Source organism: Streptopelia decaocto (assembly GCF_964273445.1).
Source record: "Streptopelia decaocto genome assembly, chromosome: 4".
In the NCBI taxonomy this organism is placed as follows: Eukaryota; Metazoa; Chordata; class Aves; order Columbiformes; family Columbidae; genus Streptopelia; species Streptopelia decaocto.
Window position 1 is genome coordinate 44,907,348 of NC_138658.1, and position 123,079 is coordinate 45,030,426.

General features: G+C 37.3%; 1 long non-coding RNA gene across 1 annotated transcript; it reads left to right on the forward strand.

Moving 5' to 3' along the window:
- The first annotated feature begins 28,081 nt into the window (after nt 1–28,081).
- LOC309439199 lies at nt 28,082–121,575 on the forward strand. The gene is made up of 3 exons (XR_014183939.1): nt 28,082–28,203; nt 96,356–96,508; nt 121,558–121,575. It is a non-coding gene; the product is annotated as an uncharacterized lncRNA (long non-coding RNA).
- The last annotated feature ends 1,504 nt before the right edge of the window (nt 121,576–123,079 follow it).

The window sequence follows — 123,079 nt, forward strand, 5'->3', positions numbered from 1 at the left end:
CACAGAGCCACAAAGGTGATTAAGGGAGTGGAGCATTTTCCTTATGAGGAAAGGGGAAGGTCTCTCTAGTTTGGAGAAGACGAGATTGAGGGGTGACCTCACTAATGTTTATAAATATGTAAAGGGTGAGTTTCATGAGGATGGAGCCAGGCTCTTCTCAGTGACAACCAATGATAAGAGAAGGGGCAATGGGTATAAACTGGAACACAGGAGGTTCCACTTAAATCTGAGAAGAAAATTCTTCACAGTGAGGGTGACAGAGCACTGGAACAGGCTGCCTGGGGAGGTTGTGGAGTCTCCTTCTCTGGAGACATTCAAAACTCACCTGGATGCCTTTCTGTGCAACCTCATCTAGGTGTTCCTGCTCTGGCAGGAGGATTGGACTAGATGATCTTTTGAGGTCCCTTCCAAACCCTAACATTCTGTGATTCTGTAGCAGTTTTAAACTGAAAGAGGGTAGATTTAGATTATATATTAGGAAGAAATTCTTTACTGTAAGACACTGGAACAGGCTGCCTGGAGAAACTGTGTATGCCCCATCCCTGGAAGTATTCAAGGCCAGGCTGGACAGGGCATTGAGCAACTTGGTCTAACATAAGGTACCCCTGGACACGGCAGGGGAGTTGGAACTATACGACCTTTTTAAGGTCCCTTCCAACCCAAACCATTCTATGACTCTATGAAAAGAAACAATATTTGTAAGATGATCAGATAAATGTTTTTGGATGAACAGATGTACCTGAAAACTCTGGACAGACTGCCAGATAAGTAAGCCCGTTGTCAAATCTGATACAGAGAGACCAAATACCAGGCTAAGTAGGTCTAAGTGTCCCAGTTATAACCAAATTGTGTTAAATATATACACTATTTAAGGCAGGAGGAAGAACTTGGGATCAGGAGAGAATAGGGTGGATTAGTAGAAAAAGTCATGCGCATAAAACATGGTTTTCCTTCTAGTTCATGCTTTTTAGGTAGAAATTTTTACTCCAAAGCTTGCTTTAAAAAATCCTGTTAAACATCTGTGAAAGTCCTGTTCTGAGGCTCTGGTTTGAAGTCTTATTATGGTTGCACAGTCCCATCTCTGTGATGGAGGCTGTGTTGTGAGAGGTGCCAAGGGATAGTGCTGAGATGAAAACAAGAAGACAGAGGTGGAGGAAAAAATAAAGAGTGTCTGAGTGGCTTCAGGCTTGTGTAATTGGGAACCGAGATCTGAGAGGTCAGAGGCAGTGCGATTATTGTCTGAAGATTGTTCTTCTGGTATCTGGCTGTTACTTTAGTTGCTTCACTGGTCTGAAACTCTCTGCTATTCATAGTACTTAGCCACTGTGTAAAACAGATGTATTTATTATCCTGGGAATCATCGAGGTGCATGTTTCTCATGAAATGTGGGGGTTATGTCAGGACTTTGGAACTGAGGAGAGAAATATATTTTTTTATGTTTGGAAAGTTAATAATGCATTGTAGTGACAACATAACTCCTTTGTGTAAAGCTGTATGAATAATTGGTTTTATCCCTTAGCAGATGAACCAAACTTAAAAGAATACTTGGGTCACATTTCAGTGCAAATTTATCAAGTTTATTTGGAAAATCTAATATGTTTCATTTTCTTGCTATCCATTTTTAACCAGATATGGAGAAAAGCCAGTTGGACCCAAAGGAATAAGTCGCTTAGGAAAGCTGCCGAGCTTTCACAGAACAGGGAAGAACACAGACCTGACCATCTTGGAAGGGCTCCCATATCACTTAGCATCATCAGACTAGGGCTGTCTCTGGCACCTCTAGCATATGTTACATGACATAAATAAGAGCATTGCGGGGAAGAGTTAAAAAACTCGTATAAATCTCTTGACTGTGGCATGGCCTGTCATGTTTTTTATGTTCTTATCGCTGAGTTTGAATAGATAATAACACTGCACTCACATCTTGTGACATCATTATCCTCAATTGGCTTTTGTGCAGGTGTCCTGTTCTAGTGAATGAAGCTTAGAGAGATATTCAATGTAAGTAGGGGAGGAACTTAGAAGAAGAGTTTTTCTTTCTTATGGCATTTTTGGCTTATGCTGTTCCTGCTCACTTTTTAATTCAGTTTTAATATAGTTTTAAGCATTTCTACAGGCATTTAAGCCCCTAAATCTGTGAAATTTGTAGTTTCTTCTACTGAAACCAAGGAAAACTTCTCACCCTACTGTTTCCCGGCCCCAATTTTTTCCCGAAGTGAGAAAAGTACAGTGTAATTTTTCACGAGCATATAATGGTTATAGATGCATTCACCTTAAGCAGTGTAATCTTCTTCAAATCTATTGTATGACTGATTTCAGTTCCCTGGTAATCATGCATTCAGTGTTATATCAAGTTTTGTGATTTGTGAAGTATTTGGTTAACATTTGGACAGAAAGAATGCATTGAATTTTGTAATAAGAATTTTCACTTGCTTTATGTAAAAAAATCCAATGTCCTGTTAATCCTGGAAATGCTGTTTCTGTTCATAGTCTGGTGAAACAGCTTAAGATTTATTTCATACTTCACAGGCACAGCTGAAGTGTTAAGACCAGGGGAGCTACCATCTTATTCAGTTTGGCTCAGCCTGTCTCAACTGCTGTACCAGGGATGTGAAGTGGCTGCCACTTGCAATGTTTGTGTTGAGACTGAGAAAGTAACACATTCTCCCAAGCAACTGCAGTAGTTCAGATAATAAACTTCTCAATTTTTGAGAATCAGCCTGGAAAGGCTTTCAATACTAGTTTTACGGTTGAGATTTTTTTGTGGAGGACGGGTGAATGTAAAATCTTGTATTGACTCCTTTTTAGGATTTTAGATGGAGTTCCCAATTCTGTGTCATATTGCATCTTTTATTTTTTCTTGCAACAGAGCGTGAGAGAAGGAGAAAGTGAAACTCAGAACTTTTACTTTAGCAGTCTTGAGGAACCATGGCCTGAAGATTTTAGGAAAAGCAGATTCTGAGACTATTGGTTGCTCAGTGTAGCAAATGTAAAATTGTCTGTACTAATCTCACACGTTTTAGTCCAGTTGCTGTCAGGACTGACAGCACAAAGATCTCTGAACTTTTCATTGTTGCATTAAATGCTCCTTCTCATGTTCTCTCCAAGGCTCTGGGTTTTGAAAACTGCAAAACTGCATATTGGGTGTGTCTGGACTGCTGGTCACTGACTGGAAGTAATATTATGAAAAAAGTAGTAAAGGAAGTATCTGTGTTCACAGTTTTAAGCATTAGGAAGTATAACACTTAAGCTGTGAAGTTCATTGGCTTACAGATACCAAACCGTTAATATTTACAGAATTTCCTCTGTGACAAAGGAGAAGACAGTCATGCTGGAGGTGAAATCCTACCTTCTCCTGGAGCCAGAATTTGACTCAGGACATTACTTGGTGAAAAAGAGCTCACTGTTGTGTCTCACTCTCTCTAACACCAGGTGAAGTGACCCTCTGACTTCCAGTTGTGTAGAGACAAGCGAGGATCAAAGGAAATGGAAGGATTTGCAGTAAAGATAGACAGGCTCTAGCAGATAAAACTGACACAAAGCCAGGATCAGGTGAAACCTTAAGCTTGGGGCTTTGAAATTCTAGTTGTATCTGACTATTTTTAAGCCTTGCATGGTCTAAAACCAGCTTTAGTTGACTTCACTGGAAAAAAAAGCTTCTTGGTTTGATCCCTGGTGGCCAGAGAGCTACTTGCTGGATAGTAGGGAGGAAAGCAAAGGTGACATTTTTCTGTGAAGATCAAAGCGTATTCAGTACATAATCCAACTTTGACAAAAGATAGCAGAAGGCATAACTTTCTAGCCAGGACTTTGTCTGTCTCTGCTTTGCAGAGAAAAGTAATGGAAAATTTTACATTACTGCCTCTTTTCCCTACGTGAGAATTGTCCGAAACCTCCTCCACGAAGAAGCATCATGCTGCTTTCTCAGTTATAAGTACAGTGCATGAAGGATTTAACAATGACAAATTTAGCCCTTGAGGTCATTTCTGGTATGAGTGCTCTAAAATACATAAAATGCCAGGGAAGACTTTGTCTGAGTGCTAATTTGAACCATTGATAGATTAAATAGTCAAAACATGTGTAACCCTTCAGACAGTAAATGTTGACTGGAACGATTAAAAAACCTAAAGCATCTGTAATTAAAGTTTAATAATTCATAAGCTGCAATGTAAAATGAAAAGTTGTTTCATTTTGTAAATTTCCATTATGTTTGTTTTGATAAGAAATAGCAGTTCCCAAAAAGGTAAATCACAGACAGTACTGATACGTGCACTTTCGATTCATCTTAAGTAATTAAGAACATTTATGCAAGAATAGGACAGTGAGGAGTCAGTTTAAGTAAAGCACTCTATTGAATAACAGTGTGCTTAAGGCTAATCAGGTGTCTAAACGTTTGCTGAATACAGACCAAAGGACGTATTGAGGTATTTGATGCTGATCTTCAATGTAGGAAGTAACCTTTGCTGCAGGAAGAAAAAAGGGGCTGTTTTTGCACTCCCTCCTCTTCCACAGCATCTTAATTTTATTCAGTCCAAGTCACTCTGCAGTGCAGGCTGCACCCTGCAGGTTTTCTGGAATTGTGATACTCATGCTCTGCATCCTGATTAAAAAGTGGCAGAGGCACCCTAAGTTTAAATCAGGACAGAACCCGATCAGTGAAATTTATCCTGAAAGAGAGAAGACAAAGCAAAAGCGAAAGGACTGGGAAGATGAAGAGACTAATATAAAGAGTGAAGGGAGACAGATGGGGGGTGGGGTGAGTTTTGTAAGTGGTTATTTGGAAATAGAAAGGTACTTTGCCAAAGATTCCAAGAGAAAATACTTCTTTACACTTCTTTAAATATCTGTTGAGATTTTCTTTGTTTGTTTGTTTTTTAAGATAAAACTCACTACAATTTGCAGTCAGTGCTTGAATGGACATAATCAATGAGGCTTTTTTTTTGAAGGTGGATAACAGATACTAATGCTACAGATGTTCTTCCTATTACATTTTCTGGGGAATTAGAAATTACTGTAAGGATTTAGACATTACATATATACAATTCCATAGCTCTGACCACAAAAGGAAAATTTCATTCTGTGAGCAGTGGAATATTTTTATGCAGTAAGATACAGATAATACAAAGAAGAGATTAATAACCTTTAATCATATTGAATGAATAAATGAAGTTTTGTCTTGCAAGGCAAAGAATGACTATAGAGTACATCCACTGAATTTCCGAGTGGATGGAGACAATTCAGTCCTTGATAACACTGTGTTGTTTATTTTCTCTCTGTTTTTGCATTAAATGCCAAAGGCAACTGAATATTAAATAGCTTTGCAATGAAATAAAAGGACTAATTTCTTATGAGAAAAATGAGAGGAACTACGTTTTAGTGTATTATGCTGGGTAAATACTCAGTAAAACAGAGTTGCAATCACAGACTGAGACCTTTGTGTGGAAGTGCAATGAAAGTCAACATCATAATGATGGGAGATTGTCGCGGTTGAGACGGACAAATGACAAGGACCAAATTCTTTCAAGATGAAAGTAATAGGTGCCATTTATTGCTACAAGTGCATTTTTATACAATTCTACCAGTTCACGTGTCTTTTCACTATTGGTTACAAGTTACAGCACTAACATCTCATTGGTTAATTTTGCTATCATCCATGTTATTCTTCTATCCCCTTCTCTCTCACGGGTACATCTCCATACCTCCGGATACTCCTTTACTCCCATCCTTCTCAAGGGTAAATCTTAATATCTTCAAGGCTGATCTCTACTCCCATATTTTCTGTCAAGGATTCCACAGACCCGCTGCAATTTCCCACAGGAGATGCAGCTGATTATTCCATTTCCCTTCTGGAACACTGGACTGGGTTATCCTAGAGGGGCTGAAACAAAGCCATTTGCAGAATGGCTCATCGAAGAGTCACTTAAATTTCAAGTAATGTCATATTCTGATCAGTTCAGAGGTTTGCAAAATAAGCAAAACCTTGACAAACAGGAGATGTGTTTGCCCAATGGTGCCAATGGAGCCAACAAAATTCCTCACACAAACCTTCCATTTTGAATTGGAAATATCCAATACAAAATGGAGCTTTTCAATAGTTCTGTTTCCTTAGGTGAAAATTATGGAGAGTATGGAGAGCAGCATATATATATACATGTAAGAGCTCTGTGTGTGTGTTAATCAGCCAGTTTTCTTGCACATGATTAACATAGGTCTTAATTGCCATATATTTTCCAATACGACAAGGTGGTTTGGTTCATTGTGTATCCATCTGAAAAAAGTTGTTAGGCAGGCAATTCTGTCATTAGAGCTCAACTCCCCATTTTATTTTACACATTTTCACAGTTTTTTGCCTTTTGAATGCTTTTAGAGGAGATATTGTACATTGTGGGAATCACTGCAGTTGTAACTCAAAATTCTGAATATTCTTAATGGATACAGTTTTAAGGCATGCACCATTTACTTGTTTACTGTGACTTTTAAAGAAAAAAAGTATTAATTGACTTTGAGTAATAAGCAAATCCTTATTGCTTCCTAAGTATTTGTACTTAGGAAGCATGTACTTCATGTAATATGTTTTGAGGCATGCCTACATATAGGTATATGTAAATAAATATAGGTATTTGTTTGGATTTTTATGCATGTTTTTATGTAATGCTTTGTATTATTTTATCTAGGAGATTTATATATTATTAACTACATGGAGTGTTCAATTTTTCCTCTCAAGCAGATCAAAGGAGGATTCATTTAGGTACAAGTGGCCCAGTGAGACCAAGGAGATGAGGTATACTAACTCTTCCAGGCAGTAGCACAGAGAACAGAATTAACATGGGCAGTGAAATATGATTTTTCACTTTTTTCATTGATGTATTAGGTAAAAAAGTAATGCATACCTGTGGTTTTCTAATTTAGATCTGAATTGTTACAAAGGCATGGATTGTATCAAGAAGATAAATCAGGTGACCCTAGTCTCCTTTTTATTCTCATTAAAAATCCAAGAAAAGATCAATTCAGTAAAAAAGTGACAATTTAAAACAAGTAATTACACAAGTTAATTACACAAGTTAATTACACTTTGGAATTCTTTTAATCAACTAAGCTAAAAGGAAGTTAACATAAAGCAAAGAGATAAGTTTGCTTAAGAGTCAGGTATTTTACATGGGATGTCTCCATTTGAGACGCTGTCTTGAGCAAAGAGCAGGATCTGGATTTTTAGCTGAAGGAAACAGAAACCCAATAGTGAAAATGTATTCCTTTTCAAAACGACTTGGTTGGAGCATGCCCTGAAGAGTAATGGCTTGTATTAGTTAACAGTGTTTGGTTTTAGCAGATTGCCATGGTTTAACACCAGCCAGCAACTAAGACCATGTAGCCACTCACCCACTTCCCCAAAAAAGGAATGGGGGAGGGAACGGGAAAAAAACCCCCACCCAACCTCATGGGTTGAGATAAGAACAGTTTAAGAGGACAGCAACGAAAGAGAAAACAATAATAACAACATGATGATGATGATGATAATGATAATTATAATAATAATGATTAGAATAGAATATACAGAATGAATAATGCACAATGGAATTGCTCACTGTCTGTGGAACCGATAACTTGTTTGTTCCTGAGCAGTGGTATTTGCTCCCCAGTCAACTTCAATTTATATACTGAGCATGACGTCATATGGAAAGGAATACACATTTGGCCGCTTCAGCCAGCTGTCCTGGCTTTGCTGCCTCCCAGCTTCTTGTGCACCTGGTAGAGCATGGGAAGCCAAAAAAGTACTTGACTACCTGACAATAACCAAAACATCAGTATAGTATCAATATTCTTCTCACACTAAATCCAAAACACAGCTACTAGAAAGAAAATAACTCCATCCCAGTTGAAACCAGAACACAGATTTTTAAAAAATTATTATCAATTTTTAAATAATTTTCTAGCCACACAAAACCATCTGTCATATCCAAGTCTAACAGCAGACCTTAAACTAAAGTGTGGCCAAGTTAAGTTTTGTGCTTTCAAAATCTAGTTTATGGAATACAAGACAAATATTTTTTTTTCTCTTAAAGGAAAATGTGTAACAGACAGTAACTGCTCATAGCTCTCAACACAAAGAAATTGGCCCAACCATCGGAAATGTGAATCACAGACCTTTTGGATGTTTCACTGTACTATCATACCATTTGCTACAGCATCAACTTTTATGTTCAGATGCCACTATGAAACAGCTACATGTTTTGAGAAATTGTTAATGTTGGATGTATTTTGGTCTCGGTTTGCTGACAAAAATACGGGAGAGTGAGAATGGCAGCTGAGTAGGCGATTGTTAAAGCCAAAATAACTTACTTGCAAATTTCTTTGGGCTTTTGCTCTGTAGGAAAACAGAAGCAATTTCAAATACATTAATAGCAACAGAGATTAAAAATGAGCATTACCAAGACTCCAATCTGTGAATTCAAAGCACGAGTACGTTTACTTGGAAATTCTGCCCCTGGATGGCACAAATAAAAAGAAACACTGAAATAATTGCTAGAATATTTCATTTGTAATACAGACACATTTATAAATATGTAAAATGTATAGCAAATAGAGTTTTGGAGAGAGCTCTTGGACCTAAGATATACACCTATATATTTTCTGTTACGAATTATAGGGACACCCATCTGCCAACTCCCATAGCCTTCGCTCTTAGTAAGTGGAAGAGTTTGCCAGAACAACGTATGATTTTAGTTTTTGTTCTGAACATACTTACAAGATACATATTAATAATTTATGGATGGCAAAATTCAATATGACTTACAAATATGTTACATTCTGTTTTCTGACTTCTATCTCTGATACTTTTCCTCTCAGAATGAAAATGTTATGTCCACAATAACGTATTTTATGCTTTAATTTTCCAGATGTGGAGCTGAAATTGTAGCTGTCTCCTCCTCCTCCCCCCTCACCTCCTCTTCCCCTCCCATTCTCCATTTTCCTCTCTTCCTCATCTTCCTGGAAATAAAAATGAGGCAGAAACCTTGGTCTGAGCCATTTCAGTCGGAATGGTTACATTATACCACCATGCATCTTACCGCCAGAGTCAGATGTCAAACCCACAGCAAACTGTAGGATTTTTTTTGTTAACTTAATTAATTTTTGGAATAGGCTCTTTGATTGGTATTTATCTGCACTTCTCATGCTTGTTCATGTTTGAGCTTGCCCTTAGCCAAACCATTTGCTGGTGCAGGCGTGCATGTGTACCTCTGCGACAGCCTCGTCAGTTATTAGAAAAGTATGGGCCAGTTACCATTTTACCATTTCTATTATACATTCTGTTAATCCTTATCCAGTTGCTTTAATGTGCTTGATGGAGTCCTTTTTTAATAGAAACTGAAACATACCATCTGGTAGGGCTGTGGACAAGGTTGTCCAGAACCCTTCAGCAGTTTGAGATATGAATAAATTATTTTCTTTCAGTCATCTGCCAGGTATGGATTTCCACAGCACTCACAATTTCAGCACTCATAGTCAGAAAGCTATAACTGACGATTGTAATTTCATCTAAGATTAGAGTATAGTTTTAGAATGATAATGTAAAATAAAATTGGAAGTTCCTGTAGACTACTACAAATAGCTTTTTAAATGGAAAACATATTGAAAGTAGTTTTCATTCAGAACTGAATAAATAAAACAAGAGAACTCTAACACAGTGGCCAAGAGCTTAAACTGATGATACATTTGATACATGCGAATGATGCAACGTTGCCTTACAAGTGAATCTAAGGGAGTTGACCTAAAAAATCAGTTATCTCTAGTGCTGAAAAGTACTTCAATTATCTTTATAGGGACTCAAACCAAATTCTCATGTATTTTTTTATCAAAGAAAAAGCATAATTATTTCTGATATGCTGGTGAGCTTTCATTAAGTTTAAAATACTTGCACAGTACACAACTTCTGCCATTCTTTTCTCCAAAAGAACAAGCACCACATGCTTTTTTTTTTTTTTCTTTTGCACATTGTTACTAATGCGAGTCACTCTTGAGGAAAAAAAATTAACCATAATGGCATACCATCCACAGACTCTGAATGAGGGAAGTATAATGAATAATTAAACGTGAGGGCTTACTACTATGGAGGAAAATTAAGCAAACCAAATGTCAAAAATGATCCTATTATTTTTGCAGATTTCTAATTAATAAATGAAAGGTGTAAATCAAATATTTCTCCAGCACAAAGAGCCCTTTGCAGTTCTTGTCAGACAGGAGAAAAACAGAAGTCAAGATTTCAATTTTGTTTGAAGTCTATGTACCTCTGGGCAATGTGATGTACCCCTACTTGTCTTGAGGCTGATCTATCTGCTGACAACCTGAGGAACATGAAAGCCTTTGTCACCAAAGGTCTCTAAAATCCAAAGACTGGGTGATGAGTTTGTTACTGGTGTAGCAGAGAGGCACACATAGAAGAAACAGAACCATATACCTTCTGTTTCAAAAGAAAACATGGCTTATGGTGATGCTTAAGAAAACTGCCCAGTGAAATCGTTGCAAGTCTGGGTGTGAGGAGATTTCATGGAGGGGTTAGACAAAACACTTTTTGTACCTCATAGCTGAGCACACAGCTCCAGGAGTGGCACCCTCCACTGTAAACTGCAGACAATTATTCTGCTTTATTTAGAATCAATATTTTTATTAAAAATTAATATAAAATGAATTCAAATGCTACTATGTGACATGTCTGCATTAATTTAATTGCAGAAAAGATAATATATGATAAAATTTCCACTGTCATTCAAATATATCCTCTTTACTATTGCACAAAGGTTAACCAAGGATTTTAACTACAATGGCTTTATTACTTTTTCTTTTCTCTGAATTTCAGTTATTATGGTTCAGTATCTTCTACTCAGTGACAGGTATTTATGTGTTAAGACACCTTAAATTGTTTTCTGAAGATAATGTTTGGCATTTTATTACACTGCAACATCTAGTTTGACTCTTCAGACCTCATTCATAAACAGTGACACTGTCTTTACGGTCCCAGAAATATTTTATACTTGAAAGTACACAGATTTTTTTCTTTTGACCATCTGTCTGTACCAGCTTACTCAAATCAGTGTAACCAAGGTCATCTTACATTTCGTGTTTGAGGCTGTCAAATTTATTTTCAGCCTTGCCAAGTTCAGCTTTTGCTTTTTCTCTGTGCTAAGGGGACATTTAGTGTAGGTGTGCTTCTCTTGGCATTTCTTTTTACCTCCTCCTTTTGATATATTGCTTTTTGTGCCATTTATTGCTCTGTGACCCTTCTTGGTTTATTTTACAACACAGACTATTTTATTTCTCTTCTTTACCATGTCTCTTACTACCTCTAACGCAACCTTAAAAACCCTTACAACAAAGGATATTTGGTTTGCTGTTCTTGTGTCATATGAACTGAACTCAGAAATATGAAGGGAGTATCTTGAAAAGAAAATGACGTAATTCTGGCTTAGGAGGTGGGAAAAGTTCTGTAACATCTTTGAATGCTTATTTAATCTCTGATTATGCCTATATTTTGAACAACAACAACAACAACAAAACACTAAGAAAATAAAATCCTGTTCTGCTAAGCATTATAGCTAGGATACCTAAAAACTCTCAAGGTAACCCTTAAGGAAACAAGGTAGTTGCAGCTGTTCAAGCCATGTGACAAGTAACTGATCAGAGAGTATTTAGTTTACTCCTTGCTTTGGGGACCTTTTCATGCACATCTTCCAGGACACTATTTCACCCTGAAAGTTTCAAACTGTGCATTTGACACAAAAGTGCTTACCACTTGTTAGAGCTTACTAACACCCTTGTGACAGATTTCAATAGCAGTTTTGTCCTTGTTGACACAGAGTGAATTGTGCATATTGCTACTTCTTCCTTTTTTCACATCATTTTCATGAAAGAGTTTCCTGAAACTTCACAACTAACCTCAGAAATATGGTTTTACACTGAAGTATATTTTCCTCTTCCAGGGAGCTTTTGTGTCTACCTCAACAGACCATTCAAGAGGTGAAAACGTGAAGGTGTTTCAGCTGCTACCTCCCTGGTTTGCACTGCCAGCAAGGTTAGGTACCACTTACTGCTGATGTTATTCCTATGTGAGACCATGAAATGGAGATAGAATGTCAGCCAATGAGTTTTAGAGGTTTGAAGGCTCAGCCTGGGCCCTGACTGCACCGTCTCTGCCCCTCTTTCATCCCTCAGGGAGCATCACTTGTCAGCTCTGTGCCCTAGGGGAATAATACGGTTTCCTACAGCTTTAGTAGACTGCCCAAGGAGGGGATGAAAAGCAGAGATGCACTGAGAGGGATGCAAGGCAAGAGGGCTGCACTCTTCCTAAATGAAAGCAAAAATCGTGCAATGGGTTGATCGGGTGAATAGACTGCAGATCCCTGCAGAGCAGGAGAGTGAAGGCAGACAGGAAAAGGACAGTGTAGTAGCTGCACACCTGGTGATGAGATCTGGAGTTTAGAACATTTATAGATTTTATTTTCCATACTGTCATCATATTCTTTCTCCCCTTCAATTTCATTCTGCAGTTCTGGAAGATCTGCCAGTACTTCCCCAACCATTGCCTTAAAATTTCCTCTAGTGAGAGTCTGTTGAATGTATGGGCTTCCACAAACCTGTCCCTGTGGGTTTGCCTTGAGATGGAAGGATTTCACCCTGTTCTCTCAGCCCTTACTTGTCCTGCATCTGTGGAATTTCCCCAGAGACTCTGGCAGTCATTTTGAAGTTGTACAAAGTTGGCAACTGACCTCTCTTTCTAAACCAAGGCAATCATTATTTCACAGGAGATAAGAATGCTCGTACAGATCCACATGTTCACAATGTTCTGTCACTCCCATATTTCTACTTCTACAAAGCTCAGAACTTTGTTATTGTTTTGAGCTCTTTATTTCCGGGAATGCAAGCCAAAATTGTACAAGAGCTGATTGTTACTGTATGTGACATGTTTTTATACCTGCAAAAATGTGCTTAGTGGATGGTTTTTTAAACTTCTGAGGAGCCCTTCGATATCCAGAACACAGTCCTACTTCTTAGTTACTCTCAGCTATATGAGCTGGCAACAAGCATTATTAAATTGGAACATCAGTGTTTTTCTTCCTGCTGGCAAAGGCGTAACATGCTGATGTACATGAGCCAAGCTGGTTTATTCCTAGAAGGGGGAAAGTGATAAATTAAACATCTTCCATTTCTGAAAGAACAAAGTATTTCCCATATTGCTCTATGGGAAAAGCAGTCCACTGGTGTTCATTGGATGATCTTCAGTTAAAAAACCATATATTTCACATGGTTAGGAGAATCAGGTGAAGGAAAAATAATTTAAGCATGTTCCAAGACTGCTTTCTCAATCTGTTTAATTATTTTTTTATAAAATTAATGACATTTTTAAAGTCACTGCATTTCAGGTGTGTTCTGCCTATATTTATTAGTGAAAAAAAAAAAAACCAAAACAGATAGGGATGGTACTATTTGTCAATATTTTTGCAATAAAGAGACAACTTGATCAGCTTCAAATTTTCAATGTTTAGGGTTTTTTAAGTTAGTGTCATAACATAATTTCCTGGCTAATAAGCAAAACTAAGTCCTGCATTATAACCTGTGTTCTATCGTTATTATCATTTTTTTTAAATCTGGGTACAGAATGAGGCACAATGGAAACTGATTATTAGAGTGATTAGCTCTGTCTCCTATACCCTGAAATCAAACATCCGTGAGACTATGATATCTTTAATATTGGACCAAATTAAACATAATCGTTGGGTGATGCTTCTGTTCCTCAGGCTAACTCCTGCTCATATTGTCTCTGCTTTCATTGTCTGAAGGCTGGATTGTTGCTATGTGTGTTAAATCAAAATTGCAGTGGTACATTTGTAAAGTAAATTAAGATGGTCAGGATAATGAAACTACTGTTCTACATAACATTCTATATCCACGACTTCAACTGAATGATACTGCTGATTTTTTACCTTAGAAGGGCACCTCATGTGTGAGATGTAATCTCATAACATAGGGTGATATAGTGTAATCTGGAGTTTAGATGTGAGAAACACAGTCTTATTACTATCAAAAACTTGAAAGAAACCAGATCGAGAGAGGTCCTCCTTCCCCTCTACTCCACCCTGGTGAGACCACATCTGGAATATTGTGTCCAGTTCTGGGCCCCTCAGTTCAAGAAGGACAGGGAACTGCTGGAGAGGGTCCAGCGTAGGGCAACGAAGATGATTAAGGGAGTGGAGCACCTCCCTTATGAAGAAAGGCTGAGGGAGCTGGGTCTCTTTAGTTTGGAGAAGAGGAGACTAAGGGGGGACCTTATTAATGTTTATAAATATATAAAGGGTGAGTGCCATGGGGATGGAGCCAGGCTCTTCTCGGTGGCAAACAATGATAGGACAAGGGGTAATGGGATCAAGCTGGAACACAAGAGGTTCCACTTAAATTTGAGAAGAAACTTCTTCTCAGTGAGGGTGACAGAGCACTGGAACAGGCTGCCCAGGGAAGTTGTGGAGTCTCCTTCTCTGGAGACATTCAAAACCCGCCTGGACATGTTCCTGTGCGACCTCACCTAGGTGTTCCTGCTCCAGCAGGGGGATTGGACTAGATGATCTTTTGAGGTCCCTTCCAATCCCAAACATACTGTGATACTGTGATACTGTGATTTTGCGTCATGACCAAACTTCACTTTTTTGTTTGAAATTTCTTTTAGTGCAGAGGTTTGTTCAGAATGCTTTAATGGTTGAAAGATGTAATAGTGAGATTAACAGGTCTCACTAATTGCTTTTCTTCTCCCCAAAATATGGATTACATGGATTAATAGTCCTTCAAGGGACATCATAAGTAAATGGTTAGTCTCTTGAAGTCCTCCTAGCTCAGCCCTGTCACAATTTAACTTGCATGAATGCTTTGCATTGTGAACCAATCACTTGGTTTCCTAGTACTCTGGTGAATGCTTACTGAAACATGCAATTAGTTAGCGCTGGAAATTTGCAATAATGAATTTGTGGAATTGAATGATTCATTGTCAAGTGATTACTAAAACACCTGAACATAAAATGCCTGTCATTTGAAAAGCTGAATAGTAGTCAAAACCTAGAATTTTTCCAAGTAAATTCATAGTTTATATTCCAATACTGTGCTCAGAATGTTGATATTATTAATGTGTTACACACACACACACAGTGCTATTATCTGTGGCCTTAGTAGCTCTATATATTACACTGGTAACATAGCAACATAAGTGAACATGAATGACTTTGAAGTCTAAAACAGATTTCTAAATAATCGGAGGGAGTCAGGTCTGAAGGAAATACATTTTTTGTACACCAACAAGAACTGAATTTTGGGCTTCCAGGAACTATTTCAGGAAAAACAGAACATATTTTCCCCATGTAAATCCCCCTAAACTGATTTCTTAGTTGGAATTACAATTTTTTGTTACAATTATTTTCCTCATTCATCACCTACCCCTCTTCTTGCTAGGATGAAAGTGCATCACCAAAAGGTAAATTTTTCTGATTGCTTTCTAAAGAAACAGTATGGAAAATCATTGGAACACAACAGCAAAGCTATATTTTGAGCAGTTTCGTCCATGTTTTTTTGCTTCCTAATAGTCAAACTGCAGTATCAAGATGGTTGAAGAGAACCACGTCAGAGGGGGATACTCCATGGATGTCTGGCTTTCCAAAGCCTTAGATAACTTAAGTCAGTTTTAGGTACTGGTGATAACACAGCAAGGCAGAATAAGTTGCTACCTACAGAATATGAATTCGTATCTCTACAATACTGTGCACTTGAGCTTTGTAGTGTAATTTACAAACAGTGTGTGACTTGGGCATGGACATATATTCATGAGCTGTTTGTTATTTTAAAGACTTAGGACTAGAGTTGGGAAATCATCTCTATTTAGGACCATGCAAATTAAATTTTGCAAATTTGATATTACTCAAGCATGTGCTCAAAGCTAAATGCATTCCAAGTGCTGATCAGAATAGAGATGAACCTAAGAATACAGGGATGTCACTTCATGAGCCATGGGCAGAGACACGAGAACTGAAGTGTCAGTCCTCTGCTCTTCTGTACAACTTTTTTCATTGATGTCATTAATACTTTATGCCACAAGTTCACGTCCTGTTCGTGTGAGGCTGTTTAAATAAGGAAGACTAGAAGACTAGAAATAGCATGCAAAAGCTGAAGGAATGGTAAAATAACTATGCTAGCCCACTGCTTATGCAAATTTTTATTGTTTAGTATTTTAGTATTTTAATTTCTGTACATGTAAACCACACTGGCTTCCTTTTGTTCCTCATGAGATCACTGTTCTTTATTAAACTTGAGCAAGCTTCCATCTGTGTGAAATTACACATTCAAGTAGGTGTGAATTCCAAAGGAAATGACTTACTTTTACTGCAGTCGCCTTTTGACACAATGTTCTCATTTAATTCTCTTCACTCTCTATTTTAATCCTTGGTGCTGAGTAGGGTTATACATGTGGTAGAGACAATATGTGAAACTTCTTATTTGGGTAGCTGCAAAAATTACCTGTATAGCTACCTCCAATTTTTACTTTACTAGAAAAAGAGTGTGTATGACCACAAAGCCCTGCTGGCCATATCTAGAACCCCCTTGTCTTGATGTGTACCCAGCTGAAAGGACTTTTCATACAAATATTATTTCACTATTAATGTTCTCAATTCTTCACATTTTTTGTTTCATACTTATAAGCATATTGGCTCAGAGCTATCATAGAAACTCCTCAGCTTCTTCCCCTACATTAGGTTTGTGGTCTCCTGTGACTGTGGCCGTAGTAGCCAGAGAAATTAAAGACAAGTAGTTTGTGGTATACAGACACATTCTAATTGTATGCCCCATTTTTAGAAATTAATGCTGATAATCAAACTTTAGAGTCTTTGCTCAGCTCTCTCCCCTGACTTCAGCTGGTGTGCCATGTTTTCTCAATGTGTACAAGTCATTACAGCTCTGTTGAGTGGGGAAATATTGACCTTCATGGGGGCAGACTCTAGAGCCAGGACTATGCCAGTGACACAATGAATTCAAGGAGAGCTGCTTTTTCATCCACTCCTAAGAAGAAGGAAAAATTAGTTTCTGAGCTTTGCAGAACACTGCAAAAGCTTGCACTGCTCAGCCATGTTTCCTTTAAAGTTCTTTGTTGTTTAAGCCATTGCCATTGGCAGTGCCAGAAAGGCAAGAATTCAGTTTTTTCATCATAACAAATTGTAGGCCAAATTGTTTGGAAGACCTTATAGCCCATGCTGGCAAGTAAAAGCTAAGGAGTTATTCTCTGGGAGAGGATCTATTACCTGTGCAGACTTCACAAGATGAGGTGAAGCCATCTGGCTCTTAGAGAAATATTCATGTTTAAACTGGTACTCAGAAACCTTTTTCTCACACCAAAGAGCATCAGTCAGGGGCTTTGAATACTCCATTGTTAGAAAAGTAAGCAAGCAATACAACATAGCTGCATAACACCAGGGGCATAATCCATTACAAGGTTACTCTCACATCCTCCTGTATTGTATCATGATTGACAAGGAACAAAGATAACAAAGAGCAATACAGACTTTGTTTTTTTTTTTTCTCTCAGTACCCTTCAAGCCATGACTTCTGTCACTTTTTGAAATTAACACGACTCCTGCCTATACATCTTTCAGATTCACAAAATGGTGCATGCATAGGGAGTAAAAGCAAAAGCTTTTTAGGCTGAAGGTTGTAAAGGTATAGGATGGTGCAAATGGTTATTTCACTGAAGCTCATCTTAAATGTCTAAAAACCAGACCTTCTGCTATGTGTTTGTCCTGCTAGGAGTGTCTTACTCCTTTATGACACCCTCAGTGTTTTCTCTAAACAGTCATCTGGTTTTAAAAAAGGCAAGATTTGTGTAGCTTTATCAACATGTCTTACCTCAGCTGAGTGCTACAGTCTAGCTGCTACAGAAGAGCTTTCCTAGCAGTGCCTCAGTCTGACAGAAGAATTTCAGCCCTACTAGACTTGGTAGTACAGCTTCAGGCCAAGGAGTATTTAGCTGATTTTGGAAGCTACATGTCTGTCCCTTAGACAAATCTACAATCTGGGTATGGCTGATCTCAGGGACTTCCAGCACAACCTTTAAGCAAAGCTATTTCATTTTAGCTACATGAGGACAAAACAGTCCCCATCAAATCACATCAGTCCAGCCCGTCAAATCTGCTGTACCAGGTGTATGCAGAGATGTCAAGAAAACCAACTCACATGTAGGTTGTCGATTGGGATTTTTTCACAAATAAGATGAAACTGAAAAGAGTTTTCAGCAGAGTTTCAGAATTAAAGATTGTATTACTACAGGTTTCTGCAGGTTTCTGCTCATTTGAGTAATCTCTATTCAGAGACAAGGGTTGAACAGCTGTACATAGCTGAGTTTTATCAATTGTCATAGCAGTATTCAACTAAAGGATGGAAAAGAAGTGGGAAATTTCTGCAAGGTAATAGCCAGCAGCTCTGAGCAGCAGTTACAGCATCAGTGAATATGAATATGAATAATGAATAGTTCATTAAATGGTTATATAGGACTTCAAAGAAGTGGGTTCTGTTCATCCTTTCTATGTGACCTTGGGCAAGGTATTCTCATTGTTGCACAGTTGATAAAGTCAGATTTACCTGCCTACCTCTTTCCATTCAATGAGCAGGGAGCTGCTTTCCAAACAAGCTGTCTAATTAGGGCAGGTAAAGCTTTATGGGAAGTGAATTCCTTCTTTCAGTCAGTTTGGCAGTTTCCAGGTTTATCTCTTGATGTACAGAGTGCTACATCCTGTAGTCTCGATGCTCTGAATGTCTCCCTCTCATCTCTTCTGACCTCTTTAGAGAGACATGCTGTATCTGAATTGTGCCTGGATTTTCTTTTAGTAAAATAAAGAATGATCAGTATCCCAGGGCCTTCCCTGGGATTATGAAGGTCGTGAAGGAGGGGGTTTTTCCTCCTGGCTATATGGTCTGCCTGAGGTTGTATTTATACATTTCCTTTACACAGTCTGTATCTTTCTCATTGTTTCCCAGTTGAAGTTTGAAAGATACCCCCCAGCTCTGTTACCCCAGGGGGCTGTTGTTTGCTGCACACTGATTCCCTGGGGCTCTTTGGCCTTTATCACATACCATTTCCCATTGCTCAAGCTAAAACATGTCAGGCAACAGTCAGTGACCACTGCAAAGGTCAGTGCAAAGTTGATACTTCCTCCTGGTAATGGCAAAAAATCACATTTACAGGGCTACATGGTCCTGATGCAGAGCTAGGACTCCTGAGGTGTCAGCTCTGATCAGAAGTTGGAAAATGTTCTTGGCCATTGTAGGTTACCCATAGCCTCTCCGCTATCCTTGCCTCTACTGGATAGCTCTGTTATAATGATAAGTAGCAAGGATGTAAGAAAACCAAGTGGACATCTCTTGAGTTATTTGCTATAAGTTAAAAGACTTATATTTTTTAAAATTGTATTTAACTGATCTTTGCTAACAATTCATAAGAGTATACCTACCAAAATCTGCTGTAACTAGCCACAATTTATTTACATTGGATCATTTCTGATATACTGAATATTAAACATCAAGTACTATTTAAGCAGAAAGCAGGCTTATCTTGCCAAATAATATTCTACCAAGGAAGATATGACAATTTAAGATGTTATGGGTCCACTGAATATCACTATAATAATGTGTGTCCATAACTGGATTACCCCTGAATTAGTAAGATTGCTAGGAACTGAGTTATATCATTGCAATTCTTAATGTATGATTTCTGTAAATTTGTTTGCATTTTTAAATGTCCTTGTGGATATCAAAGACTTTCAAATGGAAAAACTGATCTAAAATTTGACTGCAAGATTACTTGCTCTTTCCTTTTAGCTTGACATTCATTGACATAAGGGAACTGTTCTTATCATTACTAAATTTACTCTTTTTTCAAGCTATATTACATCTCAAATTTTCATTTATTTATGAAAAGAAGTGAAGTCTGTGTAATGCTAGTATTGTAAGGCAGAGCTCCTAGCTTGTGCCCAGGCAATCCACTGACTCACAGCCATGACAGCTGAAGCAGAAGGTCAGGTCTGATGCTGCAAGGCAGTAGAATCAGAATTTATGAATATTGTGATCTGTGTATGTATCTCATTGAAAGCTGGGATCTTAGCCTTTGCATTTGCTACCCTCAACCTTAGAGATCTCAAATGTCTAGGCATCATTTGAACTAATTTCCCTACAGGAACTTCATTTTCGCACTTTGTCTTAGTGTATGTGTGGCTCTTAGTCACATGCCAAAGCCCTTACACCTTACACTGTTGCAGTTCACTCAGAAGTGAAAATGAATTCTTTCATACTTAGAAGAAACAAATGATGTAATCAGCTTCAAGATAAAGAAAAGCTTCTGGCTATGTTTTATGTTATTAATATAAATGGAAAATGAAATTGAACCTAAAATAGACAGTACAGCCCTTCAGACATCTTGCTGTACTCTACCACTGAAATGCTTACTGTTAATAACATTTGGTTAGAAAAACAGTATCGGGTTTGACGTGCTACTTACAGTGTTAGAAGAAGCTCCCTGGAACATATCCAGAGAAACAGGATATTGCCAATCTCTTTTAATTCCATTTAGAAACAGAAAATTGTCTGGTGTTTCAGGCGCCAGAGAAGCATCAATACAGATGCCACTACAGAATAAGCTGTCACTGATTACCGCTACCTTTAATCTATCTTATTAATGAAATCATTAGTTATTTTCACGTCATCTGAGACAGAACTATGGCAACCTTCATTATGTGACATTGATCAGGAGTGTGTTAATGTCTGAGAAATCGATGAGTAATGAGATGATCTAAAAATTCTCAGTAGTGCTAAGAGCACTGAGGTATGTCAAATTCTTAGTAGGCACATCTAATATTGGGGGGAAAAAAAAACAAAAACAAAAAAGAAAAGCAAATAGAAAAGGAAATAAAATACACAGAGAAGTTTAGAAGAAGATGTCATTTCCCACTGTAGTTTATGTTCTTTGCTATAAATGTTCATGTACTTCAAACGTTATTCTATGAACTTATAGTAAACCCAAATACACTACGACTCATGAATCCCTCAGTCTAAGGAATTAAGCAGTCCCTCTTGGAGCAAGTTAGTAAAGGAGCTGGTACCTGAGGAACCGAAGTGGAGAATGAGCAAAAGAGCAGAAAAGATAGCCATGTGTATCCAGACTGTTTGCATATCTTTACTACTAGCCATTTTTATGAAAAAATGGTTTCCCAAGTAACATTACATATAAAAATTATTGCTTCATAGCAGATGATGACTGTGTGCGATGCCCTTTACAGATATACTGGTCTTGCAGTGGCTTGAATTTCTATGTGCCATTGAGATATTTTCTCTTGGAAGCCATGCTTGGAATGACACAGAAAGGTACAAACTCTATCTAGAAAGAGACGTAAAATAGATGACCGTATAGGTTGTAACATAAGAAAAAAATGGCAATACACAAGGAAGAAAAGAATTTTAATCTGTTGTTTATTTATAGTATGCTTTATTCAATCCTTATAAGTACGTGAGATTTATCTTCAAGTGATCCGTGTTTGAAACATAGGTAATTCCTTTAAAATGAGCAGGAATGGACATCCCAGGGAGACGAAAAAGAGAACAAAACTAAACAAAAGGTTTTCCTAAAACTTCCTGGGATGTCTGTGGGAATAATGGAAGTAATGTGTTAATATTGCAGTGACAGTGAATGTGGCAAAAGAAGTGGAGGCATACCATTGAATATATCGTGAAGGATTACTGTGGGGTGTTTAATGAAGAAAAACAGCTTCGGAAGCATAAATAGCTTTTTCTGAATTTTTTAGGCCATAATCCTGTGATAAGACATGCCAGTGTCAGAAGGACTGAAAGTTTTAATCTACAGGATTTAAAGCGTTATCAGTCAAGTTTCATAAACTTTACACTGGCTTTTAGCAACACACTGAAGTGCAGTGTATGAGAGTTGCTGGAGGTATTCAAAAGGTTGTTTTCTTGTTTACCCCAGTTTTAAGTGCACTGCAGAAATCTATAACCTTTGTGATGACAGGTTGCTCATAGTCCATCTCCACCATCTGGTTTATATCTGGGGAGGCTGCTTTGTAGACTTCCACTTCTCCTGGACACTTTAAGGAGAAATGCAATAAAAAGACAGTTGGAAGAAGTCACTGACCCTGGAATTATTCTGAATTATTCTGAACTCAGGAACCAGAACTCTTCCCCTGCATTGATGAGTGTAATTTCCTGAGCTTTCTGTCTTCTCCATTGCTTACGTACATGAATTACTTGTTTACCTTCTTCAGGAGAAAAAAAAAGTGAATTAGCAAGAAGCTTCCCTAAAACTTTGATATAAATTAAAACTGGCAGACATATTTACTGCATGGAATGCTCTGCATTTCCATTTTCTGGGGAAAAAAAAATGCCCTTTCTTTGATGTGTTTAACCTGTTTTGGCAAAAAAACAAATGAGCAAACGAACAAAACCCCAGTACTTTCTTACTACAAGAGTAAAATTACAGTCTCAATCTCAGAATTATAATTTTTTAACACGAAAATAGTCTTTTTATTTTTTCTTTTTGATTCTTTATGGGCAGAAGAGCAAACTGACCCACACAAATGTGGAAGTGTGTTAATATTCTTTATATGTTACTTTTTTGAATGCCAAATGAAAAAGCTTTAGTCTCCAGAACACTTCAAATTACTTTAGGTAATTGCTTTTTTTGCTTTAAGCAAGCATCAGAATATTAACAAATTAGTAGGCTTTTTTCATGTATTTTCCCATCAAACCGTCAATTTAATTAATTTTCACATTTCACTGACAGGTACCTATGGAAAGTAAAATGGCACAAATTTATGATTACTTCTTTATGTGATACTATTAACAAAGCTGTTCTGTTTCATGAGTCCCTTACTATTATATATCACTCAAATAAGGTGAGGTAGGCAAATTTTACCTTGTTTGACATGTTACTCTTTCTTGTATGTGTTTTCATTCATAATGTAAGTAGAAGTCTAAGGGGTATGAACTCTGGAAGACCAAATATGACTTACATTTCCATATCCTAAATGTGAGTTACAATTATACCTGTTCGTTTTGATGCAGGTTCCTAACAGACAATTAGGTATCTCTTGTTGCAGAGTTAAATACAACTTCAAGCTTATCTAGGACATAATAGCAAAGGCTACCACCAGCACACAAAGTCATACCTGCACTGAGGAGCCAGAGGAAGCCGGATGTGTTTCCAGTTACATAACTTCTCACTGTGCCATTGGCTACTGAAATTTGTATTTCTGCACCACACAGGCCCAAGCAAACCTTTGATATTGCATAACCAAAGTAAAAGGTGGTAGCATTGTACTTTGCCCAGCAACTCATCACATGGTGAACCTGAGATTAACCCCTTAGTTCCTTCTTGCTCTGCAGAGGACTTTCTCCAACGCTATCAGCAGTAACTGAGGAGTGAATGTGTTGGCTTATCGATGCCCTGCCTGTTCCATAAGCAGTGGAGAAGACAGGTTCAGAGGTAACACCTCTGCCTTGCCCCGTTCCTCTCTCAGGCTGGCCATGCCATGAAGAAAGCAAAAGCTTGGTAGCACCTCTTATTCTCTGACAGGGACGTGCCTGGTCTTGCCTGGAAGCAGGTCAAATAAAACACTTCAGATGCATGTCACAGACAAGGCTGAAAAAAAAGGTTAAAGAGTAAATACTGCTATAATTATTCCAGTAATAGTGCTAGTGTTGGAGGTAGACATGGATGTCAAAAGTTCAATTATGACAGTGACGACGGTGATAACAAAAGCAATGCAACAGCAGACACGCACTTGTCTTTTTCCTTCCTTTAAACCAACCCATCTAAAGAAAGAAATAGCAATGTTTTTAGGGAGAAGAAAAGCATTTTTATTTTAATCATGCAACTCCTTGCCTCTTTCCCCTTCCTTAAAATACACGACTGGGCAGAAGATGCTGTTAAAACTGTAGGGGCTCAGTTCTCTCTGGTAATGCTTCCTGTATAGCAAGTTCCACAGCAATCAATGGCATGGGGAAAGACAGGAAACTTTATTAGTCAACACAATTATATCTTTTGTTTTTAAGGAGTTTACTGTGCTCAATCAGTTCACTGCCTTGATTTGGGTGAGACAGACACACAGAATGAGGCAGCCTTTGGCTGTTAGTTTGTAGGGTTTGTGTTTCTGACTAGCTCACTTAGGGAGTTTTCTTTTAACCACCTTCCCCTGCTGCCCTCTTTACTGTTTTAGACTGAGCTGTGAGATCATGAAATGGTTATTCCTTAGAGGGCAAACAAGCCTTGGGGAGAGGAATACTTAAAGTCGAAAAGCTCAAAGGAAGAATAAGAAAATACGTGAATACTTACTATATTCATCTTAACTACTCAAAACGAGAGCCGGTGTCAAAACACACCATAACCAGCTTCAGCAGTTTACCTGTTTCTGCCTTATGTTCAACATAAAGAGCAAGAACACTGTTTTCGATAGAACTGGTTTTTATGGTAGAAAGTCTTTACTAAGGAATTGAAGCAAAAAGTTTTATACTTAAGATGGAGGCTAAGCTCTCTTTTTTTTTTTTTTTTTTTTTTTAGGAAATGGAAATGTGTTTTAAGAGCTGGTAGAACATTATTTTCCCCATTAGATTTTTTATTTTTACTTTTTTTTTTTTTTTAGGCTGAAGAACTGCTTTTTATGTACATGAAAGTGGTAACAGTCTCATCATTTGTTATAAAGAACAGCTGAAAAACTAGGCCCTGGAAACTGCAGAGAAGGAGCAATGTAGCAACCTGTCTGGGGCGGCACGTGCTCATTGCACATGCAGCTGGTAGAAAAATATAAGTGAGATTGATTATTTTTAAGTAGTTTGACATGAAAGTTTAATGAGAGACACTTGTGACTGCTTGATTAAATATCTTAGCTCCTTGCAGGAAAGAGTTCAATGTGATTTATTGCCTTAGATGATTAAGGCTATAGCTGTTGTAATTATGGGCCTCCAGATCTCTGTCTATTTGGATTTTGCTAAGTCGGATGTCTCCAGCAGATCTCTAACATAACTTTGTGGTCTGCGGTTAAAACATAGAGTGTTCATAGAACCCTGTGACCCTGTAGTTAATTCTTTTTGGGACGTCTGCAAGTTTTTATGAGCATAACCAACTTTTGAGAAGCAGATGTTTCTAACCGAAATTTGAGTTGCACATAGTTTGAGTTGCTTTTTTGGATTTTCTTTCTCCATCAAAGGAAACTTACAGGTAAACAGCAATTCAGAATACTACAAGATAAGTTTTTCAGTTCTTCAGCTTATTAATTGTATGAATATTTATTTCCATTTTGGAACATAAATCTTCATTAACTTTCAGGATTTTTGTGCAAGTGGACTGATTTTTCTGATTCTGTTTTTTTAATGTTAAATTCAATAAGGAATCCTGTATCATAGTTTTTAAGGGGTATCTGAGAAATAGTGTGCAACATAGGTAGGAGTATGATAGGCCAATTTTAATTCCTGCCATTTTAAAAACTGATAAAATAGTTGAAATCTTGCATTTTTACCCGAGATTGTTGTCTAAGTTGCCTGTGCCTTTTGTGTAACAGAGAAATCTAATTTTAAAACCACTTGGTAAGAAGAGTGGGAGGAAAAATATGTCATTCTTATTCTGTTTAAAATTATCTTTATTTTCAATAACAGAAATGATAAAATGCCAGAAATGTCTGGAAAAATAATTATACACAGTAATTTTTAAAGAAAAATTGATGAAAATAAGGTGAAAAATTGTAAATCTATTGTTAAAGACTCCCTCCATGAGTCATAAGTGATAGAAACACAAGCCTGTTCTAGTAAGAGAGAATAATCAAGTAAGGATTGTCATCCAGTGACTGAGTAGATCAATATAACTGTGATTAATTCACTAAAGTCAAGCAGAAGTAGTAACTGTTTAAGTGATACAATTAATCAGGATTAATCATATGATAATTTGAAATTGGTTGTTAAGACCAGCACCTTTGACAAATTGTCATTTGTGTCAAATAGTAACATTTCCCCAGCATTGCAGTTCTTTAACTAGTGTTGTACTTTTTTAATGTACAAACAAATGTCCAGAAAATTATATTTTAAGACCAGTGTTTTTATTTACAGCATGCATTCTACTGCAGGCATTCTGCTGCACCTCTTTTTATGGATGTTACAGCTAGCCCTGGGCTAGATAACACAGAAACCTTCAAAGCTGAACTTCAGACACTGGCAAGACCTGGTATTAGATCTGCTCAGTCTCTCCTCTGTCTGTTCCTTTTTCCGAGCCTTAATATGCAGTGCTGATACACAACTTCATTCTTTTTATCTTCTTCTCAACCTGAAATCTGTAATATAAAATTCCAGAAATGGACATCTGATTCCAAAGTCCCCTACTTCCCAAAAGGATGCTAGAATTCTGGAAATTCCAGAGTTCAGTGGTCTAGGGTGACATAAGCACGTTGTGAACTCTGAAACTATGTGTGAAGAGGGTGATGAGGTATGACAGAGGACGACAGATCTGGGTAGGACCTATGGATCCTACTCAGAGCTGTAGCTTAGATGTGAAGACTTTGGGGTTAGATAATCATCCTGTCTCCCTGGAGGAGGTAAGCAGTGGCTCAGTTTTGCAGAACTAGCTGCAGAAGGCTGTGTAGGCAGAAAGTGGTCTCGGGAGAATAGTTCAGCCACTCCTTTTATTTATGGTGTGCAGAGGAAGGATCAGCCTAATGTGGGATTAAATTATGATGTTGTTCATGTAGCATGAGTGAGCGGTAAGTGACTGACAGAATTATTTTGAGAATGTTGATTAAAAAGGACTTTTCTATGAAGAAAAAACAAGCATGTACCTTGAATGAAATATTGGTTGTACTAAAGGAAAATGAAAAGCACTTGGCTGTAATTAACAGAAAGTAGTTGTTTGTTGATGTCCTTTTTTGTAACATGGACAGGTTTGATCCATCAGCAGATGAATAGACACTCTTAAAGAGGCTCTTGCTGTGAAAAGATGAGATTCTGATATTTGTTGTCTGCCTTTCCATGTCTTCAATTGTATTTTGAGGTTCACAAAGAACATTGCATTGTAAAGGAAAAATATGGCTGTGAACATTCACTGTCTTTTCTTGACCTGGTTTTACATTGGTTAAGAGAGGGTTAGGACTTAGACTGCATCTGGAGCAGGCCAGAAGGAGTTCACTTTGGTAATAAAACTTGCAGCAGTAGCTGATTCCAATAGCTTTCTATAAATAATCTTGTGTTACATGCCATACAGGTTGACTGTCACATGTTTGTAAGGAGAATACCTTTTGCTCTCTTAAATGAGTGGAATCTACGGAGAGGGACACTCATCACTTATCTGAGTTCCTGTAGAGAAAGCAGAGAGGAAGACATGTTCTTAAATTCTTAATCAGTTAAAAAAAAATGAACCCAGTAATGAATCAAAATTTCTTGAAAGAGGGGATCAATCAAGATCTTCAGGTACAGATTTTAGCTAGGGGTCAGATCTGAGTGTAGATTTACCTGATTATGCAGGGGGACAAGAGGAAATAGTTTCCAAACATACTTTTTAGCTTGGTTTAGTGATTTGATTCTCCTTATCGCAGAAGCGTTGCTCTGAAAGCAGACTGTGAATGTCATAGGGAAGGAAGAAGAAGGGGCAAAGCCTACAGATTTTGTTCTGTTCATCTGAGCCTGCTCTATTTAGCCATTGCTGCTTGTATGTCAAATAAAGAGTACTTCTAAAAATAAGGAATAATGACCAGGAGCTTTACCAGTCAGCTGTTTCTGAGTCACGGGGCTTCCCATGGTTTTCTTAGCATAATATAGCTTATGCAAAGCATAAGACCACAGGGCTAAATATAGAACATAGTTATTAGTCTTGCTGTGTTTGCAACTTTTCTGGGGCTTTCCTTGCATGCTGTGTGCTAGACAAGCTTTGGGGCATATTCTGTAGGGGAATACCTTTTCCCTTTGATTTCTTGCACAGGGAAATACAACCACTTGAATGCTACAGCAGTAGTGAAATGGGTCTGCTGGCAAGCCATGCCATGCAAAGGAAGGGAATTTTCTCTCTCAAAGACTGCCTGCATGACCACTGAAGATTCTCAGGCTGTATGCTGAAGAGGTTTTTAGCTTAAGGATACAGACCAAGAAGGCCAAGTAAGATCTGATAATGTATTTCTTTCCCTAAGTTCATTCAATACCCCTCCTGCCCCCACTCCTTCCAGCCCCCCTGCCCAAGAACAAACACTTCTTTCACAGCCATCTCTGCGCCCTAATGGTCTTTCTGCATCTCTAAGACACTTACAAGCATTTCCAGATGGCAGAAGGGGTTCAAAAGCAAAGGTGTGGGTAAACTATAATTTATGCAGAAATCTCTAAATAATCTCTACAGAGAACTAAATTAAGACTTTCACGGACATAAAATTTTACAGTACAAAAAAGTAAAAAGATAGAGTTCTGAACATGTCATGCTGTGGATCAAATATCTTCTGGTGTTATTAGTTGGGAAAAAAAAGGAGGATGAAATACATAAAAGCCTACTACCTTAAAGAGTTCATTTCTTCAGTAGTATTTGTATTTATGACTTGTCTTGAGTAGTTTTATTGTAGGTGCTGCCCTGAATAGTTTCATTGTCCATATCCCCAACAAGAGAGGTCTATGACTTTTCATCAAGGCTGATTGCTGGCCCCTGATGACATTTGTGACTGTTATCTACAGTCTGCCTAAACCAAGAAGTTCCCTGTAACATTTAAGGTACTGAAATGAGCATCTGTTTTTAGAATACTATTCCTGACTCCAAAAGAATGGTTGTTTTTTTTCTTTTAAATAGAACTCATGTTATTAATCTAATCCATCTCCTCTTTTTTTTTTTTTTTTTTTTTTTTTTTTTCCCTCAGGCTACTACACCTCCTTTCTTGGTGGCTGTAGAACTGCAGAAGGCTGAATTCTGCCTGTGCTTTCTTTGCGCACTGTCACTGGTTTCCATAGAAAGGGATCTGGTCCACCCTTTAGAGCAAAGGAAGCCTAGTTGAGATTGTCTAGCACTCTGTCCAGCTGTGTCCTGAAAATCTCTAGTGATGAGAAATCCAGCATGTTCCTGGAGATGTTGTTCCAGTGTTTGTTTGTTCTCACTGTGAAAAATTGCTTTCTTATAATAAGATGAAACCTCTCCAGATGCAACTTGCACCCATTGCCCTTTGTCGTCTCTATGTGGCTCTGTCCTCTTTGTAACTACCCTGTAAGTACTGGAATATTGTGATGACACTCTGCCCTGGTGAGACCACATCTGGAATATTGTGTCCAGTTCTGGGCCCCTCAGTTCAAGAAAGACAAGGAACTGCTGGAACGAGTTCAATGCAGGGCAACAAAGATGATTAAGGGAGTGGAGCATCTCCCTTGTGAGGAAAGGCTGAGGGAGCTTGGTCTCTTTAGCTTGGAGAAGAGGAGACTGAGGGGTGACCTTATTAATGTTTATAAATATGTACATGGTGAGTGTCACGAGGATGGAGCCAGGCTCTTCTCCGTGACAGCCAACGGTAGGTCAAGGGGTAATGGGTTCAAACTGAAACACAAGAGGTTCCACTTAAATTTGAGAAGAAACTTCTTCTCAATAAGGCTAACAGAACGCTGGAACAGGCTGCCCAGGGAGGCTGTGGAGTCTCCTTCTCTGGAGACATTCAAAACCCACCTGGATGCCTTCCCACATAACCTCATCTAGGTGTTTCTGCTCCGGCGGGGGGATTGGACTAGATGATCTTTTGAGGTCCCTTCCAATCCCTAACACTCTGTGATTCTTTGAGATCCCCCTTAAGTATTCTCTTCTCCAAAGAGAAAAGACCTGACTCCTTCAGTCTTTCCTCATAAGACAGTTTCTCCAGCCCTTTATCTTAATGGCCCTTCTTTAGATCTTCTTTAGTCCAACTGTGTCTTTTTTTGTTGTGCAGACCAAAACTGGACACAGTATTCCAGGTATGGCCTGACAAGTGCTGAGTAGAGTGGGATGATCACATCTCTATCTCTGCTATTAATGTCCCTGCGTATGCAGCTCAGGATCTGATTTGCCTTCATCTTGGCTGTGGTGCACTGCTGATCCATGTTGTGTGTTGTCCACTAGTAGCCCCAGGTCCCTTTCAACAATGCAGCTCCCCAGCCACACAGGTCTGAGCCTGCACTGGACTCTTTGATTATTTTGTCCAGGATGCAGGACCTTGCACTTTTCTTTGTTAAAATTCATACTGTTCTTGCTAGGCCACTCCTCCAGCCTGTCTAGGTCTCACTAAGTGATGTACATTTTACATCTTGCAAAAATCCACTGACGTTTCTCTGAGCATGCTCTTCTGTTTGCTTGGGAGAAGACAAGCTTCCTTCACCACTTGAAAATTCACAGGAAAAGAGTTTTGTGATTTTTAAGTTTTAAACACCAATGGCAAACAATTATTGGATTGCTGCAGAATTAATTTAGATACATTTTCTGGTCACTAGATGGAGGTAGGCAACCATAATGAGGACAGCTTTCCTTGTGTTTTTTAGTATGAAAAGAAAGAGATGATTCTGTGCTGATTTGGACAGCAAGGGAGTTTTTTTTATCATTAGAAATACTATTCTGGTACCAGGTTTCTTGAGGATAGGATGACAGTCACACTTGCCTATCCACAGCTTTCTATCAAAGCAAACTTTTTCAGTGGAATCTGTTTTAAATGTAAAATACAGTTTGGGTATAATTTAATCTGATGTACATTTTATGATCAGTAATCCACTTCTGAATTTAGAAAAGCATGAACATTATTTAGAGCATGCATAAATGTCTGTTCTGTGTGTACAGAAATTACTTTACTACATGACCTAAGAAAAAAAGAGAAACTTAAAAACATTAATTTAATGTCTACTATTACCTGGAATCAAATACATAACGTATTATGTACATCCTTGTGCTGGTAATTAGAAAATGCAAAGCTGTATGTTTTACACTGTGTTTGTGTATTCCTTGTGCACTGCATCTACATCACCATTCAAGAAATAAAATTTTCAGTACTGGCTTTCAGACATTGCTCAGTTATAGTCACAGTTGTGGGATCTTTTCGATAAGATCCCACTTCATCTTTACAACTTAAGTTGCTGCTTCTTGTTGCTTAATTTCTAAAAGAGGATTAATTTCTAGAGAGAGTTTGCAAACACTTGGAGGTGGAACAATTCTGTTCCTTCAGGTAGTGAAGACAGCTACAGAGATGTCCTTTAGCCTTGAAGTTCTCAGTGCAAACATGTGGAGCTCTGATAATTAAGGAAGTCTGGGTATTTTGTTACCTGTCAGAGAAAGGAGAGCTGCAGTGCTGCATTCTGAGTTTTCTGGGAGATACTAGATTTTACTTTTCTAATTTTGTGGATGAAACTGATTTATAGGCTTCTCTTCTTTAGCTGAAATGATCAGTTAGTAAACATTCTGACCCTTCAGAAACAGTGGTGAATGCATGCAGGTAATCTAGGTATGTATGATTACCATATGCTCACTATAAACGGAGTTAAGCAAAGCTGTGCATGGGCTGCAGGATTATCTAGAATGGGCTTTGTGGTACTGATCAGCAGTGCTTTTAAATACAATATTGGCATCTTCCTGTTGCGCCATTCAGAACACTGGTTCCCACCTGGGAATGTGCCCCCACTAAAGAGTTAATTTTGGCTGGCACTGCTAGAGCTGGTGGCAAGTCTTTAAGGGAAAGGTGTTGGCAGATGGGAGAGGTGAGAAGACGGTGGCAGATATAAAGGACTACTGTACCACACATTGTGAAACCACACATCACCCTAGCTAGATAGCTTGTCTCTGCTCTGTGTGTGTATGTGTGCCTGTAATAATGGATGCTTTGGACAAGGTTACAACAGTAGGACTAAGATATAGATATAATTCCTCTTGAACATGATCTCAATATTCAGTTTTCAACTTAAGCTTAAATACCAGCCTTTCATTCTCTATTATTAAAAAAATCAATCAGCTGAGTGGATCAAAACCATTTCTGATCTGCTCTTCTTGTGAAAACAACCTCTAGACCCACCCTATGAGCAGGTTCCAAAGTTTTTCACTGTTCAGCAGTTTTGGGCTGAGGCCGGTGTGTGTGAAAGCTGTGGCTTTGGGTTTGATATAGTCCCTTCAAGGGGCAGGTTGGGAGCAGTTATCCTCCTGTGTTGCCATTGGACTTCTCATGATCAGCTGAAACCTACGGCACTGAGTTTTGCTGTCACTTTTCTTTTCAGGATGTTCTGTTTCTTATTGTTTAGGATTTCTTCAAAGTTCAAATCGTCAGACAACTTCTGTTTTAAACATGCTGTTACAGTGTTTTGAAACTGAGAATTGACTTTGTCTAGTTAAAATAATTTATTGCAATCTTTAGCACCTTCTGCAACTGTTGCTAGGGTTTGATTAACTGCTGTCATGTCTCCTTCCTTATATTCTTGAAATCTGTGACAAAATATTTGAAAGCGTTCTGCTACTCCATCATTCAAATATCTAACAAAAATACTGAGTAGAGTCAAACCAGAATAAACCTTAAGACTCTCTTTGAAAAGCTTAACCCTCTCTGACAGTAAATTGTGTTTAACTGGTCCTGCAAATTTCTTTTTGTGCGGTTGTGCACTTACCCTATGATGCTTTTTATTCACTGTCTTTTCTAAGTTATTTAGGAAACGGTAATCTGTAACTATATAAAAACATAGTTTACACCAGCATGTATTGCATGCACTCCTTTGTTCTTACCCAACAGGCCACTCAATTTGCCTGAAGATTCAGGTTTTATTCGAAGTGTTAGGTTAAAGACTGAAAAATTAACAAATAGTTGCATGAAAGTCTTTCACAGGTAATTTTTTAAAATGAATGTTGTTTTTCCTCTGTTTTATCACAAATGAAGCATATCTTTAAAATGTGTCACTCTTTTTTCTTTCTGGTGTCTGTAATTCTGATTTCCCCCCGCTTTCCTTTTTTGCTTTCCTGTCCCCTAGTTCGTTACATGAAGCATGTCTGGTATGAAGGCAGAACAGAAAAAGTCGAGGAAAGAGAAGAAATTTTAAAAATGGAAAAAAATAGTCTTACTTTCTATCAAAACAGTATGTGAAGAAAAAAAAAATCAGTGAAAATATTCCACTTGAAAATGTTTTAAATTAAACATTTCTCTTTTTAGTTATTCTTTCTGCCTTACTGGGCCATTACTGCTTTACTGGAGCATTTCTTTCTTGCCAATACCCAGCACTTTCCATCCAAATTAACTCAACCCTAACCTCTTCTCCTGCTGCTTTTCTTTTTATCTCAGTAGTTATTCGCAGCCATCCCTGGCTGACAGCTTGGCTGTGTATTAGCGTTTCAGTTTCACCTATGCTCCTTAAATCATCAAAGGGCTCTTTGCCCTGTTCAGACCATTTTGTAAATTTTGTGTACAGTGTCTATATTCTATGTCAGACTTAGAACATTTGAGAATATTTTGTAATCATTATTCTGGTTTGCTCTTTCTTAAATGTTACGGAAGTTCTGTTAAATAGGGATGTTAAGACACTTTGAAGTGATACATTAAATGTCAGTACCTACATTTTTTTTCTCCTAATTGTCTGATGCTTTTACCAAATGGCCATATTCTGCCCTCATACTGGCAGCTGTGCTGTTGACCTTATTATTGTTCCATAGACTTTAGTTATGTTTTTTGTATTTTCTGTAAAATTTTACTTGTTGTTTATCTTCTGATATTTATGTGTGGGTATTTCTGCTCCTTTGAGGGCACATGTGTTTCCTTTAGGGCCCAATTAACATTTTCCCTTGAACTATAGGTTAGTCTATGAATATTGCCATATCTAGATTTTCGTATACCAGTTCATTTTCTTTTTTTATTAACATACACAAAAGCATTAGAGACCTGTTTGCTCTTTAAAATAGAAGTATTATACTCTATATTCAAAATGCAAACTTATTTAATGAAAGTACACTTTATGTAGCTAGAGCAGTGTCTCTCTCTAGACATTAGAGCTCAGATCTCTTGATCTAAAATTCCTGTTTTTTCTACTGAAACAGTGGATGAGCTAAGGCAGATGTTTTATTTTTTGTGCCCCAGTTCCTCTATGCGTAAAATCTGGGAAAACCAGCTGCTGTTTGCATTTTTATCCAAGATCTGCAGAAAATATTCTAAAGTAAACTTTTACTGTAGGAAAACAATTTTATTGTACTTGGTTATTGTGAGTTCTTGCCTTCCATGATAAACATTTTCACTCATCATGAAGCTACGTATCAATAGGACCTAGGAAATTGTGCAGTTATGGGTGTATTTTTTTGACAGTAAAATTTGAATGACAGAACATACACCTTGTTAAACCTTTAAGAACACTTTACAGATTATTAAGAGGAGGACCAGGCCTCAAGGATAAAACAGATACAATTAGAAGATAATATAATTTAAAATATTAATAAGCAATAAAGGAGTAGAGGTAAACACAGAGTATGCAATAGATGAGCCAGCAGTGTTTACAGCCAGTGCACCTGAGACCCATCTCAGATCTCCACCATTTTCATCCTTGGCAACCAACTGTCAAATAATCCACTGCTTCCATTGAGAAATGTCTGATCTCATTTTATTAGCATGCAGATAAGAGACCTCCACACTCATTTGTACATGTTGTTTCATCTCCTTATTTATTTATAAATCTTTGAAGTACGTGCAGTAAGAAAAATATATTTGTACATGGGAAGGAAAATTGAATATTTATACAGGATGGTACCTGCATTTCAAAAGAAAAATCTGAAGCATCTATCTGTTAAAGCATGGGCTTCATAAATAAACGTACAGAGCATATTATAAGCTCACATTGAGGCGAGTGGGAAGATCTTGAGAAAGTAATTACTTTGCCATATCCTATGGAGTATTATCTGATTTACCAGCATTAATAATTCTCCTTATGAGTCATTTTATACTTATGACCTCTCAGCTATTCATATCATACAAAAACTCTGGATAAAAAGGAAAAGGAGAAAAGATTACTATTCTGGTTCAATAAAAAAAATGCCAGCTAGACAACATTTGTCTCAACACCATGATCAATATTATAATCAATATTAGCTCATTTCTTTCTTTGATCTTAAAAAAAAATAATAAATGAAATAGTATTAATAATAAAACCTCTAAGTGAATAATGTCAGTCTCTCTCACACTATTTTTATTTTTTCAATGAGAAAATGTGCTCCAGTTAATTTTAAGTTGTAGTTTTGTGAAGAATACTTTTTTTCATCTGTTCTGTCTGAGTCTGTGTGCAAGCACATGTGCCTGTGTAGGCCACGAGGTGATGGGAAATGCATCTTTTGACTCTGGGGATTAGGCCTCTCTCCAGGGAGAGACGATGCATTTTCAGACCAAGTCAGGCTGTTGTCTCCTGCAGTTCTTGTGCTTTGCAGAACTGGACATTGAGATTTAGCATCAAGCATAAATTTCTGAATCTTCTTCCTTATCACAAATGATTCACACAGTGACACAGTGGAATACAAATTAGATTTCCCTTTGAATAAATTATTTAAATCTGTCTTGGAACAATGTTTTTTAGCTTCACTTTCAGAGGCAGCCTCTTGAATGGTAACCTTTATGAGTTTATAATGCCTCAACTTTGTGTAATTTTTAGTTAGAGTAATTTAAGACTTTTCCCATAACACATGGATATGGGATCGTGAATTTACAAAAGAATTTTGAGGCAGTTTTTTTAGTAAGCTATGCAATAACTAAGATATCAGAAGATCATCCATAAGCCAAACCACTGTATTTTCAGAAAACTTTTGCTATTTGCTTTTTTCTCTCCCATTTCTAGACAGATACAGTGATGGGTTGTGGTCTTTTTTGGCTTTTTGGCATATTTCTGTTGACTTGAAGTCCAAGTATAAAAGACGATCACCGCCCCAAAGTCTATAAAACAAGAAAGAGAACCATTTGATAGTGCGAATTCATGCATTTAGGAATTAACAGCAATAAATTTTTATTTAGTTTTGGGACTAAAAATATTAGAAGTGTCAGTGGAAGATTTAACTGTATTAAACAATCCCAGGATGAAAATAAGTCATGAGTATAATGAAGCTCTATTAAGGCAAATATAAACCTAGATACACGAGATAAGGTATTTCTAGTAGGAAGAAGAGCTGACCACCTCTTTCACCAGCATTCTGGTAGTACCGGGGCTGCAGGGACCCAGGCTGCTATCATATTCTCCTTACCTACCAACCAATAGTAACTGCAACACTCCACTGATGATTTGCCCTGCTTATGATTTGCACCTCCCTTGTGAAGAAAGGCTGAGGGAGCTGGGTCTCTTTAGTTTGGAGAAGAGGAGACTGAGGGGTGACCTTATTAATGTTTATAAATATATAAAGGGTGAGTGCCATGAGGATGGAGCCAGGCTCTTCTCGGTGGCAAACAATGGTAGGACAAGGGGTAATGGGATCAAGGTGGAACACAAGAGGTTCCACTTAAATTTGATAAAAAACTTCTTCTCAGTGAGGGTGACAGAGCACTGGAACAGGCTGCCCAGGGAGGTTGTGGAGTCTCCTTCTCTGGAGACATTCAAAACCCACCTGGACATGTTCCTGTGCGACCTCACCTAGGTGTTCCTGCTCCAGCAGGGGGATTGGACCAGATGATCTTTTGAGGTCCCTTCCAATCCCAAACATACTGTGATATTGTGATACTTTACCACCACACCAACTCAGTATTATATTTGTCATGATTATTCCTTGTTTAGGCAACCATAATGTGATGAGTATAGTGATGACCAGACAGCACTTGGATGTGTCTATGTGTCCAGCATGCGACCGAGTCACAATGCCTTTTTGTATTCATTTAACAATTCCTTATGCATTGCATTTTGTATTGTGTTGCATGAAAAACACTCTGAAAACCGCTCTTTGAAAATAATTTTTGCTTGGTCAGTCCTTTCTCTGTGCATTAAATATACATGCAAGCTATAGTTATTAAGAATACTGTGTTCAGTTCATGTTATGAATCCCTTAAGAAAATATCTGATACTTCTCAATCTGCATGTTTTCTGCATTGAGTACACAGGGGTCCTCCCCAGACTTTATTAGTCCTTTTATGGACTAGACACCCAACTCAGTATTCTGTTAATTAAGTAGTTATTAGTCACACTGTTGCATACCACATCACTTCTGATGGACAAGTGAAAGGCTTGGGCTTTCCATTTTTCATGCTGGTATGGTAATACTATAGCCTGTAATAGCAATTACCAGAGACTACTTTTTATAGCTCTGGTCACCCATTTACATGACCTTTATTTGGAACAATGTGGGGAAAAGCTAGTTTCTAAGATCATAAAGAACGTAATATGTTTACTCCATAGAAACAGACCGAATAAGGTCTTCACTTTTTTATTCAAAACAAATTGGGAAAGGGCCAATAATTATTCTATCTGTCTTGCTTACACAGTGTACAAACACAGAGTGTGCATTTTTAAAAACTCCATGGCTGGATATCAATAGGGGCAGAAAATTGAATACTCTGGGAATGTTTGATTATGACATAATTTCACTGTAGAAAATCAATTTCTTGGTTAAGTAATGTTCGCTAGCATGACCAATAAAACTCATTAAAGAAGAAAGATTGAAATTTCTTATCGTTGCAAAGCTGTACTAAGATAAGAAAAAAATCAGCAGCTATCTCAAAATAAACTTGGCAATATTTAAAGTATATTTTATTTTCTAAAAGTGAAAAAAGGAATGGGGGGACATCTTGGGAAGACAAATGCCATCACTCTGAACTTCCCTCCCTTCTAGTTCCCATAGCATCATATGGTATGGAATATCCCTTTGGCCAGCAGGGATCAGCTGTCCTGGCTGTGTCCCCTCCTAACCTTTTGTGCATTCCCCATGTTCTCATTGGCAAGCCAGTATGAGAGGCTTAAAAGTCCTTGACTGCTTAGCAACAAAGAAAACATCAGTGTGTTATCAACATTATTCTCATCCTAAATCCAAAGCACTGCACCGTACCAGCTACCAGAAAGAAAATGTACTCTGTCCCAGCTGAAACCAGGATGATTGCTCACTGTAGTGCAGGCTCCAAGCCAATGCCTGTGCATCTAATGCCTGGCAATGGAATTGGGGTTGCAAGAACTTAATGTGCAGCTGCCTCTGTCCTGGACCAGATGAAAAGCTAAAGAGGGAGACAGGATCTACAACAAGAGCTTTCAGGATAAACCTCAGCTTGGAAGCTAAGGCCCTGTATCCTCATGTTTCTCTTCAAACAGTGGAAGGAATGCAACTTGGGTTGATTTATAGGATGTGGTACAGGCAGACATGCTAGATAGTTGGAATCTGAGGTCTGATGGTCTGTTACGAATTCTGCTTAATCTTCCACTTACTTTCTACAGCCCAGCTGAAACTGGTCAGATGACTGATCTCTGGTTGCATTAAAATGCTTGAATGTTGGCTGCAGCAGTCCAGGAGCAGATAACTTACTCTTTCAGCCATCCCTGCTTTGGAAGTGGGAACCTTCAGGAAAGGCCTAGGACCAGAAATTAAAGGCAGCACCTACTTTAGTTGTTCTGTGTAACTGGGTCTTCATCTGACAACTGACATTCAGTTTTCCTTGGCAACATGATGTTGAAGATGTGTAGAGTGCTGAGGTGTTTCCTTTTCAATGTGCACATTACAGATCTTTCTCTCTACCTTCCTTTCTCTTCACACAGTTTTCATCTAAAAACTACTAAAATCCCAGGCATGAAATATTTTACCAATTTTTTAGAATATTTTTAACTAGATACGTATGTAGTTTTGCCTTTAATCCTCATCCCACAACCTTTGCAACTTACTTGTTTATTTTCTATAATGTAAATATCTAGTCACATATGACAAGAAGGTGAATCCAATATCAGAATTTTGGTTTGCTTGTTCTTTAAACTTAGGCTTAGCTGTTCTGTATGTCTTTCCTGCTGGTGAACAGGTTTATGCAAGCTGCCATTCCTTAAACTCTTCTGAATGTCCCTAAAATGTTTGCATTCAGAAACAGTCGTAGAGCCTCTCTATGCTGTAATCACAACCTTAAACTTTTCTGGGAATTTTCCACCTTGTGTAGGGCTGCAGGAGCTCATGGACACCCTCCACAAGTGGTGGACTCCCAGGAGGCAAGAGGGATGAGAGTGCATTGAAATACATTGAACCTGTTCTGCAAACAGAAGCACTGCTCCTCTTTTTTTTTTTTTCGTAGCTGACCTACTCAGCTGACCCACCTGAGGCAATTCAAACAGAGATTGGTTGGACTCAAGTGCTGATATTAAACCAGGATCTTCAGTCTTCTGTCTGAAATGTCTTTTCTTCTCTGTGGACTTTCTCCAAGTTTCATTTACATTTTCACATAATCCTCTTCCACCAAATAATCTTTCTCTTGCCTTCATTTTCCTTTGCTCTGTCACCTTCCCTTCAGCAGCCCTTGTCTTATTAGCTAATAAAATGTTCACACAGACCCATAAATTTAAATACCAATCTTTTGCATGAACAGCTAGGTTCTCCCTGGAACTAATTTGAAGCTTAGTGACCATTATGCTTTTCAGTTCGTTCCTGTGTTACATCCTTGCACCTCAGAGTTCCCCAGGTTACTGAGCTCTGATATCACCATCAGCGGCTGTAATACTTCCTAGGCCTCTGCTCTTCAGACAACTGATTAATTGAACCAAGCAGTTTCTGAATTTCCCTGGGCACAGGAATTGGTGGTTGTTCCTGATAATTGTATGAATGGGGGAAGCTCATTTTGAACCTTGTGTAATCCCCGTAACAGCTGGGCACAATGTAACTCTTAATTTCTTTTCCCTGGTGTACTGCAGTTAATCAGAATGTGTGACTCTGATTTGAACCGTGGCTTTTGCATTTCAGCATGCCCAGGTGACAACTTTGAAATGTTGAAATGTCAGTGGAACTCTTAACTTCCAGGCATGGACTTTTTTTTTTTCACCCTCACCCTTTTCTCTTTCTCATTTACATACACCATAGTGAATGCCAATCCTTTTCTAAAAAAGTGTGGCATAATTCCATAATGTAGTTTATTACACAGGTAGCTCTGTCTCTTTCCAGGATTTTAATCTTTGAATTTACAACCTTAGACATTTTAATATTCATGTGCAATGCAACCACAGTTTTTATATGATGATTATGTTAACATGATGCTAAGATTGTACTCATAAGGAATAAGATCAAGAAAACTAAGACCTGACTTGGCATATGAACTGCTTTTCAATCCTATTACAGATATGCATTAACATTCAATCTTTTATTGCTCAGTGTAATATTGTTAAGGAGACATAAGATGAGCAACACATTCAAATAACTTTTGGAACACTGTTCAATTTACTAACAATTTATTTCTGATATGAGTGCAGCAGGTTAAGAATAATTTTCAGGATGCTGAATACAAAATGAAGAATGGGTCTCTGACTTCTCATTTGTACTGTAAGTAAAGTCTAGGTGAGGATTAGAAATGAGCTAAGCTGTAACACATTATCCAGGTTCTTCATTGTGTTTTGAAGTTATCTGTGTGCTGCTGCTCATTTTCTTGTATTTGGCCTATGTATATATACCATACAAGTTGTGCTACCCGCTGCAAGTGTGAAATAATTCTGCTTTCTTTCGAAACTTTTATTAAGTCGATGTCTTAAGCTGAAAAGGCAAAGAGATCTTTTATGCTTTGTCCCTTTTCCCAAAAATGTCTGTATTTAGATGATCTGTATTTGCTTTTTCAATTATATTCAAATAGTATAGCAATTTTCAGTGGAAAAATTAATAGGGGAAGGGTATCTCAAATCTGGTCATTAAATAAGAGAACTTTAAAACGTTTCTGTATTTTTAGTGGTATTCCATTTATACAAAGATCACATCTATCACCTCTTTGATCCTCTTCTAAACATCTGCTCTGGTGGAAGATTGAATGGGGAATTTAGCTGTTTGGTATTTTTAGTGGTGCTTATGTCATTCTTCTAACACCAGGTCTGTTTTGCTTGAAAAATGCTTGATTCAAAAGTCTTTTGAGGACCTTGGTGTCTCCTGCAAGTGATTAATGAGTAGACCTAGCTTGCATTTATGGAGGTTTATATTTTAGATCTTTCACTTCTCAAAATGTGAAATTACTTGATTACACACAGAGAATGCACAAAAACTTGTCTTCCTTCCAGTTGTCTTTTTCCTCATCTGAAGGAAACAAAACCTTTCTTTCCATTGTACCTTTTAATGATACATCATGTAGGCTGGTCAAGAAAGTGAGCACAGTGAATCATGGGGGAGAAGAACAAGTGACCTGAATTACAGCATTCATTAAACCATTCAGTATTCAGATAAGGCTATGCTGTGGTTCACATGCTTCTGCTCAAGTAATATTTGATTTTAGATGAAATCTTGATGATTTTATTTCTTATTCAAAACTGACTAGTGGGATTCAGTCTGGCAAAATCCCTGGTGTTTTATTGTTCCCTTGCAGGCTGATATCTTAACATAGATTTTGTAGGAAAACAATCCCATCTTGCCACAATTGTATTTAACTTTATGAAAGAATAGTAAACTTAACAGATCAACGATTTTATCAGTTTCTTTTATAAAGCCAAGGTTGTGGAGAATTTCTATACAATGGAAAGTTCATATTTCTTTTTTAATTAATCCAAAGGGAGTGCATTGGTATGATATTGGAATACATTAACGCAGTGTTGGATGACTTGATATTCACTACATATTAATATTGCAAAAAAAAGAAAATGTAACTCCAAGGCTGGTCTAAGAAAATAAGGTCAAATAAACAGCTAGAAAGTTTAGCTGACCTACAGCATAGGATAAAGATACTTTTTAATTTTCAAAGGAAATATAACCAGGGTAAAGATGGGAGAGTTTTTGAGCGACAGAAAATATGTGTCATATAAATAGGAGTTAAATTTCACAGCAATGACTTACAGTAGGTCTTTAAAATGCTTACTTTTTTCTTTGAAAAGTATGATGATTATACTAGGCTCTTTTCAAGCAAATGTACTGAAAGCCATATTTATGTCATTCCTGCTAAGTCTTTGAGTGCACCATTGCTTACTGGCTAAGTATATCTGATGCTTGGAGTCTGCCTATTGGCACAGGCATGCAGGTGTAATGTAGGTGAGACAAATACAAACTTCAGGCAATAGCTAAACATATCTGTTTCAGTCCTAATTTCACTGGTGAATATGGTACTCACCGAGGCTGAAGAACATGTGTAATGTCTGATATTTTAGCTTCTTGTTGGAAGAATGAAATCCAAAATGTATTGTTAGCTACCAGAATGATTGGCATGCTAAAGAGGAGCCACCTGGACTAAGCTGGTGTAGAATCTGAGGATGAGAGAGACAGTAAAAGAATTAATGTGTTTGTCCTGCATAACTGGGGTTGGGTGTCTCTTGTTTGGTGTCAGACACATTGTAGCAAGGTCTCTCCCCTCATGGAAAAATAATTTCTTTCAGAGCGCACACACAGGAGCAGAAGACATGCTTTCCTTTAAAGGCTTTGTTCTTAGGACACTCCCTCTAAATGTGTGAGATCTGGGCTCAGTTTTCTCCGCCTGAGAAGACTCAAACGGCTGCCTCTCTCTGCAGAACATCTGATGCTATTTGAAACTGGAGCAACTTGAGTAACTTACTGCCTCCCCTGCTGAAGCAGACACACAGTACAAAGTTCTCACTGGGCTCAGAAGAGAGTCAGAGTAAGCCTAGTTTAAAGCAGTAGGGAAGCCTGAAAGCTCATGCCTGCTTCACAAACTGTTATTGTATTTTATTCAATGATATTTCATTTTAAATTCACAGTTAATAGACACTGGAGATAAAGCTCTGCATACCACAGGCAGGGCTGACACTGCCCGTTTCCTTTCCCCATTTTCCCCCGTGTCCTACTTGCAAATAAGAACATCTGAAATTTCCCATTTTAAGGCCCTATTGAACAAACTTGTAATTCTATCAGACTTCAACTGCAGGACTGAGTTTATTCACACAGTCAGCATTTTGTGCTGGGGATAGGCATTTACCTCTTCCTGTGCAAACATTTCAAAAGCTGGCTTTCAAATTACTATGATTTGCACATGGTCTGCAGTGGGTGTGCAGTAACTGGTATCTCTAAACAGCCATTCCTTAGTGTCCATACTGGTTCGTCACCATCCTGAGTGCCTCTTGAACATCAGACAGGGGCTTCAAAGAGTCACTGAACATGCTTCAGTCCAAGGGCTGTGCTGCAGTGGGACCACACAGTAGGACTGGGGCCCAGAGAGAGAAAATACCTAACTTCAGTTCAGAGGAGACAAAAGCTACACTGGTGTGAAGATCAGTGGGAGAGACATGGGCAAGAATTTGGCAGCAGAATACATGGAGAAAAAGAAGAGAAATCACTCCTGTGGTCTATGGTTGCCTGTGTAGAGAACGATATGTTATGGCTGTGTACGTGAGAGTGTAGGGAAACACTAACCCAAAATGTTCCTGAGTATAGCTAAGCATTAGGAACAGCAATAAAGGGGAAGCTGGAACTGGCGGGAGAAACGTGTCACAGGTGGGCACTGGTAACATTTTGCTTTAGTTAGATAGAAAACAAAGTCATAGGCCTAGGGCAACTGAGGCTAGATGAAAGGAGATGAGCCCTGCAGAGAAAGGAAATAAGAAAGATACACCAGAAATACATGAAAGAATTGGAACTGGGAAATTCCCTCTTATTTTTTTTATCCATATTCTTCAGGAAGGAGTGAGGGAGGCCAGGAGAGATCTGAAATAGTTATTTCCCTTTTCCCTTGGTGTCATGGCTAGAAGCTGCCAACTGTTTATTTCTACCTCCTTTTCTCATTTCCCAGCAGAGTAAGTCATGGATCAGCTTCTTTTAGTTTTTCTATATTTGGTGATGCCTGTAAGGAGTTGTTATTTTCCTGCTTGAACAGGGCCTTACATTTTTTGTAAGCCCAATACCATCGTACACAGCAAATCTGACTCCAGGGATGCTGGGGTTATGCCTATATCTCATAAAGTTAAAATATGATGCCCTTAAATAAAACCCCTTTTAGGCGTAAAATATCACTTATTTTCATATTTATATCATGTATCTGTTTCCTCATGAGTAATTTCCTCCTCATCTTCAGCCAAATTATCTGAATTTTTCTACCCCAGGCAAAGGTCTCATCAAAGCTGTCTCTCATCTGCAGTTTTAAAAATTAATTGTGGAAAAGACTATGGAGAGGACCAAGTGGCACATATCTAGCAGGAGACTAGAAAGAGGGTCATAACAAAACTGACCAACATGGACTTCTCAAAGAGCAGCGAGACCTAGGCTAGCCAGTATTGCTTGGGATCACAGGCATCTGGTCTTATTCAGCTGATTCTTTCCCATGCATAGACCTGTGAAACATCTTCATGGGAAAGGAGAACCTAGGTTTGCCTTTCTGCTGCAAAGATCATCCCATATTACAGTTTTTGAGCTTTACTTATATTTCATAAACTGACAACATTTTGTAAAACTCAGCAAGCCATTTACTGACAACGATTTATTGCCAAAGCTGATTATTTTGCATGTGAAAATTTGTTTTCACAACCCCCAAAACTTTATCTAAAGTCAAAGTTTTGGAAAAATATTCCCGTCATTCAGTTATTTTTAATGTGGATATCATAACAAGCAAATTTTACAAGTGTGAACTGCAACATGTCTACGTTACACCATGGTTATGATACAGTAATTGCACCTCTACAAAAATTCAGTAAGTCAACTCGTTATCTTTGTGCTGTATTATTGCTCAGTAGTCAAAACACTATGAACGGCACTTATATATATGCCTTTATATTTTCCAAATGTCTTTGCATCAGACCTCTTTAATTATGTAGGTAGTGTTTGAAGTTGCTCCTAGCCTCTGGGACTTCAGTCAACAGCTTGCTTCTAGTTAAGGAGGACCAAAAAAAAAAAAAAGGGAAAATATTCCAGTTCTAATTTTTCTTTTCTAACCCTAGAGAGTTTTTTTTCTTGCTGAACTGCATAACAAATCCTGTGCTACTAAAACAAAGAGATGGAAAGTTACTTCATTCTCTTTCTATAAATACGATGTAGACATATATATATATTTTTATTATTTTTTAACTCAGCCTCACTCCCTATCACGGCATAGACAAGAGTAATGTCAGTGCTTCAGATTCCTACTTTGATGTGCAGTATAGGATTACGTTCAGCAGACTTCAAGACATATTGGTCATTCTTGAAATACTTTACTAGGTAACTACTCAGTGTTCTGATTTTGTACAATTCATTTTGCATTGGTTCTCTATCTGTCTAACTGCACATATCAAGAAGTTGAATTTTGCAAGCAAGACTTCATTATTTTTTTTTTAATCAGTATTCCAAAACCTCTACTGCTACATCATAAGATGACATTCATCTTAAATAACTTTAAAAATTAAAAGCTGGTTTCACACCTCAACAGACATCCAACAGCACCTGAACAAGATGAGATGAATTTTACTCTGGAGGTGCCTGTCTTCTCTTACAGCTGCAGAGGGAGTCCTAACAATTAGATTAGCTTTATGCAAACCAGAACTTTTTGACAGCTAAAGTTTGGTGAACAAACTCATGTTTCTTCTGTTATACATCATTCACTTTTTCTTTTGTAGTTTTAATAAAAATAGACTCTTTTTCCTGAGCTGATCCAGTTAATCTGAGCCCTGACAAGTTACTGCAAATGTCCTTTAAGTTCTGAATGTGAACCAGTCATTGCTCATACTGTGTTTTCTACTTTCCTGCCTTTATTTTATTTAGGTTAGTTTTTCTCTTCATAAAATGAATACAGGTACCTTTTTGATAAACCAGCCCCTAATATTAATTCTATAGGAAATGATATCCAAATAGTAAACTCTTAATATTTCTTATTGGAGAACCACACACACAAAAAACAAGATATTGTTCCCAAGTCACCATTTGGTATTTCTGTGCTTTTCAGCTCTTCAAATAAGCTGGTAGTTACACTTGCTAAAAGTCCTACTTTGTGTCTTCTTTTTGTCTGACCAAATAGTGTTTTATAGGAACTTGTAGTTGGGCACATTTAGCAGCTGTATTTTTTTAATGACAAATGATATTTCATTCAACTCCATTGCTAAGAGATACTTCTAGGATGTATATGTAATAATTTGAGGAGTTCACAGCTGTTCAGGCAATCTAGTTATTCCTGTGTTATTATGTAATTTTATTCTTTTTTTATTAGGCTTCTGTTGTATGATGGTAATTGGAAGTAAATAAATATGGAAAGTATTTTAGAATAGAAGAATTTTGTAATCAATGTCCTCCTGTACAACATTTAAAACTACGCATTTTCTACTTAGAGTTTGTTTTTTAACTGAAGCAGAAGTCAATATGCACCAAGCTTTGCACAGTAAATTATTCTGTCTTGGAAATTTGTACCTTGGAAAAAAATAGAAAATAAAATCCTTAAAATTTGTTGCTTCTGAACCGTAGTCTTCTTGCTGGTTCACAGAATCATCTCAGGCCTGGTTTGGTCTTTATTTAAGATCTCTATAGCTATTCAAAATCATTAAAAGGATGTTTCATTATCCTTATTGGTTTGGTATTTTTTAAACTTTTAATTAAATTAGTTCATGATTGTATTCACTGTTATTCATGTTTTTGTTTGCTAACTTTGAAACTGCTATATTTAGATCAAAGCAGAGTGAAGACTTAGGAACCTTATATATAGAGAAATGAAAATTTGATGATCAAAATTCCTGCAATTCCTATAAAATAATCAAGAAAGTTTAATCTTTCCTCTGGAAAAAAAAGACAATACCTGGATAGAAAATGATAGATTAATTGATAAAGTACATAGCTATTATAGCTGTTTTAAAATAATTATTCCTGGATGCATATGAACAGAAGATACTGAAATACTGTGATTTCTGTGAGACTGTGGAAATACTGTGTCATACAAAGTGATGGCTTCCTAAGAATTTTTAGTACTGCTCCTTATGTTTGAGGAGATCAATGATCATTAATTAAATGACCACAAGTTTTTTTAAAGGAACAGAGTTTTTCGAGAAGTCTGGAGACATCACCCAAGGTCTAAGTATATGATTTTTTAACCTTGCACTTGACAATGCTGGTATATTTACTATTACCTCCATTCTTTATTTCATTCCTTTCCTTTGAATAAAAGCTGAACCAAAGGCAAATGAATTAGGTGAATATTACACATTTTGTTTTGGTGTCAGAAAACTGAATTCAGTGGGATTAACTGAAATATAAAAATAACCCCATAAAATATGGGCTCAATCCTGTGTTCAGTATGCTGAGTTGGACCTTAATAATGAAAATATTTCAGAACCATAGGTGTTACCTAACAAGAAAAGTTTGAGGTATTTCAGTGTTTTTCAGCTGATTTTTAGACAAAATTAGAAGCCTGTGTTTTACAGAAACATTTTCTGTAAGAACACTTTCCCTAAGAAAACTGTTTAAATATTTCATAGACACTCTTTTGCCCCACACCTGTTTTAGGTTTTATACATTTCAGGAACTTACGGTAGTGTTTATAAGGATTTTGGCTCAAGGTCCTATATCAGAGACTTTATTACAATCTAGGAAGAAAAGAACATGACCAAGGTGAGCTTTTCTTTATGTATGACTATTTTTCAGTCTTGCAACAGGATCTCCCTATATTGTTACATCAAACTAATTGATATTATTGATGCTTAAGAATGACTTCACTGCTCTGCTGTCAGTATTGTCCTGACATCAACAGAGATATTCTCTGTCCTATTGTATCTAATCCACTCTCTTCAGCAGATGCAGATAAGTGTCTGAAATGCAGAAATTGTTTATATTTTCATCAGTATTTAAGTTAGGAACTGACCATCCTGATTCTCTGCTCTGACCATCCTCACAGCAAGAATAATAAAATTTTATCCAGTAACACCTTCCTCAGATCCATCCCGAGCCTTTTCAACAACAGTTAGCAAATGTCCAGATATTCAGGCAAGTAACAAAGCCTCTCTGGGCTATGATTAAAATCACATCCTTTAATTTTCATCTAGCTGTAAGAGGTATAAACCATCATTTCAGGAGCCCATGTACAGTGTGCAATGAAGGTATATTCATGTATATTCTAGAACTGACATATTAAGTAAAATCTAGATAACTCAAATTTAAGAATATAAAGGTGCTGACTTTTTGGGAAAAAAAAAAATCCTGAAGTTAGTGATACAATTAAATAAAATTAAATAAATAAATAAATTAAATAAAATTAAAGTTAGCATAGAGGGCACGTGACTGACCTATAAATTGTTTATACTAAGCAATGCTACAAAATGTTTCCCTAAAACTAAGCTAAACCTCACCAGACAATCTAGACATCAGAGTTGCTGGCCAATGTAATTGTGCAAAAAACCCCAAAATCATAGCTTTAGATGTAACTAATAAAGGAATGCTTTATTTTATCTATTTTTTTTTATTTTGATTTGTAATATGTCCAAGTGTGAAAAATGCGATTTAGTTAAATGTATTAACTTCAGGATCACACAAGCTTTGGTTGTGCTGCCTTCTAGTTATGTCACGTTCTCTCCCCTCTCATTGCTGCAATACAAACACAAGAGTATCCTGCAGAAAATGAAAGACTCCATTGTCTCTAGAAGTTGGTGCCCATACAAAACCTGAAATGAGAGCATAAGTTACCTGATAGTAACTTCTAAATAGCCGTGGATGTGTAAGTTAAGTACTTGTTAACTAGAGTACATGTGAAATAAAAAATACAGATCTAAATGATAATGTATTTTGTTACCAATTCTTGGTCTTTATTTTTTATTCCTTTAGATATTTGCTGAATTCTTAAGCATAGAAAGGAAGTCTGATGCCTAATTTAATCAAGACTACTTTGCAATAGTTAAGTCACCAAATGTGACAGAGGTAAATGTCCTAAACTCCCTATTTTTTTCTTAATGTAGCTGTCAAGAGGACTACTTGGGCACTTGAATTTCAGCTGATATAAGCTGCATGTCCTGTTCTGTTTCATCCCCAAATCAGCCCAGAAAATTGACACTCCAAGTGCACAGTATGATAAATTGTATGGATTAGACAGCAGAGACAGCAAAGATTCTGAAAACTTCAGTAAGGAAATGATAATGCACTGCAAAGTCCAGAATTCATTGAATAGGGTGGGAGGAAGTGGGGTAACAGTTCTTAGCTAAATTCAAAAGAAACATTTTCTTGTGGGAATTGAATGTTTTTTTATAAACTTCTGAAAACCTTCTTTACGTAATTTATCCTGCTAGTCAAGCTTGTGAATTCATCAGGTCAGATACTACTGACATGCTCACAAATCATTTTATTAATGAAGTTATCTTAAAAGGAGAGAAGTAGATCAATTGTTTCTGTAAAGATATGATGTTTCAAGCTACTTGAAAAGAGATTTTTGACATAACATAAATTTGTGAAACATATAATCACTTGATAAACTTTCAAAGTTTAAAACTACTTGAGCAATTATTACAATCTTTTGTTGTTATGGTTGAATCACAATTTCAAAGATTTTATAATTATTCATGAGAATAGAAGTGCAGAAATAATAAGCTGATTAATCTTTGTTACTTTGGAGAAAGAGAAATCTAAAATGACTATGTAATCTGTTCAGGTTTTCTTTTTTCTTGCTTCTGCTCTAATGAAATGACAGTCAATAGCATTTTGCCATCTGAGGAATGAAACAGCAATGCAACCAGCATTCAATTGAAATTATTTCAGAACGTGTCTGAAGAGGAATGATTGATATCATTGATATCATTTTTTTAAATAAAAGTACACTATTTATCTTGGAAGATTCCAAGATTATTTAAGCAATAGCCTAAATGCTCCTGTCAGAGCCTAAAGGATTTTGTGTATGTGTAATGGGTGCACACACTGTCCAGCAACAGCCAAAATGCTGGTGTGTTATTAACACCGTTTTAGTCACAAATCCAAACCACAACACTATATGAGGTAGCATGAAGGAAACTAAGTCCATCTGAGCCAGGCCCAGTATGGGATATATTTGTACTAACATTACTGTGAGGTCAGAACTTCAGTTTACTTTTGATCTTTAATGCTATGAAAGAAAAAGACTTCTGGAAGTAAGAAGACATGGCTTTGGGAACTGAGCTTCTTCAGCATTTGGGTTGTGTTTGTTCCTTGCTTTGTGTCAGTCTCATATGAATGGTCACAAGAAATTAAATTACTTCTTTAGACGTGAAAGTATGATTTTGAATTTCAGTTCTCAATTCTGTGCTTGAAAATGAGTGAAATTTTGGACAGACTATTATTATAGAAAGGGATGAAAATGCTGGGAGAAGAGTCCCACGTGACTGTACTGCAGAGCGTGTGTGCGGGTCCTCACCTGTGTTCATATAGTGTCAACCAGCTGGTTTGAATGGTTTGCCATAGGCTGGCTAACATTACCCTGGAGAGAATCAAGAGTGTGTGTCTGCTTTATTCACTATCTGTCTTGTCAGATCAGAAACTTCCAATGAGGACATTGTTGTCCTCATTGGAGGCTGGAGGTCCTAAACCATCACAGCTTCTTCTGTGATCATCATCTGAAAATATTGTTGTGCATACCAGCTTTACAACTGGTTAATGCAAAATAGAAATTAAAGTGCAAATATATGTAAAACAGAATGGTGCCTTGTCAGGAAAGACAGGAGACTCAATTTCAGATGTGTTAGACAGTTCATAGCAAAAACCTGGCCTGTCTGATATCACTGTTCTAGAAACAGACATGAGACCAGGAAATGCTACACACTAAAACTGATTGGAAAATAAGTTATTTCAAGTTGGTACATGGTGACTTGGAAAAGAAACCTTAAGTACATAGAAATAATTATCAGTGGTATTGTGGTCAGAATTTGTTTATTTTTTGTACACCACCTACCATTCCATATACATTTCTGTAAAGTTTTGGTTCTTCCAATGTGACAATAACCATAACAAATAAATACTATAGTGTTTCTATAATAATGTGGATGGTAGATGATTAAGTCGAGCTTTTGATGATATTATATAACTCATCTACATCAATTATACAGCCAGCGTTTGCAATGCAAAGTAAAAAAATTCTGTAATTGCTTTTAGAACATTCAAATATTCTCTTTAATTATTATTTTTCACCAGCAAGGTACATAAAAAGGCACTGCACTGAATGTCACACGAGTAGTTTGCACTGACTCTGGAGCAGAGTAAAGGTACTGCTAACTAGAAAACTTTTTTCTTAAAGCTGTTGCTCATGAGATTAAAATAACTGAAAGGTTAATATAAAAAATAATGTCTTATGTTGCTCAGACTATGATTATCTTTTCTTTCATTTTTGAGTTGCATGAAAGACTAGCATAAGGCTTAGTAGTTCAAAGTATTTATTAAGGTTAGAAAGAGACATTTTAGGAAACAAGTTTTTCTGTTTCTTAGCAAAGAAGCCATAAATAGTTTGCTTACTGCCCCAAACAAGTCTCTCAGAAATGACCCAAATACTTTTTTCAAAATGTAATAAAAAGTGTTTTTTTTTTTTGTTTTTGTGTTTTTTTTTTGTTTTGTTTTTTGTTTTTATAGAAACATCCCTGGGGGCTGCAGAAGCCTTCTGAACAAATCCTAGAGGTTTACCTCTCTGAGAATTTTGTACCTATTAATGGCCAAACAGAGGCTCATTGTCTCCATTTCCTTTCACTCCTCTGCCTCTGTACTGTCCTATTTAAAGTCCCATCTCCCCAGCGTGTGCCCTCCAGCAGCTGAACCACAGAGAGATTATGGAAGCCCTTGTGCTTCCTGGCAAAGCAGTTATCCTCAGGCATTTTGTAGAGCCAAGAGATCTTTATTCCCAGCGAGCACTGTCAATAATGGATTTTTTGCTGCTGTGGGGTTCACTCAATAGAGAGTTTCTTTCAGGTTTGGGGAGTTTTTTTCTCAATTTGCTATCTCTTTTGTTGATTCAAAACAGATTATTCTGCATTTCAGTTGTGGCTTGAAGGAGAGTTTTGTGTATTTTTATCCTCAGCAGACTCCAACCTTTATAAGACAAAGAGATTGCTGTGATACTTCATACTTATTGTTGTTTAGTTGACTAGATATTGGAATGTTTGTTTAATTAACATACTTGTCATACACTAGATCATATCCCTGTTATTTATGCTACAACAAAGAACTGAATTTATCAGCATGAGTTTGATCTACTGTTTAACACTGTTGCTGAATTTCAGGTAAGTTGCTGTGCAAAGTTTAACTTCTACAGTATGAAATTAGGCTTCAATACTTGAACTGGCACTTGTACTCAGCCTGTTTCCTTATATTCTCTTGTTTCCTTGCATTCCCTTCATATACTTTCTCATTTATTTGGTTAACTAAAATTATAATGCACACAATAGAAGTTAGGAATTGAAATTTAAATTGTGAATCTTTCGTTGTCCTAACATTTTCCCTTACCCCTGCATCATTTTCTAGCACAAAACTTTTAATATATATTTTTTCATATTAGTCTCCTTTTAGCACTGAGAATTATTTCCTTCCCTGAGAAAAAATCCTGTCCTTCTTCGTGACCCTTGAAGGCTCTGTGCATCACATATCTGTCATTGCTTTATTTTGTGTGCAGGAATGGAGGTAGCTGGAAACTACAGAGAAACCTGTGCTGAACACAGCTCCATGGTGGACTGCAAAATCAGCATGTGAACTGTGTCTTCGGTGGTGGGTTTACAATAAAATCTTATGAGAGTTCTTCCAACGTTTTCACATTTTTGCTGACGTTTTCGTGGTAGAAATTTTGAAATACCCAGTCAAGGCTTAATTTTCCACATCCACTACATTTATAGGAGGGAAAATAAATTTTGAACAACAGTGAACTATATCACACACTGTTTTCAGCTGCTTTGCTAGTGCAGATGTGGGTTTTCAGAGCAATTTTGAGATTTTTCACCATTACTGCAAACAGAAGTGCCTTAAAAACTTCTTTTATGTTTTTTAACTGAAGCACAAAGTCTTTCACTTTTAAATGACTATCTGTTCATTTTCAATCAATTATACCTGCCTTGCTCTTACAATACTTACACCTTAGATATGAAAGTCTGTTAAGGCACATACAGTCAAGAGTACAAGAAGTCTTCATTTATGTAAGCTGAAAATGGTGCATCTCTGCAGAGAAGTGCAAGAAAGGCGTATTTCATGCGGTGCAGCTACAATTGCAAGCGAAAATATTCCTCCTGGAGATGAGTATAAATACCAACGCATGCTGTGTGACTATTGAATGACTTGAAAAATCCTTTTACTTCAGATGTAGCACCTTAGCTGAAGTCAATGGGATTGCACTGATGTATGGCTGAAGAACTTGCATATGATGCCCCTTCTCCCATTCACATTATTCATCATTCTGCAGAGATCTGAGTCTCTTTTGACCTAAACAGTGGTTGATTTTCTGTGAAAATGTAAAAGGAAAACTTGGTAATGGTTTTCCTTGCTTCCCATCTGCCTCACTCCCCTTGATGATGAAAGAGTGCCTGAGGAACAAATTTTGCAGGGCTGGAAAAAGGAAAATAAGTCTGATTTGTCCCAGGCTGGACTTCTCTTTATTCAGGTGTTCTGGACCATGTTATTGGAGCTGAAATCACTGAGGAAAACTTGGCTGACATCCTTAGATGTGATGTCCTTAATACCTTGCAACCTTTAGCTTAAAACATTAGATTTTCACTTCTATAAAGTAATTAATTTGATAAATAAGCTGTACTACTAGTTGCCCAAACTTGTAATGTTATTCACCATTCTATTTGAGGGCCTCTGTAGAAAGATGAAAAAGAGTAGATTTTTACACCAAAATCCCTTTTAAATGTAAATTGTTTAATAGGACACTACTGTAATTTCATTTAAAGGCAAAGTTCTGATATACAGTGGAGGATTTGGATTCAAGCCATGTTGCTGTATGTTGACTAACTGCCTTAGGAGACAGACTTGTGACAAATCTGGGACTGGTCTGATCTCCCCTCTCTGGGCTCCCTGCATTTACTGTTTAAGAATGTGCATAGGAAGGTATTACTGCTCTTATCAGCAAACCCATGGAGGAATAACCAGTAGAAGAGGTTTTAGGGGTAAAATGCTAAGACTTTCAACTCCATGATCCCAAAAGGTGAGGATTCAACTCCACAATGGGAAGAAGTCAGGCCTCTGACAATTCCCACAGTCTATGAGCAAGTAGGAGAAATGTTGCTCAATATCTCACGTACTGCATGGCTGTGGGTAACTTGTGCTGCATCTCTAGGAGAGCCCTTCTTGCCTGCCCCTCCTCCTCCATTTGATGTTTAGGAAGTACTGTTCTTGGCTTCCCACCTCTATTCCACAAGCAACTGAAATGAACGGACCTATATAGAAGGTATTTCAGTACATGACTTCAGATTCTGATGGCTTAGCACGATGTCATCCCTGAGATAAACAGACCAGCTTTTCTGCTATTGTGCATGTCAGTTCATTCAGGATTCTGAGATGGATTTTCTGAAGTGTTTTTGTTTCTTGTGTGGCAATTGTGAGATGAATGACTTGTATGGAATAGCTAAACATTTTTGAGGGTGAAAGGCAGCTCCTGCTAGTCTTTCCATGTGCATCTAATATTCTCTTTCTTTTCTATAAGCTGTTAATACAAGTAGTAGAAAATGGACACAGAGACACAGAGCTGTGCTGAAAATAAAATAATAATGATAATAATGATAAAAACATAAGGAGGCAAATATTTTTGAAGCACAATCTCTGAATAAACAGCTATATTCTTATAGCTATATCTTTGTTTTCATTAATTACAGTGTAAATTGATCTGCCTTTTTCACTTCTTGGGTCAAAAAATGCTTACTTCATACATAGAACTATAGCACTTCTAAGAACAGAGATACAGCCGTATAAATATGGACATGTGTGTCCTGTCTTCTGTAGAAGGGAGGTTTTTGCTATATCGGAAGCTCTGTGGTATAAAAGTTCTATGTACAATCAAATCACAACACACTTCACTACAGGAAAGAAGTGAGAAGTGACATCATTTAACTGCTCTCATTCTGCTATTCTAATTGCTATTCTAAGTGGTTTTAATTTCTGTTTTCTTGAGTGAAATATTGCCTACAATAATACTACACAGTTTAAGCTTCAGAGATATTATAATGACTTCGAACAAGAAGGTCTCATTTAAAAACTGTATTTTAATCTAAATAGTCTTCTCTTGCCTTGGCATGTATGCTTCAGTTTAATGGGTCTGAATTTTAACATGGCACAAGTATTTTATATAAAAATAGGTCCCTAATGGCTAAAAGTTTGCTGTCTTGTTTGATTGCCTTGTGTTTTCTGACAGAATTAATAATTACTATAAAGATTTTACCAGGTTTTTTACTACATTTAGCATGAGACAAGGGTATAAATAAATTATTTAACTATAATTACATATATATTTTCCAGGCAAATCTGAAATAGAGACATCACCCATGGCCAGACCCATTAACTTTTTGGTATGTCAGAATTCTCTGGTAATTAGATTTTTTTTTTTTTTAAGTAACCATTTTTTCTCTTATTTCCTCTTAAATAATTCAGGAGTCCAATGACAAAATAAACACAGGGGATGCTGACGCAAGGTTAAGCAGAGAGTGTCCCACGAGTCAGGTCTGTAACTGGAAGCAGAATACTGTCACTCGGCTGTTTGGCTTTTGCACTCAGATTTGGATCTTGCCTTTGCTCTGGGAAGACACATTAGGTTAGTTTCAAGTGAATTGCTAAGTGTAGGCCAACTCTTAGATGTAATTAATGATTACAATGTGGATTGAATTTACTTGCTGACAGCCTGTTTTCTGTGTTTGTTCTCTAGGGTATATCTGTTTCTACTGGAGAATTTGTTGTTTTGTATCGTGAAACATTTTGATTCCATATCAGGTGAGACTAGGACTAGTGGGCCTGTGAGCCATGCCAATCAAGGTTGTAACAGAGAATTAAGGAACCTTCCCTTTAGAGAACGGCTGGTCTGCGTATTCTGTTTCTGATAGTCAAGCAAGTGTTCCTTACTGGAACTAAGAGACTTAATGAAAAGTTAATAAATATTGGAATATTCCTGTGAAAAGTTCTGGTCCTAAGAAACTGGCATTTTCTAAGAGAAGGTCATGATATTGAAAATTGCTCTATAAATGCTCTTCAATGATACCTTTAGACATACTCCCCATGCTTATTTTAGAGCTGGTCCATGATTTTTTTTTCTTAAATACATCTGAAATTTTGGTAGCTTTTTATTATTACATTTAATTTGAACAGAAGAGTTATGTGAGTACTTCTGGTCTACACTGAAGGCATATGGAGCGTCAGGTGTTTTGAGACTACAGGAATTTGTTCTGTTGTTTAGATGGAGGAGAACCAAGATTGTACGGTTTTCCCAAAGTCAGAGAAAAGAAGGAACAAACAAAAAGTCCCCATCATTTGTTGTGATCCATTTTTTTTTTAAATACCATTCTTATTCAGGTCTGTCCACCAGTTCTTCCTCTCTGTTCTACCTGCTGTGTTTCTTCCTTGTGTTTCTTTTCTATTTACCATTAGCTGCCTCACCCTTTTCTTTTTTTCATGAGCCTCTGGTTGTGGTACAGCTGACAAAGGCACTGAACTCCAGTAAATGAGAAAGCTTCAGGATTAACAGCTTAAAAACAGTTTTTTAAACTGTTTTCATCACTTGGCATAGCAGTGAGAGAGACCTCTTTCCATGGTGTGTGGCCCATATATCCATCAGTAGGGAAGAAAAATGATGTCTTTTTCATGGATCAGTAGGCCATCTTCCCAGTATGCTAACCTGGGATCCCCAAGAAGCAGCTGAATTGAATTTTGTATTTTGTCTGTGTTCCTTTCATAGAAAAGGTGTCTTATACTCTCTGCAGACAAAATTATGTGGTAGTAATTAGATTTTTAAGCATTTAATTCCAACTTTTGAAGGAGCAGCAGATGGCACAAATCTAGGATATGTGAGGAAGGACAACAGAGAGCAGTCTCCCAGTGGAGTGCAGATGTCATAAGGAGGATGGAAGCTTGAGGCAGTAGGTATGCACATCTAGAGATGTCAAGGACATATTATCTAGCTTCATCTTTTTTTGCTCAGTGAAATTATTTTTTCTTACAGTCTCTAAAAATAGCCGAATTTATTTCTGTAGAAATAATAACTGAGCCAAGAAGAGAGATTTGGGAAAGAATTTGGCTTGGTGCTCTGCACTGTCAGACAAAAGTCGATCCTTCTCCTGGTCTTCTCTTCCATATTCCACATACACGTCACCATCACACCATCATCACTTTTTTATACCAGCATATTTACCTCAAAATGAGAATATTCGCTGCTTGCAGAATTCTTCTGTCACCAAGCTCAGCATGACCTCGCCATACTCCTGAGGTCAGGCAGATGCTTTACTTCTAGTGTACAGCTTGGTAACCTCATTCCTGTGGATGCTTTGCTCCGTTCATCTCACCAGAAGTGCTAATTAAAAAGAAAATATTCCTGCTCGTGCTGATAAACTGTAAAATAACTTCCAGTCTTTTTTGTACTTTTGTTATCTTGCTTTATGAAATAATCAGGCTTCAGTTCCTTCAATCTTGGATTAGCGAGAGGCAGCAATAAGCCCTTTTATGTTTAAAAAAGATGGTCAATTCATGCTGGGTCTCTCACAATGCACTATTTGACATTTGTGTTCACTCTTTTCTTTTCCCCTCTTCTAGAAACCATGTTGGGAGTACTGTTTTGAAAAATAAATAGTTCTAAGAGGCTGTGGGCTGGAGTCACTGAACTCAGTGTGATTTGTAGCTCCTGCAGACATTCATTCAGATGGACGTGGTAGATTCAAAAGTGCCCCACTCCTAAATGGCTTGCTTCCCTATTGCCTGTTAAACTGCTTATCTCAAATATTTATATCACACATATACTGATTAGAAATACAAACCTTGAAGCTAATGAAAAATATGGTAGTGGTGCCTTGACCATGTAGTAGAAAGCTTAATAATTCCTTATAGTTAAATAAAATATATTATTTTCAAAACTGATGTTCCTACACCCGTTCAAGTTGCTGGATGCAGGTGTGAGTTATGGAAGCCCAGCAGGTCAGACTCAGATGGTTTGAATATACTGAGTCACTCAGCTGCTGAGGTATTCAGTTATAGCCCTTGCTTAAGCACTGGCATTCTCTTTTCCAGACAGCAAGCTGGTCTGCACAGCTGCAGTGCCTCTTTGTGCAGATATTAACAGACCATTTGTGGTCTGGGCTTCTGTAAATCCAAGAACTCCAGTCAAAGCAAAAGGTGATGTGTAGTAAATAAAAACATTTTTTTCCCAAAGAAATCATTTGAGTTAGCTGGTCTGATTGCAATTTTCTCTGGGTGACTCCAAAGGCTGCTGGTATTGCAGAGGAGAGAGTTGCAGATTTGTAAAAATGAAGAACACAGTCAGAATGGCCATTTGTACTACTCATCTGCAAATGAGTAAATGTTAGAAAGAAGGTGAATAATATTTTCTCCTGATTTATTTTAGATCTCAAGTGGAGTGAATGAAGCTTAATTTGAAACAAATGAAAACAAATCATTATTGCCTGATGGAGACAGGCTGTTATTTCAGCATAATAAAGAGAGTTTAAGTGCAGTGATATGCAGCACTTGATCTAGAGGAAGTACTAATACATGCAGGAGCTTTTCTGTATGCAGAGGCAGTACTGTTTTTTAGCTTCATGTTTAGGCACAGTGGAAATATACAGCATATTCAAATATGCTTAAAAGAAAAGTGGTAGAGAGTTGAAGCTCTGCTTTCAGTTATCCATGTGAACAAAGGTGGAATTTGTCCTTCATGGATGATAAAGAAGCTGCTTCTCTTATTTGTTGCTTGCAGTCTAGATCACTGCCTGTACGATTTCTTGAAATGAACTATATGTATTATTAGCTATGTGAATCTATTCATAGGATAAGGGGCATTTTTGATGGGCTTTTGCTATTTCCTGCCCCCTGCTGCCCCGCTAAATCTTTTAATCTGGTGTTTGAGATTCTTTCCTGATTGCATTGTATTCTTGGTAAGACTTTTAAATGATACATTTATATGGTTCACTTGGGAAAAAAGTGCTCAGTTCCAATTGTCATCCCCTCTTTGGTATGACAGCCTGCTATTCAGGGACTGGAGTTACACATCTGCATCTAGATGTATGTTGAAAAAAATGGCATACTTCAATTTACATCTCAGAAACACCAACAATGGTATGCCAGAAATGGGAAAGAATAAGAAAATAGTTCACAAAATAAAATTATATGAGTCTCCTCTTTGTATAGATACATTAAATGAATGAGGGTTGCATCTCACTTGATTAATTTATACTTGTGTGAATGGGAAGCAAGTCTCTATTTAGAATTGTTTCTACTATAAGCCTGTAGTTTTTCTGACATAAGTGAAACAGTACAATATTCAACTAAGCTATGTCAATTAAAAACTGTCTAACAGGTAGTAGCTGGCCAAAACAAAATTAAAAAATAAAAATAAAAATAAAAATTAAAAAAGAACAATTCCAGAGACATTACAAAAAAAAAAAAAAAAGCCCAAACAACATTAGTACTGAAAGAGAAAAAAATAAGCCAATTGTAAGTCTGAACCTTAAGTAGATATAAACTGGAATATGCCCTTAAGAATTTTGGAACAGGTGAGACAGACTGACTGGCATGCTTTGGTTATTTACAGATGCTCATCATGGTCTGTTAATGTCCATAGAAGATCTGACACTGGCTTTCCTGGGGCCAGGATTTCAGCTCAGATATATTTGTTGGGAGCTGGAGATCATAAATTAGAAGTAAGAAAATCTAGAAATACCTCCATTTAGAAGGACAGGTTTTTATGTAGGTTTTCCAGCCTGGCAACTAAGTCAAAACAGCAAGATTGAAATGGGTGTCCCTCATCAACCTCCTCTTTGGGAAGTCATTCTATGAAATCCACTATATAAGAAGAGGTAAAAATTAAAAGTTCTCCTTCTGAGAAATTTATGTGGCCACCTCTTTTTACATAGAGCATCTGACTGATGCTGATAATTGAGATCAGTGGATTTATCCATGATACTTCAATAATACAAAAACTCGTAGACATTGTACTTACTAGCCAATCATAGGAAAAAAATACTCTAATACTGTTCCTGCCATGCAGCTTATATGTCCTTTTTAGCTTTGGGTTCAGTGAGAACAACCATATCTGTTTTTACATAATTTCCTTAATAGATCTCAAAATGCTTTAAAAAATAGACTGATAATATTTTTCACATGGAAAAGCTGAGGCAGAGTCGAGTGAAATGATTTCCAAAGTGCATTCAGCTGTCAAATAAGGCAGTTGGAAGTTTAGGCTTCATATACAGCATCTGAATCTTACAATTATCCCTAGCTTTTCCTAAAAGAACCTTTTTTTTTGTCAGTTTCTTTTTGGCTTTGTGTGCGTGTGTTTGGTGCTGTTTTGTTTGTTTATTTTGGTGGTCAATATCTTCTGGCACATCATAAATGTTGACAGATTCTTAACTTTGTAGGTTCTATGAGAAGATGAATTTCTCTACTTATTTTACAGAGAGGATCAGATCTTGAAAAGCACTTAGGTGCTTAATTCCCAGAAAATTGACTAAAAGATTTAATCAAGCTTCCACAATAAGGCTATGTCTAAGCCAGCCATTGAATCGAGCTCTCCTGAGCCCAGCAACAGTGCCCTGGGGACAAATGGAGATGCAACATGATGTGACATGTTATATCTTCACTATACAATGTTATGAAAGGGAGAATCAGAAGCATTTCTTAGTTCGTGCTTGACTGGAACTCATGCAGCTGACATTTATTATTGGTAATTCACAGCAACATACATTCACAATTAAAAAGCCATTTTGTGAATTGTAAACAAAGACTTTTCAGCCTGTACTTTTGGATTCTTTAGGTGTGAACTGTCATTCCAGTTCCTGCATAACTGCAGACCATGAGAATAATACAATAATTTTGACCTTTCCATGACCTATGATGAGGTGTTATTTAAAGATTAGTGTAACATCATTGTTTATTTTTTACTGAATAATTAAGTAAAAATCTCCTTCCAAATCCCTTGAGGCTTCAGATGTCAGCCTTCTGCTTTTAGGCCCCAGATTCTAGAGCTAAGGAGAAACAATTAATGAATAGTCCTTTAAGAAAAAACAGTTTTTTCTGCCCCACGTTTTTTTCTTCCTAAGTCTCAGGAGCTTAGATTTCAGTTTAAATATTTTGCAAAACTTTAATCCCTCACTCTACTGTGAGAGCTGAATTTGGCATCAAACTTGATAAACTTTCATAAATGGTCTTTTAATGCTTTTGGAGAATTCCTTAAATAAACTTAAGGCTATTAATTTTTTTTTAACGGGCTGTTTCCACGTAGTCTTCCTGAGGCAGCTCAGAGTGTGCTGGAAAATGGCAACTGTTAAATAAAATGTTGAAAGTCTCACACTTTCTGCTTCGTAGAATTTTCAGACAATAAAGACAGCAAACTAAAGCCTGTTACACTAAGCTGCACTCTTTATTTCAGATCAGATGCTTCTTTATTTCAAGATATAAATACAGCATTGAAAACCCAAACTTCAAATTAAAGACAGTATTATTTAACGTAACACACATGCCATTTGAAGTGATCTATCATGAAAATATCGTAATGCAATCAGCAGCTGTAATGAGACACCCATGAGGTTGGACAAACAAGGCAACCAGATGGTGCTCACAGCTCTGCATATTCAATCAACATTTTTCATATTATACCATAAACTTTATTCTCTGGTGCAAAGAGCCACACAATTGAATCTTGACCAGCTAATGTGTTCGCATGCATCGTCAGGAGCTACTGTTGGATCTCATATGCGCTCTCATTAAACAAACTCAGAATATCACGTACTGACTCAAATGTAAAGTACAAGAGATGAACCATCATTTACAAAAAGGAAGGAAAGAGTAAATATTTCTTTTTCATTACGTTAACTGTGGGAAATCAACAGGCACTGCTAAACAGTGGCCTAAAATCTCTGCTGTACCCAACTGCAATATGGTCTGAGAATGTGAAGGGTTTATTGGCACAAATATTCAAGGGGCTGCTTTCCTACACCAGCTCAGGTGCTCACAAATTTAAAAGCAGTCAGTGTTTAGTATCCTCTCTCGCTCTTATCATGTGTTTTCCATCCTTATATCACTGCTCCTTCTGTGATAATGACACTTGGAAACACTGCACAATGTCACCAGCTGTGTTACTTGTAGTCAGAAATAACATTTTTATTTGATTAACACAATATAATTCATCTAGATGTATTGAGTAATTATAGTCTGCATATGGAAAATACCATAAAATGTTTCATTTTAAAACACTTTATCATTACTTTTCTGCAGACATTTAATGTCAAACTTGTTTCTCACTCTAAAAGGCAGGGTACTGGTGGGTAGGGCCTCAGAGGAACCCTGTTTAGGATAATCTAAGGCTAAACTGCCTCCTTATTATAGCTATTTCTGAACAGCAAACAAGGGGCTGCTTCTTTCTTTCATCCTTGCACAAGAGCTATGAAAACCAATCAGACTTTTAGCCGCTGCTTCTTTCCATAAAGGTAAAAAAAAAAAAAAAACAGACAGGAATTTGTAAATGTGTAGGTATGCATATGTCACGGAGGCACCCTGAAGTTAGTTTTAGGTGGACAACAAGGTCCAAAACAAACTTTTATTCTGGTCAAAAAGGTGCAGCAAATTAACCCATAAAGGATGGGGTTTTAGCACTCCAGTAATGTAAATAGGGGTTTGAGTATCAGTTGAGGAAATTATTGGGGTGCAGCAAATAATAGCAATGGAGATCCACAGTGTGCATACACGTGGCTCACCAAAAACAATGTCAGAGCTGTCCCTGACTTCAGGAAACAAATACACTTGCCTGAATCTGGCAAGGAATTATTAAAGAAGTTACACGTGCTTATATTTAAGCGTGGAATCACTCACCCACATGTGGAGATGAGGCAGTTCCATTTTTCTTTCAGGAGTTTACCTTAGACGGCGTCCCAGTCCTGGGAGGGCTCTCGGCGGTGGCAGGATTTGTCCCGCACTCTGAGAGGACACGCCAAGCACATGCCTCGGCGGGGTCCCGTTTATATAGCCGAGTCAGATCTGACTGTGGGCATTCCAGAAGCTTCTCTGCACCCCGACTCTGGCTGTGGAGTGCCCTGAAACTTCTCGGCACCCCCCCACTCAGGCCGTGGATGCCCAGAAACTTCTTGGTTCCTTGGTGCCTCTGCGCCCCCTCCTCCTCTCTCTTAACAACCCTGGCCAATGGGCTCTGGGGTCAAACAAAAGAAGCTTTCAACCCCATTGCAGGAGTGAAGGGGGGAATGTGTTGAGAGAGAGGGCGATGTGCTTGCACCTTCTATATCCAAGGAAGGGGGGGGGTAAGGGGGAAGAGAGGGGGGTGTGCAACTGCCACAGCATATGTGAATGCTAACTTAAAATGGTCCAGTACTGAAGTGAAACTCCTGACTGATTCATTCATCATTAAATATAATATTTGGGTATAAGTACCAGAGAGGTTTGAAGTTGAGTTTAAAGTATCCAAAGTCTGCAGTGCTTGGTTTTGTACCAAAAGTAAGTACAAATGTACTTTCAGAGTGTACAAGTCAGACCAACTGCATAAACTGCTTGTACAGGCTGCCAACGACTGTTTTGTCATGCTTAAAGTACGATTACAATCCAAACTTGAGCTATTATACTATATAATACTGAAAGAAGAAATGCACAGGAGTCACTAAGCAAATAAGCATGTGACTGAGAGTGATCCATTCGATAAGTGCTTCTAAAAAGCTTTGGATAAGACTATTTACCAACAACTTTTAGAGATATTAAAACTGCCAAGAAATAACAGGATTGGATTTCTCTCAATTATATCAATTTCTCTCAATTTCTAACCAATTGTTAAGAAACAAAGACATGGAATGAATGGTCAGTCTTCACAATGGAGAGATTTTACCAGTGAAATGCCACAAGGATCTCAGCTGGAGTCTGTATCATGCACTAAACTTGATATTGTAAATTACATATTTTCAAGTAAGGTTCCAAAATTTCTGGATAATAGCAAATTGCTCAAGATAGTTGCAAAACAGTCTCGAAAAGCTCAACAGAGTGAATGAGAAATTTCAGTTAAAAGCCTAAAATGGCAAATACTCTGAAGGTTGGGTGGAAGAAGTAAACAATCAGAAGCAAGATCTTGGAGTCTCTGTGGATATCTATCTGAGGACATCAATTTGGTGTGTAGCAGCAGTCCAAAAAGCTCATGGGAATCATGTGGAAAGAACAGAATGCAAACCAGAAGATATTATGATGCTGTGAATTCATAATGTTTTCATAACTGAAATACTGAATGAATTTTTTGCCATCTTTTCTCAAAAAAAAAAACCAAACCCAAACCAAACTAAACCAAAAACAAACAAACAAAATCAAAAAACAAAACAAAAAAACCAAACAAACAAACAAAGCCAAAACCAACCAACCAAACATACATACAGAGAATTTTAAGGATGGTCAGAAACACAGAAAATATTCCACATCAAGTAAACTCGACTGAGTAAGACAATCTTCAAAGGGGATGAATGTAGAAGAAGTGTGATTCAGGTTTATATAGTTTTGTACCATGTGAAGAAAATCAGTAGAAAATTACTAATATGTTGTTGTTTGCGATATAGGAGATTGGAGTTGGCAGAGCAGAAGGTTTAGAAGGGAAAGCAGCACTTTTTCACACAATGCAGAAACGAATGTCTTCTGTTAAGTGATTTCCCAGTTTATAGCAGTCAACATTATAAAAGAGTGAATAAATAGGTGTGTCAGCGTGAAAGATGTATCAAAAAGTACCTAAAATGTGATTGTCATAACTTAGGGGAAAGGGAGAAAGTCAAGAAAGTCAAGAATTCCAGTACACTTCTTGTTTCTATTACTGTTTTCCTAAAACTCTGCTACTGCTTGCTTTCAGAGGTAGGATACAAGTTTAGAGGACTCAGACTAATGCTTTTTACATAGAAGAGTCATTGATGTTCTCAAAATCAAATCTCTGCCTGAAGTTACTCAGTAAAATTAAACTCCACACTAAAAAATATCTAAATACATATATGGTTTAAATGAACACTTTTTTTTCTTAAAAGTAAACATATTGTCATTGCAGGGTTAGGAGATGTGTTCTAACACACCTTCCACTGCCCAGGGAGCAGGGTTTTAGGGGGGACAGGTATGATTCTAACACAGCTCCTGTAGCTTGCCCTCAGCTACACCCCTTGTGGAAGAACAATTCCTAATTGGTTCAGTCTTGCCATGTCCTCGAAAACTCCCTTAAAAAAAAAAAAAAAAAAATTACCACACATAATGTTAGGAAATCCATAAAGTTTTGGGGTTTGTTTGTTGCTTCCTTGTTTGTTTATTTGTTTTTTTTAAACCCACTTATTAATACAATGTTCAGGAATTACACCTAACTAGCTTGCCACTTAAATAGCTTTCTTCTTTCATTGGCTTAGCCAAAATTTTATGCTGGATTTTGTGATTGAAATGACTTGTGTGTAGAGTTATGTTTTCTCAGTAAACTATCTGTGCTGTGGGCACCAGTTCCCAAATCAGTGTACCCAGAAGTATTTCCTTCATCTTTAGGAAGACAATTTTCAAAGCTGGCCCACAATAGTCCTACAATACTTGGGCCCGTATTCTTCCGTCTCCAGAATGACTGATGGGAAATGAAATTTCAGAAAAAGCTTCATATTTTTTGGTATGCTCTCAGATTAGATTAAGATTCCAGAAGTTCAGACTGAATCATTTTTACACTGAATGGTTTAAAAATTGTTTTTAATTTTAAACTTAATGCATGTATATAAATATATATATATATGTGTGTGTGTATATATATATATATATATATTAATCTGAGCTTGATTTCTAAAATTTATTTGTTGGATTATTGTAAAACAAATGCAGACAGGGACTAGTCATCTCTCATATCAAAAATTGAAACTCTTCATTGCTCCTGGGATTTCAGCCTATTTTATCATGCCACGTTAAGGTAGTTTTTTAGAATATCAGGCCAGGCTAACCACCAGAGTTGGTGACAAACTCTCCCATGACCCTGGGTAAATGACTAGTGCACCTGTCTTCTTAAATTTGTCACATATGTACTTTACATGAACACATGTCAGTCATTTACACATATTATCTTTACTGTTCCCCTTTGCATTTTATAATTACAATTTCACTGGCCAAGAGAGGGAGGACTCCATCACTCTTAATCCTAAGAAAACATCCCATGGATGGCAAGTCTTGTACTCTCAGTTCCATGAATATGTCAGTCAAATCACAAGTTATTGGAGGTTTTGAACATGGTGACCTTTTGGATTTAAGTGTATTAACTAGGAGCCCTTTGTACCTACAGGCAACCTCTTACTGGAATTCCACTAACAAGTGAGTGTTAACTTAGGGTTAAGTCACAGTTCTTAGGGGATAAATCTCAGGTTTGTAGGCTACTGTGGAAGGGCTCTTTGTAAGCAGTCCTGGAGAGTTCATGTCTGGAAACAGGTTAGTTCAATTTCTTATCTAGCCTGTATCTATGATGTGCTATCATGACTGTATTGTCAAATGAATGTGTATTCCAGGTTAGATGGAGGGGAAATCTTCTGTTAAAAGAGAGAGGAAATAAACCCTGTCAATCCATTACTGTACTTGCAGCTAAGAAATATATATGTGTGTGGGCATTCTCTTTGATTTAAATCAGTTTAAAAGGACTTATATAAGCAAAAAATTTGAATTAGGTTATTTTCAAGAAATTGTATGAATGCAGATATGCAGGTACTAGGCAGAGAATTAAGCTAGCTCTGAATGCCTGCATGATTCTTACCACAGCATCTATAAATTATTTAAAAGGCAGCTGGCAATTTGAAGGACTATTGATGAGCCACAGCATGGTGGGAGGGAATAAAAGGGAATATAAAGAACAAATTACACAAAGATAATTTCATTTGAATGTGAGTTATTTAAAAGATTCTTATTTGCAAACATTTTTTATTTTATTTTTGTCTTCTTTTCTCCATTGGAAATGTATACCATATGAAAGCACAGAAACTTCTTGCTGCCAAAATCCATCTTTTTGACATCTTTTATGCTGCTTAGCTAAAGAATTAGAGGGAATAAAGGTTTCTTTGCAAGTACTCCATAGCAGATTATGGTGTATTTTCAAATTTTTTAGTCTTCCTGATGTGATTTGATGATATAATTACAAAGCTAAACTGTTGACATAAGGCTGCAAAGTAAATTAACTGGAGTCTGGCTGTTATTCCTGAAACTAAAAATAATTAAAAAAAAAAAAATAATGAGCTGTTGTGTGCAGTTAGGACAGTATAATCACAGTAGGGGAGAATTTAAACTTGACAAGTCTATCTTATGAAAATCAATTTAAAATTCTTAACATTATTTAATTTCTGTGATCTATGTGTAACAACACTGCCAAAATCCAAATAATATGATGCGACACACTAATGGAGTTTTCAGGTGATCTTTGTAGCATTGAAGATTTGAAATAATTGTAAGACTACCTTACTTCAAAGAATGCTTTATAAGAAAATTTATTTCAGGATACGATAATCTTACATGTTTATAAATAATGAGGATAACAGAGGGAGGGGAATACTCTGTCCAGCCATTACAATACACCTGCTAAACCTGTGGTAAGAATGATACATGTGTTCTATTGGACCGTATTTCATAATAATAAACCTTTGGGTGCCTCTGATTTCCTGCTCTCATTTATGATGTCTCATCAGACAATAGAGCAATTCCTCAAATTTTCATTATGCTTTTGTTTTCTTATATTAAAAAAAAAACCAACATGCTCTGCGGGAAACACCCAGTAGAAATTTTGTATATGTAATATGTAAGTTCGAGGTCGTTTAAGATGTTTCACAAACTATCAGTGAGACATATGAAGTAGAAGGCTTGCCTGAGCAAAGCAAAGGGTTTGAGAAAACGTAGTTGTCACTGCAAGACAGCTGCAAACTGAGATTTGAATATTCAAGATTTCTATCAACTCCCTGTTTAGACTATTACTGAGAATGTACAGTACTGTCTAAACTTGACACATGAGTATTTCTGGTCCCGACTGAAGGCAGAACATTACCAATGTAGTCACTGTGTGATGGTAGAACAGCAAGTGGAGATTAAAAAGTCTATTTCAAATAATACCACAAGGAACACTGGAAGGAACTTGATTGTCTCTTCTAAACCCATAGAGACTTTAAGTGGTGTTGGGATTTTATTTATGGAGAGAACGATTAGATATCAGCTACAAAAATAAAAATATTTTCCAAAGTGGTAGGTCTCACATGAACGTAGTAGTATCAAAACCTAAGGTTTTCTGACTTCTCCAGGTTTTGTTGTTGTCTCAATTTCAGAAGGGAAATAAGAAGAACAACTTCAGTAAGATTAAGTCTGACAGTTATTTTGTTTTAGTTGCTCCATGATCATGACAGATCCCAGAAAAAACTTGTCCTTTTACCATTTTGCATACCTTATGACCTTAGGAGAGGCCATTTACTAGATTACAGTCTCTTGCAGGCAAATAGGCCAGGTGGAAAGTCCACTTGACTGACTCATGCTAATTTTTTTAACAATGAGCTATTATTTGAGTGTGATTTTTTCTATTGTTTATAGCAGAAAATAGGTATTTTTTAAATTTCTCCAATGCTGCAGTTAGTTTAACATCCCTTGCACAAGCCTATCTCACTGGAGATACAAGTGCTACCAACTATAGTCCTGGTACTGTCATCGGGGTGTTACAGTGACAATCAGCTGAAGTCTTGACTACTGCTTCTATTATAAAATAGAAGTGTGGGAGAAATTGCAGTATCAAATTTTAAATTTGAGCGTTATTATGGATTTAGAATAAACCATACCAGCAGAAGCTGGAATACGGCCATTTCAGTTTTTTTCTTACAGATTGTCAACAAAAAATGAAATGGAGCGTTAAACCAGTAATGCAGGGCATTAAAATTCCACTGCACCTTGCTCATTAGCTGGTGGCTGGGTTTGAACATAACCCTTAGAATGACATTACTTTTTGGTTCAAGGATTGCAACTACTGGAAAAATCACTGACCTATTTCAATGTTTTTGTGTAGAAGATTTGGTGTAAAAAAATTTTAAATACTAGTTTTAATATTAGAAGCTTCCACTGATACTTACATTGTAAAAGGAAAAGTCTTTCATCTGTCTAGTGGTTCTTAAATTATTGAGGGAAAGACATGTGCCTCAGCTGATATTAGATTCTTTCAGAACTAAGAATCTGTATACTGTAATTAGTTTTCAATCCTCTGTTTACAAGCAGAGCAAATTTGTATGAACAAGTCTTACAAGATTTCTCATATTAAGCTCTTTTTACATCTGTGAAGGATTAATGATCTGCTAAAATACAGACTGAAGTAAACAAAGTAGAACTGGTATAAAACTAATATGGAAGAGAATCACACCCCCTACAAACAGTGCACCAAAATTGATTCAGTCTTTAGAGGTGGCATAAATTTGTATATTCTCTTTCAAAATGACATTTCAACATTTAATTTATTCACAGTATGTCTAAATGTATAGCCAAGACTGCAGAATTTCTAGAAGGGTTTGTGCTTTGTTCTGATCACTTAGTTCCTTTGAGGAAAAGGCCTATTTAGAAACTGTGCAATGGTACAAAAAGAGTATTTTTAACAGTTTAGAAATAGATCAAATGCTGCACTCCATGCAACCAACTGTTCTTACTCTCCAAGTGACTGAATGTCCACCCACACCTCTCTTGGAAATTCTGAAGAAGGTGACATTGTTAATTCATAAAGAATTCATGTTTTGAGCTGTAGGCTGTACTGACAATTTGACAGCACCCACAATACCAGACCTTACTCTTACGCCTAAAGCCACTTGGAAATTTCCAAATGAAGTGCTGTTGTCAAGGTATGTACTTCAACACTTGTCTTTTATATTTCTGCCATTACTACAACTATTTTTATAAAATACCTGTCACTTGTTGACCAGCAGGCTCTCGCTGTCTCTCTGTCTCTTTTTTCCTTCCCAGCCCTGCAACAAGCAAGCATAGCAAATATCTTCCTGCCATCACTGAGATATAAAGAGAATTGCTAACTCTGAATGCATAAATAACAAGCAGTCTTCAATTGGCAGCTTTGCCATTGCTGTCTAATTGCAATGAGAATGCAGACCCAAATTTACACTTAAGACTTAACAGATTATATTTAGGGCATGAATTGTGGGCTTTAATGAGATGGGATAATGGATGGCAATCAGGTTAGGAGAGGACTGAAATGGCTTTAAGAGCTTTTGCAAATTAGAAACCTCGAACTATCCTATGTGAAGCCACTCGCAGTTGTTTTACTGCAACTGTGCTTAACAGCACATTTGCTGCCACTAAGGCCCTGCTATTAACCTTTAATACCTTTTCTGACATGGTCCTTCATCTCATTTGCTTTCTCAGGTAAGAAATTGCAAGGGCAATTTCAAAGCTGCTTAGTGTCCAGCAGATCCTAAGTGTGGGGACTACCCAGGCAAGTGTTATACTTTCAGCATTTTATTCTAGCTGTTCAATGCATCCAAAACGGGTTGAGGTTCTCATAGACCATTTCTGGTTTGGGTGTGACGTTATCACACCATGTTGATACATACTCCTGTGTTCTGCTTTCTGGAATAACACCTTTATTCTTCACTTTTGAGAAAATGTTTAACTGAAAACCTCTCTCTGCCTGCAGAATTACCCAATTTGTGTTCCCCCAGAGCCCTGCAAAGTAAAGGTGGTATGGTAAAATGAGGTCATTTCCTCTTTTTTATGCATCCATACATCTGTCATCTACTATTTGAACTGCTCTGTCATTAGTAACTTCAACAGGCATGCCTACATAGTCACTTGCTAGCATTTTGGTAACTCCCATTTTGCAGAGAATAAGCCTTATATCCTTGCTATTGTGTCTCCTTGAGAGGCCGTATGTATTCATACAGTTTTGTATAATGAAAAAGCATGAAGCCAGTACTGACCTTTTTCCCAGCTGCCTGTGATCTTGTGACATGTCTTTTTCTGACTGTGGAGGAATGGTCAGTGTCACATACCCTAGAATGGCAAAGGCAGTTCTGAAACAACTGCCTTGAGTATAGATATAAAACAAAGGACTAGAGGGTGAAAGTGAAATATTACTAGCATTTCCACTGACCACACTAACACCTGTACAACTGGTTTTATTTTACATATATATGTATATATATATAGAAGCATAACTGGTACTTTGAAAGATTGTATGGTCACACAACTAATAAAAGCACTTTCAACATTATAAAATGCTTAAAATTGAATGCCGATTTGTTTTTTTGCTGCCAAGTATGTACTTTAATGCACATGTACAGACTGTAGCTGTGTAGGAATTTACATTTAGTAAATTGACCTGTAGCTGATCAGGGGGATGAGAGCCTGATGCACATAAGGTTTTACACAAGTTTACTAGCAGTTTACAACCTGGTATGTCAATAGCTCAGCTGTTTTCCTTTTCTCATGGGATGAATGTAAGAGGCAACCCTTTAGCATGCCCTTCAAAAGAAGCAGAACAGATTCTGTAAAACACCAGAGAGCTGCATGCTGGGGACCCTTAGTATAATCTTCGTGATCTCCACAAATACTGGCTACAACAGGAGATTACTAATTACTTATTACTTAAACTTTGGACCCTATGTCCTGAATTTTTTTTCCAGTCACCTGTGAAAATCAAAATTTCTGTTCACTATGCATTTCCTCGATGTGTATTAAGTTACACCTTGTCTTTTACGGTGTTCAGTAGGCGAACTATTCAGGGACAGTTCTTGAGCAAAATATACTCCTTACTGTTGTATGGATCAGATCTTTCAAAACAAGTACCTCTGCAAAATAGGTGTACACATGTACAAAGTTCCTTTCTCCTGTCCTAGCGCATCTCACAGCCAACTAGAAGAAAACAAAAAATAAGAATATAGACTATAGCCTATACCCCTAATACCTGAAGGGCAAAACATCACACGTTGCAGGACATAAATAGCTAACTAAATAATGGGAAATAGCTTAAATGTAAATATTTCTTATAGAAGATGAAACAGAGATACGTGGGTTTTGATATTACATGTACCTTTCACGAAGCTTAGTGTTGTGTCTGCAATATTAGATACTTCAGCATGACTGATCTAACCACTAACGTATTTGTTTACAGTGAGCTATGCTGAAATATTAATGGACAGAAAGTAGTAAAGGTTTAATTAATGTCTGAGTCTGTTAGATACACAGAATAGCAAGAGGTGCAGTAATCTCTTGTTATGGAACTTGCAGTTATTGCCTTCCTTAGAAACAATTGAACTACACAGGCTGACAGAGTGTCTTTATGGCTGGCTTGGGTATTGCAGTGTTTATGGGCGAGTGGGAATATGGCGCTGATTAACATTGCAAATATTAGTCTCTCTATGTAAACAGACTTCGAAGTAGGACCAGAAGAAAGGATTTTTTGGTGATGGAGCATAAAACTATTATTTAGAAACTGCGGGTTCATTTCCTGGCTCTAAGTTTTATGAAAAGTAAACCATCCAATCTTTCCATTTTGTCTGTTTTCCAGGCAAAGAAGTGAGTAGTAGAAGTTTCTCTCCTATCTTGCAATGACATGTGACACATGTCTCAGAATCACAAAGTCCTCTGTGAACACAGCTGGGGTTGATTTTTGTCCTAATAATGTCTGATTTTGCCTTATTATATCTCTGTGCCATGTATTTAATAGCATGATCCCTATATCCAATGGGGCCTTGCAGGGATGGTAAAGTGCAAATAGAGATGGCTCCTGGAGAGGAACTGGAGCTGGGCAATGTTTTGTAGGAATGCCAGGGGCTGTACATACATTGTACCACCATAAACTGTATTCTCTCTGGCACTAATTTCTTGATAAGTATTGCTTTCTGAATTATTCATGCATTTTTTGTCTTCTCCTTCTGCATTTCGAGTGTTTATCTAACATTTTCTATATGAATTTCTTTCACACTGTAGACTATAATGTGAAGGATGATGATAATGAGTAAAAAGGAAGCAACAACTAGACCAAAAAATCTGAGGCACATCTTGAGTTGGACTAGATGATCTCCAGAGGTCCCTTCCAGCCCCTAGCATTCTGTGATTCTGTGATTTAAGTCAGTTAGAAAACCATAAATACAGTGTGTAGTCATCTCTTCAGCCCATATATCAAAGGATGAACACCTCTAGATGAGGTGAACATATGCATGTCTTCAGCTGATAGTGCCTGCTGCACAATTGGGTTTAGTACACCAGTAACAGCTGCCCATGTCTCCTCCAGCAGTGACGTGCAGTGAACTTTTAAAGGGCAGAATTCAGCACACTAAATAAAAAGCAGAAGACAGAAGGGCAAAGTAAAAAAAAAAAAAAAAAATGCTGCAGGCTGTGGTTGAATGGTTTTCTTTCTTTTATTTTTTTTTTCTTTTTTTTTTTTTTTTTAGCATTTCATTAAAGGAGCCGACTTGTGTGCCTTCTAAACATTTAAGATGTAGTGGAGTGTTTACATTAAAAAGGACAAGTCTTCATTAGAGCCAATAACATTTGGTATAGCAGACCAATGCCTCCTCACAACAGGCTTGACTGGAGCAGGGAAAACAGTTCAGAAAGAAATTACAAGGGCAAAATAAGGATCAAAGAGAAAAAGCTGAAGGACATAACTAGACACAGGCTGTTCTAATACTGCCTGATAGCACTGGTTTGCATGTCTAAAGGCCAATCAAAGCACTGATCTGATTAAATGCTAAAATCTTCAAGGTATGAAAATCTTTGAGCTGCTGTAATTTTCATCCAGCATAACCCCTCACCCAAAGGGTAGCTGAATCCAGGTAAGAACTACAAGCAGAGTTTGACTGGATGTTGCCAAAGTCCTGGAGTTAAGAAATTCTTGGCACTCCTGTAGGAAATCTATTTCCCTGTGCTTTCAGTGAGCAGCTATAGTATGTCCCTGCAGCTGTCAACTGTGAGAGAGGTACAAAATGCCTCCCCACCACGACTGGAGCTGATGTTTTTGTAGTGGATCCCGCTACAAAAAGAAATATCCAGTGATAAATCCTTGGACCTCTCTAAAATTGCCTGGTAATCTTGCAAATAATCAACCCAGATAGATTCTGTACAAAGTGCCTATGGTTGGGGAGTTTTGTGTGTTTGCAGAATCTAAATGAAATATTTCAGGCTCTAACAAGCTTGTTCTTCCTCTTGGAAGTGCTTGTTACATGATTGCCACACTTCACAGCACTTCCTGAGCAATCACAGGTCAGATTACATTCAGCAACAAGTTTGCTCCATTTCCTCACTAAATCTGCTGAATATTTAGTGCCACGGGTGTCTTGAGGGGTTCTCTGGAGACACTGGACAAACTGGGATTGCAGTTGGGAACTGGAAAAAAAGGCTCCTGATTCCTTTTTTTGTATGTTTATAGTGCAGACAAAGAACGTACCTGGACCTGTTATTTTCAGACAAATTTGAATGAATCAGCCTGGGTGGGAATTTTTTCTGCACTTGTGCAGAAAAGCTGAATATTACCACAATATGTATCTTTATTAAATATTTCCCTGTCTAAATTTCTTAACTAAAGAGTTCATAATCTCTTGAAATACTACAAGCCTTTAAAAATATCTCTGCAAGACTATGCTTTATCTACCACTGAAATTCACATTTGCATCTGAATTGTTTTGCTTCTCATAAATCATGAAGTCTGATGGGACTCTTGTCTTATTAATTAAACATGCTAATTATTTTGTACCTTGCTTATGTATCATCAGCTAATTTATGTGGTAAATTACTAATTCAAAATACAAACAGGACACAGAAAAGCATAGGTGCTTGCTTTGAAATTTCCAGAAAAAAATATTTGTGATATGTAATACTGATAACACTGGAGTGATTTAAATTAACTTTAAAATCAAAAAGCCGCAAAGAAATTTACAATGTGGTACGAGGAGAGATTCTGCCCCACATATCTATACAACTAAACAGTGACTGGTGATAAGATAGAGGTGTGTCTGAGCCAAAGGAGAAGAGTGAGCCAACCGATTAATTCCCAAACATGTTAACTTTTTAAAACTTTTGAACTGTAGCAAGAAGAGAATACACCAAGTCAAAACAACTTGAGGAAAAATGCCTTCCAAACTCTGAGGATGTCTGAGATCCTGCAGCACATCTTTTCAAACACTTCAGGATAACTTTTATCTATTGATAAACACTGAAAACAGTGAGATATGAAATTTAGACAAGTAAGGTATTTTACTAAAACCTGAAAGACTGATTTTTACTTGTGGCTGGGTTATAGACCTCAAAAGATCTGGTTTTAGCATCCCTTAATTTTAAGAAATGAGGAGTTAATCCTTTTGTGTAAAATGTTGAATAACTGGCAGTCACACTAGGAGCTCAACCCCTACAAACTCATGATTGTTGAAGAACTACCTGCACTTAGGGATGGTCTGTGTCTGATAAAGAGGTCGAAGGAATTGCTGCCTAGGGCCTTTTGTGGACATACTGTCTAACTAATAACCTTAGATAGTATTGGGAGACTTGTTGAAAAATGAGACAGGTCATGAGTATTCCCCCTTGTAATGCAGGAATGCATGCCTCTTGTTGACAAAACTTTTCAAAACTGTGTGATTGGGTCACAGCATCTAGTGTTACCAAATGGCTACTTGTACCTCAAGTTCCCCCTTGTCATGCACATAGTCTGTGTAAAACAAATCACTCTTGCATACTCTGTGAAGTTTTAAAATACTGGTGAAGAAAACACTTTTCTATTTTAGACCCTTCTTCCCTTCTCTGTATATGAGAGAAATACAAAAAATAAAATGGCAGTTCCCAAACCTACAAAAATTTCACCTCTGTTCTGCTTTGACTTTCATGAATCCATCAGGCCTTTGCATCCGCTCATTTGGCATTGCTGGAACAGGCTGCCCAGGGAGGCTGTGGAGTCTCCTTCTCTGGAGACATTCAAAACCCGACTGGACGCCTTCCTGTGTAGCCTCATCTAGATGTTTCTGCTCTGGTTGGGGGACTGCACTAGATGACCTTTTGAGGTCCCTTCCAATCCCTAACATTCTGTGATTCTATGTAACATTTTAAATTCAAGCCACAATACGGAGTAGCTAATGCACAGCCAAACTGAGAATTCAAATCCTTTGAAAAGGTCATACAGGGATTTTTATACCCTCATCAGTATTTTAAAAGCTATATATTAATTTTTGGAAACCACAATTTTCTTTTCTGAAGCCAAATATGCTTCTAAAACAATGTGATATGACTTTCTCTTGGCTTTGTGTATGTGTCTGTACGCATATATATTTTCCCCTAATCTTCACTCACACTTCTTAGTCATATATTCGCTGCAGTCTAGTCATTTCATCTTCAGCAGACTTGATCTGACCACACGTGAAAAGGTTGTGCCAGTGAGAAAATGTGATTAGGACACAAGATAGTTCTTGGGATGTAAATCTTCTTGATATTAAAGGGAGAGGGAACTCACTGGAGTGTGACACAGCATGCCAAAACCTTCAAACAATGTCCCTGGACCATACTGTAGAATATTTAACTCAATTTCTATTAATGGCTAAATAGCTACAGACAGTAGAGAATACGAAAGAGCTTCTGCTTTAGCAATTATCTGAAGTGCCACAGTCAATGTGTTCAAAATTGGAAGAATTTTAAGTGTTAGGCACCCTAATTTGTAATTCTTCTTAGATTAAGCATGTCTATTCCATCCATGAAAACTATGCTTAGGGAACATTTTGTGGGCTGAGACCTTGAAAACTGAAGACGTAGTAGATTTTTGAGTGTTTGTCCACTGAGTGCAGTAAGTGGCACAAGATACTGTGGCAAAATATGTAACCATATAATTATGAACTGCTTGTGCCAGGAGCAAGCATAGCTGGGAATTCTGAGACAAGTACAAACCTGGCATTTCTTAAACACAGAGAAGGTAACAGCAAGTTAAATAACATTCTTTGAATGTAATACTTTTCTGTATGTTAGTTTCTTGACCATCTATTAAAAAGTAAAATCAAACTATCTTTTCTGTACAATTACATCTGTATATACGATCCATGGAACCTGTTCTACTAAGATAAAGCCTTTTTGCTGAGGTTTTAAACCTGCTTCTATATAGAGCATCACTGCTTGCTGGTTGCCAGCTAGAAAATAAGGTTGGATAGAAATTTTTCTGAAGCATGTTATTGGACATGGTCTCAAGCAACCACATATAGGTGGACCTGCTTGAGCGGAGGGTTGGATCAGATGACCTCCATAGGTCCCTGCCAACCTCAGCCAGTCTGTGATTCTGTTAAGATTAATTACGTATTATATATGCTTTATGATAATTTCCCAAATTTTGTCAATTTGTTAGGATGAATTCAACAATTTCCATTTCATTGGGGGAGTATTTCTGGTTTTGATTTTCTAGTGTCTGTGTGTTTCTAGGTAGATCATTTTCTGAAAGTTCCAGAATGGCCTGATCTGACTTACAACAAACTACAACATATATATATATATATATATATATATATATATATATATAAAACTTTTATTTTGGGGGGATTGTTTTGATTCATTGAGTTTTCATCTTTCTGCTGTTTCAAAATTACTATGAATGAATATAGTAAACAGGAAGTGATACAATATTCGTACCAAAGGACTTTGCTATGATTATTTTTATTGTAACCTTACGTTCAAATGAATGTGTGCTTTATTTCTTCCAAAACTTCAGAGAGTATTTTTGAAAATATCAAAGAAGTTAAGTTGTGTTATGGCAACACAACAGTAGCTAAAGGCATTTGTAAAGAATGTAAAGATTTAAATATAGAAAACACAGGCTTCCTACAGCTGAAATTAGAATAATTCATTCAAAAGAGAGAAAAATACACCTTTCAGGTTTCATGAAATGAAAATATAAATGAAAAATATGATGCCAAGGGCAGTCATAATGTTTACCCACTAAAATGTCAAATTTTCCAATGAATTGCCTCACAATTTTTTTTTTTTTTTTTTTTTTTTGTGACAACAGTTACATTATGTGTTTTTAAGAAAGAATGAGCACACATCACAGGGGAAAAGTTTATAAGGTTTTTGAAAAAAATTTTAAAGAAGAATTATATTAACTTGTTACCAGGTCTTGCTAGATATATTTGCCGTTCTGCAGAGAAAAGATGTAAATTCTGGAGCTGCAACCTGGTTTCTGTACCAGTCATGTAGACTTTAAACAAATGGAAAGAGATCACCTTAAATTTAACTCATGCCCATTTTGCAATAAGCCAGGGAGAAAGATGCATCTTCTAGTACTTCATGAAAGCTAACAAAAATCTGGAGGTGCTGCGTATTTGTGCTGACAGGGAAGAGGGACAGGGAATTGGGAAAGTAAAACAGCAAGGTGATTGCTGAAATTTCTGGGTGCTAAGATCAAAAGACAAGCTGTAATGAGACAGACTACCGGGTCATGCAGCAAATTCCATGTGTCTGACAGTGGACAGACAGCAACAGTTACATAAGAGAAGAGCATAAGAACAGAAGTGCCCAGATTCTAATAATTAACATCTTAGAAACTTCCTGAATTGGTGTTTCTAGTCACATCTTGCAATTTAATCAGTGTTTAGACTTATTTATACTCTGTGCTTCAAAGCGTCCTGGTTGGAAGAATTCCACAATGTAACTGCGCTACTCAAACAGAGAGGTTTTGTCCCTCTTAAACTGTGTGCATAAGTATTGTGTCTGGTGTCTTCTACTTCTTTGTTACAAGAACTGTGACTAATGCACTTTATCCATAGCATTTAGTTTAGAAGATCCAATTTAAACTGAGATATTCATTTCTAAAATGTCAAAATATACCTGGTAACAGTAATAATAAAAAGATTTTGCTACTCTGCTATCTAAATCACAATTGGCTGCTGCAGGTGAATAAGGTCACTGACCTTCAGATTGCACATAATCTTCAGAACATCTTTCCAGTTAGTTTACTTTGTTTAGGCCACTCCATAAACCTGGAAATATAAATCTTCTCAGTAATAATGGATTAGATCTGGTAGGAAACTTTCCATATCAGTATCTCTGTGAGAATCGATGAGCAGCTGAATATTGACAAAACAGCCTCCCAGAGAAAAAAAATATGTATTTTTTATAATTGTCTAGAAGTGTGCCCTTTTTTTTTTTTTTTTTTTTTTTTTTTTTTGCAAGAAGGAAAAGGAATTATCTATTTATGCTTGAAAGGTTTCAAGAATCTCAGATGTGTCTTTCTAATGTGTTTACAGATATATTGTCCATTACAACAAATATCTATGTTTAGGGGCTCATTAATGCTCACCAATGCCAGTGGGAAAAGTGAACACAGAGAACCTTGCAGAACCAGAACTGAGCTGGAGCTCCAAAGGGCAAGGTCAGTGTTATAGTCATGGACCTATTCTGGTGTAGCTGCTGTAAAATGTTCAGCAGCTGAGACACTTAGATAATCCACAGATAAGATTAGATCAGCAAAACCAGTCATTTTTAAATAATAATAATAAAAAAGTAGTATTGCTTCATTTACTTTTTTTTTTTTTTTTTTTTTTTTAGATTTTCCTTGCTACAGTGCTTCCAGGTAATTTATCAAAATGGAGTTATAAAATAAAATCTAGCATTATTTTGACTGTGGATGATGGTTAGTGCATGGAGGAGCAGGGAAAGGGTAGAAACAAATTAGCATGGACCTTCAAAACAGTAGGGATAATAGGTCACCTAATAGACTATACAGAAATGCGCCCCACTATGCAAACATTTATTTATGACGCAGTAAACGACCTTTTGCCTTGAGTGGAATTGCTCACACGTGCATAACAGCACACTACTATGAGTACAGATACGTACAATCTGTCAATCGTTTGGGTTTGAAAATGAGATGAACATTGGGGTTTTTGAATTTATTTTTTTTTTTAGTTTATCCTGGCCTGTGCTATAAGCTTTATTCATAGGAAGATAAAGGATTACCCAATTCAACAATTCTTCTGTTACTGGTGGAAGACAATTGTTAGTGCAAATGAACAGCAAGAGAGCTATGATTATGTAATCAACTAGGTATGCTTGTAGGTGACAAGGCACATAGAAATTCTGAGAGAAAAGAAAACAGAGATGTCGTGGATGTCCACAGGTGGTTTTGTCTTTGCATGGCAGTTGCAATGAGAGGACAGAAGTGTTTGAGGGGAGCACTCAGGCTGGCATTTTTCATGAATGAGAGCCTGAAACTTGATACACAGTGAGGAGTAGTAAGACAGGTAAAAAGATAAGCTATGAAAGTGAGATGAAGCTGTTTGAACCCATTGCAGCAGAAGGTACTGAGGTCCCAGGCCTTGGTATTTATGCATGTTGCCCTTCCCTCAAAACACTCCACTTCCATGAAGAAGGTTTTTCTGATGGAAGTATAACCATGTCGATTTTCCCACTGGTTGTACTTTGTGGCCTATTTATAATAGAGCTGTGGCAGTGTAATGTACTTCATGTTCTTGCAGTTATAAATGTGTGCATAAATGAAAAACCATAATGCCTGTTGAAGGCATTTTCTCATATGCTTTTAAATCAGGAAGTCACCAAGGACAGTAAGTCACTGGAACACTTCAGTTATTCATGTCTAGTCTGTATTAGTATTTATAATACATCACATTTATCAATAGCACTAAACAATAAGATCTGGCAAAAATAAAGCTTATTCAAAAGGATTCATCTCCTTGAATAGCTCCATGAGTTCTGGAATTTATAACACTTCAATTCCTAAGCTTTTGCGTCTCATGACTGGAATGTTTATTTCATCTGGAACATCATACAGTGCATCTCCCTGCTTCATATATCTATCATTTCCCAAGCCGTTTATGTGATATCTCACAGAGGTGAACTAACACAGTAGCCTTTCGCTAATTTGGGGAAGGAGCACTTATTTGGAACCGTATTCTCCACTCTTCCAGTTGCTAATGAGACTGTAGGAATAATTTCATTTTAATTTGGTTTGAAAATGGCCTCTGGATCCAAAATTCATTTTGGGATACTGAAGGATCGGCAGGCAGACAATGCAACTTGGAAACAAGGCTGAAAAGCTAACTAGTCATTGACTTACTCTAATAGGATTTTGTCTACCCAGACACTCTTTGGTAACTTTACAGATTAAATGGAGAAACCTTTCCCTTGTGTCAGTATGGAAGAGATGCCTGACAATAGATAATTTTAATTTAAAAAGGGCATCTTAAATGGTTTCTTTTTCTGCATGCTTTTTCAAATTGTAAGTTATAGTTAAGCTTTTACTGTCGATGTGTTTAATTCTGAATTGCTTTTGGGAAGTCCACAGAGAAGGTTACTGCTGTTGCCTTAGTGGTGAAATGGAAAATAAAAACCTCCTCAACTGTCAATGGAGTATTCACATCCAGCAAAGTCCCTAAGACATTCCTGATACCTTTGTTTTTTTCCAGTGGCATCTAGGAACTTCTGAGCTATTTGTGTTTAATGGCAGTTGATTTACAAGTACTATCTTCACTCAGTTTCTATCCATTGCTTGTGATTGTGGGGGACATAAATCAATAACCAAGATGGTTCCCACCAATTTCCTATGGTTCAGCAGGAAACACCCTTGATCACCCAAAGCCTGTATTGAGATAAAGCTCTTGATAGACGGAACTGCAAACTTTTCCTGCTGGTCTAGAAAAAACAACATCTTTGAATGGCATATTTTCTGAAAAGTGCATTGTCTAGTTACCATGTAGTCTTCCTGGGGAAGGAAGAATATACATATCAACACCAATGGAAAAGATATTAGCTGTGGAGCATTTGCTTATGAAAGAAGTCATTGAATGATGATCTGAGTCTTATTTGTAGCTGCTATAAGTAATAATATTTTCATAGAAGTAAATGTTCCTACAGTAGTTTACAAACTGCTTATAATATTAATCAGGACATGATAAAGTCTGCTATATAGCCAAGGTCATGCTATTGCAGAGAGGTAAGCAGGTAAGCAGGTCCTGCTTTAATGAGATAGTAATTGAAATGGACAAGAAACAGAAGTAAAATAAAAGAATACACACATAGGTTTTCTTTTTTTTTTTTTTTAGTGATCAAGTAAGGTGGAAAGATCAGTCAACCCTTCGACATAAACAACGGTTCTGACTTGGGTAGTTTTGTTTTACTGAAGTTAGGGGTTTTGAGACTTCTTTATTTTTTGCATTTGAAATCTGCTATTAAGTTTCAGACTGTAAAGGGGAATAAATTCACTCATTTCCTAACCTAGTTAGAGGGCTGGAAACAGTGTTTAAAATGGAATTTTAAAATAAATGGCTGTAATTCATGCACTTCCTAATATGTTAAATTTGTAAATTGGGACACCTAGTACTCAGAAAATGACATAAAAATAGAGATATTTTATGAGATAAATGAGTACAAACCTAACTCTGTAAAAATATATTGCATTAGGAGGCCTTTTTGGAGTTGCATTAGAAAAATGTTGACTACTTTTTTACTTAAAAAGACCTAATTTTTTAAAGAGAGAGTCCTAATGACATGCACCTTATCGTGATCACTGTATTAAAAAAATAACAGAAGCATCTGATTTTATGCCTATATACAGCTGAATTCCTACCAAAAAAGGAAAACTGAAGGTTTTTTGTGACCCTTCTTATCACAGAGACATTTTTTGCATCATGTAGATATTTTCTTTTCCTTTCCTTTATTGTAGAAGTCTCAGGCATAGAAAGCATGATATTTGCTTTCTTGCTTCTTCTGTGATTTTATTTTTACGTGTAGGGTCATTCAGACTATCATTATGAATACAAATTCTTCTGAGCACTTTGAAAAGGACAAGAACTGAGGGATATGCCAAAAATAATGAATGTCAAATGTTTCCTGTAGCTAAAATAATTCTTGTTTCCTCTGCACTTTAGAGTTGCATCTTTGCAGAATTCCTCCAGCTTATAAACTTTCCCATGTCCAAAAATTAATATCAAATCAGGAAGATTTCATCTAAGTTTTGTACACATATGCATTATATACCTCTATTATCAGATCCGGTATTATTTCTCCTGTTTCTAGATTTTCCAAATAAATAGCAGATTATGAAATATCAAATATTTTAATTTGAAATAAAGGAAATACCCATGAAGTATAGTGCTCTATCAGTCTTGACTCCAGCAATTACTCAATCAAGACTTAAACAGTCAAATGACTTTGGCGAATAAGAGTATATAAATACTAACACATATATAACAGTATGTCTTTGGGCAGAATTCTAGATAAACCTATTCCACTTTGGAGTATCTTACATATTATGCATCAATTTACATTATCTGCCAAATACAAAACACCAAGAATCTCAGGAAACATCATTGCTTAGTTCTGGGAGAAGTTACGACATATCAAAAACACATACTGTGAATGTCCAGTTCCTGATGTATTTTCATGATTCCCTCTTGAACTGCACTATGAGAGAACTTCTGCTCATCTCATTCAGAGCAGTAGTTCTCACTCAGAGGTTGGCCACTGCTCCCGATGAATGAAAAAGCCTTTGGTGAACACAAAATAAAATATTCCCTTATTTGCACCTGAGGGCCAGTAAATCTTAAATGATGAGGTGGTACATGATGATGCATCTTGAAGAAAGAAGGTATCCTTTTTTTTTTCTCCACCTCATCTCACTTCATCCTAGCTAAAGTTTGTCCTTCCATCCAGAGGACAACATAAAATGGTGATGCTGTCTTAAGATGTCATGCCCTTCTGCCATACTTTCAGAATTTGACATTATTTCTTTTGTGTAAATCATCTACAAGAAAGTATTTTTATTGGTTAAATAGGCAATAATTATTTAAACATTTTGATTTCAATGCAAACATATATTTTGGCTGTTTCTTGCAAAGATTACAAAAATCCAACAAAGCATAACAAAGAAGAGTGCTATGCCCTTATAGGAACCGTCCTTTCAAATATAGTAGAAAGAGCTGTGAAGCTGAAAGAGCAAATATAAGAAAGGATAGAAATAGCAAAAACAGAGAGAGCTCACAGTGCATTTAATTAAGATGAAATGATTTGAAAGAATTTGGGACTTATATAAACAAAATATTAATTCAATGCTAAAAATTGAAAGCAAACGTATCACATAAAGTGACAGATACATGGCACAAAGGAATCATCGTATGTCTTACCAGAAATACCGGCTTAATGTTCTTAAAATTTAAAAAGCCTTTGACTGAGGGAAGAGCTGAGAACAATTATCATAAGCACTTTAAAGCACTTGGATGTGCTCACCCAATTAGCTGAAAATTTATTCTAACCTAATAAGAGATCCTTTGTGATTTGGTGTTGCTGTTTTTGAAATATCACGTGTCTAATTGTATTCTTATTATGATACTCCCTATGTTTGCCTCCAGTCCTGAATCCCTCCCTGCTACCTTCAGCAAAATTCATTGACTTCGGAAAAAAAAGAGGTCTCCTTTTCCAGTCTGCTAACTTGCCTGGCATGGTCAGACCTGCTTGCTCAACTAACAAGGCAAGTCTTTTGACCTGTGCCTTGAACTAAATGTGAGAAAGCCATTATTAGTTTTACCTGAGTAGGCTGAAAAAAAAAAAAAAAAAAAGAAAAAAAATGTATCTTACTGAAGCATACACCAAAGAACTACTCTATTTGGAGGGCTAATTAACCAAATGCAGCTTTGCACTGGACTCTGTTGTGTTGCTTTTCCATGTCTATACTTCTTCTGTTTCCAGCTGTCACAGCTCTAGTTGCTGGAAGAACTCTGTCCTATGCTCTGCTGTGTGGAGTACTGACTGTCCTCAGTGCCTAATAATGCAGAGGCATGAATGCTGGTAGGCATTTAAAAAAAATATATATATATATTCAACTTTACTGATGTTTGTTAGAGAAATAAAACTTGTGTGTCTTCCTCCTTTGGTGGATTTGGCCCCTCAGTCATTCTGTTTTATTGGCTTCACATGGGAGTTCCACATTTTGTAAATACAAGATTCAAACTTCCTATTGATAGGCTTTGTTATGTATAAATAAGTCTGGATAACATCACCCACATTTCACTTTCTTGAGCAAAATCTCTTTTATAGTTGATATTTTGTGATGTCATTTTGTCTTTTTATCCTTCTCCTTTCATTTTTCCCTTTCTCATGCATAAATGCACACTTCCACAGAAAATCACCAAGAAAGCAGAAAACTGCTCTGACTCATCTTGCTTACTGGCCTTAGTGCTTATATCAGGTGAAAGTAGAAGAAAGAGGGGTTAGTCTAACATAATTTTAACTGAAAGAAAGAGTTGAAAAATGGTAAAATAATAGCTGAGAACCCCCCTTGACTGTACTAATAGTTTTTTGTAGTGTTTTCTGTTTGTTTGTTTGTTTGTTTGTGTTTGGGTATTTTTGTGTTCTTTTTGTTTTAGTTTGGTTTTGGTTTTTTTTTCATTCTTTCATTGTGCGAAGGAATTGTAATCTAAACTCCAGAGACTTTCTCTGAAGGAATGGCCTGCATTCAGTTGCAAGATAACATAAAAAATTCTGCAAATAACTTCAGAAAATGTTTAAAAATGTGAGAAAAAAATCAGCCCTGTGCACAGTACTCTGTATACAAACTACACCTTAAATTTTGTGATTAACTCTCTGAATGTGAGAAGTTTGTTACTAGCAAATTTTCAATTTTCTTATAAAATTTATTTTCATAATATAATAGGTTGTAGGAAAGCAGTGTCGGCTCAGCATTATTTTAGTCTCTGCACGTGCTATGAATGTACCAAAAGTCAGGTAACCCTGCAGTCAGACATAAGCTGGTAAGGCATGATGAGAAAATATTGATGAAAATCATGGCCATAATTTTTCCCTAACCTAGAAATATAATTCTTATATTCCAAAGCTTTGGGTTTCCCTTATGAAAAGCAGGAAATTTCCCTTTGACACAGGAGTATTCCTAGGTAATATACGGCAATACTGTGTTCAACAAGTGCCTCGAGCAGAATGGATTGTAACCACAATACCAGATGGGATACACCCAAGGGTGCTGAGGGAGCTAGTAGAGGTGATCACTAAGCCACTTTCCATTATCTACCAGCAATCCTGGCTAACTGGAAAGGTCCCAGTTGACTGGAAGTCAGCAAACATGATGCCCATCTACAAGAAAGGCCAGAAGGAGGATCTGGGGAACTACAGACCTGTCAGTCTAACCCCAGTGCCGGGGAAGGTCATGGAGCAGATGATCTTGAGTAACATCATAGGGCACATACAAGACATATAAGAGAACGATATTGATCAGACCCAGTCAACTTGGGCTTATGAAAGGCAGGTCCTGTTTGACCAGCCTTTTCTCCTTCTATGACAAGGTGACCCAACTAGTAGATGAGGGAAAGGTTGTGGTTGTTGTGTACTTAGACTTCAGTAAAGCCTTTGACACTGTATTCCACAGCATTCTCCTGGAGAAGCTGGCAGCTCATGGCCTGGATGGGTGTGCTCTGCAATGGATAAAGAACTGGCTGGAGGGCCGGGCCCAAAGAGTTGTGGTGAAAGGAGCCAAATCCAGTTGGCAGCCGGTGATGAGTGGTGTTCCCCTGGGCTCAGTGTTGGAGCCAGTTCTGTTTAATCCCCTTATCAACGACCTGGATGAGAGGATAAAGTGCACCTTCAGTAAGTTCAGATTACACCAAATTGGGTGGGAGTGTTGATCAACTGGATGGTAGGAAGGCCATACAGAGGGATCTGGACCAGCTGGATCATTGGGCTGAGGCCAATTGCATGAGGTTTAACGAGGTCAAATGCCAGATCCTGCACTTGGGTCATAAGAACCCCAGGCAGCACTACAGGCTTGGGGAGAGTGGCTGGAAAGCTGCCTGGCAGAGAGGGATCTGGGGGTATTGATTGACAGCCAGCTGTACATGAGCCAGCAGTGTGCCCAGGTGGCCAAAAAGGCCAACAGCATCCTGGCTTGTGTCAGGAATAGCGTGACCAGCAGGACAAGAGAAGTGATTGTGCCACTGTGCTCGGCACTGGTGAGGTTCCATCTTGAATACTGTGTTCAGTTTCAGGCCCCTCATCATAAGAAAGACATTGAGGTACTAGAGAAAGTGCAGAGGAGGGGAACAAAGCTGGTGTGGTGCCTGGAGCACAAGCCTTATGAGGAGCGGCTGAGGGAACTGAGTTTGTTTAGCCTTGAGAAAAGGAGGCTGAGGGGAGACCTTATTGCTGTCTACAACTACTGGAAAGGAGGTTGTAGCATGGAGGGTATTGGTCTCTTCTCCCAAGTAGCAAGTGATAGGACAGGAGGAAATGTCCTCAAGTTGCACCAGGGGAGGTTTAGATTGGATATTAGGAAAAAATTTTTCACGGAAAGGGTTATCAGGCATCGGAACAGGCTGTCCAGGGAAGTGGTGGAGTCACCATCCCTGGAGGTGTTTAAAAGGCATTTAGACGAGGTTCTTAGGGACATGGTTTAGTGCTAGAGTTAGGTGAGGTTGTGGTTGGACTCGATGATCCTCAGGGTCTCTTCCAACTGAAATGATTCTATGATTCTACAGTTCTTAGGTGCACCTTTTATTTTTATTTGGTTTTGTTGTAAGCCAGCTGGACATATATTAATTCCTAAAATGACCTCCTAGTTAGCAGTGATCTCAATGAGCTCAACTTATTTTAGGGCAGCCAAAAACTGAATCTGGTGTCAGTCTGTGCAGGTTCAGGTTCATCACTCATTTTTGTCTGTGCAGAGAAGGAAATTTCTCTTGTTCAAAAGCCAGAGAGATCATGCTCAATTGGGATGGGTGTGTGTGACTGACCACAAGGACTATCAGAGCATGGGATGACGGCAACTTAGGTCTTACTGGTTCCCTGCAGAATATTGTCTTTTATATCAGACTATCCAGTTCCATTACCTTGGTAACACAAAACTACTGTTCCTCTATTTGCAGAGCTTGGACTAGCTAGGTAACAAAAATGGTTTTGTTCAAGTGTTCCCTAGATGTAGAAGAATCATGTGTTATACAAGCCATTTCTGTATTAATGAACAATCAGACTTAGCTGACGTGTTGCCACTCATTTAGCAATGGCTGAATGAGTTTGAAGAAAATTGTGAAACTGCACTTATTTGTCCTGTATCTCATTTAAAATGAAATTAGTTTTTTTTTTCAAATTAAATAGAGTTGTGTTGGTTTACTTCATTATCCCATGGTGATACTGAAATCTTGCATTTCAAAGTAGTCAAAAGTAAAAATGTTAAAAGCTGTAAAAGAGACTTTGTCATGTCTGTTCTAGCTTGGACCTGTGCGAGCACTGATCGAAATCTCTTTCAAATATCTACTCTCCTCAGACTTGGAAGTCTGACTATTAAGTATATTTCTGATGGAGGACAGTAAATTTTAATAAAACTGCTTACCAATCTGAATTTGCTCAAATATGATAACTACTGCTACATAAAATACTTCAGTCCATAATGGCTTATATCAAGAGTGTGAGTAAAAAACTCTGGCTTATAGCAGTGTGTTCCTTTTTATCTGAATAGATTTCAACAGCTGCTGTGCGTATCACTGACTCATCCCACTTTGCTAAAAGCTTGGTTACACAGAGCACCTCTGGGAATAAGGACTTTTATCCTAAATGAAAGAAATCATAAGTCAGAGTGTGCTCGTCGAAGTTATACTGGGTCAGAACATGCTGCTCCTTTAAAAGCTCATGTTCCACCGCTTACATATTTTCCATATCGTCACTCAGTTGAGTATTGGTACTGACACTGTTGTCACGGTTGCCTTAACATTTTCATGCCAAATCTAACATTAAAAAGAAAATTCCTTTAATTTGCTGCATATAACAGAAGAAGATATTCTTAAAGTTTTGTTTTTAAAATACTAAAAATAGAGAAGCGGCATATTAAGTTTCCATAGTAACTCACATACCAATTCTCACAACCGATTAATGAAGGTAATTCATTCAAAGACATTCTCAATGGCCAGACTCCAAAAGTTTCTCTTGCAATTAAGTACCGTGTCAGCAGCATATACTGAGTGTTCCACATTCATGCCCTTTACAGTTTTCCTGTAAAAATATACATAACTTTAATATTCCTGCCCTATTTTGACAAAAGCTATAAGGATCTCTGTTTCTGAGAGTCATTTAGGAAGTGTATTATTGCATTATCTCTATATTGGCAATGTATGTATGTGGCAGACTGCTGGAGGACAATAGCCTGTGTCCAGCTATTTTCTATTTATATAGAGAAATCACTCCAGGATATGTCTAGCAGTGACCTTGCTTTCCAGCAAACAGCAAGGATAAATTCTTGAGTAGTGTTTTTCATCCTGGAAATTTTGCCTAAATAGAAATACTTTAGATTTCAGATTTTTTTTTTCTCTGTATTATAAAAGTTTTATACTTAAAATAGTTTTGTTTGTTTTGTTTTTGTTTTTTTGTTTTTGTTTTTGTTTTTTTAAAAAAACTGAAGATTCCAATATCTACATTTATTGTTGCTAAGCAGTAAAATGATATGCAAGAGGCATATAGTTAGCAACAAATGTGTTCTCAGATTTATTTTAGAGTTTGTACAGGAATCTGTTCTAAGACTAAATGTTTTAAACTTGCGTTTAATGTCTTTTCCCTGGCTGACCTTTTTTCTTATATGTAACCATTAGTCCTCCACTGCTGCCACTGAACAGTTAGCTTACACTTCAATTGTCATCTTTCCTGATCACCTGTACAATTATGGCATGTTTTACAACACACTAAAAACTGATTAACATTCATTTATTTTGAAATATTTAGCTGTAACTTTCCTCTGTGTAGTGTGTACTGGTTTTTGTTTGTACAAGCAGATACTTAATACTCTGCTGGTTAAAGCGTTTATAGAAATTGCAGAAGGCTGGTTTTACTTTGATTTTGTAGCAGCTGGTGCTAAAGTGAATAGATCCAGCATACGTGAGAGGAGGCTTATTTAGACAGGAAAATTTACCTACAGTGAATACTTCTATTATTTGTTCTAAACATAGTGATATATTCCAAGTAACTCCTGGAAACTGGGGAATTTTTCCTCCTCCTGTGCAAAACAAAAGCAAATTTCTTTGGAGATTTTGTGGAAAAGTGGCAGATTCTGAGTATTTCCAGTTACATTACCCCTAAAGTCATACCTTCTGGGACAGGACTGATACAATGCTCAGTGAGGTGCAGATATGCAGTGACATTTTTCAAAACATGCAGTGACTTTTAAGGGATATTCACATTATCTTAAACTAACACCTGGAGTTACGGGTGGTACTATTGCTCAGGCGCAACATTTCACTGGCAGCTCCACGGAGGACTTTTCTTTAAGTGTTTTATCCTGTGGGTAGATGTAACCGGAATATAGGTGTGAATATTTTTTTTTTCATGAAAATTGGAAAAAGATCTTTCATAAAACTTTGCTTATTTATTTTTTTTCTGCTATTGGCCTGAGTGAACATGTGTAACAGCAGTTCTGATATTCAGCTTTTGCTTCCTCTGTGCATTGCTTGTTTCATTAAGCATGGGATATATTCCTCTTGAAAAGATATATCCAGCCTCAGGCAAAACTTTCATGCTTGCTATTTTGACACAGAGATCTTAATAGCTATTTTAAGAAAATGCTGTGTTCAAAAGCTGAACTTGATGGTTTCCTCACTGCTGTGTTTTTCATCAGTGCACATATTGATGGAGTATTTTATATTTCTTTCCACCTTCAAATACTAACCAGAGGGTGACCTGAGGAATGTAGATGTGTTAGAAGGCTGAGATGATTCTAGATGTTGCATTTTTTCTTTTTTTATACCATACATTATAAGTCTACAGCTACCATCTAATCAGTAAGCTGTTGTAAACTGTAAAATCTGTGAAATCAGTAATTTGCTCTGTGTTCAAAGGTGTAGCTTTTATCTCAGAACAGTCCAACCTATTACTGCATACCTGACTAGCTGAGTTGCGCAGAGATGCTGTTACTTATGTATGAAAACCTAATGTGTTGACAACTAGACAATACATTGTTTGGACGCAGTTATGCTGTTCAATGTAGTCACACATGCTTTTGCTATTTTTATGTTACTCAGAACATGACTGTGGAACAGCATTAAGTCAAAATTCCCTATGTGCAGCCATATCTATAATATATACCTACACTGATATATTTAGTGATATGGATATATATAGATATACTAAAAAATATATCAATAATACAATCCATTGCACAATATAATGTGTTATAAACCACACCTTCGATCAACAGTGAAATATATTCTTTCTCCTAAGGATGTTTATTGTTCAGACATAAATAGGGAAGGTCAGTTAGGAAATATTTTGCAGTTCTTGCATTCCTGATTGCCTCCTAATCACATTCTGGCACTTCAAGGTTATCACTGACATCTTAAAATAAATATATCTGGTGACTGTAGGGTCCATTCAGTTCTCTGTAACCTCCTTCCTTCTCTGTAAAAGATAAGTTGTAAACCACCTTGCTGGGAATGAAAGATTCTCTGGTACAAAACTCATTACCAGCAAAGGTGCTTCATAGTTGCTTCCATTTCATCACATTTTAAAACATGCTGAAGTTTACACGAGGTTTCTTTTTGTTTATCCAGACCTTAAACAATATCACAAATTACTCTATTCCTGTGTTCCCGCAGTCAGTGCCTGACAAATGAGTTAGGGAGAAGTTGGAAAGATGGGTCATTGTCTTTTACAAGGAGGGTAGTGAGGTTTCTTCATAAATTTGTAGAGTAGTCAGCCAAGTGAATGGCCAGTTCAAATATATCATACTGATTTTAACCTAAACAAATTGCTTTTGAGACAAAGTGCATAATGCAGTCGAGATGCGGAGCTCGGTTGTTCTTCTGACCTGCAGACAAACTTTTTTTGAATTTTCTTTTGACATAGCCCACATTATGTTTTTGTTTGTTCATTTTTAAAAACAGTGAAAGAATATACCCATTGGCACTTTAACTGCTTATATAATTTTTTATTTCAGCAGAATAATTGTGCAGGTATGTTTGCTGATTGCCAGCCTTACAATTTAACTTTTCGTGTACTTCTTCAGCAAGATATGCTTTCAGAAGAAATAATTAAATCTTACAATCAAATTATTTGGAAAAAATATCTCATTGAAGTTTTTGTCTTTTTTTTGACTTTATAAATCTGCTCAGAAGTACAAACACTAGTGAATACTCAACTTTTGTTGGATATTTCTTGTGTAAACTTTATTACAGTTTGTTTGCTTGTTTGTTTGTTTGTTTCCTCTGCTAGGCATACTGTAGATTCTCCAAAGAGAGTGAATAAAATTTGCTTTCTTTAGTAGACTTCTAGAAGCCAAGAGGCAAGACTAAATTTAAAGAAGAAAAATGTTTATTAATGTTTAAAGAGGAAAGGAACAGTAAAGCTGTTTTCCTCATGACTTCTGCTGGAAATGGTTGAAAAGCAAGTTTCCATTAACACTATTAATTTTGTTGTGCACAAGGCAGTTTCAAGTTTGGATTTCAGGAGTTCTGAGAAGGACAGAGAAATACACAGACTTCATTTATCTGTTTGTTGTTTTTTTTTTTTGTCAGATAGTGCTGTAATGAAAAAGCAAATACATTGTGACAGAGGGCAATAAATAGAACAACCCCCCCCATAAATATAGCTAGGAAGACTTCAAAATATGTTATTTTACACTTGAAGCTCAAGAGTTGGCATTCCCCCAGTGTTTGTTTTTTTCAGATTTTAAAAACTGTTTAAGAGCAGTTTAGCAAGTAACAAAGTCGCTCTGTTCCAGTTTGAACACCAAAATGGTGAAATTGCAAATTATGCGCTTCATTCAGCTTTTATCACACAGCACAGCTCTCTGGACAGACACCATGGGTTTTCTGACAGGTCCCTGCTCAGGATCTTTCCTTAATGAGTTCTGTGTAATATTTAGGCATTATGATACTATTTTTTCCCATGGTCTTGACTCAGGAAAACCTCCAACTGGAATCAGAGAAAGTCTTATCTGAAGAACTTTTAAGACACCCTCACAGGCAGAAAAAGGTTTTACTTACAGGTTTTTGAGGGCTGATGGGGTAAAGACTTCATCTGGGTAGTCTATTGGTGTGTTTTCATGGCTCACCACTGGGACAATAATGGGGCCTGTCTACAAAACACTCTCTGAACTCTTGATCTGAAGATCATGAAATATTTTTCTGTTGAATTCTGCCTCACTATCCACCACTCACTAACGTTAATGTAAGTTGATATAGTCCAAAGTATTAAAAAAGAGTTGCCCTGTGCATGCGTTTGCACATTTGTGTTATGGTAATGAGAAACAAAAGTGGCACAGGACTTAATATGAATAGTTCTAAAACACAGATGCAATGAACAGTAGTTACTTTTTTCTAAAGCTTCATTCTTTTTGGATTAAAACTACTGACATACAAAGTATTCTAGGTTCTCGTGTTTTTCTGTTATGTAAACATATCTCAGCCATCTTCATAATAAAAATTTGCGGTTACACTTCGAGTTTACCAGTGTTAAGATATTGCTTTCCTGAACACCAGAGCTTCAAATAAGAAGGTCTGTGACACAATTCCCCATGGTGAAGATAAAAAACAAGAGAAATTCACATCTGAAAAAAAAATTCTGCACTTGTTGGAGACATTATTAACAAGACAAAGTGTTGCCATAGTCAGATACTGGAGACTGTGTTGATATCTAATAACATTGTTTGCTTCAGTTATGGAACATGTAGTATATCAATACCACAATTAATGCATTAATGCAGTTCCTCTCTTCCCATTTTTGACAGACCAGAATATGGGGGAATGTCTTCTGAAAAAACTAATAAACGCTGTCGTGGGTAAAATCTCAAACTTGGACACTTCTGTCAAAAAAGTGAAGTTATTAAAAGCTATTAATAGTAATTATCAATGTGTTTAAAATAATAATTTAGCTGTGGATAAATTAAAAAATAAGTCACCAGGACATAGTGTTAAATCAAGGTTACTTCAAATAATTTAAGTTATTAACTAGGGAAACAGTTGATGAGCATCTCCAGAAGCTGATCATTAGCTGGTGATAATTAGCACTTCTATGGAAATGTAGGCTGACATCTCCAACCCGTTTAAAATTACTAAGGGTGTTTTGCCTGTAGCTACAGTTGACCATTGCCTGTGCAGTTCACACAGGAAGAAGCATCTATGAGCAGGCTGCATACCTCTAATCTTTCCGTTGTTCCTTTCCTTGTGGTTTAAAAGGTATAGAGATCCTGTGCAAATAACAACCCACTGATTTCTAGAAATTCAATAGCATTTCTGTGTAATACCTAATGTTAATACCATAAATTTCCAGTGTGCTTGAACGTCAGATATGTTTGCATGTTAATGATGCTGTTATGAGCATTATAGCTTAACTTGTTATTTTTCAAAGTGCAAATTTTATAAACTGAATGTATACGTTTCATTGTAGACAGTGATAAAAAGCCTTTGTCAAAGATAGGAGTGACTCTAAATTCTATCACGTTAGACATATGAGATAAAGGGAGAAAGAGAACAGTCTTATAAACTCAACAGGAAGTGAGATATATATTTCCTACATGTATGACCCAGGACACAGATTTAAAACAAAATACATTTCATTCAAGACGTATTAGTTTTGAGGCAGCAGATTTTAGGGATACTTTTTATATATCTAAATGAGGAGTTAGTTATCAACATGAGTAATGTCTAACGGCCAAACCTTTAATGGTGTTTAAACGGGAACCAGAAATGGTTAGATGAATGTAGTAAAAAATGCCTGCTGGTTTAAGTGGTTACACCTGAGACAGGGTGTGAACATTTCTGTGACTCTACCTCCTGATAGCTTTGAAAATCCATACACAGATCTTTCAGTTTGAGCAGATGGTTTCCATAAAATTAAGCCATTTTAGGAAAAGTTGGTCCCATGCCCATCTTTCTGTTTATAATAAAATTTAAAAGGTAGCTACATTTATATCTGAGGGGTGTTGCTTTTAGTGTGTCGGTATTGTATTTTAACACCCTTGGGGGAAAAAAAAACTAGAGAGGAGTATAATTTTGATTATCCAAATCTTTGGAGCTCTGTATCAGTGAAAAAGTTTGCTTACCCACAATTATGTCTATAAAATATGAATTTTTACTCCAACAAGCAGTCTTGAAAAATGCACATAAGAAAGCTGAAGTGCTTGGCGGGGTTATAGGAGGCAGCAAAACTCTTTGAGGCACTGTGTCTCCAGGGCACTAAGGGAGATACACATCCTCTTCTTACATCTGAGCCAAAGATTCCAGGTCTGCCCTCCACATGATAGCAGTCCCCTTGCAATAATTTCATCACTGCCTTTGTGCCACCCTCACACATTAAAAAGTCATTAGATGAAACTCTTAAAATGCATGAGATTGAATACAGTAATAACCTACATCAGGTTTTCATTTTTTTTTTACTTTTAAGCTTCTAGGGTTTAATTTAATCTTTAGCTATGAGCAACGAGGAGATTATTGCATAATTGCCCAATATCAGTTGAGTAGCTCTGTAGTCTTTTGAAGCAGCTGGACATCTAAAAGATCTGACTCTGCTTTTGCCTAATAGATGTGTCAGCATGAAGCCATCTGATGGACTTCATTTTTCCCTGTTCATTTTCATAAAATTACATAAAGTAAAATAATGTTTAAGGGACAGGAAGAACAGGAAAAGGCTCTTAAAAACACAGCAGGACACATCCTGTGTGAATGGAGTGGTCCTTCTGCAAAAGTGCTGTTCGCTTTGGGCACAGCCATCAGTCTCTGCTGTTTCACACGGGTGAAATGCAGCATTCCAAAGAGGCACAAGTACATACGTTATCATGGGAAAGGGTGTAGTCCTGACCTTAGCATGTGCAAATTCCATATACCTGCTCTGTACAGGCTGATGTTAGAGCTCATAAAAAATCCGTTAAGTTAGACAGTGAAAAACAGCATCCTGCCTATTGTTTGTCAGCCTGTTGCCCCTAACGCTCCTAGGAGCATCTCTCCATCAGTAAATGAAAAACAATAAGAAGCTATCAGCATACTATTTAGGAACACAGAAGAAAGGACTGTGTCAGACGGACTTTCGTCCTTACTGGGAAGGGCCAATATTAACACTTTCCCAGCTTCTCCCATGTTGCTTCCATAGCAGTGGCATACTTCTGAGGAGGGCCAAGGAAAGCCTTCAAAAACTAAATGCTCCCCAGCTTACTTCAGCTGTTTGAATGTGTCTATTGATCACATTTTTGTCTCTGTATCCTCCTTTCAGGGAGAAAGACAGAGGAAGGCAGACCAATGAAGCATCGAGGAGGACTTCTGATCAGATGAAGGGGCAAGAGGAGCAGCTGGCAGTGACCACATTCAGTGGAGCAGTCCTATCGCCAAAGCTCATTCCTAGAATAACAGCCCCACCAGCAAATAGGTAGCTGTTTTCATACCATTATAGTTTTGCTTATCTAAGACAACAAATGGTACTATATCAGTAAACAATGCTAAATCAGAAGAGTTAAAACTGTTTTTACAAGGTTTGATGACATATTGAACTTGGTTATTTTTAAAATCCATGTATAATTCCTCCATTCCTCATTTAATGAAAAATAAAAGTATTGCAAAGTGGTAGCAGCTGCTTTAGGCAATTTAAAACCATGACTTTGCCAACAGAATTACTTTTCTGCTGTCATTGTAATTTGACTTCAAATTGCATTTTAGTGGCTATTACTCTGGGTTAAACTTTTTGCTTTTCTATTTAAAATTTTGCAGGCTGAAGGAAAAAAAATCACATTCTTCACTTACCCCTCTTTAACAAAACAAATGATATAATGTCTTTTTTTTTCTTTTTTTTTTTTTTTTCTTTTTTTAAGGTTCCTTTCTAATAAAAGACATAACACCCAAACTGTGCCTCTGTTGTCTGCTAACTTATGGAGCACGAAGCATGCTTATATCTTAAACTTGTTTTTCATAATGTATAAATGTCCTTATGTATATACTCCTTGTCAGTTACTACAATATTAAGAAAGTTTGAGTTTATTACTTGGATATAACTGGAATATTCCAAGGAAAAAAGAAATTCAGACTTTGACTGACAACTAGATATTGGCAGAGTAAATGACAATGCAATGACTTGCAGCACTAATTTGAAAAGAAAAGAGCTGCTTTCAGGAAGAAAGAAAATAATTGCTTTTCTTTTATATTGACTGTAAAGATTTTTACTAGACAGGTTCTTAGCTCTCTTGCTGGTCACTGTTGGAGCAGATGGCCTGACCCAGTGTGATTACAACCTCTTAGGGTGCTAGACCAATTATTTTTCTAACACCTGGAATTAAGAGACTGGTCCTGGTACCTAGCTCGTATCCACCCTTTCCATCTGTACTTCCATCTCCTTTGGCTGTTACAGTATTTCTACCCTGCTTGTATTTTAGGCCACACTTACTCAAGCCACATGAGCTTCCCATGCTATGAAGAAACGTTTGCTGAAAAGTAATCTCTCTAACAACATTGATTTACTTGGTTATTTGGTTAACTGCTTGTAAGCACTGATCTAAACTGGTTTCAGTAAAACTCTCCCTCTGTCTGATCCATAAACTTCTCTGAGCTGTTAAACTAAGCTGGTTAGGATGCCATGAATACCAGTGTGTACAATTGCAATATTAGAAAGTATTGACAGTCAGATGTCGAGTAGACCTTGGTATCCTTAAAGTATTGTTTGACAATAGAAGAAAAAGAGCAAGGAGCATTGCAGGTGCCATCGTGTTTGCCCATATAGTTTGGAAATTTGATCTGGAACTAACGCCAGAAGCAGCTTTCAGAATATTGCTGTCCTAAATCATTTGCTGAAAAACAAGTCACTGATATATGACTTCTCATATTTTGTGGATTTATGACTCACTGAGATTTCTGTTATTTTTTTCTAGTATGTACTTTAATTATTAAGGGTTACTGTGATGCCTGCTTTGGTCTTTACTTTTGAGCTGATGTTGTTTAAGAATAGTATAGATGTAAATATCACTGACAAAATGTAATCCACAAACATAGACTGTAAGTGTAACTCAGAAATGCTGTAACTGGTTGAATTTCAAAGCCAAGAAGCAAAGTAATTTTAAGTAAGTTTATTAATATAAACTGTAATATTTTAAACATAGCAACTCTTTTGTAGGTTGTAAGGAGTACATATGATCTTGCAGAAAGAGAGTACATTTTATATGTTGCTATGATGAGATTTTGATTTTATCAGTGGTTGTTTGATGAATACACTTTCCTCATCTCTAATATTTTGAAATAGCATTTACCAGTAACTATTTTTTCCTCTAAAATTAATTTGAATGAGATCCAAACTCTTCACTTTGCTATATAGAATAACACAAAAGAGTAATTCAGCTCTGAAATTAAAATCCCATCTTTGCAGGCACCTAATACTTAGATGATTTCCATTCCAAGCTACAGTGTTGTGAGGTATTCTCTAAGTTTCTTTACAAAGAAAAAAAAGGAGTTTAAATTTAGAAAATTTCATTTGCCTTTCTATCTGTCTGTGTGGGTAATATTCATATGATTTAAATGTTATCCATACTAAACTGTATCAGACTTTGGAAAAAGAAAGCACCTGGTCTTCTATACTTAAAATTGTGTCTGCACTGTTTTCTGAAGTTAATTTTCCTTCAATTCTGCTTTTGATTGAATCAGTTGCTAAAAAATTAGTGTGCCTGAAATTAGATTTTTTTTTTTTTTTTAAAAATATGATAACCTGAGGAAAAAAAGCCTAATCCTTAAATATGATCTAGAATAAAAAACACAATGAGTTTTTCAAGTGTCCAAGGATTATTTCCTTCTTTTCTCATGAGAGAAAATGTTTACACAATTCCACATTGCACATCTTTCTACGTGTGGCTATACATTTGAGGTTGAGTCAGTTTTCCCAAGAAGTAGGCTCTAAAAATGTTTTGCAGTAGACATTTAATAGTTGATTAGAAAATAAAATTTTAGTCTTTACCATTAAGGGTTTATTTGTTTGTGGTTTTATTTACTGCTAAGTGTCTAATAAAATACTAGGGCCTTCATTCAATTTCCAGCTGATGGAGATGAATGGATTAGAGTAGAGCATTAGACAGTATCCAAGGATTAGAGAAGGTCTGCAATGGAGAGGCCCTGTGGCTTTTACCTTTAGGCTGCAGACAAACTTGCAGACTTTCAGGGATAATAATTTTCATATATACCTTAGCTAAAAGAGACAGTAGCAAGATATACAGGCTGTACAAAACAGCAGGAGATACAGATGAGACACAAACACATGGTTAGCTGCAGAGTATCTTGATTGGAGTCTCTTGAGCAGTTGGGGAACTTGCTCAATCAGAAGTTGAGCCATGGAAATCAAAGCAAACTTTGTAACTCCTCGCCAAACCCTGAATGTCTTATTGGTAAAGCTCATGTTTCAGCCTACATCAGGTAAAGTACAAATATCTTTACGCAAAACAGCAGATACCTGGAATTGCAATGTCAGAACAGTAGCCAATATATCCCTAAATATGTAAACCTGAGTTCAAGTTATCCAATGGAGATTTAGAGAAGTTCCACTGAATATGTCTGTTAGCACCATTTCTACTTGCATTGTTTAATGCAAGAATCATAAGTTGTTACCCAAACTTGCATACCATTTACAGTTGCAGTTCACACAGTCATGTTCCAAATAGCTGTGACCTCATCTGCCTGTAAAGGTAATGTGTAAAATCTACGTATTTACAAAGCACATAGAAATTTTTCAATATTTTACTCATACAAAAGTTGTAAAAAACCCCTAGTTTTCTATGAAACCATACACAGTCACAAAATCAGTGATGTTTAGACATCTACCTGGATTCCGGTCCTTGGAATTATCATACAAATATGAACATTTTCATACAGAGACAAGTAATTCTATGAAATCTTATGATGTAAATATAACAAGAAATCAAAGTAGAACATGAGTACAGAATCAGCATTATTTTCATAGCTGGTCATCACATATTAAGATGTCTACTGCCTGTCATATGGGTGAGGTCATTTCAAATCAGATTTTATCAAAGTTTGCTCACACTCTTCACATTAATTTTATTAAGATACATGGCTGATAAAATGAAAAGGCACCAAATTTTACTAGGGTGAGGGAGAGAAGGAAGCAGATGAATTTTGCAGAGGAACCTAAAGAGTCAGGAAAGCCCAAAAGAAAAGAGCAAACTGAGTGTGTAAGAGAGGGAGGACAATCTAGCTAGGCCCTGGAGGGAGATGGGAAAATTTATTTGGCAGAGAGAGAAAATTTCCCAGTACCATAGGAATACGATTATTCTTCTGGAAAAAAAGAAGAGATCATCTGGAAATACTGATGTAGATACCCTCTGCATACCCCCTGACTGGCCAGAAACTGACTTTGGAAAAGGGACCAACTTGCAAGGTTGATGTGCAGGCGGATTCCTGTGCTGCCCACCCTGCCCAGCTTACTTTGGAACTGGTTGCCATGAGAGATCTCACTAGAAGTGAAAGAGAAGAATTGAAATTTTGCAGTAGCACATTATGTCTTCCAAGACACCCCCCTAGTGTCTAGAAAGGGGCCGTTCAGAGGTTCTAATTTAGCACACAGAGACTTTGATATGTGGTAGGTGTGCTGCTTCTGTTAAATATTGAGTGTAAGCAGCACTTATATAGTGAGTTTAACAAGAAGAAATGCCTCTCAGTTTGTATCAGAACAGCTGAATCCCTGCTGTATAAATTTAAAAAAAAAAGCTGTTTGAAAAGTTATTCAAAGTATTTTAGCTTCCAACAAAGATGTAAAGATATTTTTAATTAAACCCAGGGCTGCTTAGCACAACATTATATTTTCTCTTCAATCTTTTTTAGACTTCCAGTGCCTCTCTCTAGTGGCCAGTTTACAAACACATCCCTGCAAACTGAAGCCTGTATTCAATTAGAAGACTCTTGAAGTAAGAATTTCCAAGTGGTAGGAGAGAGAACTAGCTAAGAGTGATGGGTAAAATGGTTTGTTGTGAAATTAAAATATTTATTCTATCTCTTTCCTTCACATATTTGTTCAGTTCTAGTAGGCTTAGTGTTTTCATTACCTACCTTTTACAGGATGAAATAAAAGAAAGGTTCAAGTGACGAAAAATAATTAATTTTGCATCACTTAAGTGAACAAAGCAGTGCCTGAAACCTAAAAAAACCCCTTAACTTAGTTATAAAAAGTTTTATATACTTTGTGCATTTGTAGCTGCCATCCGATTACAATAGGTATCAGATTTCCCAGAATTCATGAACTGGATAGATTTCTAAGTATTCCTGTTTTGCTAACTCAGGGGTGATGTCCACGACATTGAACACTCCTGAAACAGGTTTCAGTGAAACAATATGCATGGAATAAACTCAATAAGTATACATGTGATAGGATCAAATCCCATACAGAAGTTTGTATTGATTCAGTTGATTCTCCTCTACTGATAGTAGAGGAAAATAGCTATTTATGGAGTAGCATTTGAGAAATCCTGTCATCTGACATTTCTACATAATTTTAAAAATCTCAGAAATATATGCTTTGAAATGCTTGAAGATTGCAGTATTGTCATACGTGACTCTTCTACCTCATACTGGTAACGTACATGAACAAGTCTCAGGCTTCCGAAAGGCATGAAGTGTCCAACAAGGAGCCATTCTTTTCCTGGCTCTTAATTTCTTATAAACACTTGTCTTAACCTTTCCTGAATCTGACCATTTTTAAACATGTCTGTCACAGTTTACCTTAGGGAATGGAATTCATCACCAAACATGCAATATAGTGGGGATCAGATACCTAAGGCTGTCCTTTACATGCTTTATTAATTTTCTACTCTACCAGAGAAGTTAAGCTCATTATATAAGGAAATGAAAATGACTGAGAGAGCCTGTTATTAGAAGGAAAGGCTGGTGCAGGTAGGAAGGCTTTGTATGATTTGGACTAGGATCTCAAATGTAGGTGTCCCATGTCCCAGGTTGGGATTTTAACCACTGTGTTTAGAGGCAGGCATTTGTAGCTGTTGCTGTTCAACTCTTTGTGGAAAGCATACACATTATGTACAAGTGTCACGGCCTCTGTGTATGCTTCTTTCTAATCAGGAAGTCCATTTAAGTACTGTCTTAGTTACACTTACATCTAGAAATTAGCGTTTCTGATGCAGAAAAAATGGTTCATAGCAAAACTTCTAACAAGCTGTAATCCCTATAACATGAATTATATATGAATAATTTTATCCTGGGTTTTAATAGTATTTAGTCACTTTATAAGGTGTCTATTTTAATTTACTCTTTTAATAGATAGTTTAAACTGACTTTTCTAGTAATTTTAATGTTTTCTACTGGGTCAGCTGCAATTCTGCTTCAGCCACGGCTACTTCTTAAAAGTGTTAAACAGCAGGCAGAACGCGTCCTCTGAAGGACCACTCTACCTTGCTGTTTTCCAAGTCAGTAGTGACATTACTTCTCTACTCTGCTCAAAAGTAAAGTATGTTAATAGTTCTGGTAGTACCTCTTCATGGAAAAGCAGAAAAAAAAAAAGTGAAAAGTCACATACAGCAACTTTTACAGATGAACATGATTTACAAAACTGGCTTCCTGTGCTTCTGCCCAAGATTCATGACAACAAATATGGTTTCTTCTTGGGATTTGTCAACAAAAAGTATTTTTAAACACACACAAGACCTGTCCCAAGCTAACAGCTTTACTGAAGTCACCTTTATTCTAAACTTAGAAAACAAAACAATCCTATGGTCCTTTCAATGTCAGGCTGTGATACAAAGAGGTGTTGAGTGCTCCTGGGTAGGAATTAGCAGAACTCACGTCATCTGTCAGCCCAGGCCAAAAGAGGACTGACACAACGCTCTGAAGATCACTAACCCTGTTACTCAGATATTAAACATGCTGAATTTGCAACATTTTTATTCACTGATTTTATTTTTTTTTTAAAATCCATTAAAATAAAAATACACTAAGAAATTACCTTCAGCCTATACAGACAGCAAATTCCATACATTCCATACCGAGCTATAAAGTTTTACAAGAAACTGAGGTTAGAAAAATGAAAGGCCATGTTGGAAGCATGTGTGTAATGCTTGAGTAGGGGTCAGAAATCTAATACAAAAGCTATACACTGTGAAAAGTGTAAGAAAATAATTTCGCTGAAATAGGCACAGAATTTTTGCATAAATTATCTCTGGGTTGTGCAGTTTATTTTCTTGCTAATTCAAACAGCAGAACAGTAGAAGCTGCCTCATCAGACATCATAGAGAATGCATTTGAAATATTCTGGAGTCCTTAAGCAGTACTTTAAAGAAACTTTAAATTGAGTTCAATTTCTACAAGAAACACACTTGTCAGAAAAGTCAAATCTTTTAACTCTGGTCCCTCTCTTTCAATAACTGCCTGACTATTGAACAATCACTCGACATGTTTACCAGAACTTTATTTTTTCCTTTAGGACGTTGCCAAAAATATCCTGTATGTCCTTTTTAAGAATGCAAACTTCTGTTATACTGAGCACAGGTTGACATCCAAGGCCGCAAAAGATTTTCTTTCTTGTATTTTTCTCAAAGAAATCCCCTCCTTTTTAGGTGCAGATGATGCATGCTGAAGAATTTGAGAAACACTTGTGCAATTCCATGAGTTTTGACACTTCGGTAGCTCTAAAGTATCTGAAACAAAGTAATATGTCAGTATCTTCCTAGAAACTTTTTTCTGCTAGTACTGATGTGTCATAGCACTGCTTTAACTTTCAAATGGTGACAAGGTCTCATCACTTTTAATGCCTCTTCCAAACTGTTGTTTTTCAAATTATAGGACCGTTTTCCAAACTACATTTGAGCATGACAAAAATATTATTTTGATGGCTGGATGAGACAGTAGGGAGCAGTGGTGTCTCGTATTTGTGAGTCTAATATTGTGAGTTAAAAAGATAGTGTGTCAGTACTTAAGATGTGCATGCAGAATTTGCACAGCTACCCAGTCTTTCAGGGACCTTTTGTTTTACTATCTGTACTTTTGGAAAATCCACACCCCAATATTAAATCTAGGTCACCTCTTGAGAAAAGCAGGGCTGGAAATAGGGATTTCAGTCTTACCTGCACTAGCTTTGGAATTGGGTTACCACAGATGTTATTTGTGATAAAAGTGTGTTAGGCACAATTTTAACTTCGTATCAGATCTCCATTGAAATAGCTTATTTATATGTACTCAGTTTTTGATGCTGTTTTGTAGACAGACTCAAGATCCAGGCATGTTATACACTCTAACAGTGGCTGTACCCCGTCCTCCCTGGAATGTGTTCCTCTGTCATTTTGTCTTTGGGCTGAGGAATCTCTGCTTCCCACTGATGATGAGGGGTGTTGCTCGTGGTGTTATGAATTCTCTGGCATCCTGAGAAACAGCAGCATGCTGAGTGCTGACCACTTGACTTCTTAACCTCGTCTAATGGAGCCCAGTTCATTGACATATACTCTTGCATGTGGGGTGTTTAGTACCGTGTCCTGAGAATGAAGAATGTGGATGCAGGGATTAAAGGTTTTTAAATACCAGCTTGATTCCGTGATTGTGGAGACTGTTTTCTTTCATCCATGCCAGTAGTGCTGTAGCTAAACTCTTTGTTATGCTGTCCTGGTTTTGTTAAAAACAAGTTTCTCTTTCAGTGAATTTTGCCTGTCAGCTAAAGCCTTCATATTAACTGCATTTTCCTGGAGAACCAGACACATGTTTTGGTAAACCTAGCAATGGAATGCAAACTTATTGATAAGCATGGATGGACATCTCGCGAGAGGGGCGACGAGAAACAAGTGACTAAGAAACTGACCAACTGAGTATAACATTCCATTCACTTGAATACTTCATATAAAAGTGGAAGACCACGAGGATCTCGTCCCTTTTTTCCCTTCTGCTTATGGCTGATATTAGGAGAGGACCTTGCTAGTCATCCCTGCGAACTGAGGCCTAGTGAGAGACTGAATCCAGCTCCGGTTGGCTGCAGAGTCTAATCCAGGACTTTGGGTGTCAGCTCTGCAGTTGCTGAGACTTTCAAGATTGGTTTTGTATATTTTGTATTATTTTCTCTATTCTTATTAGTAGCATTAGTAAAACATCTTTAATTTTTTCCAACTCTCTTCTCTCTGTCCTTCTTTCCCTCCCGATCGCCTGTGCTGAGTGGAAGGGGGGGAGAGGGAGGAGCAAAAGGGGGAAGTGGGGGGGAGAGGAGGTTAACAATACATCTGCCAGGGTTTTATTGTCACCGCGCAATCTAACCCTCGACAGATGCCCATAGTGAAACTGACAAAAAGCAGCTCTTAGACGAGAGGCTACTTCTTAGCAAAGGACCAACGTTATGTTGCTACTTACACTCTGCCACTTTTATAGGAACTTGTCACACAATATCTATGCATGCATGCAGATTGCACTGCAGTTGTGAAAAACTTGAAGGACACACATTTCTTGGGCACAAATGTTCTGCTAACTAGAACAAAAAACCTCCAACTTAATTCCTAAGGGCAATATAAAAGGATGATGAAAGGGGTGAAAAAGAGTTTGGAAAAACAGATGTATCTAGACCAGTCATAAGATAAATCACTCTCAATGCAGGCTACAGTTGCAAACCTGGGATGCTACTGTCTGGGTGTGAGCCTCATGGCTGAATAACCTGCAGGAACACCTGTTCATTCAACTCACATTTCCTGCTTATTGAATAAAATATTTCTCCAGATTAATTGGGAAATGTTTCATTTCCAGGGTTTCCTGGAGTTTGTTGAACATAATATAAGAAGGATGAGATTTCACAATTAATGGGAATCTTGCAATATGTGTTAGATCAAGCACCAATTTTTGGCTTCAGGTCATTTCAAATAAAACCACTGATGGGTTATTACACTTGATTTTGGCTGGCTATAGCTTTTAACATTGGTGCCTTCTCCTAGCAAAAAGATGAAAATGACATGGATATGCACTCAGCCTTTAGAGTTCCTACTGTTGTGCATAAAGATGTCAAATGCATGTACGCTGCATATTTCCAAATTATAAGCGAGCCACCAAAGTAATAATTTACTGAATATTTACATTTGCATACCTCTACTAAAATTACACATATAATTGCTAGAACAGTTATGTACTTTTATGTATATATAAATGTTGTGAAATTCCAGTCAGTTGGCAGTATTCAGTTGTTGATAGTGGTGAGTCAGTTCCTTTTTTAGACTATGTCCTGATAACAAACACCTCATATGAAGTTCTAATATAATTTCATTTTAGAATGAAATGAGTGGGTGTTGAAAGGTTTTGTAAGAGACAACGAGTCCAACTCATCTTTTAGAAATTTCCACTTGTGCTGTTTTGGGTTGCCGCAGCGTGTGACTGCTCTTTGTGACTGTTTAATGAGGCTGACAGACAGTCCTTGAATTTTTTATTTGCTTCTATGTTGTAAAATTCCAGCTCCTAGGATTGGTTAATTATATTATATCCGCTTTCATTTAATAAATAAATAAATAAATAAATAAATAAATGAATGAATAAAGATTCCTGCCTCAAAGCTTAAAATGCTAAGCCAATGCTACCTAAAGACTTGAAAGCATGAAAACCAAAAAATATTTGCAGATCTTATGAAAAAAAAACAACAGGCTGTGATTTTTTTTAGCACCCCAACTCATACTTTGTGAATTAGTGAAGCTGGCAAGACAGATGACTGCTCAGAATACCTGCCCTCTAACCATTCCTATTTTCACCTGCATGTCTGCTACAAAAGAAAACATGTGCCTGTTACATCTCTTTCCAGTTAGTCTCTAACTGATTTTCAATGAGAAATGCTCATGGGAATCCTATTTTTTACACTCAAAAAGTGATGTAACAGATTGCTTCTTTTTGTTAGATTTAAATGGCTTTTGTCCTTTAAAAAGTATTTAATATCTAGAATATAGTTAAGTACAAATGTAACTTCTTTTCCCAGCTTTTAAAACACAGAATGTACTCATTCTGTCTCATAATAATTGTGTCTGATTTTAGTACTAAAGCAGCTCTCCAGCTGGGAATCAACCTAGAGGACTGTCCTCAAGGTAAATAGTGAATGTGCAGTTCATAGGCTTATTTTCACACTAATAGATGATACAACTCAATAAGTGGAAATTTGCAGAGAAGCACTGTGCTGATAACCTAATCGTAAAAAAAGAAAGAAAAAAAAAAGCTTTCCAGGTGGGTTTACTTCAGTCGAACTCTTTTCCTGTGAACTGAATGCCCCTTAGTGGTTAGAGCACAGTACGTTTGCTCCTGGAGTGCACCCTCCAGTTTCTTTTCATCTGAAGAGAATTAAGCTTTGGTAATTTGTCTGCTCTGCAATGCAAACCAAACTACAGTAAACAGTAACAACTGGGGGTGGGAGGATGAGCAGCAGCAACTTTGGGGAGGGTATGGCTGACATGAGCTGAAGTGTTAGTGGAGATGAACTCGAGGCAGGTTATAGGTACGGCTCAAGATTATTTGCTTATGAACTTATTTTGGAAGTTACTGCTGAAATTGCAACTTATGGGGAAAAAAACAAACAACAACAACAACATTGCAGTTCCTATATATTCTGACTTCATTTGATAAAAAATCCCTGCATTCTCCCAACTTCCAAATCATGTGTTTGTGTGTGAAAACAGGGGCATTTTTCTTCAAAAATGTAATGGCTTTTCTTCAGAATTGCAGAAACATTCTAGTGTTTAGAAGAGTGAATTAGATGCATTTTTTCCCATTATTTATATGTTGTTAAAATTAAGTTGTATGAATGAAGATCCACAGCTTGATAAGAAACAACTGCCACTAATTTTTCCCTTTTGTATGCATGTAGATATGAATCATGAAGCTATACTTCTTACTGCCAGTTGTACCAATGGACATGGTGTATTTATGGTTCATTTTTAGCATAATCCCATCCTCCTTAAAAATTTTTGTGAGGCTACCTACTAAGACTTTGAACTGTTTTTAAACCATATCCTTTTAATTCTGCTTGCTGCACCTTTCAGGTGTTTTGATGTCCCATTAGTTATGGAATTTTAACTTCTCTCTGTCCCCCTTCTCTCTCAATGTGCATCCCCAGGAGTAGGAAGACCCTAGTACCATTTGGGAAGAGGAATACCTGTGGTCAGTACTTTGCCTAATGGATAGAAGTGAAATCAGCTCAATAATTTGGCAGTAGCTCTATAATTAAAAATAAATGAAGGATTGAGTAAATGGTCATTTTTTTGAGAGGGGACACTACTGATTTCTTCAGGGCTTACCACTTCTGCAGAAATTTGACTAAGACTGGGGGCAATGTAAGTAAACAGACTATTTACAAATGGACAGTAAAGCAAACCTAAATCTTAATACATGCACTGCCTGGATGGTTTGGTGCTACAGCACTTGTTCTGAGTGCTCAGTGGTACCTGCTCTCCCCACACTCTGGATCACTCACACACTGTCCCTATGTCTTCTCCATTGAATTAGAATGAGTATATAATTTCTGGACTTTTCTACAAAGATGCAGAAGCAGAGAAGTTCAAAGCAAACCCACTGTACCTGGTGGTCTGGCAATGTGCTAGGCAAGGCAAGCTATTCCCAGAGGACCTCAGGAAAAAGGACAAGTCCAAGAGATACCTTGCATTTTCATCCTGTGCCCTGGGGTATGGTTCCCTTAAGAAAGGGAGGTTCCTTCTTCCCGGTGAGATGGGGTGGATTGGAGAAAAAAGCCTAGTTTGAAAAGTGACTCTACTCAGTCTTATCCAGAGCCATGATGATATTACAGCACTGGGTGGTCACAGCACTTGTGTTTGGTATATAGATCGTGAAACACACACATCTTTGCACCCTTACTCCTCCACATGGGAATTTGATTAAAAGTTCCGGTTTGTATCTGAGAGAAAAAAACTCTTTCACGTGTGAAGACAGAGAACCTAAGACTGTCACATATTATACCTTTAAAAGTATATGTGATAACAGTGAAACAATTGTTTTCTATTAATTCTACCATTTTTTATACTTATGCTGAACTAAAGAAATTACTGTCAACTTCAAGCATTCAAAAATCATGACTCAGGTCTTTCAAAATGCCATGAACTTCAAAGGGTATGTTTTCTTTGCCTTCTGGTTTTGAGCCATCAGAGACCACATTTTTAAGCTTTTCTCCAAAAGTAAAACACTGATTTATTTCTTGCTTAGGTTTCAAAATGATTAAAAAGCCAAACCAAACCAAAACAAAACCCTGCTGAGTAACGTAAGGCCTGATAAAATCTTGAGGGTTTTCAGTACTTTAAGGGACTGTGGTTTTCTGTCTTTGATTTTTCAGTACACCAAACATTTGTTCCACTATAATAGCCCATGCTAAACTAAATTGCAGGAGTGTTTTAAAACACAGCTTCTATTTTATTGTCTTCCAGTTAATTCAGTCTATCCACCCTATTGTTGCCTGACAGCTGGGAACCTATGTTGGTGCATCATTCAGAGCAGAAACTGTAACTCCAGTTTTCAGGCAACTGAAGGGATGATGCTATTACCCAAACGGAAGGATTGTTTAGAAGCTAAAATCAAGCTTCCACATCATATCTCCCAGACCTTTAACAGGAGCCTAATCCTGGCTATTGCTTTGTCCTTACATCCTAAATTCTGGGAGGCAAGCAAATGGTGAGAACCTGTGTTCACGCGGAGAAAACAAGAACATAGATCCCAGCTTTAGAAACGTAACTGAGGTGCATGGCAAGGACACAAAATACATAATGCAACTCAGCAAAACCTCTTAAAATTTTTATCTTTTAAAGTTATTAGTCATTAACACTTTTAAGAATCCTAAACTTCAATGTGTTTTATCAAGTTATATTTTGAAGAGGACATCATTTATTGTTTACAGCTTTCTCTACTTGAATCCCAATGGGTAGACTACTGTGTTCTCCAGTATTTAAGTCATAACAAATCATCAGAATACTATATTAATTGTTTATAGTTGTTCTTTGTTTTTTATGAGATATTGAAGCCCTATATCTGTTCCAATTTTGCATACAACACAAGCAGAAGCCATCTTTTCTTATCATTTTTAAAAAAGATCACATGAAATTGCTTCACACCAAGTGAAAAGCTAAGTGTTGCATTGTTAGATAAATGGAGTTTCTGTCATCAAAACCCACTTTCCAGTAACCCTTTCTTTAATCAGTTTAATCAGCAACATTTGTTCCTATTTAAAATTTTGAATTTCATTTTACAAGGATTTGTGATGACAATTTGTTTGGCTCCAGGTCACAGAAGGGCACAATGCAAATTTTTCCTTCAGGACCCTGTTTGTTTTCAACATCTCTTCCTGGCTGAAATCAGCAGTGACTGACATTATTTTGGATTTCAGTTTGGATCCCATTTGGGTTACTGCAGACTTTGTGGGCTTGGATTTATAACCTGTTATTACCAATTATTTATTATTTTGAGGATATAATGTCCTGTGACATGCCAAGGTCACTGAAAAGCCCTACTTTGGTCCTACGCCTGTAGCATTCATAGACAAAAGAGCTATGTGTATGTACCTTCTACATGATGCCCACATACCTGTGGAGATTTCACTATTTAAATTAAGAGCTACTTAAAATATGTATTACTTTTGGAGTTTGCCAGTTTTCAGCCTTTTGCTGTATAAATATTCATTCACCAAACAAAATGCTCTGATGCTGCCAGTGGTTTGTTTTCTTCCTGTCATGGATGAAACAAATATTTCTTGGCCCAAGATAGAGCTATCTTTCAAACCGGTAGCATAAAACTTCACAGCAGTCTTTTAACTGTAAAATAGTGAAAAAAATCTTCGTAATATCATTATGCAACTCTTTCTGTATTTATAAGAATCCAATATAGAACTTTTTAAAGGATGGACAACAATATAACTGGCAATTTATAAGCTTTTTTTGTGTGTGTGTGTGTGTGTGTGTGTAAAATACACGAGTCATACTCAAATTAATTGCAGGCTTCTATTCCTGAAGTATTCTGTTTCTCGAGCTCTTTCAGAGTGTTTTGGTAAAGGGAGACAGATTGTGATTCCTCACTTCAGTGGGGAAGTTACAAGAATGGAGGAAATGATGAAAGGGGAAACTGATTTCTGAAGCTGACCTGTTAAGTTTCAGTGTTTAGCAACTGATGTGATAAGACATAATACCATTTCTCATGACTTTTCAGAAATAGAAAGAGGCAGAGATTAAATCCTGATTAATATTTGTATTTTTTTTTCAGCTACTCATAACTCTTTCAGAATAACTCTAACATTTATGTTGATCCTTGATGGGTTAATATCTTATCCATTTTTGCTGATTTTTTTTTAAATAGCTGAATGTTGTTCTGACAGATAGAGGTGTACACAATATGTTCTAATTAGAAAAGAAATTTTAACAGGTCAAATCTAAGAGCTACCATTTTAATTAATTTTTGAGGACCAAGTGTTCAAAGCAAAAGGAGAATAAAATAACTTCAGTAGTTTTAGAATATTTAAAATGCTTCTGAGCACTGACTTTGTAAAAGAGACTGAATCTTCAGAAAACTATGGCTTGCTATAGTATATGGTCATTAGTTGTATTGCTCATTATCATTTGGGTAAGCTACTTTGTCGTAGCTTATCTAAGGGCTTGCAGAAAAGCAAGGTCTTATATCCTTAAAGATATAAATATCTGAATCTAGGATATACATCAAGGATTGTGAAGAACTGCACTGCAGAATGAATTGGGCCTTACATGCATGAACAGTTCTGCTTAAGATGTTGACAGTCAGATATGGTTCACCAAAGTTATAATGCTACAGTAGTTCTGTTTGCTGATGGATTGGCTCACTTATGGCTAATACTTATGGCATATTACCACAAAAATCTGATCAGGGAAGTATTAGCTTTTAAAATTGAATCACATAAGTCTTCATATGTCGATGTGAGGTTCATGCAACCGGCCCTTTGGTTACACTTGTGCATTTTCAGTAGCCAAGATGCAGTAAGGTACTTTGTCCATGGCACAGGATAGACCATGATGTTGTACTGCTGGTGGAAAGAGTATCAGCTACTAATGCTCCTCTGACTGTAAGGCTCTTTATGTTCTACCCTCAAGCAGCAGTGGCACATAGACTGAGACAGAGGAGAGGCTGTTAGGTGGAACCATAGCTGGGAAATAATCTCTTGCCTTTCAGCACAGGACTGTTGACTCACAGAATCCATGCATCTAACATGAAAACTCAGGAGACAGAGATATGCCTCCTCCAAAGCCTTGGCTTCTGCTTACAAGGTTTTGCAGTCATACTCCAGGTGGCCGGACAGAAGATACTACTTCTTTGCTTGTTCTTGTCTACAGGGCAACAAAGACTGAGCTTCAGTGATGTGAACAGTTCAGAGATGCCTTTTATTGTGAATGGGTAAAGCTGTATTATAATTGGCTCCTAATGAAACAGGACCGCACACAGAGAAATTGTATATAATGTCTGGTTTATAAAGCTGAGACAGGAGCCATAATTTTGGCTCATCTACCCCAGTTTAAAAACAGCACTCCTGGAAACTGGTTTGAACAACTAGTGCTTCATCATACCAGAAGCGTATGGCAGTGGTCCAACAGGCATGGACAGGTGCCAAGAAAAAAGCCTGTTTTGATGGTGGGAATCACATCAGATGTGGCCACTTGACTGAGAAATAGATTTCATGTATGCTATAAGCTTGTTTATTTTTCTGTCTCTCTGAGACATTACACATTTCCTCATGGCCAGGAGAAACATGATGTGGAAAAAAAAGAGTGGAATTCCCCTGCCAGTCTTTTTCTAGTTTCAAAAACCTTATTCCAAAATATATCTCTTATTCTAAGCTCTTTCTTTGACCTCAAATACTTTAAAAGGGGGAACCTTTATCTTCTTCTGACTCAGTGTACTTTCTAAGGAGCATTTGATGAGGGAAACAAGTAATCAGGCAATGCTGCAATGTAAGAATACTCCTGCATATTTTAAAGTAATTCAGCTTTGCAGTTAAAATAAATTAAACAACAATTTTAAACATGTTGTTGTTTTTACTTCAACACTACTGAGTCTCCCAGCCAGATGTTTTCATTCTATTTTGGGGCTCATAATTAAAACATCATCTCTGCCATAAACAGAAACCTATTTGTGGCCCTTAATTATTCTTTTAATAAGGAAACAAATTATTTCCTCCAAATGAAGTATGCCCAATATAGATTCAAGGTGAAAATGAAAACATGCACAAAATCAGTGTTACTATTAATGTTTCGCTGAATCACCTCAAATGCTATGTATTCATTCACAGTGTAATGTATAGATGTTAATATTTTTGTCTGTCAGTCAGCAGTCATATCCCAGTGTGAATTTTATGCATGAGTTATCTGTGACTGAATGCAAGCACTGACAGCCTGATAGATGTCTGAACTGAAGAGAATAGCAATAATTTATCTAATCAGACTTGATACTTCAAAAGTCTGCTTCATAAAACTGCTATTGTAGTCCAGCTGCCACTTTCAATACCCAGATACTGTTTCACTATGCACGAAGGTTGATGGATAGAGCAAGGAAACAAGTGTCTACTTTGAGGAAATTAATTTAGGAATCGTTGCATGTATTTCATCCTCTGCACTAACAACATTTTTAGCCTATTACGAGTGGCTTGAGAGGAATTCCATCCACATTCAGTCTCATGAACAGCATTTTTTCCACTTAAAGAAACTGGAGAAAGATGGCATTATCATAGTTATTTACACCATTTTATATAAGAAAAACATATCTGAAAATCCCCATAGCTTATAAACATAAAATTCATATGAAATTTGAGGCTTTTATGGACCAGTATTTGCCAGTGATCTAGGAAATCAGCTGGATCTTCCAAACTGGCTTTAGGTACCTATGCTGCTGCATAAATTCCTTATGTTCTGAGTACCTTCTCACATTTGGCACACTGGGAGCTGCAAAATGCATACTGTTGGTAGGAACTAAAAACTCCTGAATTTCCAGAGTTGCTTTTGAAAGAGATCTGTGTGTTGGAATGACAGCTGTATAACTTTTAAGGGACATTAAGCAGCTGAAACCAGCCATAAATCTTCTCTTAGAAACAAAGAATTTTTAGATGCGCCTGTAATATCGGTTGTGTTTGTAGCGCTGATGAAGAAAGACATGAAATTGAGAGGTATGGGAGCCTTCAGAATGGGAAATATACAATTTATATTTAAGAAAAAAATCCAAATCAAACAAGATACTAAAGTTACATTGCTTTGATTTCAGGCTTGTGTAAGGGTTTAAATTATACAATGATGAAAAGAAAAATTGGAGCTGCACAGAAACTAACAAAAGAGGATAGATTCCATAAAAAAAAGTGGGATTACAGAGGGTAACTTGTACCAAACAGAAATAATTGGTTTTCCTAAAAAATAAAAAGCTTTTTAGATGCGTTATCCAAGGAAACTGTGGCTAAGTATGCGATGCATTCATTCAAGAAATAATGAAGATAAGGAAATGGGCAAAGTTGAAGCAACAGTGGGTCATGCAGAAATGTTATTGTTCTGGACAGAATTACTAATGAATTTCAGTGACTGGGATCTGACATGCTTGCAGAAACAGGGAATTAATGCTACTGCAGGCAGCATGATGAAAACATTAGGAAATTCTCCAGACAACACTGCTGAGCTGAATTCAAGAAAGACAAGCTCAAAACATGTCCTCACCTGAGGACGTTTCAAGGTGATCTGTGTGACAGAGGCAGTACCTCATACAAATCACAATGACAATTTCCTTAGTTCAACAGAACAACGATGGTAGAGATTGTAGATAAAATGGAGGAGGGAGAGGTATTAAAGCTGGAAAAAAAAAAAAGCTTGGGAAAAAATTGGTATGTGCTGGCCCTGATTAACTGAACAACTGAAAAATTATGTAAATGAAGTTTTGAAGCAACTTTCCTGCAGGATATTTTTGACAAATACCAAGTTTATTTTTAAGACAGTTTGAGCACTGTTTGAAGTACGGTATGTTATGAAGGGTGGCTGAATGCTTCCTCATATAGCCTCTCGCTTTCTTGTGCCCACTGTGTTGACCACATGAATTTGTTTACTTTTCTAAGGCCATTTCAGTTTGCCTACTCTTATTCTGTAGATGGAAGCTTGTGACTAACAGTAGCAAGCGGCACACAGTGGTCCAGTACAGCTATTGATGATGGGATTTGGGACTCAGAGTGTCTCTTTTTTTTTTTTTTTCCCCCTCAGCTGCCTTAGCTAATCTGATAAAAGATATCACATCTCTGTACAGACTTTGCCCCTCCTACCTAAATTCAACTGACTGCAAAACCTAGTTATATAAATATATGTTCACTCTGAAGTTGAGAGTATTCTGCAGCGTAAGAAAACTTACATAGTTAAGGCTCATGCAATGACTTGTTTTGTCAGTAAATAAGAATTCCTTCTGCAGTGCTCTCAATCTGGTGAAAGGCATGAACACTAAGTACATTATAAGTTTTTCAAAAACATAGTTAGCCATGGTGCACTGTTTACTGTAATCAACACTCTTCTGTCAGTGTGGAAATCCCTAGGTTTCTCCCTGATAGCATTAAATGTTTCTAATTCTGTCTGGCAGTGCAGTAATATTTTTCAGCCTGAGATCTAATTAAAATCTTTGTGCTCTTTGATATGAAATAGATCAAAGTTAAATTTGGTATTCTTAGCATCCAGCCTTTTCTTCTCTTTCCGGATTCACTTTTCTACTGTCTGAAACTTTTTTGCAGAAGTTCAGCAGACTGTTACCTTCTCTGTTTGAAGGGGTTTTTTCTGCATCATTAGAAGTCTCTGACACTTTGATAGGCCCAGTGGAATAGATAACACACATGCCCTGGAATTTATGCATAAATAGAGTAAGGAACAGGATGAAGTATATTCTCAGCTAATGTAAATCATCAGTGAAACGCCAGAATTTGACTGATTAATAACTGCTAAGACTATTGCCTAATGGTTTTTACATAGTAAAACTCATGCTCACTGATAACCTTTTCCATTTAGAAGGGCTGAACAAAGGGTGAAGACCTACTCATGAAACCTGAGGTACTCAATCTTTGCTACTAGAAACTGGAAGGAATATTCAAATTTGCATAGCATCCAACTGTGGGAAACACTGGCCTTTGCCTGAAAACCTATTTCGGTCTCCAGTATAACTGAAATTATTGAAGCTTCTATGAATGAAGACCTTTTTTGCTTATCATGACGACTAAATGTGATCTGCATTAGATGTTGTTTAGGCATTGTGAAAGATGTTTTCTGCCTTGTTTAAAATACAGTAAAGCAGGCAGAATAGAAATCACTGTATTTTGCTACATTAAAAGTGTTGCCAAGGTACATGAAGAAGGGCAATCTGACTAAAGGAAAAAAGGTAATTAATTAAAATATCTGTATGCTGGACCTCAAATACAGAGAGTAAGTGAAGGTGATATTCATACTAAATTTTTCTTCTACCCAGCTTTCCCTGTTGTTAAGTTAGACATCTAGCATGAAATGAACTTCCTAGCATACAGGGGTTGTGGTACTTCTTTGAACACAGTTTCAGTTTCAAGAGAAGTACAGTCCCAGATCTCTGCTTGTTGTTTGCAGAAATGAAACAAAACCAAGTAACATGTGACAAGGTTCCATTCCCCAGATTTTTCTCAGGTGGTAAAGCTAGTGATTAATATTTCTGTTCTTGTCAGCAGTGTTATTTTGACAGACCTTTTCAGACAAAAGCTACATCTAGTATAGGCCCCTCAGACTTCCTAAGTTTCAGAGTCTCCATGTGTAGATGAATCTTCTTTCATTCTACTTACCCTTCTCTCTCCCACCCCGCACCTGAAGAAAAGCCTTCCCAGAGGCCAGCCTCAGCACCACGTCCCTTGCTTCAGAGACTTATTGATTGTTGGACAAAGCCAGATTTGCCATGCTGCCTGAGGCTAGCCCCATACACTTGTCAAGGTTTAAGGCAAGGTGGCAATAAACCGTGGCAGACACTCCCTGTCACCCCTTTTCCTTTAGATCAGAAAGATGATGAGGAAGATAAAAGAGAAGGAAGAGAGATTTAGACTTCAAGTTGGAAGGTTTTAAAGAGTTTTACTAATGCTACTAATAAATAGAAAATATATACAAAACCAATCTTGAATGCTCAATGTGGAGTTGGCGTCACTCCAGCAGCAGTGGAGCTGGGTGTGCGGAGCTGGCGGCTCCAGCACAGGTCCCTGGAAGTCATGGGTGGGACTTCACAGCAAACCAGAACCTGGTTGCAGGATTTACAGGGCCTGAGGCCTGTAGATCACAGGCAGACAGACAGGGTCCTCTCTAGATGCCAGCCATGGTCGAAGACAGCTTGACCCTCGTGATCACCCTCTTACATAGGGGACATGAGGATTATGGGATGGAATACTTAATTGATCCTCAGTTGGTCAGTTCTAGTCACCTGTTCCATCCACCCCTCCTCAAACATGCCCCTCTCACAATGGAATGTGGGAAAATTTATCAGTCTTTCTTGGCTACTATGGTAATAAATCTAAACATGAGCTTCTTCAGCATTCCGTTGGTCTTCTTATCAACACCGAGTACAGCATCCGAGGAAAAATATGCAGGCTAAAACTCAGAAAAGTACAGCCACCTAGAAGAACTTAGCTGAAAGAAAAAATCACTGAAAGATAACTGGTCTTGTTTTTAACAAAACCAGGACAACACTCTACCTGAAAACAGTGAATTTGGAACAGTTTTGTATTCTTGGTCTGATCAGTTGTGATTCTGTATTGGTTGAACACTGAGCAAGTGCCAGCTCTTGCATTGCTTCAATTGCCCCGGAAAGGAAAGCACCTTTGTGGAGCCAGTAAAAGCTACAACTCTTCCTAACAGGTCCTGGACAAGTTAGACTCAGCCTGAATACTGCAGTGTTTTGTGCTGCATCATCTTGCCCATAGATACTCTTACTGCTTAGTGGAGCCCATAATCACAAGTGGAATGACCAGGCAAAGTCCAGAATCTGAGGCAGGGATCAGCAAAAATGAGTTGTGTGGTCTAAAAAAGCTAACCTTTCAGTGGCAAATGCTGAGTGGAGAGGTATCTCTTAAGACTGTTCTCACCTGAATGGTTTGTGCTCCTTAATCTATGTTATGGCTGCCTGCACTTGACTAAAAATGTACAACTCTAATTCTCTTCTGAAATTTGAGTGCTCAATAGGCAGAAGAAAATCAGTCTCTGTGACACTTACTGTATGAAAAAATGTATTTTTTCAACTTATTATGTAGGAATTAAAGACCTCAAGATGCAAGTGGCTTTGGCATTTAAAATGTCCCAATTTCCCTTTCCCCTTGGTTAGACACAGGAGACACTGACATACAGTGGCAGCTCCTGTGATTGAGGAGACTCTTCTTTAGCCATGATTGAAACAGATTCTAAATATTGGTTTCTTCTTAATTTAAATATTGACTTCTCTTTCTGTGCCAACTGAGTGACTGCTCCTCAGGACAGAGTCCAGGATGAACAGATTCTAAATATTGGTTTCTTCTCCATTTAGATGTTGGCTTCTCCTTCTGTGCCAGTTGAGTGACTGCTGTTCAAGACAGACCCTTGGCTGATCAGACACCATCAGATTGTACTGTTGATTGGTGTCAGAATAATGTACTTGTTTAAGGTTTATTGCTGAAGAGAAAGAATGATCTTGACAGTCTATTGATATCTTTCGTGAACAGCTTAGTCTTTCAGCAGGTTTGGTTGCTTGCAAGCATTTTACTGATACAGTCATTACCTGGCAAAACTAAAACATCAGGCAAAGTTGTCAATAGTAACACTGACCAGGAGCCAGAAAGGCTGGAATTCAGCAGGAAAATAAACCCATGGAGATGTGTTCTTAGTCTTATTTCCAGCTTCAGATGTACAAGCTCTTTGTTCCATTGACTCTAAGGCCTATGGCAAATGACTTAGTTCAGTGCTGTGGATTCAATTACAAATGATGCAAAGCCAGAGATAGAACCATTTTGAAGAGTTATTTAATTATAAGGTAGTAATTACCTGGAAGCAATAAACACACCAAGTTGATACGTTGTTGCCAAAGTAATTAACTGAGTGGAAGTGAGAAGCAAAAGCAGATTAAAGCTACATAGCAGGACCTGGGTGCCAAGTTCTCAATGGCTCTTACAGAAAAGAGGCAGGAGGCAGGAAGGCAGGAGGCCTCTGTAGAGGGATCTGGATAGACTGGAAAAATGGGCTGATTCCAATGGGATGAAGTTCAACAAGGCCAAGTGCCGGGTCCTGCACTTTGGCCACAACAACCCCCTGCAGCACTGCAGGCTGGGCACAGAGTGGCTGGAGAGCAGTCAGGCAGAAAGGGACCTGGGGGTACTAATTGACAGGAAGCTCAACATGAGCCAACAGTGTGCCCAGGTGGCCAAGAAGGCCCATGGTATCCTGTCCTGTATCAAAAATAACATGGTCAGCAGGACAAGGGAAGTGATCCTTCCCCTGTACTCTGCATTGGTGAGGCCACACCTGGAGTATTGTGTTCAGTTCTGGGCCCCTCAGTTCAGGAAAGATATTGAAGTTCTGGAGCGGGTCCAGAGAAGAGCAACAAGACTGGTGAAGGGACTTGAACACAAGACCTATGGGGAGAGGCTGAGGGAGCTGGGGTTGTTTAGTCTAGAGAAGAGGAGGCTTAGAGGTGACCTCCCCAGGTGGGGATTGGTCTCTTCTCCCAGGCAGTTAGCAATAGGACAAGGGGGCATGGGCTTAAGCTCTGCCAGGGGAAATTTAGGCTGGATATTAGAAAGAAATTCTTTACAGAGAGAGTGGTCAGGCACTGGAATGGCCTGCCCAGGGAGGTGGTGGACTCACCATCCCTGGAGGTTTTTAAACTGAGATTGGACATGGCACTTAGTGCCATGATCTAGTAAATGGACTGGAGTTGTACCAAGGGCTGGACTTGATGATCTCTCAGGTCTTTTCCAACCCAGTCGATTCTGTGTGATTCTGTGGGAAAAGAGCAACAACATTCAAAAAACCTACTGTTACCTTTCCACGCAGTGTGGTCTGTGTGAAAGTATTCAGAACAGAGCCTAAAGGCTCAGAGAGATGCTTTTTAAGGCTCTTCTCTCATTTAAGAATTCCACTTTTTCTTTCAGCAGCAGTATATACACTCTTGAGAGAAATGGGAGAGAACAGTCTGGCTTTTGGGGCAGCATCATTTAGCTTGGGGTGCAGATGGGGGTGGACATGGAGTAAGCAGAACCCATTAGAATTGTAGGAAAGCAACTCTGTCATTTTGACTCTTTGGAGCTTGTAGTTGTTCTGTAAGATGCCATTCAGAATTTATTTTGGCAAGAAGTTGCTCCTCAGCTTCAAAGTTACACATTGTGTATAAAAGCCATTAGAATTTAAACTGGGTTGATTGCCTCTGTGTGAATACCCTGTCCACCCAGAATCCCTGCCAGCTGGAGACAGGTTGAGTCTAGAACTGTGGTCTATTCAGGATTATTTGTTTGTCTTGCTTTGCATTGGTTTTAAAGTCTCAAGTATTTGTAAGTTGTTGAGTCAGTGTCTATTTCATCACATAGTAAACCAATGGCAAACCAATGGAGTTCTGAGAAAAGTGTGGTTTTGGTGGTTTGGTTTTTGTTCATTTTGTTTTGTTTGTGTTTTTTCCCTGGTAATTTCTGAACTTCTGGGAGCAATTTAAGTGCCTGAGAAATGTGTCAGATTGAGACATAATACCAGAGTAGTTCATTCCCTCACTTGACAGTGGCAGAGTAAACTTCCCCTCTCCTTTCTCTGTTTGTTTAGATCACCTTTCAGAGTGAAAACACATTAATGGCTTTCACATCTTCCTTTCTCTCCAGCTGTTAATATAGTATCAATGATAGGTGTTTGTTACATAAACCTTGGTTTATGAGAGCAATTTTACTGAGCAAGTAATAGTAATAAGTTTGTGGTCATTACTGTGTTTTAAAAGAAAATCTAACTGTCCACACAGTGTAAGATATTTTCATCAGCAAAGCCTGAATGCAGAAGATAAATTAAGTGAGATGCAGATTTCACTGCTGGAGATAATATGCTCCTACTTGTGGAGTTAAATATGAACATAGCATCAATATATGTCTGTCTTCTGAAAACAAATGATCCGAAGTAGTGTTAAACAGTCTGTCTTCTTCTCTTTTTTAACAGTTTGGGGTCATGAGTGGTTATGGTAAGGGAGACAAAAGTAGTATTTTATCCATCTGGTATCATCTTCTAATTTCTAATAATTGAGAAAGGAAAATTTTATCTGAAAAGAGAGAGTGCTCAGAATAATTTTTTCTTGTACAAATGTTGTGATTTGAATCACTTCTATGTAGCTTAGTCTGGTGATGTCTGGTGCATTTGATCAGCCACACCACTTACTTCCTAATTTGTTGTTGTGCTCTGCTTATGAGCTTATGTGGCAATTTAGCCTACCTTCCAAGTTAAATCTGTCTGAATTCTTCTCTTTATTTTCCAGCTTCCAGCTCTTGGAAATAACTATCTTTTAAAATGTGAAGTTGAATCTCTCTCTTTCCCTACAGTAAGTTCTAAAGCTAGTCTTGTATTTATGGTGCGTATGTGTATTGAGTGATCATTACAGTAGATATTGCAGAGATAATGGAAAAGATGAGAGGATCCCAGCAAAATGTTTAAATATGTCTCCACATTTTGGCAAGTTACATTAGTGTAGTGGGTAACAGTCTGAACTATGATATTAAAAATTGTCTCTGGATTTTTTTCTTTTACCTAAGGAAAATGAATTGCAGCATCCTTCATTTTCAATATGATTTGTGATTGCTGTAATGCAAAAGAATGAATAGAAAACTTTTACTACCTCCCTGCCCCCAAGTCTTTTTGAGAAAGAGATTGAAACTGCCAGTCTTTGGAGTCAGAGGGATACTGGATGGATGGGCTAAACAACAGAGAAAAGAGGGAGATATTAGAATAAGCTTAATTATTAATGAAGTTTTTCTGTATTAACCACACGATTCGGACTATTAGACTGTTAAAAGATTAATTAGACCAACAATGGATGAATAGCTCCCTGTGCATCCTGGGTTTCCTTTTGCCCATAACAACATTTTTTATGCAAGACTTTGGCAGTCCTCACCTAGCTCTGCTCCAGCTGAAGCTCTGGATTTTCTGTTTCATCCCAGCCCTAACCTTAGACAGGACCTTGGACAAGGCAGCCCTTCCACTGAGAAAAAAATCTCTATCCTCAGTTTCTTTTGCCTAGTTCTTTTCAGACCCACTCATACTATAGGTCTGGACATACTTTTTCTCTCAACCTTAAACCTAACTCTAGGCTGAGCCAAAGGCAAAAGGACACTGGTCCATGAAGAAACTCAGTATTCCACATAGAAGAACTCTCAGCAGTCCTAAGTTGGATTTTAAATATACATATTTTCTATATGTGCAATAATGACTGCTACTCCAATTTTCGCCTGAGAAATACTTAAGTTCTAAGCACAGAAGGGTCCTGTGACAACCTTGAAGCACTTCCCCCACCCCATCCTTAGCAGAACAAAGGACCTTGTTATGCCTTAAGTGTCTGGTTTTTGTTACTTCAGAAGGATAAGATAGATGGTTATGTAGGCAGGCATCTCCCTTATCTTTATCAAGGTGTTGTGTTTGGTGGAAGAGATAGACGGTTATGGTGTCAGGCACCTTGTCAATTGCTGTGAAGGCCTCATGGCCTAATTGGAATGAGATTAACCATCTGTTGGACAACTAATTATCAGAATAAGCCATGAACCAACAGCTACCCCTGATGGGCAAGACAACTCACTTTTGGTCAGTACCGTGAACTTTCTCCTAGTTAGAAGATCCCCAGACCCATTTCCAGAAGAGTCTTCCTAATTAGCATGAAGAGTGAGCAGAGGGAGGAGATGAACTGCCCATATCTAGATGAACTGGGTTATAAAATGACCCGCGCGTGGCATCAGGTGTGGTGTGTATATGCTGTGCAGCGTGACCAAAATCTTCAACACATCCACCCT